We start from the raw sequence: 141,964 nt of genomic DNA on the forward strand, positions 1-141,964 counted from the left end.
CAGGCAATTACAAAGGTATCTGGTAAAACACAAAAAAGTAACTTCAAAGTATGACTGTTAACCAGAATAAAATGGGTACAGAATCCCAAATAATAAACTGTTTTTCCTCATTCAAGGATTTTTTACCATGAACTCCTCTGATGCCTAGTAAACTGAGGTAACCATTCAGCCTCAATAGATTTTAATGTGTAGTTAAGAAATTGAAAACCACTTGAACTTTTTTTTTAAGCCTAATTTCATGACAGAATTTCCATAAAAAATACATTAGCTTACAAACAAAACAACTTCAGTCCAAACAAAGCCTGTTCAAGTACACAAACAATAGATGACTAAGGGATTAAGGAGGCAAAAGGCAAAGGAGAAAAGGAAAGATATACCCACTGGAATGCAGGGTTCCAAAGAATAGCAAGGAGAGATAAGAAAGCCTTCCTCGGTGATCAATGTAAAGAAACAGAGGAAAACAACAGAATGGGAAAGGCAGAGATCTCTTGAAGAAATTGGAGATACCAACAGAACATTTCATGCAAAGATGGGCACAATAAAGGACAGAAAAGGTATGGACCTAACAGAAGCAGAAGATATTAAGAAGAGGTGGCAAGAATATACAGAAGAACTATACAAAAAAGATTTTCATGACCCAGATAACCACAATGGTGTGATCACTCACCTAGAGCCAGACATCTCGGAATGCGAAGTCAAGTGGACCTCAGGAAGCATCACTACAATCAAAGCTAGTGGAGGTGATGGAATTCCAGTTGAGCTAATTCAAATCCTAAAAGATGATGCTGTGAAAGTGCTGCACTCAATATGCCAGCAAATTTGGAAAACTCAGCAGTGGCCACAGGACTGGAAAAGGTCAGTTTTCATTGCAATTCCAAAGAAAGGCAATGCCAAAGAACGTTCAAACTACTGCACAATTACACTTATCTCACGCTAGCAAATGCTCAAAACTCTCCAAGCCAGGCTTCAAAAGTACATGAACCATGAACTTCCAGATGTTCAAGTTGGATTTAGAAAAGGCAGAGGAACCAGAGATCAAATTGCCAACATCCACTGGATCATCAAAAAAGCAAGAGAGTTCCAGAAAAACATCTACTTCTGCTTTACTGACTACGCCAAAGCCTTTGACTGTGTGGATCACAATAAACTGTGGAAAATTCTTAAAGAGGTGAGAATACCAGACCACCTTACCTGACTCCTGAGAAATCTGTATGCAGGTCAAGAAGCAACATTTAGAACTGGACATGGAACAATAGACTGGTTCCAAATTGGGAAAGGAGTACGTCAAAGTTGTATATTGTCACCCTGCTAATTTAACTTATATGCAAAGTAAATCATGAGAAATGCCGGGCTGGATGAAACACAAGCTGGAATCAAGGCTGCCGGGAGAAATATCAATAACCTCAGATATGCAGATGATAATACCCTTATGGCAGAAAGTGAAGATGAACTAAAGAGCCTTTTGATGAAAGTGAAAGAGGAGAGTGAAAAAGTTTGACTAAAACTCAACATTCAGAAAACTAAGATCATGGCATCCAGTCCCATCACTTCATGGCAAATAGATGGGGAAACAATGGAAACAGTGATAGATTTTATTTTCCTGGGCTCTAAAATCACTGCAGATGGTGACTGCAGCCATGAAATAAAGACACTTGCTCCTTGGAAGAAAAGCTATGACCAACCTAGACAGCATATTAAAAAGCAGGGATTCTACTTTGCCAAAAAAGGTCCATCTAGTCAAAGCTATGGTTTTTCCAGCAGTCATGTGTATGGATGTGAGAGTTGGACTATAAAGAAAGCTGAGCAAAAAGAATTGATACTTCTGAACTGTGGTGCTGGAGAAGACTCTTGAGAGTCCCAAGGAGATCCAACCAGTCAATCCTAAAGGAAATCAGTCCTGAATATTCACTGGAAGGGCTGATGCTGGAGCTGAAGCTCCAATACTTGGGCCACCTAATGCCAAGAACTGACTTATTGGAAAAGACCCTGATGATGGGAAAGATTGAAGGCGGGAGGAGAAGGGGACGACAGAGGATGAGATGGTTGGATGGCATCATCAACTCTATGGACACGAGTTTGAGTAAGCTCCGGGATTTGGTGATGGATAGGTAAGCCCGGCGTGGTGCAGTCCATGGGATTGCAATGAGTTGGACATGACTGAATGACTGAACCGAACCAAACCATTTTTCAGTGCACAGCTCAGGGGCATTAAGTACATTCACATTGTGCAACCACTACCACCGTTCATCTCCACAACTTTTTTCACTTTGTGAAACTGAAACTCCGTACTCATTAAATAACACTTCTCTATTCCCCCATTCCCTGCCAACCACTATCTGGCTTATATTTTGCATACATTTTTCTTCCCTTTCATTTTTCTAGCAATCCATCCTTATTTCATAAATGCTTTAGTCTGTAACAGATTAGAAATTTAAAGACAGAAACAAAAATTGGTCCTTCACCACAGGTAGTTTGGAGTACTCTGTGTCAGACAATTCAAACTGTACTTACCAGGGGTACTGACTGTAGAGCGTAAGTGTTGCCTCGGATCACCCTTCTGTCATACATTATGTTTCCGTAATGCACAGGTTCTTCAGGTCTATAAAAACGTATATTCTAAATTATGAGTGTAATAGAGCATTGGTATCCAAAAGTCAATTTTTCATTTTCAAAAATTAAAGTATATTTGATTTACAATATTGAGTTGGTTTCAGGTATACAGCAAAGTATATCAATTATACATATATATATTTTTTAGATTCTTTTCCAGTATAAGTTATTATAAGATACTGAAAGTATCTGTGCTATATACTAGGTCCTTGCTATCTATCTATTTTATACATAGTAGTGTCAATGGCAACCCACTCCAGTACTCTTGCCTGGAAAATCCCATGGACAGAGGAGCCTGGTAGGCTGCAGTCCATGGGGTCGCTAGGAGTCAGACACGACAGAGCAACTTCAACTTTCATGCATTGGAGAAGGAAATGGCAACCCACTCCAGTGTTCTTGCCTGAAGAATCCCAGGGACGGGGGAGCTTAGTGGGCTGCCGTCTCTGGGGTCGCACAGAGTCGGACACGACTGAAGCAACTTAGCAGCAGTAGTGTGTAGTTAACCTCAAATTTTCACTTTATTCCTCATCCCCTTTCTTCTTTGGTAACCGTAAGTTACTATGTCTGTGAATCTATTTCCATTTTGTAAATAAGTTCAATTCTATCACTTTTGCAGATTCCACATGTAAGTGATATCATATGATATTTGTCTTTGAGGTCAACTCATTTTTAATAGGATTTAGAGTAAGGTGAAAATATTTTAAGAAAATAATTTTTTTTATAGCACTGTTGATTAAGGAAGTTCCAGAATTAGGTGAGAGAAGGAGGACGTTGAGAATTATGTATGCTACATTGTTATGAAGTAGACAAAGGCCACATAGATGTGTATCCGTATGTATATATTTGTATTCATACATGTGCACATAAACATGGGTGTCTGGAGAAAAGTATCAAAGTATTCATTCAAAGTCATTAATGTGGTTTGGAGGCAGGAGAGGGACAGCAGGTTTGCAAGAGAAGGGGCTAGAGAATAAGGCTGTACTAAGAATGCCCACAGGCATGAATGAGTACATATATTAAAAAATTAAATCTGTGTGTACATGTATACAGAAAGAAATTTGGGGAAAAAAGGAATTAGAGTTTATAAAAACGTGGAGGAGAAAAAAAGTAGAGGGAGCCAAGCGCAGATTAATATGTGTAGAATGATTCCATTTTGGAAATAAAACCTTCCATATACACGTACATATGCTCCTCTTTGTGTGCACAAGCAAGGTGTGGAAGAGTAAGACTGTTTAAGTTTGCTTACAACAGGGAAGTGGGAGTAGAGATGGGTGAGAGAGAATTAACTTTGCCTTTATTACTCCTTATTTGTAATTTCCATTTGCTTCACAAGAATGTATTACTTTTATAAATTTGTAAACTGAAAAATCAAAAAGACACATCTAAAAGAACTCCTCTCAAAGGCTTGATTCAGATTGCTTCAATATACCAATCAACTAATTCTATAAAAAGAGAAATTGTTTCTAAGGAACCACCAATGATTCTTATTTCATCTCTTGGTGTGATTTAATAGGAAGGATTTGTAAGCAACCACTTCAAGGCACTAGGAAATATTTCTCCAAGGAGTCCCTTTAAAAACTGAATCTTTTTATAATTTAAATGTTCTTACTTTGGTTTTCTTAAAGTGATAGACATTTCTTATTAACAAATGTCTTTATTGTCAGAATAAGATAATTATGATTTTAGACTCTGCTTGAAATAAGCATCAAGAACTCATGTTCAGTCTTTAATTCAACAATCTGTGTTGAGTGCTAACTATCTGTCAGGCAGATCTTTAGTGAATAGAAGTCATAAAGGGTCTTGCTTCCATGGAGCCTGCATTCTTGGAAAGTTCTGCTGATTCCAAAAATTGAAGCATACAGAAAAAAACTTTAAGAGAACCATAATATTTAACGCCTTTCCAAATATGGATACCTGAATATTTGCAATACCGATGAAGTAAAAGTACAATTCGCAGTCCAACATGGAAGGAGAACCTGATTCCTGTGAAAAGAGATTTATGTGACCCCCATTATGGACACGCTATTGTGAGGTACACCTTTGTATCCCAGTTTCTTTATATGCATAATACATAATATAAAACCAACTTCACAGCACTGAAGACTAGGTAAGAAAATGTATGTTGGTGCTCCTAGAAGGTGCCTGCTTGGCACACAGTCGGCCAATAAACATCTGTTGACTCTAAGTCGTTTCCCTGCACATGTTATCAATCATGCCAGCATCATGCTCACTAAAAAGTTAACTAATTCCCTTTATTGCTTCAGTCCTCCACAACACAGGAGAGTTTCTTGCTGCTGCTGCTAAGTCGCTTCAGTTGTGTCCGACTCTGTGCAACCCCCTGGACGGCAGCCCACCAGGCTCCTCTGTCCCTGGGATCTTCCAGGCAAGAATACTGGAGTGGGTTGCCATTTCCTTCTCCAGTAGAATTCCTTAGGGAGGGAATTTATTTCTCAGAGAGCAGGGAAGGGAAAGCAGCATAGGCAGGTTCTGCCAGGGCGAAAGGGCCAAGATCCCGCGGCCCCAGGATGGGGAGACACCCCACAGGGGCCGGTTTGCTCACTCACTGGGGCATCAGGTCGTCCCGGTAACGGCGGCGCTGGCAGGGCAGGGCCCGGGGCCGGCTGGTGTAGGTGTAGGTGGCCATGGCTGGAGAGGCGCGCTCAGCCAACGTGGAGGTCGCGCCCGGGGTCGGCCCGCTTCCCTTTCGATGAAGCTTGGCTTCGAAGCAAGTGGGCACTAGAGTGTCGTGGGAGCCGGAGAGGTGCACGTAGTGCCAAGGGCAGGGATTCCGTGATGCGAGGAGGGGCGGCAAGAAGGGAGGCGGGCGGGCCGGGAGGTTGCCAGGGCAGGAAGTAGGAGCTACACAGGGACAGCTGCGGGCACCACCGAACCCTCCCGCGGCGCCCGCGCCGGTTGCCCAGCAACCCAGCGTTCCGTCGAGGGGCGGGGCCTCAGGGCTGTTCCGGCTCGCGGGCTTCCGGGGAAGGTTGCCGGTGCGCCCGGGCACTTCCGGTTCTTGACTCGGCCCACCCGCGTCTTCCTGGTCAACGAGCCTGCGCATGAAGGAGGCGGGCCCGGTGGCCCCAGCAGAGGCCTGAGGACGGCGGCGACGGTCCGCGGCCCCACTCTTGAGGGGCCTGGGTTGGCGCCGTTCACTCAGAGCCCGATCCTTGGGGACCGCCCTTGGCCGTTTCTCCCGCGCCTGCCGCCGCACCTCTGATCCGGGCCATCCACCTACGACCGCACACGCATGGCGCCCAGCCTCCTATCTCTTGTTACGTGCCAGTGCCGGGCCGGGGGGCTTCCCCGTTGTCTCCGAGCACTGCCACCTCTCCCGCCCCAGAGTCCGCCTGCGTAGCTGGTCTGCCCTTTTCTGCTTGCCTTCCCTGCTTACCGCTCTGTTGCTAGTCCTTCAGGGGGCGGTCCTTGGGCGTGGAGGGCCGCCCCACAGACATCTCATTTTTGGTAAAGGGTGCGCGTCTTCTTGAGTCTTTTAGGCCCTCCTCTTGCCCTAAAAATGAAGCATCAAGGGACTAGTCTGTCCTTAGAAACAGCAAATGCACTGGTTTTAGTGTTGGCGATGTGAAAGGATTGGGTTTGTGTAAGTGAAGGTTATGCTTCCCTGCGTGAACTGTGGTGTTGCAGAAGACTCTTGAGAGTCCCTTGGATTGTAAGGAGATCAGTCCTGAATATTCAATGGAAGGACTGATGCTGAAGCTGAAACTCCAATACTTTGGCCACCTGATGCAAAGAACTGACTTTGAAAAGACCCTGATGCTGGGAAAGATTGAAGGCAGGAAGAGAAGGGGAATGACAGGATGGGATGGTTGGATGGCATCACCGATGCAATGGGCATGAGTTTGAGTAAACTCCGGGAGTTGGTGATGGACAGGGAGGCCTGGCGTGCTGCAGTCCATGGGGTTGCAAAGAGTCGGACACGATTGAGTAACTGAACTGAGTGGTAACAGTTGTTTGCCTTTGCGTTTGCATTCAGTTAAGTGCTGTGTGGATTTAAATGCGGGTTCTGCACTGTACCAGCCCCATAGCTTCCGGCGAAGTAATGTTTTTGTCTTTCATATTGCAGATCTGCAAAATGGGGGGTAACAATCATTTAATGTCATTTACTGAGATGCAGCCGATTGGGTAGAAGTTCTTGTGGGCATTTTTCATTCTGAAATGCTTGGAGTATCAAATGGACGTGTCACACTGCTGGTTTAGACGTGTGTCTGGTGTTGGGTCGAAAGGTTGGAGCTAGAGATAAGAATTTGGTACTGGTGAGAGTTCAGAGAGCTTTAGAGACATTAAAAGTAAAAAAGGAAAGAGTGTGGTCTTGGTGAAACCAAAAGTTTCAGAAGGGGTAGAGTCAGCCTGGTTATTATGTAAGAAGTTAAGTAAGATGAGAACTGAGAAGTAACCATTGGGTTTGCCAGCATGGAAGTTGTCTGTGAACTTCACAGAAACAGCAGTTTCTGTGAAGTGGTGGGAACTGAGCCCAGGTGGAACAAAGGGAGGACAGTTTTAGTTGTGAGATGCAGAGTCTGTAACCACAGATTATTCTTTCCAGATGTTTTGCTATTGTTTTAACTACTTAGTGAAGTGCATGAGGCCTTTGGACGGTAGTAGCTCATGAATTAATAAGTTTTTGCCACAAGGTGTCACTAATTCTTCATTAGCTTCTTCTGGCAAATAGAATAGTTGGAGCACAAGCATACCTGTATTAAGGAAATACTATTTTTTTTAAAATCACATTTTAAAAATAGACCTACTAGAAGGTAATTGTTTACATTGTAGAAAGTTTTCTGTTCAAGTTCTCTCTATAACTGACTCATTGGAAAAGACCCTGATGCTGGGAAAGATTGAAGGCAGGAGGAGAAGGGGACAACAGAGAATGAGATGGCTGGATGGCATCACAGACTGGATGAACATGAGTTTGAGCAGGCGAGCTTCAGGAGTTGGTGATGGACAGGGAAGCCTGGCGTGCTGCAGTCCTGGGGTCGCAAAGAGTTGGACACAACTGAGCAACTAACTGAACCAAGAATATTTGACATCTGTGCCCAGGCCTAAAAGGACATATTGAACGCAAGGCTGGGAATCAGTAGGCTAGGGTTCTGGATTTAGAGCTCTGGATTGGGCGTTAGAAGACTGGGGTTCAACTCCAGTTTTACAGTCACTAGCTGTGTGACCTCAGGCAAAATTTAAGTGATTCTTCATCTTACTGATTTTTTAAAATCTTTCATTATTATTTTAAAGTAACAGTAAATGCCGCTTTACTCATCTCACTCAATTATTTTTACATGACAAAACAGATGTGTATAACAGAGATGTTTAGAAAATGGTGAAGTGTGATGTAAATACAGGATTTAAAACAACTTTATAAAAATCACTTATGCCCAAGTTTGTAGAAGTATAGATATAATATTAAGCAGCTGTATTAGTGAAGATTATCATTTGCAATGGTAAGAATCCTGTTTCTTGCTTGGCTAGAAGGGCATGTTTTGAAGTTTTATAAGGGGAGTTCAGGTGACTTCAGGAATGGCAGTGCTACAGGATAGAAGGGCTATGATTCAAATTTGATTCAAATCCCTCAGGGATTTGAATGACGGCAAAGTGGGTACCCCTCCTTCCCTCTGTTGTTCCATCTGATGTCTTTATCTCTTTGGTTCCAACTTGCTTTCTATACCTAATAGGGAACATTGTGATACTCTGAAGGTTGTAGGACATCCACAATATAGCATCCTGTAGCTTGAGAAGGTGAGAAGGTGGAGCTGAAGAAGAAGATGCTATGAATTACCTTGATTTTGGTGAGGAGAATATGAATTTCAAATTGATGAAAGCCATTGTCAACTAATACTGACTTTCAAATTAAAGAAAAAATAAAAAGCAAATGTTCTGGAGCAGTCTAATATTTGGATCTGCATGTCTTTATTAAAAAAATTAGTCTTGCATTATTTTATCTTCAATAAGTTCACATTTTAAGGAGTTAAGATAGTGGGATCAATGTACCTAATTTAAAGAAATTGAAAAAAAAAATTTTTTTTAATTACCAAAAAAAGAGATGGGTATAATTTTTAAAAAATCTTCATTTTAAACATTTCAGAATGGTATTCTTTAAAAAGGCATTCTGATCTGGAATGAAATTAAAAGACGCTTTACTCCTTGCAAGGAAAGTTATGACCAACCTAGACAGCATATTAAAAAGCAGAGACATTACTTTGCCGACAAAGGTCCGTCTAGTCAAGGCTATGGTTTTTCCAGTGGTCATGTGTGGATGTGAGAGTTGGACTATAAAGAAAGCAGAGTGCCGAAGAATTGATGCTTTTGAATTGTGTTGGAGAAGACTCTTGAGAGTCCCTTGGACTGCAAGGAGATCCAAGGAGATCAGTCCTGGGTGTGCATTGGAGGGTCTGATGTTGAAGCTGAAACCCCAATACTTTGGCCACCTGATGGGAAGAGTTGACTCATTTGAAAAGACCCTGATGCTGGGAAAGATTGAGGGCAGTTGGAGGAGGGGATGACAGAGGATGAGATGGTTGGATGGCATCACTGACTCAATGGACATGAGTTTGGGTGGGCTCTGGGAGTTGATGTTGGACAGGGAGGCCTGGTGTGCTGCAGTTCATGGGGTAGCAAAGAGTCGGACATGACTGAGTGACTGAACTGAACTGATCTGGAATATGTATTAATTAAAACCTAGTTTTACTTAACTCTTCAGGAACATATGTATCAATATTATTAGGTGCATTTGCTAGTCATATAATATTTAATTTCTTTTAACCCCCCCAAAATAACTGAATTGGTTTTAAACCAAAAAATCTTGAATCATTAATGAAGTTTTCCTTGCACATGTATTCATTATCAGAAGTCTCTTTATCTGTGAGATTTGATCTGAAAAAAATTATCCTGACCTGAATTCTCTTAGAACCAGAAGCAAGTTTTATAAACTTTCCTATATAAAATGGATGGAATTTTATATATAATCTTTATATATAGTCTGTTTAGAAGAGCACAGTAGATGTCAGTGAGGGGAGTGGGGCGAAAGTTGTGCAAAACAGTCTCTTTCAGCTTGAGAAGGGGATTTAAAATGCACCCAGGAGTGAGGCTGGGGGCAGTTATGATGTCGTTGGTCAGCAGACACCCAGTCTTAATTCCCTTATTTGAAGAGGAGCAGGAGGAGGAAAAGGAGAAAGCTAAAGCCTCTGGAAGAAGCGCTGTCAAACAAGGGAAAGAAATTATGCCTTCATTTTTCCCTTTTTAAAATGTTTCTCTTTTATTTTTTTAATTATGAAAGTATGATAACAAATTTACAGGAGTCTTGGAAAATACAGAACAAAGTTACATATAGTTCTACTGTATATTGCAATTATTTTTAAAGTAGATAAATTAGGATTTTTAGTTGGAGTTTCAATATCAAACTCAAAAATTAATAGAATGACCATGTGGAGAAGTAGAAGCATATCTCACATAGTTCCAATGTGATGTGGAAAAACCCAAGTCTTTCCACAGTTATTATATGAACTGGATTGCTCCCAAGTTAACAGTTTATGCCCTATAGACAATGAAATTTTTGCACCTTATGACCCTGGATATGTTCCAGCATCTCCCAGTTTACAGTCTGTAGGAACTTGAATAGAATTTGAATCCTACTGTTGTGTGAAAACTGTATAAATCTCAATTATGTTGAATTGGTTCATAGTGCTTCAACGTAATTAAGATTTATACAGTTTTCACACAATAGTAGGATTCAAATTCTATTCAAGTTCCTACAGACTGTAAACTGGGAGATGCTGGAACATATCCAGGGTCATAAGGTACAAAAATTTCATGGTCTATAGGGCATAAACTGTTAACTTGGGAGCAATCCAGTTCATATAATAACTGTGGAAAGACTTGGGTTTTTCCATATCACATTGGAACTATGTGAGAACTCACAGTGGGTGAGAAAATGTGTATCTGAGGTTTGAGGAAGCCATCAGTATACATGTAGCTCTCAACAAACAGGAGAACTTGGAGAGGGAACCCCTAACCTGGTATTTAATGTCAGAATGACTTTAGTACCACCTTGTACCTTCTGGGCACAAGAACAAGTTCATCCTGGAGGATCTCTGTAAATTTCATGACTGGACAAACCTTTTCTGGTCTGATTGTATCCCTCATGAGAGAAATCACACTAAAGAGAAAAATCTATGAAATAAAGACCATGGGGAAGCCAGTAACAGGTTGGCAAGCTATAGCCAGCTGTCTTGGAGAAGGCAATGGCAACCCACTCCAGTACTCTTGCCTGGAAAATCCCATGGACAGAGGAGCCTGGTAGGCTGCAGTCCATGGGGTCTCAAAGAGTTGGACACAACTGAGTGACTTCACTTTCACTTTTCACTTTCATGCATTGGAGAAGGCAATGGCAACCCACTCCTGTGTTCTTACCTGGAGAATCCCAGGGACGGGGGAGCCTGGTGGCCTGCAATCTGTGGGGTTGCACAGAGTTAGACATGACTGAAGTGACTTAGCAGCAGCAGCAGCAAAGGTATTGAAATCACAGAGTCTGTTCTCTTATCACTGTGGAATTATGTTAGAAATCAATATCAAAAGATACTTGAAAATAACACACATATTTTCAAGTGCAATGTGACATTTACTAAGATCTTTGACTTAACCATTTGAAAGCCTCAATAAAGTTAGGAGACTGAAAAAACCCCTAGGGCGATTGCAGAGAAGAAAGCATTTAAGTGGAAAGTAATACCAAAATAAGAAAATGAAAGATACTTTTAAACATCCCATGTATTTGGAAATTAAATGCCCATTTTAAAATGATGGGTGTATCTAAGGAGCCATAACAGGGAAGATTAGAAAATGTAATAGAATAAAAATGGAAAAAGAATTTACCAGAATTTGTTGCATGCAGCTGAAGCTGCTCAGTGGAATTAAATACAATGTGGAGTCTTGAATAAGACATGAAATCAAATAATGGACACGAGCGTAAAATTTTGTGAAATTTGAACAAAATCTGTATTACATTAATTTCCTGTTATTTTTTTTGAAGCATAGTATTTCTTTATATTCTCAGAATTGGATTATATATGCCTTTGAACTATGCCTTTGAATAGTCAGAGGAAGCTGAATCTCTAGAAGTGAGACTGTTTGCCATCCCTAAAAACACTGGCACCACCTATGAATAAGACAGAAAACCACAAGAAAAAGAATACTTGAAAGACAGCTAGATGCGATTGAAAGGGAGTGATGTAATAGGCAAAAATGCCTTCTGAGTGCCAGTGATTGTGCTGGGGTGCTGAGAAAAACGATGAATAGAACTGTCCTCACGGGTCTAGTGAGGTAACCATATTGTGTGAGATGTGTGATAACAGGGTGGGACAGGGTGCTGTAGGAGCACAGGGACCCGTCATCCACGCTGGGGGTCATGGCAAGCTTCCTGAGTGAAAGGACACTGGAGATCAGGTCATATGAATTTGCAGGAGTTTGCTGGATGAAATGAAGGGGGAAAGAATACGATGGGTGAAGCCCAAGAGGTGAGAGAATGCCTAGAACTTTGAGGCTCTGAGAGCTTGCTGTGTCTGAATCAACACGAAGTAGGGAGGTATTAAGAAGTACCCCCTACTTCGTGAGTCCTCATGAGATTCAAAGATTGAAGATGCAATAACAATTCAAATCCACATTATGGAGAAGGTTGTTGAGTATCACATCAGTGATTTAGAGAACCATCCTGAGAAATGTTCCCAGAACTAGAGGAAAAGATTAAAAATATTGACCCTATTGGGGCTTCCCAGATGGCTCAGACAGTAAAGAATCAATCTGCAATGCAGGAGACCTGGGTTTGATCCTGGGTCTTGAGGATCCCCTGGAGAAGGGAGTGGCTAGCCACTCCAGTATTCTTACCTGGGGAAATCCCATGGACAGAGAAACCTGGTGGGCTATGGTCCGTGGAGTTACAACTGAGTGACTACCACACACACGTTGAGACATGATTGGTATATAGCAGAGCAGATAATCCAACCTAAGACTGCTGTTCCTGTGGTGCAATAGAAGGGACAACTAGACTTAATTTAACAACTATTTCCTGAGCTAAGTATTAGTACTTGAATACACAGATCAAGAGGGTTCTCCACAATCCAAGAAAAACAAATGGCAATGTTTTTACATTACAGGGATATAGAGGACAGATCTTATGAAAATTCAGGCAAAAAGAAGCAAATCCCCTTGCGAGAACGAAAATCCCACTGACAGGCTTTTCTGCAACACTCAAGAAGACAATTAACCAACATCTATTAGAGTTTTCAGGGAAAATGTTGGGAACAACCTCACACTCAAAAAGTCCATTATTTTTCAAGGCAATGGCATTTACTTTCAGATCTGCAGCCTTGCACCAGACATTCCTGAAAGAAGTGAAAGTGAAAGTCGCTCAGTCGTGCCTGACTCTTTGCCACCCCATGGACTATACAGTCCATGGAATTCTCCAGGCCAGAATGCTGGAGTGGGTAACCTTTCCCTTCTCCAGGGGATCTTCCCAACCCAGGGATCAAACCCAGGTCTCCTGTACTGCAGGCGGATTCTTTACCAACTGAGCTATCAGGTAAGCCCATTGACCATCCTGTCCCTCATTAAAAAAAAAAACAAACTAACTAAAAACTCGCAAAAACAGTAACAAAAGAGAAGTCAAAATGAGAGCTCAGTAATGAGGGAACCATGATTCAGAAGGACTCATGAGACCAGCCTTGCTTTGGACCACAATGTAGCTACTTGGTTGACCTCCGTGTGGTCTGGTCAGTTCTGGGGGCTGAGAGTGAAACTTGGCCTGCAAAGCTTCCCTGAACTGTTCCTCCTGAGGTAACTGCCATTTCCCAGAAAATGTATTTCTCTTCCCACATGCTTTACCCCTTGTTTCAGAAGGAATATCAAGTTCGATGACTGCTTAAAACTGATTTGGTTTCCAACATCTGGTAATATTGTCTTAGCTACTTACCTGGTTGAGATACAGTGTTGAGAGGAACTGAACACTCCTTTTCTCAGAACAGATCTGAACGCAGCGTACTGATCAGTTTCATGTCCAAGAGCCTCTCATGCTTTCTGCATCTTTCAAACTCGGATGCTTGCCTGGCTTGTGGTACTCTGAATTGGGCAAGACGAGCAAAGCGTGTATTAGCAGCCATCGCAGCCTGAAGCTTTGCTTGATCTCATCTGGGACTTGCGAATGTCTCCTTGTTACCTGTGGTTGGAACCAGCACATTGATTGTATACATATGATGCTGATGTTTAGAAATGTAGCTTATCTCTTTTTCTATTTCTTGAAGAAAATCTCAGAAGCAGATACACAATTTATCATTTCCTTTTCATCAAGGAAGTTAGTGACTCAGTTCAGCAGGAGCGATATTCATAAAGGAACAGGAAAAAGGCTGAGATCAGAACATTTCTAGTTACTACTGCCGTGTAACCAGTTCCCCCAGAAACAAGTGGCTTCAGTAATAATCATTTTCTCAGGCTCCACATCCTTTGGGCTAGGAATCGGAACAGGGTGCCGTGGGGGTGGTTTGTGTTTATCCTGTGAAGCCTGGAGCCTCAGTTGGTAAGACTCATATTGGGGATGATTCGATAGTTAGAGGCTGGAAACTTCTGGAAGTTCTTCTACTCTCCTGTCTGGTGTCTGGGTTGTGATGACTTGAGAATTAGGGCCACTGCTCAAAGCAGTTGCTAACTTGCCCAGACTCAAGGAAAGGGGCCATAGACCCCACTTTCAGTAGGAGAAATGTCAAAAAAATTTGTGGTTGTATTTTAGAAACTGCTAAACTGCTTCCCTTGGAGAAGGCGATGGCACCCTACTCCAGTACTCTCGCCTGGAAAATCCCATGGACAGAGGAGCCTGGTAGGCTGCAGCCCATGGGGTCGTGAAGAGTCAGATATGACTGAGCGATTTCCTTTTCACTTTTCACTTTCATCCATTGGAGAAGGAAATGGCAATCCACTCCAGTGTTCTTGCCTGGAGAATCCCAGGGACAGGGGAGCCTGGTGGGCTGCCGTCTATGGGGTCACACAGAGTCAGACACGACTGAAGCGACTTAGCAGCAGCAGCAGCAGCAGCAAACTGCTTCCCTGGTGGCTCAGACGTCTGCCTGCAGTGCGGGAGACCCAGGTTCATTCCCTGGGTCAGGAAGATCCCCTGGAGAAGGCAATGGCAACCCACTCCAGTACTCCTGCCTGGAGAATCCCATGGATGGAGGAGCCTGGTAGGCTATAGTCCATGGGGTCACAAAAAAGTCGGACATGATTGAGAGACTTCACTTCAAACTGTAAAATTGATTTTCTTTGGGTCATGGAATGGTGTTATGGATTGAATTTTCTCCCCCTGCCCCCAAATTCATGTTAAAATCCTAACCTTCAGAACCTTGGAGATAAGGTCTTTGCAGGTATAGTTAGTTGAATTAGAACTATGTCGTATTGGAATATAGTGGACTCCTAGTCCAGTATGATTGGTGTCATTTTAAGAAGGGGAATTTGGGCACAGACCCCCACAGGTAGGAAGCCCCATGAAGATAAAGACAGTGGTGTGGTGTTTCTGCAAGCCAAGGGAGCTACCAGAAGCTAGGGGAGAAGCCAGGAGAGACTTCCTTACTGCCTCAGAAGGACCCAGCCTGAGTCACACCATGGTCTTGTACTTTTAGATCCCATAGCTAGGAGACCATCAATTCCTGGTGTGTAAGCCACCTGCTTCATTATAGCAGTCCTAGAAAACTAATACAGATGTGTTTTAGTTTGTTTATAATTTTTAATATTTTTCATATTTTTGACAAGGAATGTATGTTTCTTTAAAAATGGGGGAAATACATGTATTTAATAAAAAAATTTCAATTTCTAGGTTCCATAAAACTTGGAAATATACCGAAATCTTAACTACGGTTGTATCTGTGTAATACAAGTATTGTTGTTCAGTCGCTCAGTCGTGTCTGACTCTTTGCAACCACGTGGAATGCAGCCCACCAGCCTTCCCTGTCTGTCACGGTCTCCCAGAGTTGCTCAAACTCATGTCCATTAAGTCAGTGATGCCATCCAACCATCTCATCCTCTGCCGCCCTCTTCTCCTTTTGCCTTCAATTTTTCCCAGCATCAGGGTCTTTTCCAATGAGCTGCGTCTTCGCATCATGTAGCCAAAGTACTGGAGCTTCAGCTTCAGCATCAATCCTTCCAATGAATATTCATGGTTGATTTCCTTTAGGATTGATGGATTCGATCTCTCTGAAGTCCAAGGAACTCTCAAGAGTCTTCTCTAGCAACACAGTTTAAAAGCATCAGTTCTTCAGGACTCAGCCTTCTTTATGGCCCAGCTCTCACATCCATACATGACTACTGGAAAAATCATAGCTTGGACTACCGTGGACCTTTGTCAGCAACATGATGTCTCTGCTTTTTAATACACTGACTAGGTTTGTCATAGCTTTTCTTCCAAGGAGCAAGCGTCTTTTAATTTCATTGCTTCAGTCACTGTAATTGCAGTATAGGTATTTACAATTATAAACCATTACAAGTATAGGTAATTTAAAAAATTCCTTCTATTTCTCTGTGCTGAAAATGTTTTCTGTTATAAGTGTGTGTCACTTTGTTATGGGAGGGAAAAGAGACCTCAGGAAGCAGCCATTATGGTAGAAAGAGTAAGGGCTTCAGGGAGCTGGCCCTGGGTCCTGCTCTGCTACTTAGTAATTCTGAGCCTGCTTCCTTATCTGAACATGGGAGGAATATTTCTGTGTTGCTGTGATGTGTCAATGAATGAACATACCTGAAGCCCCTAACGTGGTGCCTTATGAGCTCAGCCTTCACTCTCTATAACTTAACTGATAACTTCTGTGACTGTGATTATGGGGTGGGTGCAAGACTGAAGTAATTTAAGAGCCATGAATGATTTTCCTCAGTCTTTTCTTAGCGAAAAGCTAGGACACGGAGGGGTGGCCCTTACTGAAAAGCAAAGGACGTTTGAGCTAAGAGCCTCTACTTACCCAGGTTCCCCCTAAGGTTTTAGGAAGGGTCAGGGGCAAAAATGTATCAATGGTCATGTGGCTTTGAAAAAATTTGCAAAAGATATTTTATTTTATTTTAAAATATAAATTTATTTAACTGGAGGTTAATTACTTTACAATATTGTATTGGTTTTGCCATACATCAACATGAATCCACCACAGGTATACACGTGTTCCCCATCCTGAACCCCCCTCCCTCCTCCCTCCCCGTACCATCCCTTTGCACCAGTGCACCAGCCCCAAGCATCCAGTATCATGCACTGAACCTGGGTTGGTGACTCGTTTTATGTATGATATTATACATGTTTCCATGCCATTCTCCCAAATCATCCCACCCTCTCCCTCTCCCACAGAGTCCAAAAGACTGTTCTATACATCTGTGTCTCTCAAAAGATATTTAAAAATGTAATCAGTTAAGACTGCTGTCTCCTTCCACTCTGACCTCCACAACCATCCTGCCCTTGGATGGCTGTGGAGTGGCCATGGGGCTATGGGGGTTGGGATATGGGAAAGTTGACTTATGGATGCATTTACTTCGGGTTCAGTGAGATGTATTTATACAAGGTGCTGTCACCTTCTTGAATAGATAAGCCATTGATAGCTGATCTGGGGTACTAGGGCCTTGCAGAGAAATTCCCACTGACCACTATGCCTGCTCGCCCAGCTTGAGATGAATAAGAATACATATAAGAACAGTTTAAAAAATTGTTTGTTTGAGTTTTGGCTATGCTGGGTCTTCATGCCTTTGCGCAGGCTTTCTCTAGTTGCGGCGCGGAGGGGCTACTCTTGGTTGCTGCGCTCGGCCTTCCGGCTGCGGTGGCTTGTCTTGCTGCGGAGCACAGGCTCCAGGCACTCGGGTTCAGTAGTGAGGGCTCGCAGGCTGTAGAGCGTGGGCTCACTGGTTGTGGTGAACAGGCTTAGTTGCTCTGTGGCTTGTGGAATCTTCCTGGACCAGGCATTGAACCCGTGTCCCCTGCATTGGCAGGCAGAGTCTTATCCACTGAGCAATCAGGGAAGTCCCTGTAAGAACGCTTCTTACAGGGCCTTGTGGTGACAGTATGTGGGTCCCTGAGGAGAAAAAAGGCTTGAAATATACGGAGCCAGAAAGGGTCTGTGGAAAGATTTTCCAGATTTTCCAGCTTCTATATGAAAGAAATAATGGAAATCTCTCTAAATTTGACAAAAATCTTAAAAATGTACTCGACATGACTGATAAAGAGTTGAGAAGCTGAAAAAAAGTATTCTAAACTATTAATGTTGACAAGAACACCATTTTAATTAAGTAAGCTAAAAAAAACCCAGATATAACTTTTATTCTTACTGCAGAAAATGTTTATTTGATATAAATGTTTATTTATTTTACAAAATCTTTATAGGAAGAAGCAATTTAAAAGGGTGTGTAGACAAAATCTTATTAAAAAGTGATTTAAAAGGGTATGCAGAAAAAGGAACATTAATGAAATGTGTCTAGAGGTTATTAATCAAAATATTATGTAATTTTGAGAGGGGGATTTTGTTTGTTGTCAAACAAACCACTGCTTCATTCAATTGATAACTTATCTAATGCGAACATTGAATTTATAATTCATGATTTGTTTCTCTACATAGTTTTGTTTGCTTTTAAGTTTGTGTTTGTGAGCTTGCATCCTTGTTCTCCAAAATGATGGAAGGCCTCTCAATACCTGGGTCTGATTTAAGAGAGCCCAGCTTTCAGATTAATCCTTGTTCTTCTCAGAAGTTGTTGTTGAATCTGATGCTAATACTGAGTATTGTAGCTTCTGCTTTTCCATCTCCTACAGAAGAACTATAAATTGGAGCAGCTATTTACCGATCATTTCCTTTTGATCTGGAAGGTTTCAGTGGGTCTGTCTAGTAAGACCTTGAGGATGCTGTTCACCTAGTCAGAGTAAAACCATGACTCAGAGTGTGAGAAAATGGCTCTCAGTTTCCTAGGAAGTTTTAAATATAAAAACATGCTGTGCTTTTGAATAAAAAGTACAATTTAAAGCCAGTGGATGGAAATTTCCTATAAAAAGATATCAAAACCCCCCTCACTCTTCCTATTCTTAAAAATAAAAGTTGTTTTTGTCAGAGGATCTGAGACCCAAATACATTTTTTGAAATGAATTTGGCAGACTATGATAAGGCCCATGAGTCCAGATTTCTTGCCTTGGGGCAGCCCCTCCACCACGCTCCTGTACCCACTGTGCTTGGGTGTCTTACAGTTTCAAAACACAGGGGAAAAATAGACTTGCATGACAAAATTGCTTTTACATATATGTGATTTTAATTTGAATCCAGGAATTACTCTGTGGTTCTAAAAGTATTTCAAGTCTGTGAAGCTCTACTACAGATTATTTATAGCAGGTTTATTACAGAAAGAACCAATGAGTCAGTATCTAACTTAGAGTATTTACTCCTCACCGCCTCACCACCCCCACCATCCACCCCATTTTGGTATGAAGAAAAAGAGCATGTCTTCAGAATATCTGTGTTCAAATGGCAACTTCATTCTTTGGCAAATTACTTAATTTTCTTCTCTATAAAATATAGATGCTGATATTCACCATGAACTTTCCCAATGGCTCAGCAGGTAATGAACCCACCCCCAGTGCAGGAGATGTACAAGATGTAGGTTCAATCCCTGGGTCAGGAAGATCCCTTGGAGGAGTGCATGGCAACCCACTCCAGTATTCTTGCCTGGAGGATCCCCGTGGACAGAGGAGCCTGGCGGGCTACAGTCCATGGGGTCTTAAAGAGTACTGGACAAGACTTAAAGACTAAGCAATTTGAAAATTTAGCTCTCCAGGGCCAGTATCATGCTTTGCCCCACCCTAAGTGCCTTCTGGGTGCATCTTTGGGGGTGGCTCCTGTGGCTGCTGGCTTAGTGGCTGCAACATCCTTTGTTGAATGATACGGCAAGCAACGTTTTTTCATCCACAGAGGCAAGGGTATTAGATAAGATGACATTTTTAAAGCCTGGGCATTTGATAATATGAGCAGGGGCCAGCAGATGGTAGTTTAAATTTTGCCTATTTTCTGACTCTTTAATCTCTGGGAATGGCCAGAAATTTTGAAAAATTACTATCTCGACTATGGGGTTGCGTAGTCAGACATAAACGTTCATAATTACACCAACATTCACAAATTAGATTCGAAACAGGACTCAAACAATTTGTTTAAATGCCAGTGTAACAAGAGGAATTGTATGCATGCAAATGAACACCTGTGAAAATTCTTAGGCAAGAGCTGTTAAGTTTAGCAACATTGGTTTAGCAATTTGAGAGCGGGAATTTCTTTTGGGGCCAGATGTCCAATTTTGAAAGCTGCACTGTGTCGGGCACTGGGGAAACAAAGAATCCTCCTGACTGCTCCTCGTATGAGCACAAGAACCCAAAGCAGCGAGCAGTGGCCTAAAGCAGGTCAGGGTCCTTTGCCTGTGGCTTGCATGTGTGTGCGTGGTCAGTTGTGTCTGACTCTTTTCCACCCCATGGACTGTAGCCCATCAGGCTCCTTTGTCCTTGGGATTTTCTAGGCAAGATTACTGGAGTGGGTTGCCATTTTCTCCTCCAGGGCATCTTCCCAACGCAGGGATCGAACCTGTATCTCCTACATTGGCAGGTGGATTCTTTACCACTGAGTCACCTGGCAAGACCAGTTTTACAGATTGCTTTATTGCTTGGCTCTGATGGAATGTTTGTTGAACAGACAACCATTCCTATCTTTAAAGGAGTTATTGAACTTTATAATTAAAAATCCCAGAAGGAATACATTAAGGTCGTGTGCATTTCAGTGTGCTTTGAGGACTGTGGATGTTCGCTGTAACTTTCAGGATTTAGACATTTAAATCTTGCCATAGAAAATGTTTCTGAGCAATTAAATGCATGCTATCCAAGTGTCGTATCACCTACGATTCTGCCAGAAACCAAGCTACGCTTTTTCTCATTTCCAATTACAATGAAAACTCTGTCACTTTTTGCGAAAATAAAAGGGAATACCTATATATCTGCTAGTTGAGGACCTCCAGTTGTTTCTGGTTCTTTAAGACATTAATATATTTTTCATAATGTTTGTTTGGGCTGCATTGCCTTTTTACAGGCTGCTCAATTTTTACGTGTGTAAATGCCTCCTTATACTTTAAATATGGAACATGCTGAAAGATCATATCTTATTCCTTCAATAAGCCTACTGGGGAGTGCGGGGGGAGGTTGTCAGGGACATCAGCCTGAGAGTTCTTTATTAGGTGTTGCACACACATTGGAGAAGACACATGCCCAGTGGTACGGTGGAGTGGGCACTGAATGGACCAACCCCCGCCAGCACATTGCAACTATAAACTCCAGACAATCCACAAAGATCAACAAAGGGATATGGAGAGTGAACAAAGGGATATGCAGGCAGAGGGGCGTTGAACGTCAGAGGAAGGTGTATATTTCCTGGCATCAGTTCTGACCGGAGGATGGGACATGGTCAAAAAGGATGTGTGACTGGCTGAAACCCCAACGGAAGATCTATCGTGTTCTGGCCCAAGGAAGCAGAGGGTGGAGCCTGGGGCAATCAGAGCAATGAGAAAGTGAGGGATTGCCCAGAAGAGAGGTGACCTGAATTCTGTGTTTGAACACTGCACAAGGCAGGGTTTGGAGTACAGCTGGTTATCTGCGGGTTATACCCCGAGAACAGGAGGCTCAACTAAGAGTTGTGAGCATCCAGGGGTCTTGATGGAGGAGCTGGGGATTCCAGAATCAATCCCCCAAGGATCCTGAGGGACAGCATAACTGAGATCTGCATTGCCACCCACCCCAGGTGAGACAGAGCTTGCCATTTCAATTGAATCAAGTCAGCTGCCTGTTAAGACAAAGTATCAACAATGCTGGGATGAGTGCAGCAGAACTCCGTCTTGACTACAAAGCATTCGCAATGTCTGGGCCATGATCCCAAACTGGCCAAGACAAGAAGAGCCAGGAGAAAGTGGCCTGCCACCAAGAGAGAAGATGAGGAAGTAGGGGAGAAGGAGGGAAGAGAGGAGGAGGAAGGGGAGATGGAGAAAGAATACAAACATTCCAGAGAGCCCTCAGGGATGTGTGGGACAACATCAAAAGGCTAACATATAGATAGTAAGTTCCAGAAGAAGAGGATAAAGAGAACGAGGTGGAAAATATCTGAAGGAATAACGACAGAAAAGTTAATGGAATCCCAAGTTTAATGGAATATTTAAATTTACGGATTCAGTAGGCTTATGGGAAATCATATGAGAATTTGGAGAGAATTTCCTGGTTGTTCAGTGGTTAGGACTCTGCGCTTCCACTGCCGGGGGGCATGAGTTTGATCCCTGGTTGGAGAAACTTGATACACTGTGGGGCTCCTGAGCACAGAGCCTTTTTGTGTCCCCCGTTTCTTTGATTATAGGAAACAGCCTTCATTCAGACTCCATGACCTTCCCTCAGTTCCAGTGAGCAGATTCAGTGAAAGTGTTAGTCAGTTGGCCATGTCCGACTCTTTGTGATCCCATGGACTGTAGCCTACCAGGCTCCTCTGTCCATGGGGATTCTGCAGGCAAGGATACCTGTCATTTTCTCCTCCAGGGGATCTTCCCAACCCAGGGATGAGGCAGATACATGCAGTTATAAATTAAGGAAGGGAGGGGACGTGAGACCTGGGGGAAACTGTCAAGAGTAGGCTTGGGCAAGGTCCTATTTCTCCATTAGCAGATGCAACAGTATCTTTGAGCTGTTTTGCAAATACTGAAACCCCCTCCAGGTGGGAGAAGTTAATGACGATAGGCTACCCACAAGCATGTAGACCCCAGACCAGTTGGATCTGAAGGTTAATGATGCTGACTCCTATCTACCTCACCACCAACCCATCAGAAGAATGTCCACAAGCTGATCATGCCCTCTTTGAAAAGTTACTATAAAACTTCTCTCTATCTTCCCCAAGTTGGGACACATGATTTGAGGGCATGAACCTGTTTTGCCCACTTTGCCTGGCAAAGCAATAAAGCTATCCTTTTCTGCTTCGCCCAGAACTCTGTCTCTGAGATTCGATTCCGCACCTGTGGACAGGGAAGCTGAGCTTTCCACAACAAACCAAGGTCCTGATGCCAGTGTTGTTGTTGTCCATTGGCTAAGTCTTTGTCTGACTCTTTGCGACCCCATGGACTGCAGCACGGCAGCCTTCCCTGTCCTCCACTATCTCCCAGAATTTGCTCAAACTCATGTCCATTGAGTCAATGATGCCATCCAACCATCTCATCCTCCGTTACTCCCTTCTCCTCTTGCTCCCAATCTTTCTCTGCATCAGAGTCTTTACAGTAAGTTGGCTTTTCCCATCAGGTGGCCAAAGTATTGGAGCTTCAGCTTCAGCATCAGTCCTTCCAATGAATATTCAGGACTGATTTCCTTTAGGATGGACTGGTTTGATCTCCTTGCTGTCCAAGGGACTCTCAAGAGTCTTCTCCAACACCACGGTTTGAAAGCATCAATTGTTTGGTGCTCAAGCTTCTTTATGGTCCAACTCTCACATCCATGCAGTGTGGTTCCCCCTACCCCACCCAACCCACCCCCCCCAACTAGTTTATTATTAGTCATCAAAAGTTTTTTAAAAAGTAGTTTTTTCCATATGGAAAAAAATTACATTGATTTTTTCCTCACATCATACACAGAGAAACTTATAATGGATCATGGAATTAAATGCATTAATAAAATCTATATTTTTACATTTAAATCTATAAGTGTAGACTCTTAAAAAGGTATAAAACTTCTAGCAGATAACAGAATAAAAGATCTTTGTGACTTGGAGAGGAAAAAATTTATTAAACAGAACATTGAAAGCACAAAGAAGTATTAAAATGGACTGTCAATAAAATATATAAAGTATGCTGAAAACTTAGTACTTAAACACTCAATTAAAAAAAATAGGCATAGATTGAGTACTTCACAAATGGCCAATAAACATATGAAGAGATGTTCAACACTGTTAGTCGATGGAAAATACAAATTAAAGCCACAATGAGATACTACTACATACCCAATAGAATTGGTAAAACAAAATGAACAAACATGACAATATTAGTATTACCAATTTATTTCATATTTTGATGATGGTGGTGGTTTCATGAGTATACATATCAGGCAAAATTGATCAAATTGAACATTTTTGAGTAAATGCAGTTTACAATATGTGAATTAAACCTCAATGCAGCTGATTTTTAAAGAGGCCTCTGGAAGAATAAAATTGTTTATTATCCTGATGAAGAACCAAAGATACAAAGATGCTCAGGCACTTGCTCAAGATGATATTCATGTAGTAAGTGTAGCTAGGATCAGACTTTCATCCAGATTATTTTCTCTTCCAGTTAGATCATGCTGCTGTGCATCGAATTTAGGAATGAAGAAGAGGGGAAAACAAGAAGAGAAACAAGTGTCCTGAGAATCGATCTGTTGTAACTCAGACCCTTAGTCTTGTCCCAACTGGTAACGTCAAAACACTTCCCTACTGCAGTTAAGTCACGTCTTGTTTTCACCTGTGAAAAGTTTCAAACTTTCAAAATAGCTTCCTTGTTTTCCTTTCTCTTCCCTAATTGTAACAGGCTCGATTTGAATCATATACATTAAAATAGAAAGTTCAAGTGACCTACACCGTATACCGTTAGGATACGTGAACGAGGAACTTTGGGGGCATGCTTTTGATCAGTTTCTGAGATCACCAGTAAACATCCTTTGGAAACTGCTTAAGTTATGTAGATGCATCAAAAATGTGTAAAGGGGGCTTCCCAGGTGGCTTAGTGGTAAGGAATCCGCCTATAGGAGACGTGGGTTCCACCCCTGATCTGACAAGATCCCACATGCCTTGGAGTGGCTAAGCCCGTGCGCCAGATCCCAGGGAGCCCCAAACACTGAGCCCACGGGCTGCAGCTATGGAAGCCCGCGCTCTAGAGCCTGAGCCCCACAGCAAGAGAAGGCACCACAGCGAGACGCCCCGGCAACTCAACTACAGAAAACCTAGCACAGCCCAAAATAAAAATAGGTAAATAGTTTTAAAAAAAGTGTGTAAAGAATTTAGGAAGAATCAGAAAGTGCAGAGAATGTGTTGAGTTAATGCTGTTTAGAATTAGTATGTCAAGTTTGTTATTATTTTTTGCTTATTATTAAATTAATATATTACAATATATTTAATTTTATTAAATGTAATATCTTACTTTTCTTCTACATTTTTCTTGGGCTTAAGAAGAAGTTCACTGTGTGGTATTGTGATTTATGAGAAATATATTTGGACACTCAGATGACCAACATAATACTTTTCTACCTATTTGGTTTTCATCTACAGTTTCTGGCTCATAGCTCTTAAAACCCTCAGAATTTCCTAAGTGTTGAAGTGATAAGTGTGTCTTTTGTTATGCTAATGAGGTGAATTTTGGATCCCACCTAAGGACAGTGGTTTGTTGGGAGGAGAACATGCCAGGTGATTAGAAGGAGGATGTGAAAAATAGAAAGAGTTAGTTGCTCAGTCGTGTCCAACTGTTTGCGACCCCATACACTGTAGCCCACCAGGCTCTTCTGTCCATGAAATTCTCCAGGCAAGAATACTGGAGTGGATAGCCCTTCCTTTCTCCTGGGGATTTTCTTGACCCAGGGATTGAACCTGGGTCTCCTGCATTGCAGGCAGATTCTATACCATTTGAGCCACCAGATTAGAGAGAGGGCTGGAGGTCAAATCAGTTGTCAATGGCTAATGATTTATTGATAATTAATCATGGCTGTGTAATGAACCCTCATGAAAACATGAAGGGAGAGGCTTCAGAGAGCCTCTAGGTGGGCAACCACATGGAGATGCTGGAAGGGTGGCCTTTGAAGAGGACATGGGATGGTGGGGTCTTGTAGAGCTGAACCCTTAAAATATGGAATCTAGGTTATCTCCAGGTAAATAGTGTCAGAATTGAGTTGAGTCATAGGACACTCAGCTGGTGTTCCAAGACTTGGTAGTTGGTGTGGGGAAGCCTCTACCACACACAGGTTGGAATTGGGCCTAGGAACCCTTTTAACTGAAATTTGATAGTATTCCCCAAAAGGGCAATTTTGTCATCTTGAACTTGCTGATGTCCTAAATGATTGTTGCACTAAGTTTGACATTAATGTTAAAATTTCACGATAAGAAAAATGAAGCTGCTGATTCAAAGGAAGAAGAAAGTATTGGTTGCTCAGTCCTGTCTGACTTTCTGTAACCGTTTGGACTGTAGCCTACCGGGCTCCTCGGTCCATGGGATTTTTCAGGCAAGAATACTGGAGTGGGTTGCCATTCCCTTCTCCAAGGGATCTTCCCGATCCAGGGATTGAACCCAGGTCTTCTGCATTGCAGGCGGATTCTTTACCATCTAAGCCACAAGGGAGGCCCAATTCAAAGGAAGAGCCCTTACTTATGCTTGAGCTCACATGTGTTGATTTTCTAAGCAAAATTAAATGATCACCTTTCATGATTTCTGATACTTAACTATGTACCCGAAAGGCTGAACTGCATGGTTCAAACTACATTTCTAAAAAGTGTTTGTTATCCAAACAGCAAAATAACCACATTGTTTCAGAAGTCTAAAAAATTTCCCTGTGAATCTGAAGTTATATAGGGTTCTTTATCTGAGTTTATGGGAAACAACATAACAAATGAGTTTATGGGAAATATTGGACAGAGGAGCCTGGTGGGCTACAGCCCACGGGGTCACAGAGTTGGACATGACTAAGAGACTGATGCACACACAATCTACGTTTTCTGTTCCCAGAGAAAACTAGCTGAGCACCAGATGGGCTTCCTGGTTGGTGCTGGTGGTAAAGAACCTACCTGCCAACGCGGGAGACCTAAGAGGTTCAGGTTTGATTCCTGGGTTGGGAAGATCCCCTGGAGATGGGAATGGTGACCCACTCCAGTATTCTTGCCTGGAGAATCTCATGAACAGAGGAGCCTGGTGGGCTACAGTCCTTGGGGTCACAAAGAGTCAGACACAACTGAGCGACTTAGCAGCAGCAGCAGCAGCAGCATTATTTTCTATTTAATATTTGAATAAGTAATAGAGTTATATCATTCAAACACCAAAGATTTGGAAATGTATTATCGAAATGTCTTCTGCTTATTTCTGGCTCCATCATCTCAGTTCCCATTTCCCACCCCAATGTGTAAGCTACTATTATTAATTCCTTCTTCTAAAGATAAATTATAGCATAGCGTACACATCAGCTTGCTACATGTTGTTTTTTTCTACTGGATATATCTTGGAGATGGTTTTGTATCAGTAGGTGAAAGAAATTTTTATAGCTGTATGGATGTGCCATAAATTAATTATTCATAACTTATTCTCTAAACAAACATTTATATCATTATAAACAATGCTAAAAATATTCACATATAATTTTGCATGCCTAAGAACTTATTTATGAAGTGTATCCCTAGAAGCAGAACCGATCAGAAAAATGATTTATGCACTTGTAATTTTAATACTTAGTGCCAAACTGTGCTCCATAGGGGTCATATCAGTTTTCACTTCCAACAAGAATGCATGAATCACCAGTTCCCCTATAACCTCACCAACACACTATGTCATTAAACTTTTAGAGTTTTGCCTACCCGATGGGAGAAACAGTGTCTTAGCGTAGCTTTTAAAAAAAGAGTGACATTGAGCATCTTTTCAAATGTCTAAAGGCCATTTGTTATTCTTTTTCTATGATCTTATCACTTTCACATTTAAAAACTGAATTTTAAATGTGTGCCTTTTGCAGATGTGGATGGACTTGGAGACTGTCAAACAGAGTGAAGGAAGTTAGAAAGAGAAAAACAAGTATATATTAACGCATACATGTGGAATCTAGAAAAATGGTATAGACGAACTTATTTGCAAGTTAGAAATAGAGACAGAGCTATAGAGAACAAACACATGGCCACCGAGAGGGGAAGGGAGTGTGGGATGAATTTCGAGATGGGGACTGGCACATATACAGTTCAGTTCAGTTCAGTCGCTCAGTCATGTCCGACTCTTTGCGACCCCATGAATCGCAGCACGCTAGGCCTCCCTGTCCATCACCATCTCCCGGAGTTCACTCAGACTCACGTCCATCGAGTCCGTGATGCCATCCAGCCATCTCATCCTCGGTCGTCCCCTTCTCCTCCTGCCCCCAATCCCTCCCAGCATCAGAGTCTTTTCCAATGAGTCAACTCTTCACATGAGGTGGCCAAAGTACTGGAGTTTCAGCTTCAGCATCATTCCTTCCAAAGAAATCCCAGGGCTGATCTCCTTCAGAATGGACTGGTTGGATCTCCTTGCAGTCCAAGGGACTCTCAAGAGTCTTCTCCAGCACCACAGTTCAAAAGCATCAATTCTTCGGCGCTCAGCCTTCTTCACAGTCCAACTTTCACATCCATACATGACCACAAGAAAAACCATAGCCTTGACTAGACGGACCTTAGTCGGCAAAGTAATGTGTCTGCTTTTGAATATACTATCTAGGTTGGTCATAACTTTTCTTCCAAGGAGTAAGCGTCTTTTAATTTCATGGCTGCAGTCACCATCTGCATGGGAGCCCCCCAAAATAAAGTCTGACACTGTTTCCACTGTTTCCCCATCTATTTGCCATGAAGTGATGGGACTGGATGCCATGATCTTCGTTTTCTGAATGTTGAGCTTTAAGCCAACTTTTTCGCTCTCTTCTTTCACTTTCATCAAGAGGGTTTTTAGCTCCTCTTCACTTTCTGCCATAAGGGTGGTGTCATCTGCATATCTGAGGTGATTGATATTTCTCCTGGCTATCTTGATTCCAGCTTGTATTTCTTCCAGTCCAGCATTTCTCATGATGTACTCTGCATATAAGTTAAATAAGCAGGGTGACAATATACAGCCTTGACGTACTCCTTTTCCTCTTTGGAACCAGTCTGTTGTTCCATGTCCAGTTCTAACTGTTGCTTCCTGACCTGCATACTGATTTCTTAAGAGGCAGGTCAGGTGGTCTGGTATTCCCATCTCTCTCAGAATTTTCCACAGTTGATTGTGATCCACACAGTCAAAGGCTTTGGCATAGTCAATAAAGCAGAAATAGATGTTTTCCTGGAACTCTCTTGCTTTTTCCATGATCCAGCAGATGTTGGCAATTTGATCTCTGGTTCCTCTGTCTTTTCTAAAACCAGCTTGAACATCAGGGAGTTCACAGTTCATGTATTGCTGAAGGCTGGCTTGGAGAATTTTGAGCATTACTTTACTAGCATGTGAGATGCGTGCAATTGTGTGGTAGTTTGAGCATTCTTTTGCATTGTCTTTCTTTGGGATTGGAATGAAAACTGACCTTTTCCAGTCCTGTGGCCACTGCTGAGTTTTCCAAATTTGCTGGCATATTGGGTGCGGCACTTTCACAGCATCATCTTTCAGGATTTGAAATAGCTCGACTGGAATTCCATCACCTCCACTAGCTTTGTTCATAGTGATGCTTTCTAAGCACTTGACTTCCCACTTGACTTCACATTCCAAGATGTCTGGCTCTAGATTAGTGATCACATCATCATGATTATCTGGGTCATGAAGATCTTTTTTGTACAGTTCTTCCATGTATTCTTGCCACCTTTTCTTAATATCTTCTGCTTCTGTTAGGTCCATACCATTTCTGTCCTCTATTGAGCCCATCTTTGCATGAAATGTTCCCTTGGTGTCTCTAATTTTCTTGAAGAGATCTCTAGTCTTTCCCATTCTGTTGTTTTCCTCTATTTCTTTGCATTGATTGCTGAGGAAGGCTTTCTTATCTCTTCTTGCTATTCTCTGGAACTCTGTATTCAGATGCTTATATATTTCCTTTTCTCCTTTGCTTTTCGCCTCTCTTCTTTTCACAGCTATTTGTAAGGCCTCCCCAGACAGCCATTTTGCTTTTTTGCATTTCTTTTCCATGGGGATGGTCTTGATCCCTGTCTCCTGTACAATGTCACGAACCTCATTCCACAGTTATCAGGCACTCTATTTGTCAGATCTAGGCACGTGTACAGTACTGTGTATAAAGTAGAGAACTAATGAAAACCTGCTACACGGCACAGGGAGCTCTACTCAGAGCTCTGTAATGACCTAAATGGGAAGGAAATCCAAGGAAGAGGCGTGTGTATTTACACAGATACACGTGTGGCTGATTCACTTAGCTGCACAGTAGAAACTGACCCAACATTGTATGGCAACTATACTCCAATAAAAGAGAATTCGATTTTGTTTCTTTTTCTTATCAAACTATGGGAACTGTATCTATTATGGAAATTAGTTCTTTTTCCCTTATATAAGATGCAAATATTTTTCCAAGTTTCTCCTTTGTCTTTTGATTTTGTTTATGGTGTTTTATTCACATAGACAGTTTTTATCTTGACAGTGTTGACTTGTCATGTTCTTTTACACCTTCTGGATTCTAAGCTGTGTTATACAGAGCGCTCCTGCGTTGTGATGTGGGTTTGCTGTGAGCTGCACTCTGAAACTGCTGCAGCGCTATGACTATCTTCATTTTACAGGTGGAGAAACCGACGCTCAGATAGTTTGGAAACTGATCCATGGTGGCCCATTTGGGCTGTGGACTCAGGCCCTGTGAATCTGGCTCACATATTCTTGTGCCAACACAATTGTCTTTCTTTTCCTAGAGATATGATCATTTTGTGTTTCCTTTTTCTGGTGAGCTGTTGGATTCTTCAGGTTTGCTAGTCTCATCTGGGCTCTCTTTGAAGCCTGTAATAGGAAGAGGGTAACTCTTCATCCCATTGGTGGTTCCTCATTCACATTTCATTTGTCCGGAGGACATGATGCAGACATTTAAAATACCATGCCAAAAAGTCATTTACTTTTGCCTCTAGCAAAGTGTTTATACTCTGATTCCTCAGTAATTCTCCCTTTGTAAATAAAGCGTTACGATCTTACATAAGTCAATTAAAAAAGAAACTCAAAATATGTGAGATCTCATCCGATGTGGCTTTCCATCACTTCCAGCACTTGACCCTTTGGAGGAAAGCATGTACTGGCGGTCCTTCCTGTGAGATCACAATCAGGAAACTTCAGCTAGAATGTACTCTTTTAATAGTGCATTAGGGTAAACAGTGCTGACCGCCCTTTCGATGTTTTCATGCTCAGTCGTGGGCAGCGCTGTGGTCAATAACTGTTGTCAGCTTTATTAGCATACAAGCCATGGCTGCCACTTCACCGCTCTAAGACCCCAGGTGACAGGTTATTTTTGCTGGATTTGAGCTGGCAGGTGATTGTGTGTTTGCTCAGTTCCAGGGCCAGCCCCCAGCTTGGTTAACAATCACAGGTTCTGGACCAAGTCCTGGGTGGTGCTGGGCACAGGGCATGATGGCAGGTAATTGGTGTACCATGCATTCGGAAATTCATTCAGATGCATTCAGAAGCCCACCCGCCCCTTCTTTCTAGGAGGAGAGAAAACCTCCTACCTTCCCCAAGAGGAAGAAATTCTGTCTGTTCAGCCAGATTCCAAGGCATGAATGCCAGTGTCTACCAATAGGCACATGAAATATACGTGCTTCCCCACTTCTTCCCTTGGTAAGAGGGTCGGGATCCCTCCCAAGCTGACCCACGCAGGATTACCCTGGGTGATGGAGAGGTTCAGTGGCTCGGAAGTGGGTGTCAGACCTGGATTTAGGTTGAAAGCCCCTACGTAGGCCATGGCTTCCAACCTGCTTTTACCATTCACCTTGCATTAGAGTGTCAAACCCATGTGTGACTGTGTGGCCCTTACAGGGTCCATGGAGGACAGCACTGTGCTGTTCTGGGGTCCTTGTCTATTGTCTCATTTTTTAATATCACCCAAATCTCAATGCAAGCACAAGCCCTCTGTTGACACCTTGATTTCAGGTCTAGGCTCTAGAACTGTGAGATTGCACACTTCTGTTGTGTCAGCTACTCATTTGTGATACTTGGTCACGGCAGCCCTAACCTACGCCCATGCCTGGAGACCAGGTTGGGCTCTCCTATTTTAAAAAGTGAGTGGACTTCATGGTTAGAATTGAGACTACCACACGGTGCATTGGGTGGCTTGGTAAAGAATCTGCCTGCAGTGCAGGAGACCCAGGTTTGATCCCTGGGTTGGGAAGATCTCCTGAAGGAGGAGATAACAACCCACTCCAGTATTCTTGCCTGGAGAATTCCAGGGACAGAGGAGCCTGGCGGGATATAGTCCATGGGATCACAAAGAGTCAGACACGACTGAGTGACTAACACACACATCATACCTTCTTCTCCATTATGCAAATACAGTAGCTTTTTGACTACAAGAAGCTCATCAGTGTCTGTCAATAAACTAGACTGCTTGCATGCAATAGGAGACTTTCAGTCTTACTCCTGCTTTGGTAAAATAAGGAAACTGGGGTAGAGTTTTCGTGATCTGAGTTGGGTCATGTGGAGGTCAGGTCAATGGTAACACAGAATAGATAGATAGGAGCTTACCTAGCTTATCATGTTAGTCATCTATTGATGAAAACTCTCTGATTCTCAATGAGAAGTTGCTAAAAACACAATGGAGGATTTTTCTTTCAATCCTGAAATATTTAGCACTGAACTGAAAGGTGCTGAAAACTGCCTTTACTGTCTGAGCCACCAGGCAAGTCCCAACTACCACTGTTGAGTGTCCAATTATGGGAAAGGGATTGCTTTTCTTAAGTCAGCAGTTGAAGGGGGAATGTCTACCGGTTGAAATTTATGCATGATCGGTGGTGCTTAATAAGGTATATAAATGACATTAATAAATCTGAACATGATTAACAGATCTGAGCAGTCTGGATGAGAACACTGTAAACTGTATATCACGTTACTAATAAATCACTTCTCAAAAGACTAGGGCTTCACCACCTGGTAGCTAGCCAACACAAAATCCCTTCTTTAACATATCAAAAACATGCAGTGTTTTATGAAAAACTGATGAAGTAAGGAAAATCAAAGTCCAGTATCAAAGATACCAGATAAATATCTTAATCATTGAGCATGAATGTTCTAATGTATGATGTTTTACCAATGGGTTTGCTAACAATCAAGCAAACTGAGCATCGTAAAAATACGATTTTTGAAGGTACTGAAAACTTGAAGTCAATAAAACCAGGAAATACTGATATTTGTACACTAAATTTTCTAGGCTCCGAGTGACCGTTTGCCCAAAAATGGCTTAAAGAAGGTACATTTTTATGGTTTTGCAAATTTGTAGAGAGAACAGGGCTTGTCTCTTTTTCTTAAACATGAGATCCACATTTTGCTCTGCCTATCAGTCTAGAATAACGGAGTTGTTGTTCAGTTGCCCAGTCATGTCTGACCTTGCAACCCCAGGGACTGTAGCACGCCAGGTCTCTCTGCCCCTCACCATCTCCCAAAGTTTGCCCAGTTTCATGTCCATTGAGTCGGTGATGCCATCCAACCATCTCATCTTCTGTCTCTGCCTTCTCCTCCTGCCTTCAATCTTTCCCAGCATCAGGGTCTTCTCCTATTAGTCAGCTCTTTACATCAAGTGGCCAAAGTATTGGAGCTTCAGCTTCAGCATCAGTCCTTCCCATCAATGTTCAGTGTTGATTTCCTTTAGCATTGACTGGTTTGATCTCCTTGTCTCATTATTCAAGGAGAATAATGTAGTCAATAAATGCTTGTTTCTTTACAGTTTATTTATACTCACAGTTACGCACGTGGGCCTTCTCTGCTTGTGGAGAGTGGGGGCCATCTCCAGCTGCTGTGTGTGGGCTCCTCACTGCGGTGGCTTCTCTTGGTGCAGAGCACGGGCTCCAGAGCGCAGGCTCAGTAGTTGTGGTGCATGGGTTTAGTTGCTCCAAAACATGTGGGATCTTCCCAGACCAGGGATCGAACTTGTGTCCCCTGCATTGGCAGGTGGACTCTTATCCACTGTACCACCAGGGTGAAAGTGAAAGTGAAGTCGCTCAATCGTGTCTGACTCTCTGCGACCCCATGGACTATAGCCTACCAGGCTCCTCCGTCCAAAGGATTTTCCAGGCAAGAGTACTGGAGTGGGTTGCCATTTCCTTCTCCAGGGGATCTTTCCAACCCTGGGATCGAACCCAGGTCTCCTGCATTTTGGGCAGACGTAATAAATGCTGGTTGAGTGAACCAATGTATGAATGATTTTTCTGGTGGGTTTCTATGAACTGAGGGAGAGGAGGCAACATATCAGTAAAGAATGAACATGTTTACTTTGAAATAAGGAAGGCAATTTATTGTAGTGAGATAATATTGAAGTTTTACATACGACCGCCCCAATGCGTATGAAGTAATTTCCTCCATACTATCGGAGAAGATACCATTGAACTACAAAGAAACTCAAAGTGCTTGACATCAGTTAATGATGCATAATATAATGCATTTTCACTAACTTACCCAAATTTCGTATTAGACAGTTAAAGGACACATTGAAGTATTTTTCATGCATTGTTAACAACAACCTTTTTTTTTTCTTTTGCTGGAGTTTATAATGCCCTTTGATAACTCCAAACACTGAACTCTATTCCTTGAAGTCTGTTCCTTCCATCCTACTGAGGTGATTAGTTATCACAAAGCGGCTTATTAGAGGAAACTCCTAACAGAGACTTAGACGTTTTCTCCTAAGTGGAGTTTGTGGAAAATAAGAAACTTGGCGTGCCGTTTGAGGCAATGCCAAAAACAGAAAATATTATTTTTAGACACTAACCACTTAAAAAAAAAAACCCTCCAGGAGGCCAAGAACAGCAATGCAGTTTGGCGCAAGTTCACCAACAAATATATACACACGCATCTGCGTACATGTACCCAATGCCTTGTCTAGAATGCGTTTTATACATGTGCTACACATTGTACAAATCAGGCGCACAGAGTGCTGGTGTGCAGTTGTGTGGCTGTCCTCCCGGAGGAGGTCTCAAACACAACTTGCCAGAGGAGCTTATTCACGACTTTTCGGAAAACAAGTCTAAACGCAGTTCCCGTTGTGTACAGAGGGGCCCCGCTAGATGTAGGATTCCTTAGCGAACCGGAGCTGCTCCGCGTCAAACACGGGCTGGCTACACCGCCGGGCCAGGACGGCCTGCCTGCCCTTCTGCTGCGACTCGGACGCGGTTCTCAGCCGCTGCAGCTCGGATGTCCTGGGGACCGTCACCTGTCCTGCCGCGTCCCTAGGAGCGCAGTCCGGCAGGCTCTGCCTCCAGGTCTCCGTCCCTGGCCCCCGTCGGAGCCTGTCCGGGGGCTCCGGCCCGCGAATGTTTCTCGAGTCCCCGTGGGGGTGGGCAGGGAGGGGAGGCAGCAGCCCCGCGTCCAGGCTCAGCACGCGGGCCCTCAGGCTGCCCACCGTCTGGCCCCCGCGGGAGGCGAGCTCCAGCGCCTGGAGCCGCACGGCCTCCTCGTAAGAGGGGGGGCGGCCGGGGTGCCTCTGATCCACCAGCCGGAACACATCCTCCACCGAGAGGGTGTAGGCTCCCGAGTTAAAGCCCAGCGCGGCTTGGCCGAGGGCGTCCGACAGGCTTTCCTGGACGATCCGGCCGGCGAGCTGGCTTTCTTTCCTGGAACCTCGCTTCTCCTGGTCTTGGGGGCAGCCCTTGGACTTCGCGGCTCCAAAGCTGCGCGTTTTGGTCAGCACTCTTTGGTGAGAGGCGAAGGAGAATGACATGGAGTGTTTTTTAATTTCTCTGTTGGGCTTGCTTTTCTCAGCCTTGGTGAAAGACTGGTGTCTGGTGAAGAAGTTTCTTTGGGGGCTGGAAGGAGAGGCCAGGGGCGAGCTGTCGGAGAAAGCGTCCAGGGAGCCACTGGAGGCGGCTTTGGGGACCCGTGCGCACGGTGACACCGAGCCCTGAGTCGGGCTCTGCTCCCCCAGGTCCCGGGGTCTCTGGGCCGGGCCTTCGGCTGCAGGAAACACCTCCTCGGGAAACGGGTCCTCGGCAAAGCGGGAGGCTGCCTGGGCCACGGCGGTGAAGTCGTCCTGGCTTCTCGTGAGTTTCGGGTTTGCTCTTCTGCCCTCGAGGCACTCCGGGGAGGATGCAGCGCTGGGGTCCGAGTACCTCCGCTCAGGTTGCCCGAGGAAGCCCTTCAGTCTGGCCGTGGTGCTGACCATGGGCTCCCAAGGGCGCAGCGGGGCTCTGGGTTCCACGCCGCCAGCAGCCACTTCCGGGGGCCCTGGGGGCTGTGAGATCGGGGAGCCCGCAGGCTCCACGTCGTGGTCAGGGTCGTTGCTGTCGTAGGCTGAGTCGTTCTGCAGGGTCGACATGTCTGGGGGAAGGTAAGGGACAGTTGAGTTTTTGTTCAGTTCCTTTTAGAAATTCACTTTAGCACCGTCCACCCTACTAACATTAAGTATGGCACTAGGGAATTCGGTGAAGCTAAGCTAATTTGGGGCTTGTTATGAAAGACGACTGGCCACATTCAAGTCTTGTTTCTTTCCATGTCTACTATTTTGAGGTGGAGAAGATAAGTAGGAAAATGAAGAGAGAGGGGTTGGAGAGAGCGAAAAAATGAGAAAAGAGAGAAAACAGCGCTCCTCTGAAAATTTGTTGATCTTAGATTTAAAAGCTGATCCTTTGGATGGCTCTTTTCATTGGATCCATCCCCATTTTGGTGGTTCAGACTGTAAAGAACCTGTCTGCAAGGCAGGAGAACTGGGTTCGATTCCTGGGTTGGGAAGATCCCCTGGAGAAGGGAATGGTTCCCCACTCCAGTATTCTTGCTTGGAGAATTCCATGAACAGAGGAGCCTGGCAGGCTACAGTCCATGGGGTTGCAAAGAGTTGGACAGGACTGAGCAATTAACACTTTCACTTTCATCTCTATTTTAACAGACCCACATTAGACCCATATTCCATTGTGTGGAAACAAAAGTTTCTAACCCCAATCCTCTAGCCAAAGATTACTCTGTAAAAGAAGTTCTTCATGATTTAGAATAAGAAGGGGAAGGCGCCAGGCTGCAGCCTGAGGAAATAGTGCAGGAAAATTCAAGAGAAAAGTTTCCCTGCTTGATGACTTCCCTACAGACCTGTGTCTACTCTGATTTGGTGATGTGTGTTGCTAACTTCTTCAGATACCAGGGGTGCTGTACGTTACTGGGCTGGATTTGTAGCCAGGCATGAACTTGACCCCACAGTCAGAGTCAACTGAGAACACATTCCATACCTGAACTGTCCGTGTGTTCCAGGGAGTCATCAGAAGCAATTCTGGAATGTGCTGGAAAGTCTTCCCCAAATATTTCAAAGCAGTTATCGATGAGGAATTCCACCAGTGTCTTAACCTGTGAGGAGAAGTTAATAGCTTGTCAGCTTAATGAGATCTTTATTTATTTTTAATGGAAGAAGTTTACCAAGGGGGACACAGGGAGGGTCAGCAGTTAGGGAGGTGCCAAAATGGGCTTCCCTGGTGGCTCAGGTGGTAAAGAATCTGCCTGCAATGCAGGAGACCTGGGTTCAATCCCTGGGTTGGGAACATCCCCTGGAGAAGAGAATGGCTACCCACTCCAGTGTTCTTGCCTGGAGAATTCCATGGACAGAGGAGCCTGGTGGGCTACAGTCCATGGGGTCGAAAAGAGGCAGACACGACTGAGCAACCAACATTTTCACTTTCAAAATCAACATAACAGATGTTTACTGTGTCTGAAAGGAGCATTCAGAAAATTGGTAACAATCACCTTTGTGAAAATCATTTTTGAGATTATGCCTTTTAACTTTGTGAATTTAAAAAATGTATTACTTTAAAGTAACCAAAATGTTCATTAAAGGAGTTGCCCGGATTGGTAGCTGAACTGACAGAGCGTGATGCACAAAAAAGAGCAAGGTGAAAGGGCCTTTCCATTCTGGAAACCGCGGTGGAGACGGGCATCACTGTCCCCTGTCTCGTAGGATGATGACCTGGCTTTACCGGGTCTCATCCAGTGGATGCACCTGAGAGGGTGGACCTGGGGCCACAGCAGACCTCACTGCTTGGCTCTGACAAGCAGACGTCGAGTTTCTCAGAAATAGCCGGGCACAAACCTTATCGTTCAGGTCTCTCCGGGCTTCCAGCGATAGACTGTGCTCGTTTTCCGGGCTCAGCACGTTGGGTCCAATGCAGATGGCGAGATTGCTGGCATCCATCCGGTTGACCTCAGAGTTCTTGCTGATCACGTGCAGCACGGAGACCAGGTGCTTGAGCAGCAGGTGGTTGGGCCGCGGGAGCTTATCTGCAACCCTGGGATGGAGGTGGGGAAAGCTGGTTTTAGGGGAGGTTCATGGCCTATCTAGCTTGAGGGGAGCAAGTTGAAAGTTGCTGCCTGACCCAGGTTTCCTTTAAAATGAGGAAGGTCTGTTTTCACAAGAAATATTGTGAAACGCTCATTCAGTTACTTGCAGTGGCAACTGACAAGGAATGAATCAGTGAATCACAAGAGCTTGAAGCCCTATAAAACTGGCCTCTATGATCCTGACACCAGTAACACAGCCATTTACTCTTTACACAGATCTTAGATGACGAATCATTAACTCCTGCAGTAAACTTTAATACATTTTGAAAATCATTTTGTTGAGAAACCATTTAGCCATATAGAACGTCTTCCTGCTTCTAATACCGCAAGACTGGTTTTTCTAAAGAATACAATCATTTGCCTTTTTTTGAACTGTGCTCATCAAATGAAGAAGACACATTTTTTATACCATTCTGAGAAAGCTTTATGAAGAATAAATCAGTTTAGAAGAGCATGTTCATAAAAATAATGAGGTCAGCACTAAAAGGGCAACATTGGTACAATGACTAATAAATTAGAATTGTAAAGCCTCATATTTTCAAAAAAAGAAATGGTGGTTCTAACATAAGGATCATTTGTTTCTCATAAGATACTGTTAAGAAAGACCTTTGTGTCTATAAGCAGAAGTTTATTGTGGTAATCTCAGGATTCTTATTTTGGGACAGACACACTAATGCCTTCAGTTCAATAAATATGTCATTGATAATACTTAGCCATGTGAGACAATTATCATATATAGACACACTTTCATAGGATTTGGCAAAAGTGCTGATATTGTGAAGTTAGGTGTGTAACATTTTCTAGGCACTAACAGGTCACACTTTCATTTCTATATGGTATTGTTTCTGCTGCTGTTGGAATTTATTTTTATGGAGTTTTCATTTTGGTTGATTATAAGAATATGAAATAAATACACTATGGAATTTTGTCAACAAACAAGCCCTTGCAGACTGTTTACTAAGGGATGTTTTATGGGAGAATTGTTGCTTTGCATGAAATCAGTGTGGACAGGTGAAGAAGATCCCAAGTTCCTACATGTTAGCCTGCTCCGAGGCTTTCATCTGTGAGTTTATTTCATAGCTTCTTGAACTACTTATATTTTTAGACTCCCCACCTGTTGGGATTTGTGAGTACTGAAGTTCACTTTCTACCTTTTGACAGAGGTGCCTCCTTTCATTTGGCTAAAAAAAAACTACTTTTTAAACATTTCCAGGATACCTTTAGATTTGTATTCTAGGAGTAGGTGAGTGATTCCACTCGAATTCCTTCAATGTTGCAACATACATGAAACACTCTGACAGTTCGATGAGGAACCCCTGGGCGGAGATTGCATGGGTGACTTACTGTTTCAGGGCCTCTATCCGGTCCTCCTCGCTCTGCTTGGCCAGGGCTCCCATCCACTCCTCAAACAGGTCACAGGACAGGAGCTTCAGCGGAATACTTCTGAGGAAGTCCTGGAGGGAGGAAGGGGACCGTTCATGTTACATAACACACTGCCATCCTAACTTCTGTCTCATTGGTCCCCTCTCAGGAGTCTGTGCCCTTCCTGCCTGCATCCAATGAGCCTGAAGTCTCCCCCCAGCTTGTCTCTCAGCAACTTTCCTAACAACGGGCATGGTTAAGGCCACCAGCCAAGGGGCCACCAGACTCAGGGGAACAGACTTGGCTGTGGGACAGTCCAAGAGCCTGTTCTCAGATAAATTTGGGAAGAAGTACAATACTTCTTGGTTGGAATCTGGGATCACAGAAACAGAGATGCTGATACAAATAAATGAAGGCTTCACTAAAACAGTTCAACTCCACGATCAGTTGCCTTTGCTGTGTGGGGCGAAGAGCCCGTTTCTCATTCCCTGAGAGTCAGTGTGTCAGAGCCCATCAGCTTGTTGTTTGGCATGGGTGCTGGGGACCCACCTTGAGGACCACCGCCAGGAGGTGCACAGGGAGGCTTCTCAGGTCCACCATGTTTCCGGAGCTGAGCTCCTCCTTCAGCTCTTTGCGGGCTTTCTCGTTGGCTGCTTTCCTGAATATTCCTTCAGTGGAAGGGCCTTTCAGGCATAGAATAGTGAGAATATCCTAAAGGGAAGGGGTATAGAAATAGGAAATTGTTACCCGTGGTTTGAAGACGCATGTTGCTGCTACCAATAGAGGAAAAATCTGTATTTCGGTAGGAGAAAGAATTTAAATAGTGGACATGAACAGAGCTAACTTTACCTGCTATACAATATCCTCTCCATAAAAGTTAGTTCTCCGGGATACTAAGACAGTCTTAACAAGAGTTTCCTTTCAGTCCAGTTGCTTTCAACCATCTCTCGACCCTGCCGTTTTTCTAAGAGCAGGTACGTTGGGAGAGCTGGAATTTGCACAGCCTAAAATGATTTTGGGCGTCCCTCCTCTCAAGTCATTCCATGTAAACACTGGATGTCTGATCACAAACTCCATGAATCTGTTGGTTTTTCAGAAGCTACACATTTTCAGCCTTCTTCACTCCATTAAGTCAGAAGGATGGAGGGACCATTGGCCTGAGCTCATTGGCAAATACAACTAATTTCTATAATGTAAGCCATCATGTGTCCTCCTGACTGCATTCTTAGGTGGGAACACCATTTCCAAACGTGGGGAAAAAACTGAAAACCTCACCCCAACAAGTTTAGCATGAGAAAGCCACTCAGGTTTCCCGAGGACTTTTCACAGAAAACTGAAGTAGGTTCTGGGTGAACGTGTGCCTACCTGAATGGGTCCTGGGAGCGTGTTGTCACTGCAGATGGCTGACAAGGGCTGATCGAAAAGGGATGTCTTCAATTCTGGCTCCGAAGCTGCAGAAACATCTGATGAAGAAGAAAGCCTTCTCATGAGAAAGAGCCAGTTAGACACCTTCTTTCTCTTCTTGATTTCTACGGCCAAGCAAACAAGGCAAAGAGAAATTAGATTAACATACTGATAAGCAAGGAAGGATCCACCTAACACAACAGATACTGTCATTTATGGTTTGCCATGTGGGAGAAACCGTTTTGAAAAACTCAGGAAGCAAAGGGTGTGAACCTTAATCTAGAAAAATCAACCCAGAAAACAACCACATTGTTACCAGGGCAACCAGCCCCTCAACAGCAACACCAAGGTTCCTCAAAGTCTCCACCTTTCCTGTTTTTACTCTTTACCAGCTGTTTGCTATAGAAAATGAGCAAAGCCTAACTAGGCAGGTCATAAACAACCATCTTAACATATTGACCTTAATAACCACGGTGGCTAGTTGGTGGCTATTTCTGATGTGAAAGAGATTATTTTAATTCCTCCTCTGACTAGTGAAGAAAACGAAACTTACAGCAAGTGACTTGCTCAAAACCATTTTGAAGGCTCTAGGCTGGGCGGGCTGTTAAACCTCAGCGGTCACGCTAGCACCCACCACTAGAGGGAGCTAGTCCGTCTGCAGTCAGCTGCAGGGTTTTCCCAGTGGATGTGTTAGGAAAGAGCAGGGAGGTTAGAACCTAGACCTGGCAATTGGAAATGCTCAGGAAAAAATTTCCAGGATAATCTGTCCTTGCAAAATCCTGAAGATGTCTGCACAATGGGTATAACCACTCATGAGTTTACTTCTTTCTCTGTTTTCCTCTCTCTCCTTTTTTTTTTCCTAATTAAAAAAAAAAAGCTATACTTTCTAAATGCATTAGCACATGTTTCTATACTTTTCATACAGGCCAGTGAAGGGGATGGATAGAGAATTGGCTTGTCCTTACAGTTCAAGAGAACTGGGTCAGGGTTACATTACTACGCAATGAGTTGTGGAAAAAATTGACTGAACGGCGGGTTCTTTGGGATTTAAGACAGCAACAGTTGCTTTGTGTGCTCTTAGAATTATTCTCCATTAGAGGAGGGTGAGAGTGGAAACGTATGCACACTTTAATTGTCAGAACAGAGTGGCCAGGAGATCTGTAACCCCACGAAGACCCCTCTGGATGGGGAGACGTTGACTTGAGGAAGGATCTTTTCCTCAGAGCACTTGCTGTCTAGTGAGCTGGAGCCTTCCTGCCATGCAAGGGTTAATGTTCTGTGGTCTTTAAGAGAACACTTCGAAAAAAAATCCCTAGTAAAGCACTGTGGTTTGGCAAACCAAGAACACTGGTTGTTAGCATTTACATAAAAGATCAGTGTGTTTTCAAAACTCACCAATTAGCTGGCAAATATTATCTTCACTCTCACATGATGCCAACAGAGGATGTTCCTTGATATTACCCTAAAAATATATTTAATTAAAATTAATGATTGAAGAAATCTGCCTAGTCTTTCCCCACAAAATATATTCACCAATTTATTCATATCAACAGTTAGTAGTCCATTAATTTTTTTCAGAATCAATATTAATATCTTGCTTATCATGACGCAAGATCTCAATTAATATTAGTGTTTACTACAACTTATCATGTTGATTTTCTATTCTGATAACTAAACAACATGCATGATATTCAATCAAAACAAAGTTTTCTATCTCATAGTGCAGATAAAAAGTTTGAAAAGCAGCTTTCTTACCTCTGATTGACATTCAATTAATGTGTCCATATCACAGGCATTTAGTGTTTTTGACTACAAGAGAAAAGAAGTCAAATTAGGTAAACATCTTTGACCCTCGCCGTGAGAAAGTCCGAGGCAGCAGTGTAAGAGGGGCACATACGGCATGACAGCTGCTTGTCAGCTTCATTGGAGTTCGGGCTGACGGTCCGGTGATGAATTTTGCTCCTGGGTGGCCTTGGCTTTGTCTACGAAAAATCATTCGGGAAAGAGTGAGGAGGAAATACGGAACGCAATGGCCAGTTGCAGCCCCACTCTGCCAAAACACAAAGTCTGAAACTACTAGTTAGAGAAGTGTTCCTTTAAAGTCAGTTATGTGATACCAGATGTCTTACGCTATTAAACACAGCATCTGAACACACTACTTTCTAAAAGCTTTACACCTGACATCTTCATCACGCCAAACGTTGCTTCTCATTTATTAAGTTCCCATCAGGAGATAATCTGAGTAACAGCTAGCATGACAACTAACATTTTGGGAGGAGAGTTCACTATGTGCCAGGGCACTGTGTTAAGGGCTCTGCACAGATTTTCTCATGTAACCTGAAAAGGGAAAACAATGGATCCCCAGGACGCTGCTTATGGCAGACATAAAACAAAGATAACATGTACAGAATTCCTAGAGCCCCCGAAGTGCTGGCTTCCCATGAAAGCAAAGCTGTCTGAGTTTACTCTTCATAACACTATGTGTTGCATAGTGCAGGGTGAAACCCATTTTTGTTGGATACGATCTCAAAGCCCAGTGAGCCCGCCAGGCAGCTGCGTGTCAGGCCGATTTATGGTACTTACCCTCGGAGGGCCTCCAGCCAGACTTCTTTTACCTCCCGTGAACTGTGGAAAATTGGAAAAATAACATGACACTCTGCTCCTACTAATCCAGTGTGAGCGAGGAGACTGAATGGCTCTAACTTCACGTGTTCTGCATTATAAGGGAGAAGGGGCGGGCAGGTGGAAATGTTACTGAGACCGGAAAGAGCATCATGGGCTGTGGCCTGGGCCAGACACTGCAGAGCTCTCACTTCCTCATTTCTTTTAGGGCAGCTCTGGTTCTTTTTTTTTCTTCTTCAACTTCAAAGTCCAACATCTGTAAACCACTGAGAGTGGAAAAGATGACATACGGCCATAGGTGAAGGCTCTGATTCATCTCACAGGTGGGATGTGTGAATAAGAAATTGTGTTATTCTGTACGTAAACATCGTCATATTTTCTAAAGTGATCATTTCAGGTGCCCTTTATTTTGGTATCCTGTTTGGGTGTGGTCTCCCCACCCATCCACGGTCTCCTCTGTTCATCGGTACATTGATAAGCACCCTCTAGCTGTGGGATGTGGTCCCTCCAAGAAAGTCAAGACATGCTGCCTCTTTTGAAACACAGTCATCATCCAAAGCCAGGTCAGTTTCCTTTGGGATTATGACGAGTCCACCAGAGCAGGCTGTCTACATGTTAACCTCTTCCTTAACTCAGTACTTAAGTCATAGTCAGATCAGCTCTAATTCTGACGTGGGAGGAAAATGATCTCCTTTGATTGGACATTTGAAAGTAGAAAGGAGATGGTGAATTTCATTTGTGGATCCGACCTTCTGGATGAAAGAGAATCTGTGGTCTTTCCTACGGCTTAGGCTATATATAAAGTGACTCAAATACCCTGGCAACAGAATGGATACATACAGTGTGATGCATTTTCACACAGTGGAGTCCTACAGAGTCCTGAGAATGAGTAGTCTACAACTACGCTCAATGACATGACTGGGTTTCAGAAAATAATGTTGAGTGAAAGAGGCCAGACGTAAAAGAGTGTACCTTGCACGCCGAGCCCCAAAATAGCAAAATTAATCTGTGTTATTAGAAGCCAGCATGGCATTTCTGTAGGGCTGGGTAGTGACTCTGAGGGGGTCAGAGAGGGTCCATCTCTTGACTCCAAGGAGGGTCCCACCTCTTGGTCTGGTTGTTGTGGTTGTTCAGTTGCTAAGTCATGTCTGACTCTTTGCAACTCTATGGACTGTAGCCCGCCAGGCTCCTCTGACCTGGAAACTCTGGCAAGAAGAGTGGAATGGGTTGCCATGCCCTCCTCTAAGAGATCTTCCTGATTGAGGGATTGAACCCACGTCTCTTACATCTCCTGCATTGTCAGGAAGGTTCTTTGCCACTAGCATCACCTGCTGCCGCTGCTAAATCGATTCAGTCGTGTCCGACTCTTAGGGATCCCATGGACTGTAGCCCCCCAGGCTCCTCTGTTCATGGAATTTCCCAGGCAAGAATACTGGAGTGGGTTGCCATTTCCTTCTCCAGGTTCTTCCCAACTTAAGAATCAAACCTGCGTCTCTTATGTCTCCTGCATTGGCAGGGGGGTCCTTTACCACTAGTGCCCCCTGGGGTGCACCCGGGAAGCCCCGATCTCCAGGAGTTTGCTCAAATTCTATTAAGTCAGTGATGCTATCTAACCATCTCATCCTCTGTTGCCCCCTTCTCCTCCTGCCCTCAATCTTCCCCAGCATCAGGGTCTTATTTCCAATGAGCTGGCTCTTGGCATCAGGTGGCCAAGGTATTAGAGTGTCAGCTTCAGCATCAATCCTTCCAATTCAAGACTGATTTCTTTTAGGATTGACTGGTTTGGTCTCTCTGCAGTCCAAGGGACTCTCAAGAGTCTTCTCCAGCACCACAGTTCAAAAGCATCAATTCTTTGCTGCTCATTCTTCTTTACGGGCCAACTCTCACATGTACATGTCTACTGGGAAAATTGTACCTTTGACTATACAGACAAAGTGATGTCTCTGCTTTTAAAGATGCTGTCTAGGTTGGTCATAGCTTTCCTTCCAAGGAGCAAGCATCTTTTAATTTCATGGCTGCAGTCAGGATCCACAGTGATTTTGGAGCCAAGAAAATAAAATCGGTCACTGCATCCACTTTTCCCCCTTCTATTTGCCATGAACTGGATGCCATGATCTTAGTTTTTTGAATACTGAGTTTTTAGCCAGCTTTTCACTCTCTTTCACCCTCATCAAGAGACTCCTTAGTTCCTCTTCATTTTCTGCCATTAGACTGGTATCATCTGCATTATCTGAGGTTCTTGATATTTTTCGTGGCAATCTTGAGTCCAGCCAGTGATTCATCCAGCCTGGCATTTTGCATTATGTACTTTGAGTGTAAGTTAAGAAGGGTGAAAATATAAAGCCTTGATGTAATCCTTTCCCAGTTTTGAACCAGGTAGTCAGTTGTTTCAAGTCTGGATCTAACTGTTGCTTCTTGACCTGCATACAGGTTTCTCAGCAGACAGGTAGGGTGGTCTGGTATTCCCAGCTCTTTAAGAATTTTCCACAATTTGTTGTGATCTATATAGTCAAGGCTTTAGGGTAGCCAATGAAGCAGAAACAGATGTTTTTCTAGAATTCCTCATTTCTCCATGATCCAATGAAAGTTGGGAATTTGATCTCTGGTTCCTCTGCCTTTTTGAAACCCAGCTTGTGCATCTCGAAGTTCTTGGTTCACATACTACTGAAGCCTAACTTGAAGGATTTTGAGCATAACCTTGCTAACATGTGAAATAAGCGCAATTGTATGGTATTTGTAACATTCTTTGGCATTGCCCTTCTTTGGGATTAGAATGAAAACTGACGTTTTCCAGTTCTGTGGCCACTGCTGAGTTTTCCAAATTTGCTGGCATGTTGAGTGCCGCACTTTAACAGCATCATCTTTTAGGACTGAAGCTGGTGCTGCTAGTCTTAAGTGTACATTTCTGTATGTTTGTTACCCTTCAACAAAAAGTTGACAAATACCTAAACTTAATTCATTATTAACACCTGAAATTCTCAGCCTTTTTCATATGGATAGTACTATTGTCTTTATACTGAAAGGAGGTCATGACGAGGCACACTTTGAGAAACTGAAGCACAGAGCTGTTAAAATTTGCCCCCTAACTCGATGTCTCGGGGGGTGACCTCAGGATGGAGTTGGTGTCTAGGTTTCCAGCTGGAGGCACCCTCTCTTAAAACTGCCAGGGTTCACACAGCACTCCTACCACAACTGCAGATGCTACTGCTCTCTCAGCCTCCCGTTCCCCTTAGAAAACTCTGGAATGAACTCACTGATTTCAATTTACTCCTACAAAAAAGGGCATTATGGTGGCTCAGTGGTAAAGAATCCGCCTGCCAATGCAGGAGATACAACAGTCGTGGGTCTGAACCCTGGGTTGGGAAGATCTCCTGGAGGAGGAGGAAATGACAGTCCACTCCAGTATTCTTGCCTGGAAAATTCCATGGACAGAGGAGCCTGGTGGGGGGGCTACGGTCCATGGGGTCACAAGGAGTCCGACACAATGAAGCACAGCACAGGATGCTATCCTATCCTCGAGTCAGGAAGTGGTAGGTACTCAATAATAAATACATTTACTTTTGAAGCAGTCACATAGAGTATTACTACTATTTATATGTGTGTGTTTTATGAATTTTTCATTGGATACTTTTTAAAGTTATTCTAAGAAACTTCATGTTGGCACTGCTCTTACAACCAAACCATCCAGCCTCAACGGACATATTTCCTTTTTTTAAAAAAAACGAAGACCATATTTTTTTCCTCCTCTTTACAGCTGTTATGTTATGCCCTATGCCCCACATTCTACCAGTGATTTAAAACCTTTTTTTTTTCCTCTTGCCATGGGATTATATGTTGTTTGTTTTTGGCTGCACTGCACAGCATGTGGGATTTTAGTTCCTTGACCAGGGATCAAACGCAGGCCCTCAGCAGTGGAAGCGCAGATTCTTAACCATTAGACCACCAGGGAAGTCCTCATATTCAAAAGCAGATGAATCTAGAATCCGGATATATAAAATTTTTTAAAAAAAGCATTTTGAAAGTTGGTTGCTCTAGTGAGAGACGGGTGAGGGAATCGTGGACCCACATTTTGCCTTTTCTGACAAGCCCAAGCTGGGGCTCAAAGACTCATGTTATTAGAGGTTCTCAAAGTGCATTCAGGGACCCCTGGAGCCCTTTCAGCAGAGTCCACAAAGTCAAACTATTTTGTAACAATGATATGGGATGTTTTGATAGCTATGGGAATGCAGGCTTGCATTTTCCTGTGTTTTAAATTTTTCTCAGTTTTCATTTCTCCTAAGATACGTATGGGTAGATATAACTTAGATAAATCAGAGAGCTTTAGAGTTGTCAATAATTTTGTAAAGTTTTCCTGAGACTAACAGAGTTTGAGAACAGCCAATATCCATCATATCTTTCCATGTGAGAAAATTCCACATACGTGTCTTGTTTACCTGTTATCTTCACTCCGCTGCTGCTAAATTGCTTCAGTCGTGTCCGACTCTGTGCGACCCCATAGATGGCAGCCCACCAGGCTCCCCCGTCCCTGGGATTCTCCAGGCAAGAACACTGGAGTGGGTTGCCATTGCCTTCTCCAATGCATGCAAGTGAAAAGTGAAAGTGAAGTCGCTCAGTCGTGTTCGACTCAGTCCACCAGGCAAGAGTGCTGGAGTGGGGTGCCATTGCCTTCTCCATAGCCATTTTCAAACGCAAATCCTTGCCAAGGTGCGCCGTCCGATGGTCCATCGCTCCTCATTGCACGTTTTCTGTTAGCGGCTCGACAAGTCTTAGAGGGAGGACAGGATTCTCTCCTGCTCACTTTCATCTGCAGCTCTGTGATTCTCCACGTTTCCCACGATGCCTCTGTGTTGGCAGCTGCCCCAGGGTGGTCCTCACCCCCTTGCCTCCTCTTCCGAGTCTTGTGTCCCTTATGGTGGTCACTTCACTACACTTACTCGCAGTTCTCCTAATGACACAAATGTCCTATATATAAACTCTAAACTCAGCCATCGACATATGAAAAATGAGGAAGCTGGATATAAGAGAAGTGCTATTTCTCTTTGGATGTGTCATTTAAAACTTTGTGAATTTTTAAATGAAATTTGATTGTTGCTGGGGGGGTTATATATATATTTTCATGTAGAGGATCATGTCTTTAAATTTATTATGAATTAGCGAATCTATTATTATAAGAAACACATATGAGCATGTCCATTACGTGTTTCAGTAACAACTCTTTTGAAAACACAGAATGTGTTTGTTAATTATGTTGTGATAACTTTGGGCCTTTTTAAAAGGAAGAAAATGCTTAAAATGCAAATGCTATAAATTATATTCAATTCTGTTTTCTCCTTCTTCTCCACTTTTTTCCTCTTCTTCTTTTGGAGACTGAATTATGGGACTAGACACGGATATTTACTGACCCTGAATCAGAGTTTTAAGTGAGCAATGAATTTAACGTTCTGCTCATATCCCGATGTTTTTATGTTTGCAGCACCCCCTCCAAATTGTCTCTTTGACACTGTTCTTGAGGTCTTCTCTTTCTGAGGGCATTCCTACTCCTGAGGAAGCCATTCCCTGATTCAGCAGAAGGCTCCTGGCTATGTCAGAGTGAAACCTGTCCCCTCTCCTGTAAACCTTCCCTGTTTTAAATCCCATTCTCTCCTGGGATATAGGGGCTTCCAGCTCCTTCTATTCAACCCCTGCTGCCCCCACGCCTCCCACCCCCAAAACAGACCAAGACCCTTCTCAGTAGGCAACGTTCTTGCATGACATCCATCATCAGCTCTGCATTCTAACAGTTCAAGGCTAAAGGGAGGGCTGGTGAGACGCTTACTGAACACCTACTACGTGCACTGTATTGTCCCAGGCATTTTCAGACACCTCATCTGACATCATCTTTAGAACAACACCGAGCAGTCACCCCTCCTGTCTTACAGCTGAGTCACTTGGGGCTCCTTGTGTCAGTTCATTTACCCAAGTTCACTCTGTTGAACCTGGGTCTCTGGATACTAAGGCCAGTAGTCTTTCCATGATTTCCCTTAAGGACAATCCTTCAAGGGCTTCATTTATCAGTGGAAACGAGATGTCTAGACCCAGTATACTGATATAGACCAGACGAATCCAGGTGCATCCCTATGGGGAGCTCTTACCTAGCAGACAGAGTCAGATTTAGGACATTGTCCTGAAACTTCAAAATCTCCTTCCGTCAGTTTCATTAGTAATAATCAATTGAATACAATTTGAGGGGCTTCCCTCATAGCTCAGTTGGTAAATAACCTGCCTTCAATGCAGGAGACCTAGGTTTGATTCCTGGATTGGGAAGACCCCTTGGAGAAGGAAACGACAACCCACTCCAGTATTCTTGCCTGGAAAATCCCATGGACAGAGAAGCCTGGCAGGCTACAGTCCATGGGATCGAAAGAGTCGGACACGACTTAGCGGCTAAACCACCAGAATACAATTTACATCATCTTAAAAAAAATGCATAGCACCAAAGGCTCAGTGACCTACAGAAACAGTTCCATAGACAGATTAGCATTTTTCATTTGTCTATAATTCTTCCATCAGCCAACAACATCCTATTTTAGTGAAGTTAGTAGTCAGTATGTCAAAAGAAGGGGCTTCCCAAGTGGCGCAGTGGTAAGGAATCCATCTGCCAATTCAGGAGACACAAGAGACGCAGGTTTGATTCCTGAATCAGGAAAATTCCCTGGAGTAGGAAATGGCAATCTGCTCCCGTATTCTTGTCTGGAGAATCCCATGGACAGAGGAGCCTGGCTGGCTACAGTCCATGGGGTTGCAAAGAGTCGGACACCACTGAGCACACACACTCCCACATCTCAAAGGAAGAGTGAATTAGAGCCCTGGCAATTGCAAGTAGTAATGTGTTTTGGCTCTTCTTATAGACTGGACCGTTGATGGGGAGCCAAGTGGGAAGGGCCATTTTCCATGCCCCTGGAAGAGTCTGACAGTCATCATCCAAACAACAGGTAAGTTTTGTAACTGATGGAAAGCTGCATCAGCAGGTGGTCCTGGTGGTGACGGAGGAGATGACCACCTCACCCACCGTGCGTGCTGCCCCTCTCGACACGTGGCTCCCACTGTGCAAACCAAGTAGGAAGGGCCAGGTCCTACACCACTGATTCTGAAAATCTCAGAGTATGTTTGACTGCGGCTTCTCTGGACAAGAGTTGAAACATCTGTGAATAACTTGTGAAATCTGGAAGGGCTTCCCTTGTGGCTCAGCTGGTAAAGAATCCACCTGCAATGCGGGAGACCTGAGTTTGATCCCTGGGTTGGGAAGATCCCCTGTAGGAGGAAAAGGCTACCCACGCTCGTATTCTGGCCTGGAGAATACCATGGACTGTATAGTCCATGGAGCAGCAAAGAGTTGGACACCACTGAGCGACTTTCACTTCACTGTCAGAAAACAACCAAAAAAGAAAAGATCATTTTCACTCTCTCCATAGTCTTATAATTTCTTTCAGAAAGCATGTTCTTACCCTGCATGGCAAGAGTTGGAAAGGAACTTAACACGGAACATGTTAAGTCAGAACATGGGAAGGAACTTAAACGGCTTTTGCTAGCAAGCAGAAATAGACAGGGAGACCTGGCGTGCTGCAGTCCATGGGGTCGCAAAGAGTCAGATATGACTGAGTGACTGAACAACAACAAGAAATAGGCAAGACAGGCAGGCCGGTTGAAGAAACACATAAAGATGATCCTTGTGTTAGGATGTTTATTGCTTAGCTCATGGTCACGAACGATTTTTTTCTCCCAAGAACTTGTTCTGTTTTTACTGGGCCAAGTGTCTAAAGGCAATAAACTTCGTGATGGAGTCAAGCTGAGTGCGTATTTTTGGGTGTTATGAGAGCACTCAGGTTTCTTCCTGCTGCTCCAGGCTGACTCTTGATACCCCTTCATGAAGGCTGTTACTACTCCCGTCCTGACAGCTGTGACCAAGACTTACGAGTCATTCACCCCATATTTTCCAGAGGGGCTGTGCAGTGTTACCCATCTTGCCATGGAAACGACCACTTGAGAACCAGTCTTTCCATTCTAAGCTCCACAACCTGTCATGTTTTAGCCACAGAATCTTGTTATTCCCTAGAAAGTACACTACACTTTTCGTCCCTTGGACAGCAAGGAGATCAACTCTGAATGTTCATTGGAAGGACTGATGTGGAAGCTCAAGCTCCAATACTTTGGCCACTTACGACTTATTGGAAAAGATCCTGATGCTGGAAAAGACTGAAGGCAAAAGGAGAAGGGGGCGGCAGAGGATGAGATGGTTGGATGGCATCACCAACTCAACGGACATGAGTTTGAGCAAACTCCAGGAGATAGTGAAGCACAGGGAAGCCTGGCGTGCTGCAGTCCATGGGGTCGCAGAGTCGGACACGACTAAACGGCTGAACAGCAGCAATGGTGCGGTCCTCCCGCCGCCCTGAGGTGAAGCTCTCCCCTCCCTGGAAGGCTGCTCACCACAGCCTAGTGGAAGCCTCTCGTTCCCTCCGAGTCCAGCTCAAGCCCCGTCTCCCTAAGATGCATCCCACAGACCCTTGCAGAAGGGATCAAGCTTCCTTCCCTGGTTCTGCAGGTGATCACCCTGCATCTCCAGAAACCAGGGGCCAACCTCCGCCTTCTGTCAAGTGCCCTGAACAGTGCATGGTACAGAGCAGGCGTTTATACACTTCTATTACCTCCCACAACAAAATTCTGTTACTACATGAAAACAATTAAATCTTGCTCTATGTTTATTGGGGTTGAAAGGTGTTACTCGGCCTCTTTCTCCTCTCTGTCGTGAAGCGACAGTGACGGGGCAGTGCTTAATGCTTAAGACCTTAAGGATGTCTGCTCCTGGCAGGTCTGGCCATCATGACTGGCTGGTTGACGTTGACACCTGCTCTTTAGAATAGGCCGGCAGACTTTCTGGTTTTGGCTGAGGTAAGGAGGCCTCACCTGAGACAGGTTTGAGACAGCAGGGCTCAGCGTCTGGGTGCTGACTGTGTCGGTGAACTTGGAGGGCACAGTCACGACTGTCTCATCACCTCCCACCCTCCACCGACCGAAGCCTCACTCCTCTGGGGGCAGGAAATCCTGCGATGTTTCCTCTCAGATCCTCTGACTTCCCCTGCCCCGGAGCCATCTAGTCAAGGCTATGGTTTTTCCTGTGGTCATGTATCGATGTGAGAGTTGAACTACAAAGAAAGCTGAGCGCCGAAGAATTGATGCTTTTGAACTGTGGTGTTGGAGAAGATTCTTGAGAGTCCCTTGGACTGCAAGGAGATCCAACCAGTCCATCCTAAAGGAGATCAGTCTTGAATATTCATTGGAAGGACTCATGCTGAAGCTGAAACTCCAATACTTTGACCATCTGATGTGCAGAACTGACCCATTGGAAAAGACCCTGATGCTGGGAAGGATTAAAGGCAGGAGGAGAAGGGGACGACAGAGGATGAGATGGCTGGATGGCATCACTGACTCAATGAACGTGAGTTTGAGTGAACTCCGGGAGTTGGTGATGGACAGGGAGGCCTGGCATACTGCAGTCCATGGGGTCACAAAGAGTCAGACACGACTGAGAAACTGAACTGAACTGGCCCTGGGGATCAGGTTCCATTCTGTGCAGCTGAGGAGGACCAGGGCGCGGTGGAGTCAGCCATGGTCCAAGGCTTTTCCTGTCTCTGCTGTGAACTCTCCACTGTCCTGAGTCCTCCAGCCAGACTGGGCTCAGGTCTCACCTTTAAGTGAGGGCATGGGATTCTCTGACCTGCAGAGCACTCGGCTATGCTAAATTCCTTTTTCGTTAGATGACTGTGGTTGTAGTGAACTAACGGTAAAACTCCTTGCCTGCCTCTCCTCTAAGAAACATCCATGAATGTCTGTCGGTGCATGGATGGGGAGGGGAGAGACATCCCAACTTCTCCCAGCCCAGGGCTCATGGAGGGTGCTCGGGACCGAGGCTAGGTGGGGGTTTAGGCTGGGGCAGAGGAAATCCAGCCCACATCCTTTAGGGTCATTCTTCTTCCTGGTAGGAAAAGGGCTGTCCTCCAGCCAAACTTTAACTTTCCTACAGCTTGACAGTTACCTGAACATCCCCGAGGTTTGCTGGGCCACAGCGTCCCTAACATTGCAGGTGTCATTGTTTCTTGCAGAATGATTTGCTGTGTCCACAAAACGCCTGCATTTTTGCGGTGGATACATATATATTTTAAATCTGCCTCCCAGATCTTTGTGATAATATATCTTTGTATTGGAATACAAAATTGTCTCAGCATAAAATAACATTTGAGGAACTCAGTGTTTTCAGAAAGCTGGCTTGAAAAATAAGAAAGGCTAGGACAAAATGTTCTTTTTAAACTGCCTTCCCCACTTATTGAGGTCACGATAAAGAATTAGAAATAAACTATCTTGAGATTAGCAGATTAGAATCTGTGAATTGCTGATGATATAACCAGCTCCATACCATAGGCAAGGCAACGCTCCAACTTACTTGCATAGATCAGTTTAAGAACTAAAGAAGCCTTCGTGATTGTATTTTGGCCCCCAAAACTGCACAAAGAAAATACGATGTCAAAAAAGGATAAGTCGGGAACTCTGAGCATCTTTTAACTACAGCGTAATTCAGCAGATTTTTTGAAGAAAAACAGAGAAAATTATGACAATTGAGGTTCTTTGTTAGCAGTCTACAAAATTCATGTGCAGCATTTGTTAAAAAAAAAAAAATCCGAACTAAAAAAGTAGTAACTGTGGAAAAATGTTTAGTTAGCCTGTTTCCAAAATACCTTTTAAAGAGATAGTTCTTCTAATTTTCTTTGATTTTTTTTTTTAAACTCAATGCTTTTTTTCATTTGTCATGTGAAAAAAATTATCCAGGGTTTTTACCTCCCTGCTTAAATTTTTAAAAAGACAAGTATTTGTCACTTTGAATCTGTGTGGTCCTTTTCTCAGACACTATGCCTTATTTGGTGTCTCCTGAGAAAGTCTCCTGGGAAAGGCCTCTGAAGGTGGTGTCAGCTCCCAGGGCTGGGGGTTCAGGATGCTGTGGCCGTAGGTAGGGCAGTGTGGTCGAAGCTCCCACAAGAGGCAGGGGTTTCTATGTGAGCCCCAACCTAGCCTGAGCGGGGCTGTCAGTGACGAGGGCTCTGTGATCGAAGGATGGCTTGGTCTCCCCGTTTCCAGGTTCAGCCACCGACCACCTGTTAGTGGCCAGGACCGTGAGTGTCTTTTTTCCCTGGGTGATGGGAGCCTCTCAGATGCTCCTGTCCAGACTGGTTCTGATTTAGCTCTCGGGATGTTGCTCAGATGGAGTAGGAAATGGGAATGCACTCCAGTATTCTTGCCTGGGAAATCCCAAGGACAGAGGCGCCTGGTGGGCTACAGTCTGTGGGGTCACAAAGAGTCGGACACGACTGAGTGACTAAAGAGTGAGAGCCTTTGGGCAGAGGGGTCAAGATGAATCCATGATGATTCTGGTAAGCCTGATAACCTCCCTTAGAGGAAGGGGGATGAGACAATGGATCGAAAGAATAAGAACAAATTTACACTAAGCCATGGGAGAGTGTGTGGTCACCAGTACACACCACTGATATTCTTAATTGCTTAGCTCTCCCCTTCTGGGAGTGGATGAACTGAACCAGGGCCCTGCTGTGTTCTTTGTAGCCCGTGACTCCTGGGTTTTTCCTACAGATAAAAGAATCACAAGGTTTTGCCTCCTGCCTTTGGGCCATAAAACATACAGAATGTTAATAACCACATATTTTTAAAAAACTGTTCTTGTGTCTGTCCTAAATTTTATATATGTTTATGGCAAAACTGAGCCCAAATGCCATTTCTCTGAGATGTATCTTTTGTGAGAAGTTCAGTAAATCTCAAAAAGCAACATTTCCCCGCCCCCAAAATTTGCCAAATAGTGTTGCTCAAATTTGAGCACTTATCAGCATCACCTGGTGTGTGTTAGTCAGTCATGTCTGACTCTTTGTGATCCCATGGACTGTAGCCTGCCAGGAATTCTCCAGGCAAGAATACTGTAGTGGATTGCCGTTTCCTTCTCCGTGGGTTGCCATGGTCTGGTCCGGAGGTTCTTCCCAGCCCAGGGATTGAACCAGGTCTCCCGCATTGCAGGCTGATTCTTTACTGTCTGAGCCACCAGGGAAGCCCAAGAATACTGAGAGTGGGTAGCCTATTCCTTCTCCAGGGGATCCTCCTGACCCAGGAATCAAACCAGGGTCTCCTGCATTGCAGGCAGATTCTTTATCAGCTGAGGTACCAGGGAAGCCCAGCATCACCTGGAGGACACATTAAAACCCTGACTGTGGGCCTTGAACCTAGCTCCTCTGACTCAGCAGCTCTGGGGAAAGGTGCAGGAACTATACATCCCCCAGCAGTCCCAGACTGGGCTGCAGACCATTCTTGGGAAGCCTCCGAGAGAAGCGTCAGAAAAAGTAAGAGAAGTCAGAAAAGTATTTACTCCTGCATCCTGGGCACTGGGGTGGTTTACGTAGCGACATCTTTATAATCACTGGGCTATTCCACAATCCCAGCACTTTGCTGGCTTGGAAGCATTTGTCTTGCCCCTGAAATGAGCCTGCAGGTCCTTACAGGAGAGAAATTCATTCTGATACCCTGAGACAGTCCCCGGGGGGCCCAGTAGGAAGTTCACAAATGTTCATCTGTAAGAATGAGAAAAATGACAGCTTCCCCAGTCAGAAGTGACACTTCTGCTTTATCAGATAGTGAATGCATCTCAGATCCTGGTTGCTATGCTTGATGCTGTTTTTCCAGAATAGACTTTGGGACAGGGGCTACTCCAAAGGAACTGTGCAACCTCTCGTGTCCAGAATAATCCCAAGAACCTTTAACAGACCGCCAGAGAGATAACAACCACTCTTGATTCACTTAGAGGCCTAAAATCAAATGAAACAGAAGCTTTGCTGATTTTACTTTTTTTTTTCACAAAAATGTGGTAATCCACCTGTTGGTGACTCACTTCCAGTGGCCCTGGGTTAAGGAAACCAAATGGACCACAAGTTACTGGCTCGTTCTGAACCTTGAAATTGGCTGTTTGCCCACAGGGTGTCTGTTCCTCATTAGGAGGGCTGGGCTATCTACAGACGCCCTTCTGCAAATCCCTAAACACTTGAAGGAGAGCTTCCTTTACTGCTATCTACCAGAACATGCTGTGTGTGCGTGCGTGTGTGTGTGTAAAACATTGTCCTTTCTCTTACACATCACAAATGACCAGGTAGATAGAATACATAAATGTTAGTTGAATCTTTCTTGCCATACAAGAAAAGCTAGTTTCAAGTTTAAGCTGCAGTCCTTTGCACACTTAGCTGCACACTAGAATCCCTTGGGGGAGCTTTTAAAAATCCCCAATACCAAAGCCATTTCTTATACCAACCAGTGAAACTGTCATTTCTGAAGATGGGATCCAGACATCGGTATTAAAAAAAAAAAAATTCTACGGAGAATTGCAATAGGCAGCCAAACTTGAGGTCCAGAGATCTTAGCAACAGCTTTCGGGGTAAACTGATCTGTTAATTCTACACCTGGATCCTTTTCTGCAATTCCAGCCCTGGACGAGCTTCGAAGCAGCAGGTGTGCTCCTGGGCAGGGTGGGAGGCTGGGTCCATTTCCTGTCTCAGAAGAACACCAGTCCCGGAGAACCACTGTCCTGACCCACTCTCTTCTGCTCACAGAGGGAGGGAGCTGGGGTGACTTAGGATCTGCTGCAATCTTGCGGTTGATCAAAAGTGGCCACGAATTCTGTACAGCTGCTCCCAGCAAGCGATGGCATCTACTTCCCCACCCACTGAAGCTGAGCTGCTCTCACGACTTGCTCTGCCCTGTAGGGTGTGACAAAAGGGATGTCATGTGTGTTCTGAAGCCTGGGTCTGCAGTTGCCCAGAAGCTCCAGCTTTTGGTCTCCTGCATGCAGCTCTGAGATGGCCGTGTGGGCAGCCACGCTCACTTTCTGGAGGATGAAAGGCTGCGTGGAGGAGCGGCCAGGCGCCCTGCCCAGCCAGCACCCACTCGCAGACCGCAGGGACTCTCCGGCTGAAGGGTGTCATCTGAGTGAGGACACGTGAAACCAGCAGAGGAGCTCCAGCCAATAGTCAGGAAAATCAGAAACTGCTGTTGTGTAAGAGACTGTGTTTTGGGGTGGTTGTTACTCAGGAATAGAAGACTGAGACCAAAAGGGACTCCAGGAACTGTACTCGTGACTTCTGCACAAGGGCCACGAGGCCAGTTCTGTGTTGCACTGCCAGTGCTGATTTTAAAAAGCACTGATTTAACCTCTTTCTCAGTGGGAGTCTTTATTTGAAAGCAGCTTCATGACCTATTGGGACTTCTCTGGCAGCTCCTGCAATGCAGGCGATGCAAGGAGACACGGGTTCGATCCCTGGGTCGGGAAGATCCCCTGGAGAAGGAAATGGCAACCCACTCCAATATTCTTGCCTGGAGAATCCCATGGACAGAGGAACCTGGCGGGCTACAGTCTATGGGGTTGCCAAAGGGTCGACATGACTTAGTGACTACATAACAACGACGAACACGAACTATTGATGTGGTATTTCTCACACTGAGTGTGATGCATTTTTCATGATAACAACATTTAAAGCAGACTGTAGAGATATAAAATAAAAATCAACCAGTGAAGGATGCTAAAAAAAAAAAACCCAGTACCCACGGATGCAAATTATATATCAGGAAGCTTTCAGATGCAAAACTGAAGGCTAAAGTAGCCAGAACTTTGAATAATACACTGAAACAAATTCCAGAAAAGAACGATTGTCTCTGAGGGCTCCAGGAATTGAACTACTTCTGTAAATTTACTTCTGATATTATTTACAGTCAGTCAGTGGGCAAAGTGCTTAACTGGGTGTTGAAAAATTTGGGAAAAGGACATGGTTCCCAGGCTCAAGGAGCATGTATTGTGTTCCATTCCCAACACTTTGGTTTTCCAAGTCAGTAACTGCTGACGGCATTCATAATCTCGGTTCTGATGGTAGGAACTCAAACCTAGCTCTTGTGGAGACAGTCTGTGGTTCTTCAGTGGAAGGAGGGGAGCCCCAGCTCCACTAGGGTTTTGTGGACAGGCGGGTGGAGCCGGGGCGGGGGTGGGGAATGGGGCTTCTCACACCACAGTCTCGAAAGGGCCTCTACTGGTCAACATGCTTGTGTGATTCAGCATCTAGGAGTAATTAAACCAGAAGGCTGTGCCTCGCAACTAACCACTCAGATTTTACCTCCTCATATTACACTCATGTGCCTGTGTGTGCATGAACACACACACACACACACACACACACACACACACACACACACACACACTGGTTTGCTAGGGCTGCCACGACAAAATACCACAGACTGGGTGGCTTAAACAATTGAAATGTATTTTTTACAGTTCTAGAGGCTGGAACTTGCCTGGTGGCTCAGACGGTAAAGAATCCGCCTGCAATTTGGGAAACCTGGGTTCGATCCCTGGGTCAGGAAGATCCCCTGGAGGAGGAAATGGCAACCCACTCCAGTATTCTTGCCTGCAGAATCCCAAGGACAGAGGAGTGTGGCGGGCTACACGGGGTCACAAAGAGACACAACTGAGCGGCTAAGCACAGAGCGTAGCAGGCCAAGATGGAGGTGTCTGCGGGTTTGGGTTCTCCCGAGGCCTCGCTCCTTGGCTTGCAGAACGGCCGCCTTCCCGCGGTGCCCCTACAGGGCCTTTCCTCTGCGGCGCACGTCCCTGGGGTCTCTCTGGGTGTCCTAACCTCCTCTTCTCATAACGACACTGGCTCTGACCGCGTCACAGAGCATCCCAACGGCCTCATTTTAGCTGCATCACTTCACACCAGGCCTCTCGAGACACCGTCACGTCCTAGGGTACTTCATTCGCGTTAAGGATTTGGCATATGGATTTGTATGTGTGTGTGTAAATCCATAGACATATGTTTCACTGACAGGAAGTATATCTGCATTTGTTTCCCTGTCAAGGAGTTCGTGTCAGCTCTCTGCCTGATGTTAAAGTCTACGGATAACGACGAAGGAAGAGGAAAGCAAGCGGCTCTGAAGCAGCAGACGCTCAAGCCTGAGTCACTGGAGGTGAGGGGCTGGGAGAAGGCGGGAAGCCCGGGCGGCCCGCGGCGGGGGCGTAAGCTGCTCTGACTCTCCAGAGGGGTGGCAGTGAACTGGGGTGAAAACCCCCCCTTCTTGAGTGAGGTTGCTCAAGTTCTTATTCAGAAATAATCGCCCAAGAGGAAATTTTGGCGGTTCTTCTCTTCCTTCTCCTTCTCAAACTCTCCTAAATGTGACCAGGCAGATGGGACTTCCTTAAACAAAAGTCACTCAGTTCCCATTTTCTCTAATTGAAAGCATTTCACAGAAAAAGCCAGGCTACCAGATAAATATGTGAGACATTTCTTAACTGAGGGGGGGGGAGGGGGAATTCTGTAGATAACCAGGGACTCTGAGAGCAGGATAGAGGATGTTTGCCTAAATCCAACAACGGGAATTAATTTACAAATTCAACAGACTGTGCTATGGAATCTATTCAACACTCGAGTCTGCGGGAACGTCTCCCAAATTTGTCTAGCCGATCTTTGCTCATCCTCCACAGCAGAGTGCTTCTGGAGCCAGCCAGAGGGGCTCATGGCCTTCTCCCCGCTCCTGAGAGGGGCTGGCGCCATCGCTGCAGGAGGTGCTACCTTCCTGCTGGCTGTGGAGGGAGGGGCAGACAGGGTTTCAAAAAGAAAACATGCAGAGTCCACCCAGGAACAGACAGTGGGACAACGTGACATGGAAATCCTGAAACTGGAACTGTCAGCGAGAATGGCCAAAGATGGAAGACATCGACCCCTGCAGACAAGAGCCCTCCAGGCAGACGTCGGCACGAGCAGCCTAGGTGCAGGCCGCCTGTGTCCTTCCAGTCCTGAGCGGGATACCTCCCTTCCTGTGGGTTTTGATTTTGTGGTTCGTTTGCCTTCCTGCATTACTTTTGCTTGTTTGGTTGGTTTTAGTCACGATGGGTTGAAAGACGTTAAGGAAGGAAGGGAGCTTCTACGGTATCTCAGCAATCATCTCTGGACATGGAGATTACAAATTTTGCTCAAAATTCATTATATGAATTAAACATATAAATATTTCCTGTACTGCTTTTTTTTCTCAAGAAAGGAATTTACTTCTTCCCCTGAAAAAGAAGCCAAATCTGGGACCCAGAGTCACACAGGAGCCCGAGTCTCCGCTGAGGAACGTGGGGACCCGTGTGGCATGGCTGTGACCGTCAAACAGCCGAGGGTCCCCCACTGTCTTCCTGGGGAGCCTGCCTGGTGTCTCTCAACGGGTCTCCAGGGGTCTGTGGCTCAGCAGATGAATGGTGGTCATTTCCTGTTACACAGACTTTAAGTGAGTGATAACTTAAGTTCTTCCTCCATATTTATGGGGTTTCCCAGGTGGCCCAGTGGTAAAGAGACTGCCTGCCAATGCAGGAGCCACAGGAGGCATGGGTTCGATGCCTGGGTCAGGAAGCTCCCCTGGAGGAGGAAATGGCAACCCACTCCAGTGTTCTTGCCTGGGAAATCCCGTGGACAGAGGAGCCTGGTGGGCTGTAGTCTGTGGGGTTGTTGCAAGGAGTTGGACACAACTGAGTGACTGAACACATGGGAGGCATGGGTTCAATCCGTGGGTCAGGAAGATCCCCTGGAGGAGGAAATGACAACCCACTCCAGTGTTCTTGCCTGGGAAATCCCGTGGACAGAGGAGCCTGGTGGGCTGCAGTCTGTGGGGTTGTTGCAAGGAGTTGGACACAGCTGAGTGACTGAACACATGTGCAGCCATATTTATTGGGAATCTGTCACCAACACTTGTCTATATTGTTAATCTACTCTTTGACTTGGTACAAAATTATAGTTATCCTAAAGTCAGCATGTTAACACTTCCCGGTGATCAAAACCCCTCCTTAGGACTTTTAGGTGACTGCTGCTCAAGCAAGGCTGATAGGGAGGCCCTGGGGGACAGCGTAGGCAGAGCTTTGCTTCTATCTCTGTCAGGGCAGGGGCTGTGTCTCATTACAAAAGCAATACTCTCTCCACACTGCCTGGCATGTAGGGGCATCCAGTTAAGGCTGGTGGAAGAAATGAATTCCTCTAGGGGACATCTGTGAGTATAGAGCACGCGGGACCTTGACTCTGCAGCTGAAGCTGATGGAGGTCCTCAAGTGGTGGCAGAATCACTAGCTGGGTTCATCCAAGTGTTGGCCTGGAGTCAGGAGGGAGGAGGAGGAAGCAGGGTCATGTTGCCGCCTGGGGGCCTTTATGGGAAGGGAGAAGGTACTTCCTACACAATACTGAGTCTGGTTTTCTCTGCTGTCTGCCTTGAAAGTCCCACTAATAGTGTGACCAGTGGAGAGAAGTCTATTTTGGCTGCCCCAGTAGACAGACTCTATAGAAAATATTTACAAGAGCTTAGGCAAAGGCCCTGAACACAGGGAGGAGGTGGCCACAGGGCCAGGAAGCCTTTCGGCTGGTCCTCTGGAGCCCCTCTCTCATCCACTGGTGCCCATAAGCCCGGAGAGAAATACCTTGTCTGAAGCTGCTCGGGGGATTCCTCACTGCTAGTTTTAGTGAATGAGCCCGTCTTCCCCCAACCAACAGGAAGTGGGGTGCCATGCCCGTGGTCATTAGTGATGCTATGGGGGAAAAGAAAGGCTTTCATTCCTTCACGTCTTCCTCAGAGCTGCATGTTTCACACAGTGTAACTAGTTTTTTCTTAACAGGAAGAAAACTACTCTGAGTGAGAACTGGTTCTCCCTTCTAGAATCTGCAGACCGCTACATCCTTTTTCGAGGTTGCCTGTCAGGGTGGCTGTGTCTTAGAACAGCACTGCTCAAGGCTGCCTGGACGTCAGAGCCACCTAGGGGCCTTGGAATGATCCCAGGGCACCGGCTGGACCCAGGTCCACTTCTCCGGAATCTTTGGACTCAGGTATCCATATCTTTAAAAGCCCCTCAAGGAGTTCCAAGCTGAAGCCAGCGTTGCGAACCACTGCTTAGAGTCTAATAGCAGTCCTCACCGGTAAAAGCTTTGATTGAAGAAAAAGTCCAAATGTTTCTTTTAATTGGAAAAAGTAAAATTTTCATAATCTTAGAACTCAAAAGCTACTGAAGGGATTTCCCCTCACCCCTCGAACTTTCCATTAATGAAAAACAAAACAAATTTATACTGAAAACAATAATAAGAAGATTCAGCCCAAAGTAGAATTTTCCAGAAAGTTATGGGCAAGTGAAAAAAACTAAAGACTATCACTGAAAAAAAAAAAAAAAAGAAGCTTTTACAGGAATTTCCTTTTAAATTTGCTTGCAATGAGTGTCTCCTTTCAAAGGTGAATAAACAGCATTTGCCAAAAAGCCCCACCCCTGGCTGTTGCTAAGAAGCTCAGTGTCAAGGGATGGAAATGCCCAGGGCAGAGTTAACTCAATCTGACTCAATGTGGGGTTTTTTTCTTTGTACAAGTCTTTTTTTTTTTTTTTTTAATTAAGAAATTAACAAATTTTTAACAGTAAGAGCGCAAGTGGGTTACAAAATGACTAGCAGCTAAATGACTGGTTGAAAAGGTTTCTCTTGACAGCCAGGACGGATGGCTCATCTCGCAAACACAACTTTCTAAAGACTATATCAACCCAGTCTTATGCTGGCAAAAGAAATGTGTCTCCAGTTAGTTAGATAATAACATTCTGGATAGTCCTGAATTACCCTGAAGGGAGCAGAAAAAGAGGCAAGCGACCTAACACTCACTGAGCCTGCCCCAGAACATCAGACAATTGTTAACCCTTTGCTTTGTTTTCAGTTCAGTTCAGTTCAGTTCAGTCGCTCAGTTGTGTCCCACTCTGTGACCCCATGAATCACAGCACACCAGGCCTCCCTGTCCATCACCAACTCCCGGAGTTCACCCAAACCCATGTCCATCGAGTTGGTGATGCCATCCAGCCATCTCATCCTCTGTCGTCCCCTTCTCCTCCTGCCCCCAATCCCTCCCAGCATCAGGGTCTTTTCCAATGAGTCAACTCTTCCTATGAGGTGGCCAAAGAATTGGAGTTTTAGCTTCAGTATCAGTCCTTTCAATGAACACCCAGGACTGATCTCCTTTAGGATGGACTGGTTGGATCTCCTTGCAGTCCAAGGGACTCTCAAGAATCTTCTCCAACACCACAGTTCGAAAGCATCAGTTCTTCGGCGCTCAGCTTTCTTCACAGTCCAACTCTCACATCCATACATGACCACAGGAAAAACCATAGCCTTGACTAGATGGACCTTTGTTGGCAAAGTAATGTCTCTGCTTTTGAATATGCTATCTAGGTTGGTCATAACCTTCCTTCCAAGGAATAAGCATCTTTTAATTTCATGGATGCAATCACCATCTGCAGTGATTTTGGAGCCCCCAAAATAAAGTCTCTCACTGTTTCCACTGTTTCCCCATCTATCTGCCATGAAGTGATGGGACCAGATGCCATGATCTTAGTTTTCTGAATGTTGAGCTTTAAGCCAACTTTTTCACTCTCCTCTTTCACTTTCATCAAGAGGCTTTTTAGTTCCTCTTCACTTTCTGCCATAAGGGTGGTGTCATCTGCATATCTGAGGTGATTGATATTTCTCCTGGCAATCTTGATTTCAGCTTGTATTTCTTCCAGTCCAGCATTTCTCATGATGTACTCTGCATACAAGTTAAATAAACAGGCTGACAATATACAGCCTTGATGGACTCCTTTTCCTATTTGGAACCAGTCTGTTGTTCCATGTCCAGTTCTAACTGTTGCTTCCTGACCTGCATATAGGTTTCTCAAGAGGCAGGTCAGGTGGTCTGGTCTTCCCATCTCTTTCAGAATTTTCCGCAGTTTATTGTGATCCACATAGTCAAAGGCTTTGGCATAGTCAATAAAGCAGAAATAGATCTTTTTCTGGAACTCTCTTGCTTTTTCGATGACCCAGCAGATGTTGGCAATTTGATCTCTGGTTCCTCTGTCTTTTCTAAAACCAACTTGAACATCTGGAAGTTCATGGTTCACATACTGCTGAAGCCTGGCTTGGAGAATTTTGAGCATTACTTTACTAGTGTGTGAGATGAGTGCAATTATGTGGTAGTTTCAGCATTCTTTGGCATTGCCTTTCTTTGGGATTGGAATGAAAACTGACCTTTTCCAGTCCTGTGGCCACTGCTGAGTTTTCCAAATTTGCTGGCATATTGAGTGCAGCACTTTCACAGCATCATCTTTCAGGATTTGAAATAGCTCAACTCGAATTCCATCACCTCCACTAGCTTTGTTTGTAGTGATGCTTTCTAAGGCCCACTTGACTTCACATTCCAGGATGTCTGGCTCTAGGTGAATGATCACACCATCGTGATTATCCAGGTCGTGAAGCTCTTTTTTGTACAGTTCTTCTATGTATTCTTGCCACCTCTTCTTAATATCTTCTGCTTCTGTTAGGTCCATGCCATTTCTGTCCTTTATTGAGCCCATCTTTGCATGAAACATTCCCTTAATATCTCTAATTTTCTTGAAAAAATCTCTAGTCTTTCCCATTCTGTTGTTTTAATCTAGCACAAAACATTGACCTTGCTGATGGTTAAGGACTAGCTTTCCCTTGGGCTTCCCCTAAGGCTCACTGGGTGAAGACTCTGCCTAGCAATGCAGGAAACACAGGAGACACATTATTCAATCCCTGGGTCGGGAAGATCCCTTGGAGGAGGAAATGGCAACCTGCTCCAGTATTCTTGCCTAGAAAAACCCCATGGACAGAGGAGCCTGGAGGGCTACAGTCCGAAAGGTTGCCAAGAGTCGGACATGACTAAGCATGTAGGCAGCTTTCCCTTGCTGCTGCTGCTAAATTGCTTCAGTCGTGTCTGACTCTGTGCGACCCCATAGATGGCAGCCCACCAGGCTCCTCTGTCCACAGGATTCTCTAGACAAGAATACTGGAGTGGGCAGCTGTTTCCTTCTCCAGAGCTCCCCCTTAGCTGGAGGATAAAGCAACGATCCCTCAGGCTGACAGCTGAGCCCTTTCATAGTGAGGTCACATGGTGCCTTTCCATCCAATGTGCTCCACTCTGCCTCCTACGGGGCCAGTGTCCCTAAAGCCTTTCTAGTGAACAGACTCAACAGCAAGTGAGAGCCCAAGACAGTCTTCCAGACTCTGCTGGTGGTTGCTTTCCTGTCACTGCCAGGGTCTTCCTACGGGCTAGATGTTTCGCAGACTAGCCAATAAAAGCCTTGCCACAGTCACCAGGTGGGAATCGTTACCCTCTTTTCCTTAAAATCTCTTGGAGCTTTTGTCGTCTCCTTCAGATACTAAGGTTTATTTTTCTCAATACAAATAACACCTTTTCACTATTGAAGTACCTCGTCAAGTTGGGGTGCCGGGAGATGCTTATTCCGCGGGTCACCCAGGTTTCTCTGGACACTCGTGACTGAGCACAAACGTTTGTGGGGGACCTGGAGCAGAGTGGTCCAGGGCCAGGCCAAGCGGGCACTGCCCCATGGGGATGGGGGAGGGGGCATTCCTCGTCGATACCTCCGCCACGTGGCTGAGCTCAGTGTTGGGTCACGGCAGTGGCGGTGGCTGTGATGGAGGGAACTTACAAAACAGCACGAAAGACAGTGCAGGACCCAGTTCTCCCCCTCCTCTGTCATGGCTGCTGCTCTGTACGGGACGGTGCTCTGTCCCTGAGTCCTCACTTCTCTTCCCCCTAGTTGAAACTGCCTTCCCTCCTCTCGAAGGTCCAACCTGCCTCTCCCTGCAGGGCTCAGGTCAGATGCTACTGGCCCCCCAACCCAAATCCTCCCCATTTCCACGGAGCTCTGCTCAATGTATGTGACAGCCTGGGTGGGAGGCGAGTTTGCGGGAGAATGGATACCTGTACAGGTATGGCTGAGTCCCTTTGCTGTTCACCTGAAACTATCACAATGCTGTGTGTTAATCGTCTATATCCCAATACAAAATAAAAGGTTAAAAAAAAGCAACAGGAAAGCAAATCCTATCCCCCTTCTCTGGACTTGAGGTTAATTGCCTGCAGTGGGTTGAATTGTGGCCCCTCTCCCAGCAGTCTAAGTCCTAACCCCCTGTACCTGTGCAGGTGACCTCGTACGGAAAACAGTCTCTGCAAATGTAACTCAGGTAAGGGTTTTGGAGGTGAGATCACCCCAGAGTAGGGTGGGCCCTAAATCCAGTGAAGGGTATCCTCATAAGAGAGGCCGTGTGAGGACGGAGGCAGAGGCTGAACTCATGCCTGGAACACCAAGGACTGCCCACGTCCCCAGAGCCAGGAGGGCAGCTGGAGTGGCTCTTCCTAAGTTTGCAGATGCTATCCACCCCGCCGACGCTGTAGCTTTGGACTCTGGCCTCCAGAATAGCGAGAAGATAAATATCTGTTGTTTCAAGCCACCGGGTCTGTGCTGATCTGTAACTGCAGCCTCTGGGAACCAAGACGTGCCCACCATCCCACCTGACGCTTTCTTTGTCGTTGTTTAGTCACTAAGTCATGTCCGACTCTTTGCGACTCCATGGACTGCAGCACGCCAGGCTTCCTTGTCCTTCACTATCTCCTGGAATTTGCTCAAACTCATGTCCATTGAATTGGTGATGCCGTCCAACCATCTCATCCTCTGTCGTCCCCTTCTCCTCTTGCCCTCAATCTTTCCCAGCATCAGGGTCTTTTCCAGTGAGTCAGCTCTTCGCATCAGGTGGCTAAAGTATTGGAGCTTCAGCATGAGTCCTTCCAATGAATATTTAGGACTGATCTCCTTTAGGATGGACTGGTTGGATCTCCTTGCAGTCCAAGGGACCCTCAAGTGTCTTCTCCAACACCACAGTTCAAAACCATCAATTCTTCAGCACTCAGCTTTCTTTATGGCCCAACTCTCACATCCATACATGACTATTGGAAAAACCATAGCTTTGACTAGACGGACCTTTGTTGACCAAGTGATGTTTCTGCTTTTTAATTCGCTGTCTAGGTTTTCTAGGATTCCTTCTTGAGACCCATCAGTTTGCCTCCATGTTTCACATCTCACATCCATGGCGGCGTTCTCCTACCAGATCCAGCTTGATCATCCCTGGGTGTCCGGGTGTGCCTCCTGCAGAGCTGGGACAGTGCATGTGAGGATGTGAGCACAGAGCAGCACACCCTCCTGAAGGGGCCAGCACGGCTTGCAGGAAAGCCTGGCCTCCGTGGCTGCTCGTCCCCCCCATGGCAAGGGGACAGCCCGATTCTGGAGCAGGCTGAGGACTCTGTTGCTTCAGGACTTTGGGGTGTCCTCACTCCGTCTCTCTGGTCTATGCCAGGCAGGCACTGGGTGAGAAGCTCCTTCCTGGTGTTCCCTGTCATCCTTACTGTCAACTCGACCCACCACTCGGGTGATCTCATCAGGGCCTGACTTCACCAGGCTTACAACTTCTTGGGGTCAGAGGTCATCCCTTATCTGCCTGTGAACTTCCTAGCCCGGTGCTGATGACATATCGATAGTCGCTGAGTATCTTCTAACGCCCTTAAGGACTTGGCCTCTGTCATTTTGTCTTATCTGTTTGTTTGGCCTGCCCTGCCCCCCATCAACTCTCCCACTGCAGACCCTCAGCCCTCAGAAGGAGCCACCCTGCTAACACCTTGATCTTGACCTTCAAGCCTCCAGAACTGTGCAACAGTAACTCTCTGTTGTTTGAGCCCTGCAGTCTGGGGCACTTTGTTATGCAGCCGGAGCTGACCAGTACCTCCTCGTAGTTCTCCTATCACTCAGCCTCTCCCTTCGCATACGCTGTTTCCTTTGGCTGGAATGTCCCCCTATATTACTGCTGTGAAATCCTTGACTTTCATTGAGCACAGCTATGTGGCAGGCTCTGGGCTAGGAGGCTTCCATGTATTTCCTCATTTAATTTTCATAACAACATGATATCTGGAAACTTCCTTTTCATAAAAAGAAGCATTGCATATGCAGGTTGACCCACAGGGGTATTACATCAATAAATAAAGTTCTTCTGGGCAAACGAAAGAGAGCAGTATAAGATTCCATAATATCCCAGCGACCACACTGCAGGTGCTGGTCAAAGGGCACGTTCATCCTCAGGCACCTAGTCCAGCGTGACACAGATGACCTCGTGGTCACCTGATAGAGGATGGCATGGGACTTCCAACGTTAGTAAGAGAAACGGTTTTGTGTATGACTTAGAGGAAGCTATTCTGGAAAAAGAAAATCCGTTTGTGAAGCCCGGTTTGAAAGACTCTTACCTCATCTGAGACTCGGGCTTGAGTGTCACAAGGGAAGTGGGTGATTTATTGTATGTCAAGTGATTACAACAGAGCTGGGTGAGTAGTGAGTGCTCAGTAACTGCTGGCTGTAAGTATTCTTCGAAGACTCCTCCCAAGGGTGTGTGCCAGAAACATTAACTTTGGCTCCTACCTTATACGTGTGAGCTGCTCCTGTAAAGTTTATAGGACCACAGTTACCTCCTGCAAGGATAAAACCTAGACCACTTTTCTAGAGGACTGTAGCAAGTAAAGGAGGGTGATGTAACACCAGCCATTTCCTGCCCAAGCCCCAAGCCTCTGGCTACAAAGTTGGCAGGATCCAGTTCCCTTACAGAGATGCCCAGTGGACGTCTCTGTCCTTACATGCCCGTACTTCTTGGATGTAAACAGGCCCTTCCAAGACTGCAAAGGGAACCCTCTTCTTGACCCTTTTGCAGGTGTGTGCCTGCTCTATATCACACAACCGGACTCCATACTGGGCCACTAAGTGGTTTGCCAGAACAAGCTGAAACAAGTAGAGAGGTTTGTTAGAAAGTTTCTGAAGTCACCCCTGAGTGGCTGAGATCAGATGCTTTGAGGGATGATTCCAATCTTATCAACCATCCTGGCAACGAAGCCCATATTCCCTGACTCAGATTTTCCCCACCGAGAAAAAACAATGAGAGGCTGGTGTAGGTATCCACGCGCCTGCCGAGTGTGCAGGATGTCATCTGAGTGGCCTCATTTCTCAATCCTCCAAACTCCGTGTGTAGCAACCCCTTCCCCTTCCTCACAATTCCGTCCAGCAGCTAAGCTCACCTCCTGTCCAGGTGAGGGAACCGAGGCTGGGGAATGTGGGAGGATCTGCCACAGGAAATAGGCAGGAAAAGACAAGCCCAGGATTCTAACCTAGGTCTCCTTGGCTTTGGATTCCAGCCATTTCCAAGTCCCCACAGAGCTTGGGCTTCCCAGGCGACGTGAGTGGTAAAGTACCTGCCTGCCCATGCAGGAGACGTTAACAGACGCAGGTTCGATCCCTGGGTCCGGAAGATCCCCTGGAGGAGGAAATGGCAACCCGCTCCAGTACTCTTGCCCAGAGAATCCCCATGGACACAGCATTCTGGTGGGCTACCGTCCATGGGGTCGCAGAGTCGGACACGACTGAGCACATGCGCAGGCTTCTCAGGCAGGCGAACCTGAGTCGGAACCTGAGCCGGAACCTGAGTCAGGCACCATCCAGACAAGAAAGGACAAGACTGTTGATGAGCACCGAGGGCCCCACACACAAGCTCCCTCCAGGTGTCCGGAGTTCCTTATTCGTAATCTGGTTTTGGTGAAGGTGTGTATAAAGCCTGAGACTTTACTTACCCCACAGGCCCTGAGCGCCGTTCACCTGAGTCTCTAAGTCAGATGGCTTCTGCCAGCCAACCGAGGGCGCAGCTGAGTTGGGATGGTGAGCTCAGATGAAGATGGCGTAGAGGAATCCCCGGGGAAGAGCAGGACGATCCAGTTCACCTCAACACTAGTTTTTTGAGTGCTATCATGTGCCAGGCTCAGGGGCCAAGAGCAAACCGTGGGCTGGGCTTCCCGATTCCGTGCTGGGTGGCGATTCAAGGACCCCAGCACTGCGTGTGGATTGCGAGGGTCGACGGGGCGAAGCACGTGGGGGACAGAGTGGACCTTTTCCAGGTTACCTTCTAGGCCCACGGGAAGGAACGAATCTTGCGCTTCCTGAGGCTTCAGTCTCTTGGACACAGCTGACGTGGACACTCATTCCCAATGCCAAGAAGGAACAGTGATAATAATGCTTATGCTTGTATCATCACCCTTGCAGCGCTTTGGTATATGTGAGAATCCCGTGACGCATAAAGGCATTTGGAGAGGATGGTGTGTAATAAGGAAATTAACACCCCCATCAACCCTGCTGTGAGCAGAAAACTAAGGCTGCTCTGAGTCTTCTCATGAAAGACTGGGACAGCAAGCCGCTTTTGTTCCCTCACTGAACCTCCTATGTGATACACTCACTCATGGGGTTCCTGGCTCACAAACGTGCTTTAAGGAAAAGAAGTACTATTATTTGTGTAATAAGTCTTTTTGAGGGAAATAAACCTAACTGGTAGCCTGAGCCCTCGAATCGGTAGTGAATGACCAGCACTCAGCTGTCTCTCTTCCTTTCTCATCTTTGCTCACAACCTGCTGATTTCTTTAAAAGCAACTGATTTGGATGAAATGCAGGAAAGAGCCAAAACAGACTCTGAGGCAGCCCTCCGCTAATAATAATACAGATCCCCCCCGGTTGCTCCTGGAGGGGACAAATGTTCGCGTTCTGATTTGCTGTAACAGCTGTGAGTTTATTAAAGGACCAGGGCCTTCCTGTGGATCTTAGGGTTGAAAACCTGCCGCTGAATTTGGTGGCACTTACGGAAACTCGGTGAGACAAGGCTTCGAGGCCATCGTAAAGAAGATGGTGTTTCCTCCCCTGGGGGTGAGGCGGCCAGCCTCATCTTTGTCCAGCTCTTCCTCGCTGTCACAGGAGACCACCCCCAACTCAGAGAGCGGCAGCTTCTGTTCGAATCTGTAGCTCGTGGAAGACCTGGAAAAAAGCAAGTGAGAATCTGGTTTGTCTTCTCTGTTTGAGTCGGGAGTGCTACTGGGGATGTACTCCAGGTTACGCCAGCGGCCTTGTAAGACCTGAGCAGCCCCAGTTCAGAGGCGGGGTCCTCTTGCCTTCTTTGCTATCCATCTCTGTCATTTGGTTAGCCGTCCACACAGTGTCCAGACAGTACTCAGAAAGAAAGATTAAGCACTAGCAAAACTTTCTGTGGGTCATTTCTGAGGAAGCAGCTGTCAGTGGGTCTGATTCGACAAGGCACCCACTGGCACAAATGCCTTGAGATTCCCCCAGGTCCCCAGTTCCAAGTGGAGACTAGGTCTGCATTGGAGGTTTGGCACAGAACCAGAGATACAGCGTCTTTAGTAGAGTTGAGTGGGTGCCATCCCTATGTCAGCCCCCAACTCATACAAGGACATTCTCAGTGGCCAAGGGTTTTGATAATAAAAGCCATGATAACAGATGGGGATTTTTGTCTTCATAGCTTTCTGTGGCAAGCGCCAGAAGTCAGCAGGATGTGTCAAAGGACATTTCTTCCTGCCTCATTTTAAGAGATTCCCAGCTTTGTTGTTAGTAAAAATAAAAAGCACCATACGGTAGATCAAAAGAAAAGCTTAAGGCCAGGCAGATAGTAGGCACTTAATAATGAAAAGAAAAAAATTGCAAAAAGAATCGGAATTTAGCAGGCACTTTGAAGGATGAGTAAAGTGCGGCATAGTGTTGAGACATTCCCTCTTGACAAGAACGAGCTTGAAAGTCTCCCTTTCAATCTCAGTGGGCACTCCGTGTACCACAATATAATTATTGTAAGGCGTGGGGGAAAACACATTCTGGACATGCAGGAAACATTCACCCTAAAAGCAAGATATGTCTGGCCTTCTGGACCCTTATCAAGCTCTGCTTTTCTATGAAGCTCCTAGCTGCAATTCACCAGGAGAACTGGGGGCAGAAAAGAACCATGGCTTTGGCAGGGAGGGATGAAGTTGAGAGCTAAGGGTGGGCAGTGGTCCTCACCATCCCTGATTTAGGAGAGGAGGACCACTTTATCTGGATGTAGCGCTCAACTGAATAATAAGAATAATAGCCAGTGCAAAACACAGGCCCATAAATATCACTTAACCTCAGCATATTTTCAAAACATTTCAAGCATCTCAGAGGCACATGGCATTGCTAACACAGAACAGCAAACTTTGATGATAGCAGGCGCAGGGAGGGCTTCTGGCTGGCGGGGAGTGAGAGGTGGAGGGCAGGGGAGAGAGCAGGGACAAGGTCACGGTAGCAGTTCTCTCATTTGCCCAGAGATTAGCATAAGGCCTTGTGCTGGCCACCCAGACAAAGTCCAGTTACTCTGTAGGGCAGGCTGACCTGTCAGTCCTAAATATATATATTTGCAACAACAATTTTCTGCTTGAAATAATAAACAAGAACTATGGTTGCATTCAGTTCCCATCTCTCACATTGCCACCAGGGTACCTCTGGTTATCTGCATGCAGAGATTCAGGGCAGGAGGCTGGCAGCACCCTCAGGTCCCAAGGAAGATGATGCCCTGCATTTTTCTGTGTGTGTGGTTTTTTTTAATCATCGTTTAAATTCATCCTCCTTAAAGATGTCACCCTCACTGGGAGATCACAGACTGATCTTGGAGAGAAAACAGACATTGGCATCTTCCTCCTAAACCTATTTTTGTGAGAGCCGAAGCACACGAAGGACCAGACTTTGATATAACGGCTGTCTTCAGCATCTTCTCCCCCAGCACATTTTTGTTGCCAAGGAAGACTGTCTTGGCATGCTCTTTGCAAGAAGCACAGGACTTCCCAGGTGGCACTAGTGGTAAAGAACCTGCCTGCCAGTGCAGGAGGTGTAAAAAGATGCGGGTTCGGTCTCCGGGTCTGGAAGATCCCCTGGAGGAGGGCATGGCAACCCACTGCAGTACTCTTGCCTGGAGAATCTCATGGACAGAGGAGCCTGGTGGGCTACAGTCCACGGGGTCGCAGAGAGTCAGACACAACTGAAGTGACTTAGCACGCACTGCAAGAAGCGCATCTCTGGCCTGTCAACAAGACATACCGAGACAGCACTCATACTCCAGAGACAGCCTGATTCCTCTACGACTTGAAACTTTAAAAGATACGCTCCTGACACCTGCTCTCCCAGCTCCTGCTTTACCCCCTGCCAACACCAGCCCGCGTTTCCCCATTTCCTCACGATGGAGGCAGCCTGGCTTACTTTGTGTTTGTCTGCCTCGTCTTGGCTTCCTTGTAGGTGACTATGCAAACTACCAGCCAAATATACGACTTCTCCCTTTTCTACGAACTCAGTTGACGGCGGGGCACAAGGACACTTCAACCCAGTGAGATGTTACATTTTCTGCTCACACGAAGGAAAATGTGAATCAAGAAATGGTCAATGTTTTTTTCTCCTGGGAGACAGAGTAGGGTGTTTAATGCCCACCAAATCAGCCCTTGGATTTTTTGGGGGCTTTGTTTCTATTTTTGCCAAGACAGGAGTTGAAAACATAAACTGTGAAATATGATTACAAAGTAGTGACATGGGTGTCAGAAGTGACCTAGGAGACTACCATCTTGTTTGCGACTAAACTTGCTATGTGGTTGTTAAAGCAACGGAGTCCAATCGGAGGAGCACAAGGGCAGGGCCTTTCCGGGAGGGGCCTGTGCGTGCCGGGTGGTGCGGCCAAGCTCTCTGAAGTGCCCGAGGTCTTGTCTCACTCCGAGGGTGATGAGACTGGGTAGAATGGACTCAATATGTTGTGCTGTGTCTTCAACTGATGGGCAGCTCGGAGCCCTGGAAGAGCTGCTTCCCCCAACTCCTGGAAGGACAGCCCTGGTACTCTTAGGACAAGCTTCTGTATCCTCAGAGTAGGGGACTGTGCCATGAGAGGTCCTCTCTCTGCCAAGACGAGCTGGTAGCCTGGATGGCTACACTGTCTGGTGAGAGGCTGAGAAATTCAGAGAGGTCAAAGCTCCCAGTCCCCCAGGCTAGGGAGATATAATTAAAAATGTGGATCATTAGGTGAGGCTGGTGAAACAACATGGGGAATGCCTCTGTAGCTGGGGAGAAAAGCAGACCCAAGGGAACTGGATTCACTTTCTCAGTTAATGGACGTGACTGTGCCAGTCCACTGGTTTCTTCAAGCCACGCCGTTTCTGCCTTAGCCAGTACCCATGGGCCAGGAATCTCAAGACTACATCAGATTACACGTCTAGACTCTCTTGCTTCTTCCTCTTGCCCCCAAACTTAAGGTCTTCTAGGAGACTGTGTTATAAGGGAGGAATGTGTCCCGAGGGGACCGGCTGAATTGGCACTTGAGATGGCCGTCTGACCAGAGAGGGTGCCAGGTGCCACAGAACCGAAAGGAAAAGACTCATTGAAAATCCGTCTCTAGGTCTCTGCTCCCAGTTCCTGGCACAGCTCCTGACATCTTTGTAAGTTCTTAAGTGCTAAGAGCATTTAGGAGACTATTTTAACTTTCGGTCTTTGATCCTGGCTCCTGACAGAGTTCCTTGGAATTTCCTGGGTGATAAGAGTGTCTTTTGTTCTCAAGAAGTCACTCTGGGTGGACTCCAGGATAGCTTCTGGGGATACTGGGCACCAGAAAGACTAAGCCATAATCAGAAACATGGAGATTTCGGGCTCACGCTTTCATCCTCTGAGAAGGGGAGGAAGATGGAGCTTGAGTTAGTGACTGATCATGCCTATGTGATGAAGCCTCCACAGAACCCTCAAAAATATGGTGTCTGGAAAGTTTACAGGTTGGTGAGCACACCTACAAGCTGGGAGGATGGTGCATCCCAACCCCACAGAGATACAAGCTTCTGTGCTCAGGACTCATCTGGATCTCCTCCCGTGCACTTCCTCATCTGTGCATGTGAGTGCGTAGTCGTGCCTGACTCTTTGCAACCCAGGCTCCTCTGTCCATGGGATTCTCCAGGCAAGAATACTGGAGTGGGTCATTTCCTTCTCCAGGGGATCTTCCTGACCCAGGGATCAAACCTGGGTCTTCTGCATTGCAAGCAGAGATTCTTTACTGACTGAGCTTCAGTCTGCACTAATTCCAGTTATTGTCAGGATTGATGTGAACTGTAGGTGCCCAGCTGGTGGAAAAACTCCACACAGCTGATGTCACAAGTATCATGTGGTAGCCCCATTACCCCTGCCAGGCTGGGCTGGGTCAGTCACTGAGAGGCAATTCGTTTGCTCAACACCACAGGGGTGGAGGGGAGCTCTATTTGGAACCCAGAGCATTTGGAGTTGTTCTTTAGTACTTCCATGTCCAGTGGAAAACTATAGCAACTTAAAAAAAAAGAGAGAGAGAGAGAGGGCAGTGAGAATCCAGACCCCTCTGGAATGAGGGGCTGAGTCACTGCACCAGACAGAGAACTTGAACCAGCTGAAGCCTGAAGGAAGCCTGGCTGAGGCTGAAGGAAGCACAGAATGAGCTGTGGGGGAAGGAAGTTATATGTCTCAACCAGTTAGAGGGAGAGGGGGCTGTTGGAACCATGTCTATTTTTAATGTGCTCCTTCTGTGTGCATGTGTGTGCATATGCTAACATATTTCTTCTTCTCTGTCCTTCTCTTTGAGACTTTGAATGGTGTTACTGGAAACCAACTTTACAATTCAGTCTTTCAGTTCAGTTCAGTTCAGTCGCTCAGTCGCGTCCGACTCTTTGCGACCCCATGAATCGCAGCACGCCAGGCTTCCCTGTCCATCACCATCTCCCGGAGTTCACTCAGACTCACGTCCGTTAGGTTACATGATATTTGGGCAGGACTGAGACCGAATTTGAGGAATAACTACAGCTCCTGTCTGTATCTTATCGCTCTGCTTCTTTTGCTCCCCACTTCTTGTTTGATACTGAATGGATCAGATTTTCTTTACTTCCTTATTTCCCTGTATAATTGTTTGGAAAGCATACATTAAAAAATTATTTTAGCCATCATCCACTACCTCTTAAAATTTAAACTTGACCTTATGTTTTTCTAACGAAATCTAGAGATGATTGGTATGTCTATTCTTTTCTTGAACAAGTAAAAAGTGACTTAACATCTGAGCTTCTCTTCCATCTTTTATGATATTATCATCTATTATACGGAGTCCATCTTGACTTTAGTTTCACACCCTCAGTTAGCTATTATAATTATCTGTACAGCCAGTAACTATTTAGACTCGACAGTGCATTTGATGGATTTCTTTGGCCACTATTGTGTTTTGGGAGCTCCATCTTTCCTCTTGGATTCAATATCCCTCTTGCTGAAGTATACCTTTCAGTAATTTGTCAGCAAGACTCTGTGGGGGCTCAACTGTTAGACTTTATATGTCTGAAATTATCTGTATTTAACTTCTAACTTTGAATGGTAGTTTAGCTAGAAATAAGATTCCTGTGACTATAACTGTTTTTCCCTGAGTATTTACTATAAAAGGTATCATTTATGGTCCTGGCATCTATTATTGCTTCTTAGAAATCCACTGTCAGTTTAATTATTCCTTTGTAACTTGTCTGTTTTCTTTTAAAATAACTTTCTGATTTTTCTCTTTACCTTTGATATTCTGCAGTTTTCCTACCATATACTATCCTGGATTCAGCTGACTCATACAACTTGAAGACTCATATTTTTTCTCTCTTCTGGAAAAATTTCAGACACTTATTGGCTGACTACAGTCTCTAATTTTTTCTTTTATCTTCTTGTTCTAGAACTCTAATTAGGCACGTTAGCCCCTCTCATTCTACCCTTGTACCTTTTATACTTCACATTTTCTTTCTGAACCACATTCTAAGTGATTTCCTTAGTTTTATATTCTAATTCATTAATCTTTCTTTCAACTGTATGTAACTTTCTATGAAGCCTACCTTTTGGGGCTTCATATCCATTATTTTTGTTTTCACTTGTATAAACTTAGACACTTGTATAAACTGAATTTTTAATGTATATTTTCCCTTTGCACCCTTTCCTTGTATTTTAAATATGTTTAGATTGTTTAATGCCCTCCAGTTTTTGATGTGAAAATATTGTTTATATTTATTAACTGCCCCTTTTGGTAACTTGTTTTCTATTGTGGTTTGGATTCTGAATATAGTTTTAGAAAAGGTTGTTTGCCATGGATGATACTGCTTATGGGAATATCCCTATGGAGCCATTCGGTGTTTTCTAGAAGCTCCTGGTAAAGCATCTAGAGGTGTCTTTAACCAGATGCCTCATCTCATAAAGCAAAATGGAGTCACATGCCTGTAATGTCTATCCTAGGGCCAGTCACTCACAAAAAAGAGAGAAAGGCTTTAGACTGGTCAAGTCCACCCCAGTCAAACTGAGGGTGGTTCAGCTTCCTCTTAGACATGTGGGCTTGGAACTCCCCTGGCAGTCCAGTGGTTAAGACTGTGCTTCCAATACAAGGGGCATGAGTTTGATCCCTGGTCGGCGAACCAAGATCCTGCATGTGGTGCGGTGCAGCCGACAATAAACAAACAGCTAAGGGTTTTTTTTTTTTTTTTTTTTTTTTAAAGAAACATGGGCTTAGTGGGTGGAGCAGATTCCTGAATGAAATCAAAGTTCTAGTAGGAAGCAGGAAATGAGATATGTACACCTAAAACTGTAACACTACCGAAGCTTTCAAATTTGCAAAGACTCAGGAGTTAAGAATCCAGTACAGAAATTCCTCAAGGGTTGTGGAAGGGAAGAGAGAGAAAGGATAATTAAAAACAAAACCAAACATGGTAAAGGGTGAATTTTGGTGAGACATATTGTGATGGAGCATCATTTATTATCTTCTCCAGAACTGTCTCACATTTTCACAAAAGGCAAATTCTGTTTTTGTTGCCAGGTATGAGGCAGCTCTAACATTCCACAAAGTGCTTTTCTGTTGCTTTTTCCTTCTTTTCACAAGAGAAAAAAAAGAAGAGGAATAAAAGCAATTCAACTAAGAAAATATAAATAAAATGATATCTAAATTTAGATGATAAAAATTTAGTGCTAACAGTAATTTTAATTAATCTGTGAGTACATCGTGATCCTTTGCAGGGATCAAAGTCATCTGAAGAAAGGAAAAGCTACATCCACATTATTGATGCAGGGCTGTGCTTGGCCCCTGGTCACACACGCGGTAGTTAAGTGGCATGAGAGGACCAGGGTGGCTGTCACCAGCCGCCCAGCTTTGGCATCGACTCTGCTGCGATTTCCTCATGAAGCTAGGAAAGGAATAGCAGAAGCACCCGACGGGGGCCAAAGTGCCACAGTGCTTTGCTAAAACAAGGAGATCCAACCAGTCCATCCTAAAGGAGATCAGGTCTGAGCGTTCATTAGAAGGACTGATGTTGAAGCTGAAACTCCAATACTTTGGCCACCTGATGCGAAGAGCTGACTCACTGGAAAAGCCCCTGATTCTGGGAAAGATTGAAGGCAGGAGGAGAAGGGGACAACAGAGGATGAGATGGTTGGATGGCATTACCGACTCGATGGACATGAGTTTGGGTAAATTCCGGGAGCTGGTGATGGGCAGGGAGGCCTGGTGTGCTGTGGTCCGTGGGGTTGCAAAGAGTCGGACACGACTGAGTGACTGAACTGAGCTGAACTGGACTTCCTCTGTTCAGTCAATTTTTTATAAGTGCCAGCCACACGTCAGGAACGATACCAAGTGTTGATGTGTCAGGGAATAAACAAAACCTCTACCTTCACTGGAGCTCACTGGAGATGAAAACACTGCATCGGACTTTTTTTTTCTTCAATCTATGGGTATTTGAATTCTTCATTATTTACGAAGATATTTGACACTTTGTTAAAAAGTAACAGCAATGCTGATCACAGTCGTAGGTGCTAAACTACCTGAAATCCAGCATCCTAGACCCCAGGATCTCCATCTGCTTATGCAACTTTTTCCTGCCATTTACTCATTCATTTAGTCAAGTGACGCCGGGTAAAGTGGTAGAGGAAACATCTGTGCAAAAGAGACAATTCAGAGAACTGAAGACTTTAGCGGGGGAATGAGGGTATTGTTACGTGAGGGGAGTGACTGGCTGAGGTTAGAAGAATGTCCCAGAGAAAGGGGGAAGCAAATGCAAAGAAACTGAGATGGCAAAGATCTTATTGGGTTGAGGAACCACGGTTCCCTTCCTGCATGAAGCCATCGGGTACCCCAGCCTCCACATCCCTCACTTCTTCTAGCTCCCCATCCTCTGCTCGGAGAGGCTGGATTTCTCCCTGGCCTCTCTCCCACCTACTGCCCTTCCCTCGCGTCTTTTCGTAGGCTTCCCAGGTGGTGCTGGTGGCAAAGGACCCGCTTGCCAATGCAGGAGACATAAGGGATGATCCCTGGGTTGGGGAGATTCCCTGGAGGAGGGCATGGGAACCCACTCCAGTATTCTTGCCTGGAGAATCCCATGGACAGAGGACCCCAGTGGGCTACAGTCCATGGGGTCACAAAGAGTCAGATGCAACCACGTATGCATCCTTTCTCTTGTCCCTCTGTCTCACATCCTTCCTTTTTTTTTTTTTTAATCATTTCCACATTTTTCCTATCTTCTTATAATTTCCTCCTTGAATTTTGACTGCCCAGAATTTGGTTGTTTGGGTTGGAATGTTATTGTTCAACCTTGAAATCTACCGAGTCTGTGAACATGCTTGGAAGCATTGCCAGCTTTCCTATAAAACAACTTTTAAACATGGCTCTGTAAAGTTTTAATGACCTCATGTGTAAACCCTATGAAGGGATCAGCCTGTGTTGAAGCTGGGTTTGCAAGGCACACTTTGCACACATTGTCTCATTTAACTCCAGCTCTGATTCACCGAGGAGGTGCTCTCATGAGGAAACCAAGGGTGCAAGGACTTTGCTAAAACCTGACGGCTAATACACAGGAGAGCTGAGACGGAAACCCAGGTCTTCTGATGCCAAATCGATCTTTTGCCTTCTGCACAGACAATACCATCTCCCTGAATAAACACCACAGTTTCAATTTCAACAACTACAGGACACCTTTCAAAGCTTACACTGAATAGGATTCTGAGTCCAGCTGATTTTTGAGACCTGAACTCTTGTTATTTATTTAGATCAATTGCCCTTCCAGATGGAATGGACAGAGAGCACCCAGGCACCAGCATAGCATCTGGCACAGGGTTAAGTTTAACAAAAGCTTGTTGATAATAAAAAACATTAATCCATTCCCAGCGCCTCCAAGCCCATCCATGAGAATGAGTCATTAATTTATTTGCGATAGCAACTTCTTGCTTCGGGAATCAAATTAACCACTTTATGCCTCCAGCTCAAGTCAAATAAGGTCCTGTCTGGTCCGTGGAACTACCACTGATCTCCATGGGAGCTTCCTTTTGGGCCAGCACTCGAGAGGCAGAGAGGGGTGTGAAGAGCTGATTCCAGGAGAGCCGAGGAAGGGAAACGGACAGGATTCTAACACTGAAACCTTCAGGGATCACTGCGCACAGAGATGCAGTTTATGGTCTGTGCTCAAAGGAGACATTTCCCAGATCTACGGCTCTTAGGGCACCTTTGGCGTTTTTCAAAGTAGGACCATAGTTCCTTTGAAGATGTGGTTATTACAGGGAAATGAGGCTGCCGTGGGGGCTTTTTTTTTTTTTTTTTTCTCAAAAGCAATTGCAGGCGAGATTCCTGGACTCAGAAGAGAAGGGAGCGGTGTTGGCGGACACAGAAAATGTCTTGGCCTCTGCTGGGGCCTCACGGCCCCCGTCAGAGGTGCTGGCCTTGCGGGTTCTGCTGCCTGCGAGAGCCGAGGGAAGTGGTCCCTGAGCAACAGCAGCTCGGCCCACTCTGCAGCGAGTGGGAGGACAGGAAAAGCCAAACCACAGAGTGGGCTTCTCGCCGCGGGCGCTCGGGGCCTCTATCCTTTCACTCGAGGGGGCCCCGGGGGAGGAAGGGAGGGCGGGTGTTAATCTAAAGCCCTGTCATGGTTTCCGTGGTGAACCATGGGTTTTCCAGGCCTTCAGAATCCAGAGCCCACCGCCCCGTGGCCGCCCACCCCCCGACCCTCCAGACCGGACGCCAGTCTCTCTGTCATTAAGCCTGTTCCCCTAGCGAAGTGGACATCTGGCTCCTTCCCAGGGAAAAGGGGAGGCACTTCTCAAGCTGGATTTTGATTTGAGAGAGATTAAGGGGAAATAAAGAAATAAAATGAGAGCCACGTGGATCCAGGCATTTCCCCCACTGTTCTGGCACTGCCGTCTCTTCCAACCTTCCTGCCACTCTGTGCTGTGGTTCTGTTACTCCCCACACTTTGCCAAGGAGCTCCCTGGGCAGAGTTGGGGCCGAACTTGGGTCCTACTTCTGCCCTCGACCATGATGCTGCCCTTGATCATGGCACTGCCCTGTACTGCTATTCTAAAATGTTCTGGCTGAAAAGAGACTTTGTGGGATAGGGACTTCCCTGTAGCTCAGAAGGTAAAGAATCTGTCTGCCATGCAGAAGACCTGGGTTTGATTCCTGGGTGGGAAAGATCCTCTGGAGAAGGGAATCGCAACCCACTCCAGTATTCTTGCCTGGGAAATCCCATGGACAGAGGAGCCTGGCGGGCTACAGTCCATGGGGTCGCAAAGAGTTGGACACGACTGAGAGACTGACACTTCCAAATCCTCCTCCTGGGTGGGCACTTCTCCATTTATCTGGGGGGGAGCTTCTGCCGAGCTCCTGCTCTGTGGGGCTCCAGGATGACTAAGGCTCACCCCACCCAGCAGGTGCCTGTGGTCCAGCAACAATTATAGGAAGACGAGGAGACTTGTGGTGGAGCAGTCAGCAAGGATAAAGGCCCAAGAATGGGAGTTGCGGGGTGTTTTGGAAACTGTAAGTATCCCGGCACAGTGGGCGGACAGGCAAAGGCCGTCAGACCGGAGAGCAGAGTGCCCTCAAGGCCACACGGAGGTGCTGGGCTTTCGGCAGGAGTGGTGTGATGTGATTGGTGGTTTAATTAGCTCAGATGTCTGACACTGAGGTTTGGAAATGATGGGAGAGAGGTGAGTGGGGAGCTGTGTTGGGATCAGTCTTCATGGTCCGGAGGATGAGATGGGGTTGGGCAGGCAAGGGAGACCAGGCAGGGGTTGGTTTCACGGTTTGGAGCATTGAATGGATTTGGGGGGAAGGAAGTGAAGAAGGGGGCATTCCAGGAGGCTCAGGGGTAAAGAATCTGCCTGCGATGCAGGAGACGTGGGTTCAATCCCTGGGTGGGGAAAATCCCTTGAAGGAGGAAATGGCAACCCACTCTAGTATTCTTGCCTGGAGAATCCCATGGACAGAGGAGCCTGGTGGGCTACAGTTCGTGGGGCTGCAAGAGTCAGACACAACTGAGTGACTGAGCACACACACGCACACACACACACTCACAGAGGAAAGCAGGACATTTTGCTCTTGTCTGAGCCCACTGTTCAGCCCCTCCCTAAAGAGGAGCCTCTGTCTTGACTTTGTGTGTATTGCTGCTTAGTCAGTAGGTCGTGGGGGACTCTTCTGCGACCCTGTGGGCTGTAGCCCACCAGGCTCATCTAGTCATGGGATTCTCTAGGCACGAATACTGGAGTGGGTGGCCATTTCCTTCTCCAGGGGATCTTTCCAACTCAGGGATCGGATTCGAGTCTCCGGCATCGGCAGGAGGATTCTTTACCGCTGAGTCAGTGCACATGCCCTAAATGAGTGTCCTGGAGAGGCATGATCTAAGTGGAGGATGAAGAGTTCCAAGTTCCTCTATTATTTCATTTGCTCACTTCTATTATTTGTCAGCCTGGTATAAATTTGCAAGTCAAACTCGCTCCAGTGAGTACTGGTGGAGGAAGCTGAAGTTCTTGCAGAGACAACGGGATTTAACCGGCAAAGATGGCATGACCCTCGCTTTGCCTTTCCCCTCTTCCTGGCCTTGCTCTGGGTCTTCCCCGGGGTTACAGAGTACAGCATTCTGAGGCTCATACTCTGGCAGAAAATAAAAATACTTGGCACTTAGTAAAAATAAACAGAGACCTGCAATGAGTAAATTTTAACCTGGGAGAATTAAAAGATGGATTCTCTTCCAGGACCTTTGAATTGCCAAGAATTCAATGATGCTACTAGAGAACACGTGGGCTCTAGAATGAGGAGGAGGGGAAGGCAAGTTTAGATGACCTCTGTAGCCAGATTCCCTTGGTAAAACTGGGTTATAGCCTCCTGTGACCAAGTGTTCACAGTTTTCCCGTAAATTTTGTTTTGCAATTTTTTTCGCTAGTACATCAAGAAAGCCTAAACTAACTAGTGACAACACACCTGGGCCCAGACCTACGCAGCCCCCACGGAGCCGTTCAAAGCACAGGCTTGGTTGTGGGCAAACCCCGCTGCAAATCTGCACTTCACTGCTTCCCCGAGCTGTCGTTCCAGGCAAGGAAGTCAGCCACCCGAGCATCAGCTACCCCACCTTCAAAGTGAGAATAAACGTACCAGCGGTGGGCTGCTACGTGGATCAAATTACGTAAATAATATAAAAAACATTAGTCCAGTGCCCGGCAGAGAATCAAAACAGTAGAATGTTAGCTCTTATTGCATCCTTCGATCCACAGTGAGCGAACTCAGGGACAGTGGCATCTGGGCACTGGAAGGCACGTGGAAGGTTTTGTGGCCCAGCAGAGATTTCTGTGGAAGGAGTTTGTGCGTTTTAGTTTTTTTCTGGAGGTGGAGGTGGGCAGCGAGTGTCCCTTGGGTCAAGAGAACAGGTGCTGGACCAGGGTCAATGCAGCACAGGGCTGGACACCTGGCAGAGGCTGTTCAGGTCACGCTTTACCGGTACGTATGGGACACACCAAGCCCGCAAGACACTTTGAATAGCCTGTCTCCCTGCCCACCCTGCCCCCACTCCATCTCAACCCGGGGCCCGTCCCACCCTGTGCATCACAGGAGGTGGTCCCTCTGTGACGCTGGGCTCCGTAACTGCCCACATCCGCCAGTGGCAAGGTGGCCTGCCCAGGGGACTGGTCACGGGGGAGTCCCCTCTCACCAAGTGCTGCGGTGCACACACAAAGGAAGAGACCTTCTGACCTTCTCATCTGGCTCAAATAGTTAGCTTAATGATCTACATCGAAAAGGAAGAAACACTCTCAAGGGTCTTGTTTTTTTTCCTTTCCTTTTAAAAAAACATAACACTCAGGCCTCATTCCTGTTGCCAATAGTATCACAGAGACTCGAGAAAGAGGGAAGGGGAGTGGGGGGCCCTCAGCACTGACCCTCCGGGGCTGCTCTCCCGGTCCCCACTCTGTGATGGGGGTGTCCACCCTTCAGCTTTCCTTTATCCTTACATTCAGAAGTGAAGGGAAGTGAAAGTCGCTCAGTCTTGTTTGACTCTTTGCAACCCCATGGACTATACAGTCCATGGAATTCTCCAGGCCAGAATACTGGAGTGGGTAGCCTTTCCCTTCCTCAAGGGATCTTCCCAACCCAGGGATCAAACCCAGGTCTCCTGCACTGGCAGACTCTTTATCCAGCTGAGCCGCCAGGGAAGCCCAAGAATACCGGAGTGGGTAGCCTATCCCTTCTCCAGGGGATCTTCCTGGCCCAGGGATCAAACTGGGGTCTCCTGCGTTGCAGGTGGATTCTTTACCAACTGAACTATGAGGGAAGCCCATATTACATTCGCAAATTCCTGTGAAAAATAGACCTGGGACAAGGGACTCCATGACTTAAGAAAAAACAAACAAACCAAACTTACAAGCTTTCAGAAGTACTCATACTTAAATCCTCTGCACACTATTCTACAGATTCATTCCGTTTTTTTATAATTTTATTTATCTAAGTTTGGCTGTACTGGGCTTTTTGTACGTGGGTTTCTCATGCTGGTGGCCTCTCCTGTTTGGAGCCTGGGCTCTAGGGCACGAGGGCTCATAGCTGTGGCTCCTGGGCCTCAGAGCACAGCCTCAATCATTGTGGCTCAACGGCTTAGCTGCTCCGCAATACGTGGGATCTTCCCTGACCAGGGATCGAACCCATGTCCCCTGCAGTGGCAGTCAGATTCTTTACCACTGAGCCACCAGGGAAGTCCCATTTTTCCAGCAATAGTTAAGGAAGAAAACTAGTATCTGTTGAGCACCAAGGAGGTGACATAGTGGCATCACATCTTTAGTAAGAGTCTACCAGGGAGCTTGATTATGTCATCTTGCAGGTGAGGGAACCCAGGATGACAGAGCCCAGAAATAACCCGAGAGGGACTGAAACTGTCTCCAGAGCCAACACTCGCTTCAGAACTCCATGCCGCCCACCACCAAACCCAGCAGCCTCACCCAAAGGAGGCAAGCCTGCCCTGCTGGCTCAGCACTCATCTCCCAAGAAAAGAGGACAAAGCGAATTATGTTGGATAATGACCTCCAAGCACCGGACTAGAACATGACGAGGCTCCTGCAAAGAATGTCACTGCACAGTGGCAGGAAAAGAAATAGCCTGTTTTATTTTATGGTTTTTTTTTTTTTTTTTTTTTTTTTTTTTTTTTACCGTACTAGCTATACACTTTATAAAAAGGGGTTTGACATTCCATGTAACATTAGAAAACAAAAATTTTTAAGGACGGATTTTTAGTAAAGTGGATTTCAACTGGACTCATTGTTAACTAGCACAGTTGAGGAAAATTTTATTTCTGTGAAAATGAGAAAGCTGGAAACTACTGATAGTAAATTTATACACACATATCAGCATCGGGCACGATGGTCTGTGACAATGCAAAGCATTGCTAGGTAACTTGCAGAGATGGAAGCTTAGTGCCCAGATGGAGAAGGCACACTCAGCTTGCTGAATCATATCACCACGTGGTCCCCATCAGAGTTGCCCAGGGCCCACATTTCTAAGCATGGGTCCCATCACCCAAAGTGTCCCCAGCTCTGCTCCCACCTCCGCTTTGCTCCTGCAGTAACGGGTGTACTGCAGTAACTTTCTCTTGAGCATTTTTCTTAGATTTACTTCTATATTGAAATGCTTTTGTTTTCTATTGCAAACCAGATATTTTCTTACCTTTATTTTGACATTTAAAAATTTCTATTTATTTCCAACTCAACTTTCTAATTCTTCTACTTATTTAGATGTTTTTAAAATTTGCTTTTCTACATTTTGATTGATGTATTGTGAGCATTATTTTCTAATAATCACATTTAAGACGTAAAGGGGCTTCCCTGGTGGCTCAGACAGTAAAGAATCTGCCTGCAATGCAGGAGACTGGGGTTCGATCCCTGGGTTGGGAAGATCCCCTGGAGAAGGGAATGGCAACCCACTCCAGTATTCTTGCCTGGAGAATTCCATGGGCAGAGGAGCCTGGTGGGCTATAGTCCATGGGGTCACAAACAGTCGGACAAGACTGAAGCGACTAAAACACACACACAAGATATAAAATATTATATAACATGAACTAGTTAAAAATTTTTATATCTAATAATGAAACAAGACACCCCATTTTTAAATAGCAAATTTATCTTAATAATATGGTTGGAAATTTTACTACAGTTATATTTAAAGATTTTGAAAACAAAGACAAAATGAGTACATGCAATGATCTGCAGCTGGATAGAAATTAAGGTAGATGTTTCACAATGAATGAGAGGCATGTGCACCAACTGTGCAACGGCATCAGTCAGGAGAATCCCTGTTTCCATGAAAGCAGTAGTGTTGCATCACCTCTATATGAAGGAATTACAACTTGATCTATTTTGGGGTTAAAACAGGATTGTCATTTCTCCTTTGATGGTACTTTCTTTGAATCACTGTTTCATAATCTATTAGCCTCTTATGATTTGGTCAGAAATAAGAAGGCAATTGATAAAAGAACACAACTGACTGTATTTCACTGAAACTCTAAGAAATATTGCCCCAAATTGAAACCACTTTGCTATAACAGAAAACCAAAATGTTAAAAAGTTTAGATGGAAAAAAACTCCTCTCACCAATCTTTATACTTACCTTGTTCTTGTTATAAGCAGGTATTAAACATTAAAAAATAAGCTATCTTGAATTTATTACTTTCTAACCCAACTTGTTGTTGTTGAATCACTAAGTCATGTCTCTGACTCTTTGCAACCCCCTTGGACTGTAGCCCCCCAGGCTCCTCTGTCCATGAGATTTCCCAGGCAAGAATACTGGAGTGGGCTGCCATTTCCTACTCCAGGGGAGCTTCCCGACCCAGAGATTGAAGCCACATCTTCTGTATGAATCTCCTGCATTGCAGGTGGATTCTTCACTACTGAGTCACCAGGGATAAACACAGTTATTAAACATTAAAAAATAAGCTATATTGAATTTATCATTTTCTGACCCAATACATACAATAATTGGTTACAACAGTAGAAAATAGCTTTTAAAATAACTGAAATTTATGCCTATCTTAGACATGGGTATAAGATAGATTTTTAGCTTCTGATCAAAATTCTTTAAGTTTAAATTCGCTTTTTGGAAAAGGAAAAAATTTTGGAATTTGATGAACATATATATGTATATATGTGTATATACACATATATACATATGTATATATACATAGAAATAAATTCAAACATATCCAAAGTGCAACAGAAAAACTTCCCATGAACCAGTTCTTAAGCACTGGAAGATACTACAGTTATATTTTTAAACTTTTATTTATCTATCAACCTGTTTGTTTATAAAGCAGTGTTTTGTTTTACTCATTACATACCATTTTAAATGAGAGAAAAATTTAAGGAGATACAGCTACTGGAATTATGAAATGATCTGGGGAGTATCTTCCTTATTTGGGGATAAAGTGTGCCAATTTGTGATTCCACGCCCTGGCCTAGAGACACCTCTACAAACAAGCCTGTGGGAAGCGATCTGTACAGGTGGATACAAGACGGGCACAGGCAGGAGTCCTCTTAGGCTGATCCTAGCCTGCTCCTTCCCCTGGACTTTCCCACTCTGTGTCTGACCTTTAATGTGTCCTTCCTGGCCCACAGGAGTGTCTGCTTGGTCCCCTTTGAGCTGTCCTGAATAACTGTGAGCTCTGGGGTTTGCTTGGATTTAAATGTCAGCGTCTCCACTTAACATTAGCAGGCCACTGGGCAAGCCTTCCGCCCTCTCCTGGTATATCCTCATCCCTAAGATGACTGTAACAATAGCACTCATGCTGGATTTGGTTACTGGTCCCAGTCTTCATGCTCCCACAGTAGTGCTACACATCCACATTCCTGACGTGGCCTCCTGGGGGGCAGAGCGTCTTGTCCCTGACCCTTGACTTTGGCCTTGGCCGTTGGACTTGTTGGGACAGGTGGTTAGGGTACAAGAGGCAAGCAAAGGCCTTGAAGCATGCCTGTGAGGTTGGGTGTGCCCTCTTGCATCTCCGCACTACCATTAGAAGCACAAGCCCTGAGTGTCCCGGAAGCAGAAACACTGCGGAACGCGTGAACTTAACCTGTGGTGGGCACCCACTCCCAGCTGAGCCTGGCTGCACCTGTCAGATGCAAGGTGACTTACAGCTGTATGAGCAAGAAGCAAACACTTGTTTCTGTAAGCTACCGCAGATGATCTGTTCTGTGTCATTTCTGTGACATTAGCTGACTAATATAGCTCCAGATGCACAGGGTGACTGTAAAGATAAAATTAGGTGCTCCATGTAAAGGCGGTGGAATTCATCTCACAGTAACTTCTCAGCCAGGTTTGGGTTTTTGGTCTATTTCCAACCCTCTGGGTCATGCCCTGCCTCCCTAACTGCCTCTTCCCAGTGGGCTGAGTTTTTTTCAGCTTGGGACTGACCCTCTTGTGAAAAGAAACCCAGACACCCTGTACTGGTCGTGAACCCTGGTCAGTTCCTCAGACAGAGCCCCCCAGTCAGAGATGGAGACTGTCTGGTAGGACCCTTTATGGAAACAATCATGTCAGAGCTTCTGATAGTTAAAATGAGAACGCTACTCATATCAGAAACACTTAGAAAGTTTTTATAAACAATTTTCCTTTCTAACATTTTTTTTTTCCCCTCACGAGGGGTCACTTAAGCCATGAGGATCATTTCCTCTTCTTACGGATGGAAATCTCTTTTTCAGTGAAGCCGAAGACCCCAAGAAAAAAATGATCTGAGACCAAATAAGTAAAATGAAACTTGATGGCAGCTTTCCTTTTCGGAAATGTGCCAGAAATAAGCCAGTGTTTATTTTTCAACAAGGTTAATAAGAGTCATCTTTCACTTGACAAACAGTCCCTGTGAGGTAGTATTTGAGTCCTGTGACCCGAGCAGGTCTGAACATGCAGGCATGGACCATACACACACACACACACACAGCTGTGGTAGGTGACTAATCACACCAAGAAGTGCAAAGTGATGGGCAGGTAAATGCCAGAGGTTGATTAAATTTGACACAGGCTGAGTGGAGATGGGTGCAATAGAGGGACAAGGGTCATCTCTTCCGAAGTAGCCAGCAGGGAAGCTGAGAGCTGGGGCAACCAGGAGAGTCAGGGAACAAGCCTTGCTTAGTCGCTTCAGTCGTGTCTCACTCTTGTGACCTCGAGGAGTGTAGCCTGCCAGGCTCCTTTGTCCTGGAGTGGGTTGCCACTTCCCTCCTCCAGGGGATCTTCTTGACCCAGGGATTGAACGTGAGTTTCTTTTCTCTCCTGTATTGGCAAGTGGATTCTTTACTGCTGAGCCGTAACTATAGCCTTTATGCACTCATGCATGCTCAGTCACTCAGTTGTGTCCAACTCTTTGCAACCCCACAGACGACAATCCTCTGTCCATGGGATTCTCGGCAAGAATATTGGAGTGGTTTGCCATTCCCTTCTCCAGGGGATCTTCCCAACCCAGGGATCAAACCTGAATCTCCTGCTTGGCAGGCAAGTTCTTTACCACTGTGCCACCTGGGAAGCCCCATAGCCTTTATGTGTGTGCTCAGTCACTCTTTGCAATCCCATGGACTATGGCCCTCCAGGCTCCTCTGTGCATGGGAGTCTCCAGGCAAGAATACTAGAGTGGGTTGCCATGCCCTCCTCCAGGGATCTTCCCAATCCAGGGGTCAAACCCAGGTCTCCCACATTGCAGGCAGATTCTTTACCATCTGAGCCACCAGGGAAGTCCAAGAATACTAGGGTGGGTAGCCTATCCCTTCTCCAGGGGATCTTCCCAACCCAGGAATTAAACCGGGGTCTCCTGAATTGCAGGGAGATTCTATACAAGCTGAGCTACCAGGGGAGCCCCCATAGCCTTTATGCATTTTATCAAATGAAAAGCATTTCATGAATAAACACAAATCCTGGGGTGTCTGTTTCTACTTTATCTACTTATATTGCATTGAAGAGGCTCTTTTTTGCCAGTTGGTCAAGTTCTTTCATTTCAACAACAAGAAGAACCTATTAATTCTGTAGCATTGTTAATAGTCACAATTTTTCAAAAGCTGACTCAAACTTCAATGTAACTGTTGATTACAACAAATAATGGCTGAAAAGAGTTAAAATTTAGTGAACTAACTGCATTTGTGGTTTTTCAAATCTTATAACATGAAATAGTGTACCAAATTTATGTTAATCCTGTTAATAGTTAATATTTTGCTTAGCTCTTTAATAACCCAAATAGTACTTATTTTTGTTTATTTATTTGGCTGTGCTGAGTCTTACTTGTGGCACGTCAGATCTCTGATCTTCACTGTGGCATGTGGGATCTGTTAATAGTCCCCTGACCAAGGATTGAGGGCTCCCTGAATTGGGAGCGTGGAGTCTTAGCCACTGGACCCCGAGGAAAGTCCCATTAATAACTTCTAATAGAAAAGTACTTTGAATGAAAAGGATGCTGATATACGTGTCACAGTAAACCACTAATCAGATCGTCTCCCCTAGTTACCAGTGATCTCTGCACTTCCGGATCTAATTCACAAATCTCACAGTTCATGTTACTTGACTTCTGTTTGGGATGTGCACATAATTCATCGCTAAACTGGGCTGCTTTTAGGAGTGAATGGTGGTCGGGGGAGGGGGGAGGTTATTATTAGTAATGAGGTCAGGATAAAAGCAGGCGTGAGCTGGGCCTGTCCTGGGCTGGGAGGGTTACCCTGCCGATGGCCACATTTGACAGAGCTGACCAGTCTCCTTGATGCACTTTCTTCATTTAGCTCCAAAGCACCACACTCTCTTGGTTTTCTTCCCATTTCACAAATTTATCATTCTGGACCTCCTTAGGTAGTCTTCATCTTCCCCTCAACCTTTTAATGTTGATACATCCTGGGGTTCAGCCCTTGGTCCCCCTTTCTTTTTCTGGTGATCTTATCCAATCTCATGCTGTTAAATATAACATCGCGTGTCGATGTGATGGTTTTAAAAACATGACCCCGCAGCTTTCTGTCCACCTTTCTTCAGGAAGTGAAGCTTAATTTCACTCCCTCTGAGTGTGATCTGAACTTCCTGACTGGCTTCTACTGAACAGATTATGGCAGAAGAACTCGAATGCCGTTTCTGAGATTAGGTTACAAACAGGCTGCGGCTTCCATACAGGGCAATCCCTCACTCCCCTGGATCACGCATCCCCAGGTGAGTGATGTTAGGTTGTGAGCCAACCCTTCTCTCTGCCCTGGCTTCTGCCCTGACGCTGGGCCATTTCCCACAAAGCAGCCAGTGCAATCCTGCTCCATCCCTTCTGGGGCTCCCGTCTCACCCCACAAAGAAGAAAAGCCAGAGTCCTGCCTCCTGCGAGCCCACTGGGGTGTCTGATCGGGCACTCGTTGCCTGCTGCCATGTCTCCCATCCTCCTGCCCTTGTTCCTTCTGCTCCGCCCGCCCTGGCCACCGTGTTGCCCTTCATCATGCCAGGCATACGCCAGCCTTTGGCCCTTTGCTCTTGATGTTTTCTGGGCCAGGAATACTGATATCCACTCTGCTAACTTTGATTTCTTTCATGTTTGCTCAAAATTCCCCTTTGCAATGAGGACCCTTCCTTTGCTATGAATTGCTGATTCTTTTACCCAATTCTAATTTTTTCCCCCATAACACATACCACTTTCCAACATACTGAAAGTGAAGGTGCTCAGTTATGTCTGACTCTTTGTGACCCCATGGACTGTAGCCCACCAGGCTTCTCCAGCCATGGGCTTTTCCAGGCAAGAATACTGGAGTGGGTTGCCATTTCCTTCTCTAGGGGATCTTCTCAACCCAGGGATTGAACCTGGGTCTCTCGCATTGCACGCAGACTCTTTAGTGTTTGAGCCACCAGGGAATCTCTAGATCGTTTATTATGTTTCCTGTCTATTCTCTGTCTCCTCTTGCTAGAATATAAGCCCCACAAGAGCAGGGCTTTTTGTCTATTTTACCCTAAGTGCCTGGAACGGTGTCTGATATAGAGAGATGCTCAGCAAAGAAACGTGTCAACCAATGAGTGGTTCCATGACGGGCACCATCATCTGGTGCCACGCACATCAAGGCCAAGAACCCAAGAAGAAATGATAATTTTCATGGATATCATGACACCAGGCCAAATGGCAAATATCAGTTTACAGATCTCCATTTGTCTGTTCATTTACTGAACTTGGGCCTTTGCGGTTTTCCTCCAGGGCAGCCGAGCAGTGGAGAGTGCAGGCTCTGAAACCCGAGTGCCTGGGGCCTGGGTCCAGCTCCACTACCCATGCACTTGGTGACCTTGGGAAATGCCTGGCTTCCTAGCTAGAGAGCAGAAAAGGAACCTTTGCATGTTGTTGCATTGCAGGGCTCAGTCCTGAGTCCCCTTCTCTTTTTTTCTGGACACTCACTATTATGGTGATTTTAACCAATCTCATGGTTTTAAACACAATCTATCAATCTATCTATATATATTTGTTTTAAATATTTATTTATTTACTTGGCTGTGTCGAGTCTTAGTTGTGGCATGTGGGATCTTTGATGTGGCACGTGGGCTCAGTTGCCCAGAAGCCTATGGGATCTTAGTTACCTAGATCGGGATCGAATTCGCATCCCCTGTTTTGCAAGGTGGTCCTAAACCACTGGCCAGCAAGGAAGTCCTCGAAGCCTGCATGTTGATATGACGCCATGAACACGTTTGTGAGTCCTTTAGCATATCCTCCTCCAAAAGGTGAAGTTTAATTTTTCTCCTTTCATGTGCAGGCTGGACTTGTCAATTCCCTTCTAGGAACAGACAATGATGAGTGACAAGATGTCATTTCCTATCTGATAGGAATTTTTTGAGAATGAAGTGAGTCACTAGAAGTGAAGGATTTAGTACAATGACTGGCAGGAAGTGAAAGTTGCTCAGTCGTGTCTGACTCTTTGCAACCCCATGGACTATACAGTCCATGGAATTCTCCAGGCCAGAATACTGGAGTGGGTAGCCTTTCATTTCTCCAGGGGATCTTCCCAACCCAGGAATCAAACCCACCGCAGGCAGATTCTTTACCAGCTGAGCCACAGGGGAAGCCCAAAAGCAAGCACATGCTATGGGTCCTTGTGTGCTAAGTCGCTTCAGTCGTGTCTGACTCTTTGCGACCCCATGGACTGTAGCCCACCAGGCTGCTCTATCCATGGGGTTCTCCAGGCAAGAAGACTGGAGTGGGCTGCCATAACCTTCTCCAGAGGATCTTCCCAACCCAGGGATCGAACCCTGGTCTCCTGCATTGCAGGCAGATTCTTTACTGTTTGAGCTACAGGGAAATCCTGTTAAGTATTGGTAAACGCTTGTAAATATGTCAAGTCAAGGCCTTGAGCTTGGAAGCTCCTTAAGTGTGTTAATACATTAATGTCAATATTAAAATACATCAACTCCATAAGGGGGACAGCCAGAGCCAGCCCCACGACAAACATGTGGCCTGTGCGGTGACCCCGTGCTCAGAAGACCCCTGTGCTGGGTTGCATTTTCTGCTCTTTGAACCGAGCACCCCACATTTTCCTTTCACCCCAGGCTCTGCAGCCAGTCCTGGGGGTGGTTATTACCAACCGTGAACTGCTATTGCTCTGGGTTAAGGACATTTCAAAACAACTGGGCATGTTATGAAATACACTTAACTTCTTTGTGTCTCACACTATTTATAGTAAAATGCAACTGAAAACATTTCCCTTTGGCTGTGGAGGCAAAGGTCGTGTTCTTGCCAATATGCTGCTGAGACTGTCATAGATTTTCACTCACTGATGCTAATCACACCGATCGGAAAGTAACCATGTGGCTCACGGTTCTAAAAATCAGATATTAAACCCTGTAAAAATATAGCAAAATTTCTTTAAAATAGCTCATTATGCATAGCTGAACAGTAGAACATTCTACTCTAAACTAAATTCGATAAATTGACTACACTTTCCAAACATAGAGGAGTTGCACTCTTTGAATTAAAACCAACAACCCAAACTAAAGCAGACTCAGGAATCAGTCATCATTCCTTCCCTTCTGTCCACCCTACCTCTCCTATCAGATTATAAAGAGCCTGAGAGCTTGGACTCTATCACCACCAGACACAGCAGAATGACTCAGGCAGAGCACACCCTCTACAATGCCAGTAGTGACTAGTTAGTTAATTATTAATTATTAACAATTAACTTCCAGGCTAGTGAGGGCTATGAGCTTTCTTCTCTGCTCTCTCTGGGCCAAGGGTGGGGCCTCAGAGTCCTTCCTGGGAAGCACCTGAGAAAGTGACTGTTCTTCACAGCAAATGCTTTACACAGGGGTCCCCATCCCCTGGGTCATGGACCACTACCGGTCCGTGGCCACAGGGCAGGAGGTGAGTGGCGGGCGACTAAAGCTGTATCTGTATTTACAGCTGCTCCCCATTGCTTGCATGAGCGCCTGAGCCCCGCCTCCTGTCAAATCAGCGGGGGCATTAGATTCTCAAAGGAGTGCAAACCCTACTGTGAACTGGGCTTACGAGCGGTCAGGTTGTGTCCGCTCCTTATGAGAATCATCCTGAAACCATTCCCCATTCTCTAGCCCGTGGGAAAACTGTCTTCCACAAAATCAGCCCCTGATGCCAAAAAGATTGGGGACTCCTGGCTTAACATGAGTGCCAGGCCCATTCTAAGCTCTGTACAGGTAGCCACCCTTTTCATCCCCACCCCAAGCCACTCTATGAGGGAGGTGCTATTTTTATACCCACTTTACAGGTGAGAAAACTGAGGCATATAGAACAGTGCAATTCCAGAGCGTGTGCTTTGATTGTGCACTGAGCTGTGTCCCTAAGCCTGGGTTAGAGCTGGCCACGGGAAGAGGGGTGCAGCCTCCCAGGTGGCAGGAACAGCCAGGACAGGAGCACAAGGTCCATTAGAAGAGACGCAGTGCGTTCGAGGGCTGGGCCATGGGAGTGTGGACATCTGACCCACCTACTCAGCAAGTGCTGTCAGCATGACTCCTTTGGGAGGAGGAAGAGGGTTCCTGTGTTATCCTTTCTAAGTGGTGTGTGAAGGCTCAGGTCCGGGCATGGCTGCAACCCTGCAGCCGGGGAGGCCACGTGGTCAGGTTTGGCAAGGTCGCTGGGATGCTGTGACCAGGTGCCTGCAGCCGATCCACAGCGCCCCTCTTGGTGCAGAGCCCGTGTGGCGGACTGTCCTTGTGAACAGATGCCCACACCCTGGGCGCATCTTCGGGGTTTCTCCCCTGGCTGCGGGCAGGAGCGAGCCTTTTGAGGAAGGACTCGGGGTGTTTGTTTGAATGAAAGCGAGGAATGATTCAGCAGCCTGCACAGCGCTCTGTGCGGACCAGGCAGGAAGGGGCCGCTTCACTTTCTCGGGATGTGCTGGGCAGGACTTCCCCAGCTGCTGTTTGTGCCTCAGGGGATTTCTCGGGGCTCTGAAAACAACACTTCCCTGGCTGGGAGGAATATGAGGGGAGGATGCCAGATACGTTTTGAATTCTTTGAAATCTCTAAGCATCTAAGAAAATTAATCATGGTGGGTAGGTGTGAGAAGCTCTTTAAGATGGGCACGTTTTCCCCCAAAGCTTAAAATAGAACTTTTCAAGGGAAATTAAATGAAAGTATAAAAAACTTGCAAATGCTTTCCTTCCTATAAGACAGAAGTAGAATGCCCCTACCCCCCACCCCCAGTCATCATCCACGCAAAGCAGGGTCTTTCCCCCCACTGCTGCATAGACGACCCTGGGTCTCTCAAATCTTTTCCATGGCTCTGGCCTGCACTTTGCATGAAGACCCTGAGCTGACTGTGGACATCAGAACTTCCCCCAGAGGCCCACGCTTTCCCTGAAGGATTGATCCTACAAGTCCCTAAGGTCTATGTTCAGCACCTCCACCCCAGCTTTCCTTTGCCAGTGTGGAATTTGTGGAAGGCTGTCACACATCCCCCGCACCCTTTTCTTTCTGAAAAATCCGTGGAATCCTATTTGATGTGCATGTGGCCCTGGGAAGTGCAGCTCAAGTCAGAGAGCTTCCCTCTAGGATCTGGGTGCTGCCCTTTGAGAAACGGGGTGCAAGTGTTAGGCTTGCTTCCGCTACTTTCGACAAGCACTCAGCCTCTCTGAGCTTTACCTTCCTCATCTGTGAAATGGGTTGGGAGGATTAAGCCAGCTGATACGCGTGATGTGCCTGGCAGGTGCTCAGTTCCGAAAGTGAGGTGGGTATTCCCCGGGCGCTCAGGCCCAGTGACACACTTGAGTCTCGCGCTCTCTGAATCCTGCTGTGGCAATAAAGGACGCAGAAGCCGGCAGGCACAGCTCATTTCCAGAAGGCAGACCCGACCAGGCTCCGAGGTGACTTTCCTCCAGGTAGTCACTGCCCTGGGATTGAACTGGAGCTCAGGTGCGTTCATGGTCAAGGAGTCACACCCCGGGTGTCCTGGGTCCCGTCCTCAGGGCCGCTGTGTCCCTCATTCAGAATCAGACATCCTCTTGCAGCCAAAGCCAACTGGTGGCCTGGCCAGGCGGCTCCTGCCACCACTCCTTGTTTGGGCTGCCACCTTGGAAACTGCTCAAGGCCAGGGCCCCCCTTCTCCCTACCCAGGAAAGGTTGTTTTTTATTCCCTTTAAGCTTTGTGGGCCATCTGGAAGGAGGAGAGGAACCCCCTCAAAACAAAGGACAGGAGGGTAGGGCAAGGGAGGTGGCAAGGTGGGGCAGGGTGCTGCCCACTGGGTGGTTTATCCCCGCTGGTCCAGGTCATCTTCCTGGCACTGCCAGGGGTATTCTTCACCCACTGCCAGCCTCTTGGGCACCCTCCTCCCCCTTCCCAGAGGAGATGAAGAGAGTTACTTAGTTGCTGGGTGACCATTGGTCCCATTTCTCACTTGGGTGCAGCTGATCTATCAGACACTGGTGGGGGGAGGAGAGAAGGGACAGGCTCCATGTGAGGAGTTGGGTAGAGAGACTTGGTCTTTCTCCTTCCCTCTCTGCCCAGAGCAGATTGAGGCAAAGGAGCATACAGGTACATGTTCCTTCTGGGGAATGGGAAAGAAATCAAGAGACACTGCTGATACACAGTCAGCCTACAAGTCAGAAAATTAATACTGCACTTCTTTTGATGTAGCCTCTCCTGATCTAACACAAATGTTGAAGACATATAATTGCATATTTTCCCCCAAAGAGAAAAATGATTATCATGGTAATTAACATTAACTTAATTACTGAGTTTCTAAATTTCTGATTTCAAATTTGTTGCTGTGAACACTTTAAGCGCTTCTTGGCAACCCAACAGATCAAGTTCACTAAGAGTTCTTCTTAAATGATGGCTCTCCTATACCCTAACCGCCCTACTAGCTTTCTACCTGCTACACCTGTGATGTTGTCTGAGGCAAGCAGCCCCTCCAGCCTCATGGTCTTATTTGTCCAATGAAGGGGGAGCTCTCTTTGCGATGCTTCAGGCAGTGGGGACTCGGAAAGAAAGTGCCTTTTCACAGACAGGAAGACAGTGCCAGTCGTGTGACTTACCTCTGCTTGGCGACGACCAGCCAGTCCCTGAAGAGGAAGAGGTGCCTCTCCTTGGTCTTGGGGCCCTGAGTCAGCACCACGGGGCACTGGAGGATAGACTCTCTCTGCTGGGTGGGCAGGTCCAACTGCTGGAGGGACACTGCGGACGCCAGACCTTTCCTGGGTGGAAGAGAATAGGAATGAGTCTCTAAGGGATAGTGGTCGGTAGGATGTGAGGAGACACAGCTCAGAACAGCAAGTCACCAGGAGTCTGGCTTAACTGGGGTGGAAATTAGGAGGGAAAACAGTGAAGAGGCTAACTGCAAGTTGTTGTTGTTTGTTTTTCTCTTCAAAACTGGTTTTACAATAAAGCATCATCAGTCGAGAAATGTTGGTCCTGCGTCAGTGAATAGCGAATATATGCTTATAATCTAAGTGTTGAGAATTTCTGTGAGAATTTTAACCCAAGGTAATGCTTCCCAAACCTTTTCATGTCACCACGAGGTGAACTGAGGCTGCAAACAGGCTGGCTGGGCCCCAGGTGCGGGGGAGCCGAGTGGAGCAGTGAGGAGGCATCGCTCTCACCCATTTGCAGCACACGGGTGGGAAGCTCGGACTGCCTTACTTAGGAAAAGTTTTCCCTAAGGGTTGTAGTGGTCAGATTTAGCCTGCAGTGCAATCTAAACTTATGATTCCAAATCAGTGGTTTTCCTGCACAGCATGATTCTGCAGCGTGGGGAGTAAACACCAGCTGCAAGGCACAGGCCATGGAAACTCATGACTTGATTCCAGCATCTTCTCCTTGTGATTCTTAGGAAGTTGGGACCACTCAGTTCCTGTTGGTTGGTCACTTCCGGGTCATTCAGTCAGTTTCCGACAGGCATGGATGACCTCAGTGTATGTGCGTGCGTGCGTGTGTGCATACGTGCCTACGTGCGTGCTTGGAAGGAGAGAAGGCGAGGTGCGCAACTCTTCTGTGTGACTATGAAATTAGCCTACCAAGATGGCTGCCTGCTTGGCCTGTTCTCCAGTCGCTTTAACTTTTTGCTCACATTCCTTCCATCCTAAAGGCAGCACTACTGACTCTTGGAGGCAGAACTTTTATACAGAGAACCTTCTGTTTAATTCAGATGTGTTGTCTGAATCAAGCTGTGCTGGGGCTTAAGGACACATTTCTGTTATTTAAAGCAAATGTGAACATTTTCAATACTCTGTATTCTCCAGAAATCAATGATATGTGGCACACCAATCTTTGACAGAGCGCCCTGATGAAGAGTTCCCGCTGGTTAGCACCACTCTGCCTCCTGACCTTTCCACCCACCCCACACCTCCCACTGCCTTCACTTAGTTACTCTCAGCACAAGCTCCGGTCCAGAAATGATGGGGGCCCGGGTGAAGCCTGGGGGTGTGTGCGGTAGAGCCTTTCCAGCTCTTGGTTGATGGTTACTTAACTATTCAGGGAGGGAACCAGGGTAGAGAAGTGTGAGTCACTTAGTCTGTCTGTGTCGGACTCTTTGCCACCTATAGATTATAGCCCGGCAGGCTTCTCTGTCCATGGAATTCTCCAGGCAAGAACACTGGAGTGGGTAGCCATTCCCTTCTTCAGGGGATCTTTCCCAGCCAGGGACATCGAACTGATGTCTCTTGCATTGTAGGTGGATTCTCTACCATCTGAGCCACTGGCGAAGCCCCTATATAGAGAGCCCCTGGAAGCTCAAGGGTAGAGAAATTGGGACTCAAACCACAGGACCCGGGAACTAGAACTCCCTTCTGTGTTTATTAACTGACACATACCACTTTATATACGGAGAAGGAAATGGCAACCCACTCCAGTACTCTTGCCTGGAAAATCCCATGAAAGGAGGAGCCTAGTAAGCTACAGTCCATGGGGCTGCAAAGAGTTGGACACGATTGAGCGACTTCACTTTCTTTCACTTTCACCCCTTTATATAAAACAAATAACAAGGATTTACTGTATAACATAGGGTACTATATTCAGTATCTTGTAATAACCTATAATGGAAAAGAATCTGAAACTGTATATCTGAAACTAGCACAACACTGTAAATCAACTATGGTTAAATAAATTTTAAAAAACCCACATCGTTTAAAAATAGATAAATAAACGTCTTTTGGTTGCCTCTGAGTTTGTTTGGAAATGCCTCATTATTTTCATATGTTGGAGGGACAAAAGCTCACTAGTACAGAGGACAACTTTGGCTACACCCAGCAGAGCCTGCCTCACTGCCTGACCCAGAGGCTGCACCCTCAAATGCCTGAGGGGCCAGGTGGGAAAAGTGAATAGTTGTGGTGTGTAATAGGGAGTAGTGGGGTCTGTGGAAAAATGGCAAAAGTCTTGCTGTGTCCAAAGGGGAGGTCCACCAGCACCATACAGGAATGTGGGCCCAGTGTCCCTGCCAGCTATTTAAAAAGCCAGAAAGCCAACATCTTATTAAATGTCAAGTGATTCTAAGCATTTATTTAAACACAGGAGGGCAATGCTCTGACTGCTGGCCTCATTTCAGCCTTAATCACCTGCAGCTTTAGAGCACATAAAAGCATTAATACAGAGCCTCTGATGATTTGAGAAAAATATTTGAATATTTAAAATCTGATGTTACAAGCTATATTGAGAGTAACAGATCTAAACCTGTCAGATAATTATTCATTTCAGCTTTAAAAACTACGGACACATAGATAAGCCATGACCAGCAAGAGGAAGTAGGTAAGGTTTCTTTTTTTAGAATGCTGCCCCCGCCAAGCGCTTTTCCACATTTTGATCTTGGTCTAAACACTGTTTTTTTCTTTCCCCTCACATTTCACTGCTCTTCCCCTTAACCATCCCTTCCCTCTTCTCTGCATTTCTTTGACATCCCAGAGGACTGTACAGTCACAGAGGCGTTAGTTTTCCTATATACAGAGACCTACTCTGAGTGACGTCATGAAAAAAAAAAGCACCTTGTGTTAACCATATTTCACAACAAAGGCGCCTCAGCACTCTCCCCTGAGGGGAAATTTTTTTAACGTGCTGAAATAGGAAACCAGTGATGTAGCAAATACATGGTGAATGGAAATAACGAGGCCCTTTGCCTTTCCACATAATGATGAGTTTCCAGCCAAGTGGGGCCGGATGGCGGCTTCTCACAGTGAAAGTGCTGGCTGCCTGCGCTTTTTGAGACCCGAGCCGCTGCCCTAGACCCTGACCTGGGGACTTATATAGTATATTGAGGGCCCCTGCTGGACTCAGAGTCAGCTCTCGGCCTGAGCAAGCTTGCGAGCATGCTTCAAGTCAGTCAGTTCAGTTGTGTCCGACTCTTTGCGACCCCATGGACTGTAGCATGCCAGGCCTCCCTGTCCATCACCAATTCCCAGAGCTTGCCCAAACTCATGTCCATCAAGTCAGTGATGCCATCCAACCATCTCATCCTCGGTCGTCGCCTTCTCCTCCCGCCTTTAATCCTTCCCAGCATCAGGGTCTTTTCCAACGAGTCAGTTCTTTGCATCAGGTGGCCAAAGTATTGGAGTTTCAGCGTCAGCATCAGTCCTTCCAATGAATATTCAGGACTGATTTCCTTTAGAATTGACTGCTTTGATCTCGTTGCAGTCTAAGGAACACTCAGAAGTCTGCTCCAGCATCACTTTGCTTCAAGTAAGGGACGAAAGAAGTTTCTCATGGACACAGAGTGAGTATGCTCAAAGGGACACTCACTGGAAGGGCCAGGTACCAGTACCAGTACTCTAGTCCAACTCTCTGCCCTGAACTCCATCTCTCTCCAGATCTGACATAAAGAACGGAGAACGATGAAGCATTTAGGGGTTCTCCGAGTGACTGGTGGTTTTTCAAAAGGAACAAAGTGCTCTTAAACCGATTTCAGCAGTAGAAAGCCTGAGCTTGAGGTCATGTGTCGCAGGGGGCTGGGGTTTAGAGGCAGCCGAGATGTGGGCCTTCTATTCCCCAGGGCCCTGGGGTGGCCTGCTTTGGGAGCCGCCCTGAGTAAAGACACAGACACACCTCTCTCTCTAGGCACTCTGTTTCAGGGTGTTTTCCCCTGAAGTCTGGGCGTAAGGCTTGTCCTGCATAACTCAATAGTTTCTCCGGGTTTCCTTGTCTCAGACCTGAATTCCCCTGACTCTCTGAACCCCTCCATCCTCCACATAACTCTCTGGGGATTTTTTTAAGTGTATGAGCTTGATCTAGTCCCAGACTTAAAATCCCACAGAGCTGCCACTGCCTTTGAGAGTCTCAGGGCTTTGTGGTCTGAGCCTCTTTTCCTCCTGTGATGTTATCATTGTGTGAAAGTGTGAAAGTCGCTCAGTCATGTCCCACTCTTGGCAACCCGTTTGGAACTCTCCAGGCCATAATAATGGAGAGGGTAGCCTTTCCCTTCTCCAGGGGATCTTCCCAACCCAGGGATCAAACCCAGGTCTCCCACATTGCAGGCAGATTCTTTACCAGCTGAGCGGCCAGGGAAGTCCTTGTGTTATCATTAAATATCACTGTGTTATCATTAGTTCTCTAATATTTTCTCTAAAATTCATACATGGCTTTCAGAAGGTTTAGAATTTAGACTACTCTTTACCTACATGGCCTTGCTTTAATTCTCATCTACCTTGTGAGTCAAGCAAGAATCCGTGAGCCCTATTTACAGATGGGCAACCCAAGGCTCAGAGCTGTGAGGAACAGAAGATAAATGTTGACAGAGGAGGAGATAAAGCCAGGTCTCCAGACTCTAAATGTCCTACAGGAGGATTTTCTAAACAGGAGTCCAAGGGTGGCTTCGTGGGGGCTGGGGACATCAATTAAAAAAATCAGACTCTCAAAGGAGTTTATGTCTCCTAACTAGGATTCACCATTCCACAGGAATTTCTTGAGTGTATAAATGACACGCTACTACTAGCCCTTTAGGACGTGTCACTGCGTACCTGCAGTGGCCCCTTCCGGCCTGGCCAATTCCCTCTTGTCTATCAGAATCCATTCCCCATCCAACTGAAACCAGCTCTGACTCTTCGGCACAAGGGGGTGCCTCCTTGGAGTTTGCCAGCACCTTGCTCTGTCTCTAACACCTGTCTTGCTCTCCTGTGGTTACTTGTTCACCTGTCACTATGTCGGGAACATTTCGAGAGCAGGGCCTTTGTTTTATCCATCGCGGCCTCCCTAGTGTCCAGCTCTGTGTCAGGTACACAGACGGTGCTCAGTAAATCTGTCGTTTGATTGACAGCCTGGAAGCTAGGCTATTAAGATTAGACACCAAAACCAGTTCCGAGCTAAATCAGGTCAGAAGATGTGGTTAGCCTGATTCACACAGGACTTGGTAAATGTCATATGAACATTGTCACTTGCATTTGAATGGTGCGGTCACCCTGATAAGTAGGGCGGATATTTCAGCCACTTACGGATCTCCTACTGTATGCAAAGCGCCCTACCGCATTCCCTGCTGAGAGGATGGGTACATTCTGTTTGATTTGGCCACGCTCTTACCAAGTTTGGAGAAGGCAATGGCAACCCACTCCAGTACTCTTGCCTGGAAAATCCCATGGATGGAGGAGCCTGGTAGGCTGCAGTCTATGGGGTCTCTAGGAGTCGTACCTGACTGAGCGACTTCACTTTCACTTTCATGCACTGGAGAAGGAAATGGCAACCCACTCCAGTACTCTTGCCTGGAGAATCCCAGGGACGGGGGAGCCCGGCGGGCTGCCGTCTATGGGTCGCACAGAGTCGGACATGACTGAAGCAACTTAGCAGCATATCAAGTCTGAGGTCTGAAGGCGGTTCCACAGCCAGACCATCCAGCGTGCTCGTGCTTAGATACTCTTAGAGGTACCTGCACCTCCTAAACCTAAACATCTGGTCCCAGGGGTCAACTGGCAAGATAGCCTGGAAGCCATAATAGTTACAATTAATTGCTATTGTTATCTGTGTTGAGGTTTGAGCAAACAGTATAGCTACAGGAGCGGCCTTCCCTGGTGGCTCAGATGGTAAAGAATCTGCCTGCAGTGCAGGAAACCAGGTTTGATCCCTGAGTCAGGAAGATCCCCTGGAGAAGGGAATGGCTGCCCACTCCAGTATTCTTGCCTGGAGAATCCCGGGGACAAGGGAACCTGGCAGGCTACAGTTCACGGGGTCGCAAAGAATCAGACGTGACTGGGCAACTAACACTTTCAGGTGCTGCCCTCTGTGATCAATAAACAACCCGACTCATTAGTCAAATCACACTGCTTCCAGTGACTTACCAAAGAAACGTGGTTATCTTGCCCTGTGACCAGATGTTTAGCTTTAAGAGACACAGGTACCTCTAAGTGTATCTAAGCAGGAGCACGCTGGATGGTCTGGCTATGGGACCACCTCCATACCTCAAGCTTGATATGAGCTTGGCTGAGTCAAACAGAATTTATCCATCCTCTCAGCAGGAAACGCAGTAGAGTGCCTTGAGTGTCATAGATGATCCGTAAGTGGAGGAAAGAAACTGCTCTCTTTCCTGAAAGCAGCATGTGAAAGCGCTGGGTGAAACAGGTGCTGATGTGGCAGGAAAGGTATGTAACCTGTCTGCATTAGTGAAGTCAGACACGCTTTACTTTCACTTATCTTCTGGAATACGCTTAACCATGCGAGAATTTTACTCAGCACCCACCATCATTGTCTCTTCTCTTAACCAGATTTTCAGTCCTGATTTTTCTCATCCTTCCCTGTGTGGATATTACCTTATGAGAGACCATTACAGTCCCTATATTCTTTGAAATCTTCATGCCAAGTTTTAACCACTAAAGATGATGATTAAAATCATAGTATATGGATTCAAATATTTTGTACCCAGCTAGCAGATTTTAACCATCTCCAGCCACAGTCTCAAAGGGCCTCTGCTGACCTCCCTCCACCCTGTGAGGTTCGGGCATCTTCTCCCAAGTGGAGGGCTGAGGAGTGGCCTTCCCAGGCAACACATGCTGTGTGGGATGCTGTGGTCTGCCTCCCCCGGCCCCCAGGCACTCTTGCCCTCCTGTAGGCCAAGTGCATCACCTAGATTTCAGTCCCCTCTCCCCCATGTTTGGAGAGCCTGGGAAAGCCGTCTTCATGTGCCTGATGGAGACAATGAGTTCCCATAACTTTACCAGAGAATCTGCCATCACCTGTGGTGTCTTTGTGGAAAAGACTCTGATGACGGGAAACACTGAAGGCAGAAGGAGAAGAGGGTGACAGAGGATGAGGTGGTTGGACGGCATCACCGATTCAATGGACATGAACTTGGGCAAACTCTGGGAGACGGTGAGGGACAAAGAAGCCTGATATGCTGCAGTCCGTGGGGTCGGGAAGAGCTGGACACGACTTGGCGACTGAACAATGACTATGTGGTATCTCATCAGTGAACCCACATGTTTGTGACTCAGGGTTGCTGACCCAGCTCGGCGACCCTCAGGCAAGCCCCCTAAGTGTTCTGCTCTGCTCCCAGCCCCTTCTGGGCAGCCTCCCCTCCCCTCCTGGGATCCTGATCACGCCGCACGCACCCGGCTCTGTTGCCAGGGCAACCTTCTGAGATCAGCACTTCCTCCAGGTGATGCTGAGTGGATAGAGGCGGGGCTGTGTCTGTGTCCCCTCAGGCCTCTCCTGCCCTCTGATCCCTGCCCCCCAGCCATCCTTTCACAAAAGTCATGATATCAAACCTAATGACTCAAAGGCTCCCATTAGGATGGCAGCTGTATGACCTTCATTCTTAAAGGTGATAGTGAAGGATTTTAGAAACAGATGGAAAATTTTATCTTCCATCAAGTGCTATGGGTTCTGCCCAAAAGCTTCCAGGAGATGTGTGAAAGCAGTAATTACCTGTCTGCAAGAACTAAGCTTTCACATTCAGGGAGGCTTTGAGGAAGGGAGGGAGCACTCTACAGGGGTCCCGGGGGCTCTCAAGTGCAGCCTGTTCCCCAGCACGAGTTGGGAACCTTCTCCATGTGTTTCTGTAGGTGTGGGTTGTGTCCATGGCATCCTGGAATGGGGGCTCTGTGCCCAAGCATGGGGTCTGAGGATAAAGGAGGGGCCTCTGTGGAATCACAGGGTGGCCTCCTTTCTCCGAGAGTGCTCTGGTCTTGCCACGTGCCGTCCACTGCCTGGGGCGGGCTCTGTTTGGTCATCTTCCCAGGGTCCTGCCATGCTGCTTCAGGTCCCTGTAAAGTCACTCTGTGCAGAGAGTTTTAGGGAAGCCCTGAGACTCTGGCGTCACTCAGATCTGAACCGGGCTCCCAGCCCTTGTCATCCTGTGACGAGTTACTCAACCTCCTCCACTTTTGTTGGGATAAAAATTGGATCCATTCCCAAGGCGAACTGGAGGGTAAATGGTGCAACGTGGTGACGGGGAGCAGCATTGTATGGGAAACGCCTAAGAACAGGAGTTCTTCCTTGCTGCTGTTCTGCCCCGGTTACCTCCTGGGGTGAGTGAGATCCCAGGAGGGACATGGACACTCATCCAACTTGGACCAGTTCAGCAAAGCAAAGATTGAATTTAAACATCAGTCTCAGCTCCACATTTCACTTGGTGAACTGTTTCTTTCCTGCACTTTGGTCTTTCTTGGAGGGTACCCACATAATGCCAAGACCCCAGGGGTGAGCCAGTGAGCAGCCCAACAACACTCTGTCCCTGTGGTGCCTGGTGCCTGGGGGTAAACTGAGGCCTTTGCTTGGTCCACCTTCACGTGGACCAGCATGACCTGTTCTGTTGTGGGAGGGATGGTGCCCTGGAGACACAGACCCCCTAGTGACGGGCCACGACATGAGAAGAGAACCAGGCGGCACCTCTGCTCAGAGAGGCTCCCCACCTGACTGCTCCGCTTCCCTGCGGGGTGTGGGGAGGTCTTCACTTACCTGGCGGGTAGCCATGTCTTGCTGAACATCTTGCCCAGTCCAGTTGTTGACACTGAGGGGCAGCGCTGGGTCAGGCTTCCAAGCTGCAGAAACAAAGCAGAGTGGGGTTGTCTTTTAATTTTTTTCAATTATATTTTTCACTTGTATTCATTTTAATTTCCACATGCTGTTGCATGGTGGAGATTATACCAACATAATGCCTAACCCTAACCCTTGGAAGGAAAGCTATAACAAACCTAGACAGTGTATTAAAACGCAGAGACTTCACTTTGCTGACAAAGGTCCATATAGTCAAATGGTTTTTTCAGCAGTCATGGGATGTGAGAGTTGGACCATAAAGAAGGCTGAGTGCTGAAGAATTGATACTTTCAAATTGCAGTGATGGAGAAGATCCTTGAGAGTCCCTTGGACAGCAAGGAGATCAAACCAGTCAATCCTAAAGGAAATCAACCCTGAATATTCCTTAGAAGGACTGATGCTGAAGTTCCAATACTTTGGCCACCTGATGCAAAGAGCTGACTCACTTGAAAAGACCCTGATGCTGGGAAAGACTGAGGGCAGGAGGAGAAGGGGATGACAGAGGATGAGATAATTGGATGGCATCACCGACTCAGTGGACATGAATTTGAGCAAACTCTGGGAGGACAGAGGACCCTGGTGTGCTACAGTCTATGGGGTTGCAGAGTTGGATGCAACTTAGCAACAACAACAACAACTCTTTCTTCACTCTTAACAGCTCTACATTAGTAGCCACATGTTCCTCTCATTTTTCAGCCACCGTGTTGCTAGACAAGTCCTTGAGATCAGTTTTGCCAAACAGCATGTGAGTGGAAGTCCTGCATTGCTCATCTGAATGACCAAATCTACATGTCACAAATCACAATATCATAATCAGAACTTCTACCTGTACAAATATACTCGAGAGAAGGGAAAACAGGCATCCACAAAGTCTTCTTGCAAAAGATGTCCATAGAAATATCTTTCATTAAAGCCAAAATGTGCAAAGAACCCAAAGAGAGGGGGCTGCCCTGGTCTGCCCCTTCGTAAGGAAAGCACCACCCTCAGGAAACACCAAGTCCTCTGGGAGCAGGGAGGTGGGGGGCCACATCTCCACACCCGGACCATCGGGTGGAGCTGGCCTGAGCACCCTCTCCTGAGGCACAGCAGGTGCAGGGGGCTTCTCACAAGTCCCCCCAGCCCCGCCCCACCACCCACTCTGTGCAGTCAGGCGCGGTCTCCGAGTCCCTGCCTAGGCTCTGCCAACAACACCCCCTCCAGAGGTCTTCTGCCCATTTGGTACAGTCAAGAGATTTGATTCCTGGGCCTAATTTAGCAACTCTGATGCTGAAGTTGTATACGCAGCCCCTTTGAGATGTGGCAATTCAACAACCTGTAAGCAGCACTTTGGTTTTATTTCTGCAAAATATTGATCCCCAGTGTTTTCTCAATGATACCCAGCTACGTGTGTGTGAAGGAGTCTTGTTTTGCACTTTATTGAGAAAGGCCACAGATTTCTGCCACACTGTCATCATTGTTGAGTCCCTAAGTTGTGTCCGACTCTTTTCGACCCATGATCTGCGGCACACCAGGCTTCTCTGTTCTTCACCATCTCCATCTTAAGCTCAACCCACTCCATTCTCCTTGTGTTGAAAACCCCATGGACAGAGGAGCCTGGCAGGGGACAGTCCAGAAGGGTTGCAAAGAGTTGGACACGCACGCATGTCCACTGAGTTGGTGATGCCATTCAACCATCTCCTGTTGACTCCTTCTGTGAATTTTCCAGTTTGTTGTGATTCACACAGTTAAAGACTTTAGCCACATTTCAGCTTTAATGAGGGGGGGCTTCTATTCCGATCTATTGTGCTTTATAGACATCTCACACCCTCTGTTGGGGGCTTCCCAGACAGCGCTAGTGGGAAAGAACCCACCTGCCAATGCAGGAGATAGGGGTTCGATCTCTGGGTTGGGAAGGTCCCCTGGAGGAGGAAATGGCAACCCACTCGAGTGTTCTTCCCTGGAGAATCCCATGGACAGAGGAGCCTGGCAGGCTATAGCCCATGGGGTCGCAAAGAGCCGGACATGACTGAAGTGACAATAGGCACACACACACACACTTTGTCTCCTCCCACTCTGTAGGCGCTGAGGGATCTCTGGCAGGGAAGGGGGACCTGCCCATTCCCAGACTGCAGGCGGCTAGTGCAGGAGCAGAGGGGACTGCGTGTCTTCCTGGTGCCCAGTGACCAGGCCTTCCCGGTCTAGGCTCAGCATTTAGTGATGTGGTTCTTTCTAGGCACGTCATGAGATCTCACTGCAGGTAGAAATCCTAATATTGGACCCACTCTGATAATCACGTGCAAAAACTCATTCCAAGGTCAGACAGAAAGTTCATGGTCATCCACCACGCTAACCCTGCAGGGTAGAGTGATGGGGGTAGGGGATGGCTTTCTAGCTCTGGGTGAACTTACAGGGACGATGAGGAGTTTGGATGTGTATGAACGAAGGGAGGCAGATGGCAAAATCGAGGCGAATGGTCCCCAGGAAGATATGCTGGTGGGCTGGGCCATCTCTCCCTAGAGTACCACGTGGCAGGTATGTGAAGAACTTTCTGACTGAACTGGAACAAGGACAAAGGAAGTAGCTTCTAACCCGCCTGGTGTTGGGAGTGAAGAGGGGGCTCTCTTCTCTGAAGTACCTGTTCTGTGTCCCAAATATGCCTAAAAGCCACCCCTGTAGAGTCATTCCCGTCCAAAAGGTTTTCTGCCCCCCTGATAAAAGATAACATTACAAGACACTTGTACTCATTTAAACCTCCAGGCTGTGATTTATTCTTTTCCTAAAAGCAGGTTTTCCTAAGAGGGGAAGTAGGGTGAATCTGAAGATGCTGGAAACCTGCTCTGCAAACCAAGAAGGTCCGACCTCACATCTCTATCTGCTCTATCCAGCTCTGGGGGTCAGGCAAGGGCTTTTCGGAAGATTCCTCAAAATCTTGTCATTGTTTTCATGGTGCCCTTTCCAGAAAGGCGAAGTAATTGCAGAGGGAAACCCAGCTTCATTAGGGAAGCTGTGAGCATGAGAAACACACTCACGCTGGGCCTGGTGGGACCTACAGAGGCCGGTGGGAAGCTCTTGGACCATCCCGGGCACTCCCTGGGCCGGGTACTGTCTGGGCCAGGCACACTCCACACCAGCCTCTCTCCATGCCACTGCGGGGCCAGCCACTGCCCTCGGTGGGCGGGTCGCCGTCTGAGTCCTCAGCCAGAGGGAGGTCACGTTCTTTGTTTCCCTTGCACCGCTGTCCTGAAGCGTGGGCTGAGCTCCCTGGCTCCAGACATGGCGGTTCTGTGGCTTCCACCAGGTTCTGCAAGAGTAGGGGTTGGTGCTGCACACCGGCCCGGGGGCTGGCTGGGCCCTGGGAGCCTGCGTGGAGGTGGCCTCACACCAGTTTTCTATCTCAGCCTCTCTCCACCTGGCTTCATGACAGTTGATCCTGCTGGGATCCCCTGAGGCAGCAGAGGGCCCCAAATACCCTGTAACTCGGGCCCTGAGTTGGCACGCAGAAGGAAGTGAAGACCAGGAGAGAGGGATGTCTGAACTCAGGAGGTCTGGGCTGGAGTGCTGCCACTCGCCCTGTGAGCCGAGCCAAGCTGCTGAGCCTTCTGTATGGAGCCTCAGTCTCCTGATCTGTAAAATGGGCACGCCCTGGGTTCTCTCCTGCTTTTCCTTACCCCTCCATCAGCAACAGGATATTCCTTTGTCAGTTTTCTAAGCCTGATTTCTTGTGAAATGAAATACTTTATTTTCTTATGAAAGGAAAAGAAAATATGAGCGAGCAGGTAGGAGATTTGGGAGGTGGAGGTAGGCGTAAAGGGTTACTAATTCCCTCAACACATTCCGACAACTTTGCTGTTTATTTTTTAAAATTTTATTTACTGACTTATTTTTTGCTGTGCAACCACACAGCTTGTGGGACCTTGGTTCCCTAAACAGGGACTGAATCTGGGCCATGATAGTGAAAGCCTGGAATCCTAAGCACTAGGCCACCAGGGAACGGTGCCTACTCCACGCTTCGGAGTATTCTTGTGTCAGAACAGTATCAAATAAAGTCTGTTGTCTGAGCCCTTCATCAGATCCTCTGAGAAGCCGATGACCTGAGTGCCTGGAACCTGGTTTAACTGTGTCCCCATCAGACAGCATGTCCCCAAGACGGAGACGGTGTCCTCTTATTCCGATTCCTTTCCCCAGAGTCTCGCAGCCCAGGGCCAGGTGTGTATAATTGCAAGACGACGTTGCTGTGTGAGCTGTCGGTGGATGGTAAGTCCCCGGTGGGCAGGGCACATCTGCTCCCCTCCCCATCTTCCTAGCACAAGGCTGACAGCAGTGTGGAGGCCAGCAATCTAACATCTAGTGAGCTTACTCACCAAACGCTAAATGCATAAAGCCAACCACAAGTGAACAAAGCATCAATACATACTGACAGTGCGGGAGAGGGAGAAGGTGATGGCACCCCACTCCAGTACCCTTGCCCGGAAAACGCCATGGACGGAGGGGCCTGTAGCTGCAGTCCATGGGGTCGCAAAGAGTCGGACACGACTGAGCGACTTCACTTCCACTTTCATGCATTGGAGAAGGAAATGGCTACCCACTCCAACCCACTCCAGTGTTCTTGCCTGGAGAATCCCAGGGACGGGGGATCCTGGTGGGCTGCCGTCTATGGGGTCGCACAGAGTTGGACACGACTGAAGTGACTTAGCAGCAGCAGCAGCAGCAGTGTGGAATTGAGCAGGTAATGTACCATACCTACATAAGACATAACTGCAGTGGCTTTCGTGTGTCATATTTTGACTACGGAGTTGGAGGAAATGGGGTTTTTTCCTCTGTTTATGGTGCAGATTAAGGAGCCATCCTTTTGTTCTCACACCTACAAGACACCTGGCCCTTCTCCAGTCGTTCCAGTGGTCGCGCTCCATGCAAGATCCTGCATTGACTACTGGCAGGGCACATACAAGGCGTGTCCTGTCTTCAGGTAGCTCTGTGGACAGAGACGCTTCTGACAGGCAGCACTGGGGATAGTTTCTGACTGCGTGGAAATGCCAATGGCAGATGCTCAGCAGAGGAGGAGTTTGTAGAATTACAGCTGTCAGAGCAGGCCTCCTGGAGGAGGTGGCTTATGAGCTGGACCTAGACATACCAGCAGGATTGGGGCAGGTCAGGCAGAAGAACTGATGCTTTCCAACTGTGGTGCTGGAGAAGACTCTTGAGAGTCCCCTGGATTGCAAGGAGATCAAACCAGTCCATCCTAATGGAAATCAACCCTGAATATTCATTGGAAAGACTGATGCTGCAGCTCCAATACTCTGGCCATGTGGTGCAGAGAGCCAACTCATTGGAAAAGACCCTGATGTTGGGAAAGACTGAAGGTCAAAGGAGAAGGGGGTTAGCAGAGGATGAGATGGTTGGATGGTACCACCGACTCAAAGGACATGAACCTGGGCAAACTCCGGCAGGAGAAACTGAAGGACAGGGAAGCTTGGCGTGCTGCAGTCCATGGGGTCGCAAAGAGTCGGACGCGACTTAGCTGCTGAACGATAAAAATGGGCACGTGGGACTTGGGAGTGGGCAGGGATGCTCAGGCCCAGGGAACAGACGAACAGTCTGTCTGGAGGAGGAAACGGGGGAACTAGAGGACAGGAAAGAGATTTCACATGGCCCGTTGTATCCCACGTTCAGGAGGTGACCACACGAACGAGGCTGGATGGATCCACTTTAGCTAATGCTGGAAGAAATCATGATCTGAAAACCAGTATATGTGTCCCCAGCTTCAGACCAAGCTTCTTCCTCGCGCGTCCCTGTGCTCACACCTCAGCACCACTGCCCTTTCTAAACAGGTGGTGGGTGGAGATGGAGGCGCAGTGGGACTTGCCAAACGCCCTTGTGGTGACCTTTAAAATCCGAGGTTTTCTTGATGTTTCTAAACACACCTCTACCCGCCACCCCCAGACGGAATTCTCTATTGCGGGGCTCCAGCTGGACGCTAAATGATTACAGCTCTGGAGGCTGGGCGCCTCCTTCTGGTCAGAGTTGGTAACTGCGGCACCTAAAGGGCCATTTTCCAGACTTCTCTAGGCAGAGTCCGGTGGAAATTACCCTTGGGGTGAGTAACAGTTAATAGTTACTGAAGACTTCTTGCAAGTCAGGCACCTTCCCAGGGGATTGTGTAGACAGTCCCATTTGCTTTCCTCCTAGCAACTCTCAGAGTTTGGTAGTTATCATTCCCATCTTTACCAAAAGGACATCGAAACACTGAGAATTCAGAATGTGCCCAAGTTTACATAACCAGCAATCAACCAAGGTATGCCTGCTGACATGAGCTGACTTTTAACAACAGAATGCAGGACTTACAGTTCTTATTTTTACAGATTTGTAGCATGGTGATACTTGTTATTTAAGGACATACTATGAAAACCCCATTGTTTTGAAGGGTACAAATTGTTCAACTTAAAAAACTTTAAATATCTACTATCTGCAAGGCCCCAGCAATGCTACATCATGAAGGACAGTGTTACAATAACAAACTCACAGTGTGGTAACAAAGACGTGTATTCAAAATAATCACAACACAGAGAGAATGTTCTAGAAGAATGCTGTGACTGCTATGGGAACACAAGGAGGAAACATGATTTCTGGCATGGAGCTGGGGCTGGTGGGAGCAGATCTGATAGAACCCGCTGGAAGGGTGACCTTTGATCTGGCCTGGTGGTGGGGTCGATGATGCAGATGGTGGCAGGCGTGGGTGGGGAGAGGCACGCGTTGGTAGGGGGAGAAGTTCCAGCAAAGGCAGTGGGGCAGGAAATCGGAGGGTGTCCAGGAGTCAGTGGGTGAGTGAGAACGTAGGTAAGAATGGAAAGTAAGGATGGCCAGATCGCTAAGGGGTCAACGATTCAAATTATATTATACACATGGAAAGTTCTGGATCAGGAGAGTGATGGAAGCAAGAAATATGTTAGTGCAACAAAGTCGTGAGCAAGACCAGTTTTAGGGAGAGGCAGAAGGTACCTCAACTGCACTAATACTCGCAAAGACCCTCAAAGGGCGCTATAAACAAACCATCCCCTGCTGTGCTGGCCCTCACACCCTTAGCCCTCTTCAGTTCTTGCGGCTGGACTAACGGTAAAATTGATACAGGACAGTTTAACAGGAGAAAATAAAAACCCATTTAAATTCACAGGCATGGAGGTCCCACAGAAATGAGAGCAGGTTTAGTTTTTATACTTTTTAGACCAAGAAGCAATGCATTTGTGAGGAGTTGGCAGGACAAAGAAACACAGGGTTGGCTCTCTGTTTTGCATTGTCCATTTCTTAAGTAACTTTAATTCAAAATAACCGATATGTCATTGAGGCACATTCTGGGGCTGCCTGCCCTGATTCCCAGCACCAGCATGCAGGTTGGTTCATGTGAATGGCCACCCTGCCTGACAGGAACCTCGCAATGCACTGTTTATAAACACTTTTATGTATAGATCCTGGTTTGTCTACACAACTGAGAGGCAAATGTGTTTTCAAAGACATTTAACTTACAAAACAACAGTAACGGTAAAGACAGAACAAAACAACTGCCTGAAATTCGGAGGGTCACGTGCTCCGCCTGAGGTCCTGCGGCTGCAAGCGGTGGGATGGCTGTGGGCAGTCACCGACATACTATGAGTTAATAGGTTCTTCTAAATTTCCCATTTTAAATATTACATTCTGTCATCCTATGATCCAGCAATTCTGCTCCTAGGTATCTACCCAAGGGAAACGAAAATCTATGTCCCCACAAAAACTTGTACGTGAATGTACATAGCAGCATTATTTCCAATCACCAAAAAAAAAAAAAAAAAGGGAACAACCTAATGTCCATCAGCTGATGAGTGGATAAATAAAATGTGGTCTATTCCTACAATGAAATAATCTTCAGCCATAAAAGGGAACAAAGTACTGATGGTAGCTACAACATGCATTGGAAACACTATGCTAAGAGAAAGAAGCCAGTCACAAAAGACCACGTATTATATGATCCCATTTATAGAAAGTGTCTGTGAAGTGAAGTCGCTCAGTCGTGACTCTTTGCGATCCTGTGGACTGTAGCCTACCAGGCTCCTCCATCCATGAGATTCTCCAGGCAAGAGTACTGGAGTGGGTTGCCATTGCCTTCTCCGATAGGAAGTGTCTAGAATAGACAAATCTTTAGAGGCAGGAAGTAGATTAATGCTTGCCAGGAGGTGGGAAGAATGGGATGGGGGGTTTCCTGCTAATGTCTGGGGATTCTGATTTGGGTGATGGAAATGTTCTGGAATTAGTGGCGATGGCTGAACAACTGAGTATGTGAATGATAACTCATTAAAATACTTGTTTTAAAACGATGTCCCAAATTGAATTCTTTATTCTCTTTGCCACATAGCCTGTATTTCTACTCATCAGAGAAGCTCCTCTTTAAAAAGGCAAATGCATTACCAAAGCCTTTGGTCAGTTGTGCCTTAGAGAGATTCTTCTAACCTCCCACAGGGGTCAACACTGAGAGCACGGCTGTTTGGAAAAGGAGTCAGGGCCCAGAAAAGGAACTCTGCTGTGGGAGGTGTGGATTTGGCTGATGGGGGAACCTCGAGGCGGGCTGGGGCCTGGGAGGCTGCGGTCGGGTCTGTGAGGTGGGACGGAGGACCCTTACTGCAGGACCCGTGGGGGTCACTCCAGAGGACACTGGTTGAGACGTTTTGAGCTGCCTCCGTTTTTCCTCTGCTAAGTCACAAAGTAATTAATAATAGAGGACTTCTTCTGTTATTTACCATTAAAAGAGGACGAGGATTGTAGAGCAGAGCCTGTGCTTTAATGGGTTCATATCCAGCTCTCCACAGACTAGCCATGACCTTGTTACTTCACCTCCATGCCTCTTTCTCTCATTTGTAAAATGGCAATAGTGACAATTATTATTGAATTATGAAGTGATTCACATGTAAAGATAAAATGAAATAATAACTATCCCCCCAGCATTATTATGGGTATTGCATTAGTTTTTTTTTTTTCCCCCTCTACACCTGAGTCATATCTTGGGCTTCCCAGGTGGCAGTAGTGATAAAGAACCTGCCAATGCAGGAGACAGGAGACGCAGGTTCCATCCCTGGCTCAGGAAGATCCCCTGGAGGAGGGCACAGAAACCCACTCCAGTATTCTTGCCTGGAGAATGCCACAGACAGAGGAGCCCAGCAGGCTATAGTCCATGGGGTCAAAAAGAGTTGGACATGACTGGAGGGACTTAGCACGCATGCATGAGGCATCTCTTCGTTCCCTGACCAGGGAGTGAACGCATGCCCCCCACACTGGGAGCTCAGAGTCTTAACCACGGGACCACCAGGGAAAGCCCTGGATGAACTTTTTTTAACCAGAGTACTTAGAACAGTGCCAGGCACTTACTGAGGGCTCTGCTCTATATGTGCTTGAGATTTCATAAAGGCTCTGGACAGCAGGTGCACCTTTTTGAAAAGCTTACTGAGGCAAAGAAGGACATTCTGTTTTCTTTCAGGTTGCTTATTCCACATGTCCCCCATGTTTGTCTGTTAGGAAGAGCCTGGAGCATGTTTGTTACAAGTTAACAAAAGGACCGTTACACTTTGAATATTATCTTAATTCTGTGCCCCACTGGAAATAAAGTTTCCAAATGGGCAAAAATTTTGTAATTTTAAATACATCTGAAGGAAATGGGTTGCCTGGGTGGAGGGTACAGAGATGTGATTTTGCTGAGCAAGGCTGCCTTTCTCACATAGCCTGTTTCTATGAAGTGACAGTTTGGGCGTGAGAACCAGGCCGACCCTTAGATTTGAGCAGATAATTCAGAATCCATGAATATGGGCCAGCTCCCTACAGAGGAGGCGGAAGTGTGGGTGGTTTGGGCGGCTCAGCAGGACTTCAGGCCCGGATGCATCACTACCTTTGCAGGCCTGTAACTGTGTAAGGACATGTCTTGCGCTTTCCAGGGCGCTCAGTGGTAAAGAATCCGCCTGCCAATGCAGGAGACCCGGGTTTGATCCCTGGGTTGGGAAGATCCCCTGGGGAAGGAAATGGCAATCCACTCCAGTATTCTTGCCTGGGAATTCCCATGGACAGAGGAGCCTGGTGGGCTACAGTCTGTGGGCTTGCAAAGAACCAGGTGCGTCTGAGGGACTGAACAACAAAGGGCATGTCCCACACCCACAAGGGCCTGCCGATTGAAGTCCACCCTACCAGGAATCCCAGGGCTCTCTGGGTTTGGAGGATTGGCAAGGAGAAGGGATCAGAGACGTTCCTGCAGGTCACTCAGCAACACCTCTTTGAAGGCATGTGGCTTTGCTATGAAATCAGTTTTAGGATCACAAGTTAAAAAGTCTTTGACAAAATACGGCTTCTTTTCTAAGACATGCCTGAGGGCTCTTCCCTTTCCGGATTTGCAGAGTGATCCAACTGAAGCACCATAGCCTGACTCTGAGTTCCCACCAGCCACACCTGGATGTCAGACAAACTGCCCAGCAACAGTGCTCATTGGGATCTCAGGCCTTCACTCATACGGAAGTGATGTTTCAGAGGCTGTGATGTGTGCTAACAGGAAGTCAGGTCCTGGCAGGACCACCACCATGCCTCTGTAGGTGATCGTCACCGACAATATGGAATCTGGGGTCACGGGGTGAACAGCGAGCCACCAAATGTCGGAGGAGGTGAGGGAGGTGCTGGATCTGGGTGTTCCCAAGGGACTACAAACTCCGGCTCACAGGAGCCAGTTCCCAGAGTCAAGTCAACGGGGCGGCTGCGAGAAGCAGAGACAGATGGCTGATATCAGGCCCTCCGTGGTGGAATGTTGGCTGATGAAGCTGGAAATGGGATCAAGGACCAGGTGCAACCCCAGACCCAGCGTTGGGATGGTGGCCTTCACTTGTGGTGAAGCCTAACGGGTGTATCACAGCCTGATCCAAAGTGGTTGGCTACAACCAGTGGGGGCACCAGGTGGCACTGGGAGGGCAGCTCACTCTCCCTGGGAGGGCCCCAGCCCGGGGTGATGACAGAGAATCAGACCTTTTACTTGGTGGCTTCTACTTGGCTTTCCCTGTGGCCATCGTGGCCTTTGTTTTTAATAAAGGCTACACACAATGGAAAGAAACTAGGCAATAAAGAGAAAAGCCAGAGTTTATCATTACAGAGAAACAGCAGAGGGGCAAGGCTCTCCCCTCCACCCCACGCCAGCCCCCAGGCAGAGGTGAACGGAGGGTGGAGGGTGAGGGCTGGGCTGGGTACACGAGCCGCTGCTGCAGGTTGGTGACCTGAATGAGCTCTTTCAAATCAAATAGGCTTCCACGTGTCCCCGGTGTCCCTCTATCTTTTCTTCCAGAATCTGATACTGTTGCAATTTTGAGGTCATTGTCCTCAGCAAGGAACACCACCGTTTAGAGACAAAGAAGGAAAAAAAAAATTTAGCTCGCTTTTGCTTCCACTCAAATGCTGGGACCACAGCGTCCAGAAGGTTCTTAAAAGAAGCCTGTCTGAACTAATGCTCCTGAAATTATAGGCCCTAGACTACTTTTGCTTTATGATTTAAAAAGTTGAACTCTAACTAGTCTTTCTTTTCTTGCAAATGAGAAGTTTTGTTATTAACTAATAGTCAATTTTTCAACCTTTCCCCCTCAAAAGCTTTGTGCATGTACGCTGGCCCATTTCCCACATCCACTCCTCCTCACCTGACAGTGAGCCCTGTTGACTTCTTCCTCCAGAATGTCCCACAAAGCGCCTCATCCTCTGGGCTCCCACCCAGGCCCTCGTCTTTCTTGCTCCTCTTTTTGCAGGAACATCAAGACCAGGAGGTGTTCCTGCCATTGCTCTCCATCCCCTCCAACTCACACTCTCTATTGTTGCCAGATTGTCACTTAAAAAAAATTTTTTTTAAATGTGGACCATTTTTAAGGTCTGTATTGAATTTTTTTTATAATATCTTTTCTTTTTCCTGTTTTAGTTTTTTGGCTGAGACAGGCAGGTAGGATCCTAGATCCCGGACCAAGGATTGAACTCACACCCCTTGCATTGGAAGGTGAAGTCCTGACCACTGGACTGCAGGGAAATCCCCCAGGTTGTCACTTAAACCGCAGATCTGAACACGTCACTTTCCTGCAGGAGAGCTGTGAGTCCCACCTGGAGCACAGGCCCTGCATCCCAACAGCACATCCTGGACACACCTTCCATCCAGGTCTGTGGCCAGATGTTCCCCTGCCTGCAAGTCCCTTCTCTGCCTGGCAAACTCCTATGCTTCCTGCAAGACCTGGCCCAGGGCATCTCTTCTAGAAGCCCCCTGTTTCCCCAGGGGAAGGCCTCCACTCTGTACTCCCCGGACACCTGTGACCTCACTGCACCGTCCAGAGTCTGTGCTGGGCTTCTCCCAGCCATGGGCTCCTCTGTTTGGTCGGCCCAAGGTCCTCCACGTGCCTGCATTTGATCCATGCTTGCCACCTGCACAAGTGTCTACGTGGAGGGCAGTTGCTAAGTGCAGTTACAAAGAAGAAACAATCCCTAAAGCTTCGTTTCCAAGAACACCGGCCAGCTGAGATGGAAGATTCCCGGTGGGTCTACTTCAGACAGAGTCACGCTCTTGCTGTCCCAAGAGGTGACACAAATCCTTAGCCTTGTCTCTTCTGGGGTGGTTGAGTTTTTTCCTAACGACTTCTGGCCTGAATCTGGGCCAAGATCAAGTGCTCCTGCGGCCCCTTTAAATTTGGCTGAGGTGGTCTAAATTTAAACCTCTTATCCCTTCTCCTTCTCTTTGCTCCAAGATATATCATTTCACGTGAACACGACAGAATCATCTTTAAGAAAGAAATCCACTCCTTAAATAAACAGAAGTTTCATTTCACTTAACAAGTGTTAAATTGATCTAGCATCAACAAGCAACTGTTGATTTCAATTTAACATCATTTGTAAATGAATTAACAAATCACAATCATTTAACATCATGCCTACTGCTGGGCTGGTGCTCTGTACGCAGAATTATGACTGTTCTTGACTGTAAGCTCAATTCAGAGATTTATGTTCCTGAAAATGTGAAGACTTGCTTTTTCTCTTCTATGCTAAATGTTTCTTTTAAAGTGAATTTAAAAAATCACTTTGAGAGCCCTTTATCACAGTATCTAGTGCGACCTACCCCCAGTACTTAGAGGAAGAGCTGAAAACAATAAACAGGAAAGGGCAGAAGACACCAGCAATGTAAGGAGGAAAGGTGTAGATTTGGGGGTTAGGATATACAATGCTCACAGTAGAAAAACAGAAAATATGGGTAATACATAAACAGTGAAAATGCACAATCGACAAAAATTCTTACATGTAAACTAACCATGGTTAACATTCCAGTAGAGATTATTTCAGATCTTCATATTAATATATTCTTCTAGATAGCTACATAAATCAATTTTGGGTCAACCAATATATACTGTTCTGAATAATGACCTTTAAGTTGGAGTCTATTTTTAGTCCCCTTTGGCGGGGGGAAGACTTGCTATATTCGACTCCCCTTAGTATCTGAGTGCCCAGTGGACCTTCAGGCTTAAGCCTCCCTACTCACCATGCTTTTTGCAGCGGGGACCCCATCACGGCTTTTCCCTGGGGGTGCTTTCGGAGCCTGGGGACCAGGCATGCTGGGGCAGCTCCAGAAGAGCCAGGAGCTGAGCTCAGAGTCTCACGACCACACTGGACCTGAGCAGCCCGGACCCACGCTGGTCTTTCCGGGCGGCGGTGCGGTCAGAAGCGCTGTTCCCAGCCGAGGGCTCAGGCGCTTCAACGCATGCGCCTGCCCTCTGTCTCAGGGACTCGCTCTATCTGCCAACTGGCTAGAAAGTTGCGAGTTCTCGCTCCTTCATTCTCTCTCTCTGTCTCTTTCACCCTGCTCTTGGTCTGACCTGCCGAATTCTAAAGAACTTCATGCCACAACGGTCTGTTTTCAGCAAATGTGACTTGCCCAAAACGGGTCGCCCAGCACCTCTCATTGCAGAAGATTCCATCAACTGTTGGCCACTCTTACCCAAAAGAACAGTGCAGACCAGTGAATGGAAAGCAGTCCCCTGAGTGTCCAGTAGAAAGTGGCTCCAGAGCGATTGCTTTTTATAGCGCGCACAGGTGGCCGGTACAAGGCCCTCGCGTGAAGGCGGAGGGCTGGGCTCCCCGCCTCTGCAGAGAGAAACATTTTCAAAGAGAACAGAAGCGCGAACGAATGACTTGCTTACTTCTGGGAAGTCGAGAGAGTTAATTAAAATTTTTTTTTTCTTGGTGAAGATCCCCTTTTGGGCTGAATCCATTCATATTGGTGATCAACAGAGCGCACGGATTTCTTAAGAAATACTTTTCTATCAGTAACTGTGACAGTCATTCAGAAGATCCTTCAGAATTTAAGGTTTAGTGGCATCCTGAAAGATACCTGGTCCCAACTCCCAATTTTCTAAATAAAGAAACTAAGGTTCAAAATCAATAATTTCTTCAAGTTCTCCGAGCAGCCTGATTTGGTTTTGGATGCTACCATTTACCCGGATGTTGTATCATACTCTCTGCTGTTGCGAGCATCAGTGGGATTTGGTACAAACGGGGCATCTCATGCCAGTGTAGTTTGTGTGCCGCACACAAGGATGGGCATGAAGCAAGGGCAGACACCACTATGCTTATCTTTGCAGAGATTTACACCCATTATCGGAGAAAGCAATGGCACCCCACTCCAGTCCTCTTGCCTGGAAAATCCCATGGATGGAGGAGCCTGGTGGGCTGCAGTCCATGGGATCGCGAAGAGTCAGACACGACTGAGTGACTTCACTTTCACTTTTCACTTTCATGCATTGGAGAAGGAAATGGCAACCCACTCCAGTGTTCTTGCCTGGAGAATCCCAGGGCTGGGGGAGCCTGGTGGGCTGCTGTCTATGAGGTCGCACAGAGTCGGACACGACTGAAGCGACTTAGCAGCAGCAGCAGCACACTCATTACGGTAGTTTCAAAATACAGAGGATCTATTAAATATTTAAAATAAAGCCCCTGTCTTACGGTTGCATATTGAAAGCATCATGCCTCATCCATCTGAAAGTGAAAGTCGCTCAATCGTGTCTGACTCTTTGCGACCCCATGAACTATACAGTCCCTGGAATTCTCCAGGCCAGAATACTGGAGTGGGTAGCCTTTCTCTTCTCCAGGGGCTCTCCCCAACCCAAGGATGGAACCCAGGTCTCTCGCATTGCAGGCCGATTCTTTACCAGCTGAGTCACAAGGGAAGCCCAAGAATAATGGAGTGGGTAGCCTATCCTTTCTAACTTTATTGAAATAATATGGGAGGAACAGAGCAATGTCAGTGCGGGAAAAGAGAAACTGAAGTGAACTAGGATAGGTTCTCAGTTCTGAGAGTTAAACAGCTTCTCTTCCAGCCTTTTTCGCACAGCAGTATTAATGAGATTATCAATTGAAAGGTGAGATCATCTGAAATAAATGTAGCCTCTGGCCAATTAGTCTGTGTCGGCATCTATTCTGGGATAGCATTTCCACCCCGTTCTTTGGGGCTCGTCCCCCAGGTTGGGGGGGAGCAGCTGTTCTCTGACCTGGCTGCTGCTGTGGCTGGTCGGGTCTGGCTGGGCCAAGAGTTTTTCCACACGGCTCCTGGCCACAGTCAATTCTCGCTCCAGGAATAACCACCAGACCCAAAATAGGACCGAGTTGTTTCCCAGGAAATTTGCAAATGGTCTGAGGAGAAGAAACCACCTCGTGGGCATAGGGACTGTGAGAGGGAAAATTGGGGGTGTTTCAAGGGACCACTGACCCCCATGTATTCTGGGGAAGGGGAGGGAGCCAGTCTGTAGAGGGGAAAGCAGAGTGAGGCGGACAGGGAGGGCGGGCAGGAGGTGGGGGACCCTCACGGCAGCGGCTGGTCCCAGGGCCACGTGTTTTCTGATTTGGGGTTTTGAGAGTCTCTCCAGAATCCTCCCAGCAAACTGACATCTCTAACTCCCATAAATCATCATAGAAGTAGAGGGGTTAGGGCTGATTTATACAAAATTATCTAGTTTGTAAAAAGAATTCTGCTAAAGGAGATGTGGAAGACAAATCAAAAATTTTTCTTTGTGAGTTTAAACAACAACCAAAAAAAAAAAAAAAAAAAGCATAACCTACAGATGGCATTTACTCAGACAGCGGTCAATTACTTTTTACAGCCTTTTTCTAAGGGAGAAAGTGGCCACCTACACCCTAAGGAGAGAGGTCGTTGTGAGAAAGCAAGAAGACTCCCTGATCTTGGACTTCGAGCCTCTGGAGTCAAGAGAAAACAAACGTCTGTTGTCTGGGGTAGTCTGTTGTGGTAACCAAGTGGATTAACCCACCATCCAATCTGCTTTGCTTCCTGGGCCATCTTTTTGCAGGCGAGCCAGGCTGTCAGCTTTGCGGGTTCTTGAACACGCTTTGCTTATCCCTAGGTCCGATTTATGAGCCGGGTCTTTGTTATTTATACCACCCGTTCCTTGGCATGTTTTGTCATTTGGTTAGGCATGACTTTCCCCACTTCCCCTGACTGCTAAACAGAGATGCAGGAGGTTTGACAAGCAGCCCCTGGTCCCTTCCTCTTGGTCCCTGCTGGGTTTCCTCGGGCACCACAGCTGTTAGTCACAACTCACGTGCGTGGGGTCCTTCGGTCTGTTGTCTGTCCTTAAATGTTTCTTATCCTCAGGGTGCTGTCTCCACTTTTTAGTGGCCCCTGCATGCATACTTAGTGGCCCAGTCTTGTCTGACTCCTTTGCGACCCCAAGGATAGGAGCCTGGCGGGCTACAGCCCATGGGGTTGCAAAGAGTCGGACATGACTGAGCGACTAACACACCTCACTGCCTCCACGACCCGCTGCATTTTCCAGGACAGGGACCACGCTGTATTTCTCTCTGTAGGTCCAGGCTCAGCAAGGTGCTTGGCATTTTGTAAATACACAATTTTTTGTTTCTTTTCGAAAGAATGGGTGGATGTATAGTCATAAGAGAATTGAAATTTCAAGTTTATAGAAGTAAAACCATCATTTCTGACAATTTAAACATTACCAAATTTTCCTACCCAAAGGGTAGGATTTCTCTCCTGATGCAAAACTTTGTGCGTAAACTAGATCTGCCATCATTCTTGGAGCAGGCGAGCTCTACACACTGATTCTTCACCCTGGTCTCTCTGCCCGGCTCCTTTCACAGGGCACACACTCCTGTCAAGGTCAAAGTCATTTACAGAATCTGGGATCAGCCATCTTCCCAAGGGTCACACAGAAGAACAAGCTAGTGCGTGACTCCTCGTGTGCTAAAAAGAAGATGAGGTTTTCTTCTGTGGCTGGAGAGAGGCGAGAGGGTCTGGGTGGAGAGAGGAAACAGGCAGCAGGATTTCTGTGGGGATTCTTCTAGAGACAGAGGCTGCAGGGTGATGCTGGCGGGTCAGTGGTGCCGCTTCCTGTGACCTGCAGCCTGGGTGATGTGCCTTTTGGGGGCACAGAAGCTCAATCCCCCAAAGAATTAGGGGACCATCCCCCTCCCCACCTACCCCATGCTCAGCTCAGCAGCAGGAAGCCCAAGGCATAGGATGTGGGAGGTGGAGATGCCATCACATACTTGTGGGCAGAACAGACTGGGGTGAGAGGCAGGGAGGTGGTCCTGAAGCCTGTGTCCCAGTGCCTTTGAGCCTCACTCTTCAGCCAAGTGAGGCCCTGGGACACTTCCTTTCCACAGAGGATATAATTTTTTTGTTTTTCAGGAAGGTCAAATAGTCTTAGAGATACATCTGATAAGGCCATATCACTTCACACCATCTTGAGCTGCCTGCATTTCAGGTGTGACTGCCCGTTTCTCCTTTCCTCCTGCACCTCCTCCAAGGGTCCCGTCTCTCATAATTAACAATAGTGTCTTTCCCTTCCTTCCAACTCTTTTTTCATTGATTTCCCCACCCCTCAATTTCGTCCTTGTTTCTCTCTCGTCTTGCATATTAGTTTCGTTTACTCCTCTAGGTTATGAGGGGGTCTTGAGGATGGGGACCCAGTTTCACTTTCTTTTTCAATACCAAAAACATCTAGCACATTCTGAGTGCATGCGGGCTCAGCTGCTCAGTCATGTCCGATTCTTGGCGACCCCATGGACTGTGGGCTGGCAGCACACAGCTTGATGTTCCAAATTGTCTGCTCCCTGAGTGAATGGCTGGAAACAGTGATTTTCTACAGAGATGGGCCCTGTGGGCAGGAAGCAGGGCGTTTCCTTCTGAGTACAGCCACCCGTGGTACTCTTTGCTGTTCACTTGCTAAGTCCTGTCTGATTCTTTGCAACCCATGGACTGCAGCGTGCCTGGCTTCCCTGTTCTTCACCATCTGCTGGAGTTTGCTCAAACTCAGGTCATTGAGTCGATGATGCCAGTGGTGGTACTTTGTTATTTTCGAACAAGGCATCGTTTTCTCCTACTGTTCACTCTGGTCTTCAAGTGAAGACCATAACTAATGAATTTTGCAGAGAGAATCTCTGAGAGCTATCAACTTAGCTTATGCTGGAAGTGTATTTAGAGTTCTGTGAATAACTTTTTCTTCTCACATATCTTTTTCTTGCACTTAGTAGGCATCTGATGGAAGTTTGTCCAATAGATGCCAATAAATAGAAACTAATAAAAAGAGAAAACTCTTATTTGAGTAAAAGAACGAACTCGTATTATTTGAACCCCTATCATGCTCAGTTGGGTTGAACTACCCTATCTTTGGGACCCACGGGAAGAGAAGGAGGAGCAGTTGCCAACCAGCTCTTTGCTCCCACAAGCGGAGGAGGAGGCGGCTTGCCGGCTGCCTCGTCTTTACCGGGATGGCTCTGTACTTCCCTCTGGTGGCAAGTCTGTGCACTGCAACGGATGTTTCTGAGGCCCAGGGAGGTTAGATTTGAATGGAAGGGACTTTAAAATCTTGAAGGATTTTTAGAGGTTTTTGATTCCAGTATTTCTCCAGCTAGCGTTTACGACAGATTTTGGAAAGTCTCTGAATTCTCTATCAGATTAAGACTTCGTTTTGACTTCAGTGGCAATCTAAAAAGGAGCATGGTCTGTATCACGTGGCTGGCCCCCTTCTAAGCACTCCCTGGCTGTAGGGTTTTCTCATTTGTGTTTGTGCTTCTGGTCAGGCTGGTGCCAGGTATTACTGCGAGGCCAAAGGAGACCCAGTGAGACTCAGGCTCCCTGCACCCATACAGGTTTTGCACTCAGCTACTGGTGGCTTAGCGGTAAAGAATCCACCCGCCAATGCAAGAGACCCGGGTTCGATCCCTGGTTGGGGGAACATTCCCTGGAGAAGGCATGGAAACCTACTCCAATATTCTTGCCTGGGAAATCCCATGCACAGTCTGAGCCTGGCAGGCTACAGTTCACTAGGTTGCAAAAAAGTAGGACACGACCCAGCGACTAACGACAGCAACTACAGTAGCAGCAAGCCAGATATAAAAGGCTTGCACTGTTAACACTGCCCTTGGAGGTAAGGCGGGTGGTGAGAGGCAGTGTTGTTCAGAAATACAACCTTTTCTCTCACGTCAGTTTTCCCATTTGAGTTCTACTGACTTGTGGTGTTGCTACAGTTTATTTTTTAAATGTTTTAAATGTGTATTTGCAAGCCTGGTGTGCTGCAGCCCATGGGGTCCCAAGGACACAGACACAACTTAGCGACTGAACAACAACATGTGCTTTGTGTGTGTTCGTCACTCGGTCGTGTCTGACTCTTTGCGACCCCAGGGAGTGTAACCACCAGGCCCCTGTCCACGGGATTTCCCAGACAAGGATACTGGAGTGGGTTGGCATTCCCTTCTCCAGGGGATCTTGCTGACCTAGGGATTGAACCCAGGTCTCCTGCATTGCAGATAGATTCTTTACCATCTGAGCCATCAGGAAAGTCTTAAATGATTTACACTGTGTCTTACCATTGTGTATATTTATGTGTTATTCCAGAAAACGAAGCAATCCACTGTGGGTGGTGGTGGGGAGCAAATTCTCCCTTTAAAAGTGGCCCCAATATTGTGCACATTGAGATGACCCAGCTGGGGCCTGGGTGACGGAGTCATTCTCCCAGCATCCAGCAGTTAGTCGGGGGCAAAGCCAGAAACACCCAGAAGGTATTTGACTTTCAGACTCAGCTCTGTGTGCTCCCCACAGCAGACTTGAATCCTCTGGATTTTAAAAACCTACTTTGCTATAGAGAAACTTTGCTTTCTGTTTCACCTTATCAGTGGAGACCTGATCTCTAATCATTTTAAAATAATAGATATTGGGGTATGTTCCTCCTTATCATGTTAATTCAAGTCAAAATGTATTTTACATTGCTCATAGCACTTTCCTTAGTGCTTTAAAAAGTGTAACATGTGATTCTTGCCCAAGAACAGTTTAAAACTAAACTGTAGGGAAAGACATATGTGGGATTTTAAAATAATTAATGCAGTGCAGCAAAGCAAGACAGTCAAGGAGCAGACACTGTCCCCTTGGTCCCACCTGCGAGGTGGCCCTCAACACTGCTTTCCTTCCCTGCATCCCAACAGTGACCTTTCTGCTAAGACTCCTGGGAACCTGAGAATGAAACCTCCGCCTGCCTTGGTACCTCAGGTGCATCAGTTCAGGGCTCTGGAGCCTCACTCTTGTCATATGGAAGTGGCCCGGTAGTGGTCCTCAGGTCCACTGGCCTCCAGGGGGAGCTCAGTGTCTGGTAAATCCACTGCTCACCAGGTCTGATGGCATGCCAGGCTCCTCCGGAAGAACCCAGGCCCCTGGATTTGATAGGATGAGTCTCCTATCAGCAGCGCTTCTGCCATCACATGGCCCAGTCCACCCGGCTAAGAAATCTGCGGCTCCCCCAGACTGGCCCATGGCCCTCGTCATCAGTGTGTACAGGTGCCGAAAGGTACCCACAGGCAGGCTTGTGGGAGGTGGTAACCAGCTGACGGAAGGCGTGGCCGGCTTGTGAGGGTGTGGCCAGTGCTTGGGAGGCGTGGCCGGCTCTTGAGAGGCCTGGCCTGCTTGTGAGGGTGTGGCCGGCTTGTGGGAGGAGGCGTGGCCTGCGCCTGGCCACCCTGGGGCATAGAGCCGACCTGGTTAGAGGTTGGGTTTTTCAGGCCCTGAGAAAGACTCCATCAGGGACCCTGAGTTCCGAATGGGGTATTCCTAACTCCAGAAGTGTTGTGATTCCAACCTGAATACCCAAACACAGGTGTGTGGTGTTTCCTAATTCCAAATTAATTAGCTGTAAAGTCAGTAACTGACTTTTAAAAGTGTGGTGCCATCTCATCAGGGCCTACAGACATAGATCCTGTACCTATAACATATGGAAGGGTATAAGTAGAGATTTAAAATTGGGAAAGGAGTGTGACAAGGCTGTATATTGTCACCCTGTTTATTTGACTTATGTGCAGTGTACATCATGTGAAATGCCAGGCTGGATGAATCACAAGCTGGAATCAAGATTGCCAGGGGAAATATCAACAACGTCAGATATGCAGGTGATACCACTCTATTGGCAGAAAGTGAAGAACTAAAGAGCCTCTGAATGAGGGTGCGAGAGAAAAGTGAAAAAGCTGGTTTAAAACTCAACATTCAAAAATCTAAGATCATGGTATCTGATCCCATCACTTTATGGCAAATAAAGAGAGAGAAAATAAAGAGAGAAAAATAAAGAGAGAAAAAGTGGAAGTGTGACGGATTTTTCTTTTCCTGGGCTCTAAAATCACTGCGGATGGTGACTGAAGCCATGAAATTAAAAGATGCTTCCTTCTTGGAAGGAAAGCTATGACAAACCTAGACAGTATTAAAAAGTAGAGACATCACTTTGCCAACAAAGGTCCATCTAGTCAAAGCTATGGTTTTTCCAGTGGTCATGTACAGATGTGAGAGTTGGACCATAAAGAAGGCTGAACACCAAAGAATTGATTTTTTTGAACTCTAGTGCTGGAGAAAACTCTTGAGAGTCCTTTGGACTGCAAGGAGATCAAACCAGTCCATCCTAAAGAAAACCAAACCTGAGCATTCATTGGAAGGACTGATGTTGAAGCTGAAGCTCCAGTACTTTGTCCACCTGATGTGAAGAGCTGAATTATTGGAAAAGACTCTGATCCTGGGAAAGATGGAAGGCAGGAGGAGAAGGGGGCAACAGGATGAGGTGGTTTTGGATGGCATCACTGACTCAACGGACATGAGTTTGAGCAAATTCTGGGAGATTGTGAAGGACAGAGAAGTCTGGCGAGCTGCAGTCCTTGGGATCACAAAGAGACACAACTGAGTGACTGGACAACAGCAAGCAGAGGTTACAAAGTGTGTGACAACTAGGACAGTCCCTGTTCCTTTCACGTGTAAATTAGCCACTGGTGTCCACACATGGACATTTTATGATCACTCACCTCCTCCCGCTGGTCCAGGGTAGATTCCCTCCTGAGCCACCCATTAGATGCTATCATATGTTGTCCTCTGCCAGACCAGCCTGGGCTCCTTCTGCTGATGTCCGATTGGCCCAGACGCATCACGTGGCCAAGCCTAGAGTCAAGAGCGTGGCGAGCAGACTCCACCTGATCGGGCAGGAAGCAACTGCAGACTCACAGCGCGAAGGGGTGTGAGTCCAGGGCTTGAGGACTCTGGGGGAAAATCTCCCCACATCCGAAAAGAAAGAACAGAGACACTGGCCCCATCTTCACAGGACTCGGGATCTGAGTGGGGGGACAGGTAGGAGTCAGCATCATTCAGTGTCAGAGTTGAATAAACCCAACAGTGACCCACCTTGGCCCCCTGCGGTGGGCAGAGGCGCCAGCAGGCAGCCCCAGAAAGGTGATCTGCGAGGCGGAGACAGTGGCAGCTGAGCGGGGCGGGGGTCTCCAGGACCAGCAGCTGCACAGTGAGGGGTCTGGGGTTGGGGGAGGCGGCCCAGGGGGAGCCTGGTGGGTATCAAGAAGGAGAGGTGGCAGGTGAAGCCACCAGCTACAGCCGATTGACGTCACTGCAGACAGGGTGGGAGCATAGTAATATTATTTTTAGTCACTTTCACATTCTTGCTCAGGTAACTCTTGACATTTTACTTATAATAGCCCCAGCAAGTTTACTGGGAAGCTGTGCAGTTGGCAGTTTAGTGGTACAAGTGACACAATAGAATGGAAAATATGTGGATGAATTTGTATCACTGGCCTATGGATAATTCATTTAAATTTTTTTTTTTCAATTTCAGAGGCATGTTTATATTCCCATGGGTGTTACTTTTCTTATCCCAATTATGTGGTCAAAGGGAAAACACATTTACGGCTGAGGAGATTGCAACTTCAGCTTTTCAGATTAAGTTCAGCTCAAGGACACTGCCAATATCAGGAGCTGAAATTACTGGAGATGTATTTATGATGGCCTGCAGCCACGGTAGCAGAAATGCAATTTTGTTTGAGGTTGTAAAGAAAAAATGCTGGAGGATTTATGGAAGCACACATTGCCCGGGTATCTGTGTAAAATGTGTATAATGGATGCTCCAGGGATGAGGGCGCCAGGTGGCAACTTTACTTTGCTCTGCACCTAAGGACCCAAGCCTGTGAAAGGTTCCCACTTCTTTTTCCACCCCCTTTTACGCTCTGCTCCTCTCCTCTCTTCAGTTTCCCTCTGTTCCTTTTCCTCTCCCTGGCTTTACCCTAAAAGGGGACGTAGCTCTTTCTGCCCCCTTGTGACTCCTGTCCGTAAACTCTGAACAGAAATGGACAGGATCAGTTGCGGTTCCGTTCAGGAAAAATTATGGGCTGCTTTTCCAGAGAGGCAGGCAAGATTTTTCCACAGGAGGTAAAAAAGAAAATACAAGGGGATGGATCAAAAGCTAGAGTTCTTAATATAATCTTTGGAACAAGTGTTTTAATACAGTCTTTTTTTATTTTTGTGTTCCCCTCCTGCCCATGTTCCTGGCATGTATTCTGGGGTTTGGCATAGAGTGAGTAAGACAGGGAGAAAGCCGAGGAGGCAAGACAGTTTCCTCATTTTTAAAGCTTCTGTTTGAGAGAGGCAGAAAGAGAGGGAGAAAGGAGATTGCGAAATATCTACTCAACTAATTGCAGAAAAAATCTAGCATAAGGATGCTTCCTGACACACTGTTCGAAACTGGGGAATGGGGACTTCCCTCGTGGGCCAGTGGCTGAGACTCCAAACTTCTAATGCTGGGGGCCTGGGTTCTGATCCCTGGTCAGGGAACTAGATCCCACATGCTGCAACTCAGAGCCTGCAGACTGCAACTAAAGACCCCTCAGGCCACAATGAAGATGCAGCCAAATAAATATTTTTTTAAAATAGTGAAATGTTGGAAGCAGCTTATGTATCCAATACTAAGTATGTGTGTGCATGCTTTGTCATGTCTGACTCTTTGTGACCCCATGGATTGTAACCTGCCGGGCTCCTCTGTCCACGGAATTTTCCAGGCAAGAATCCTGGGGTGGGTTGCCATTTCCTCCTTGAGAGGATCTTCCCAACCCAGGGATCGAACCTGCGTTTCTTGGGTCTCCTGCATTGGCAGGCAGATTCTTTACCACTGTGCCAACTGGGAAGCCCAATAATAAGGCAGTGGGGTAAACTTATGGTGGGGGTGACAGCTCCCCCTACAGGCCTTCCCAGCCCTTAGCATTTATGACTGTAGGTCTGGGCTTCCCTGGTGGCTCAGCTGGTAAAGAATCTGCCTGCAGTGCAGGAGACCTGGGTTCGATCCCTGAGTTGGGAAGATCCCCTGGAGAAGGGAAAGGCTACTCACGCCTGCATTCTGGCCTGGAGAATCCCAAGGACTGACTGACAGACTTTCACTTTTCAGGTCTGGGGTGGGGCCTGAGAACCTTCATTTCTAACAGGCTTTTGGGTGACCTGTTGCTGCTGACCTGGAAGCACCCTGATATCACTTTGAGAACCATTGTTCTAAATTAGGGAAAAGGTGTTTGAAAGTTAGGAGTAATAGTCTTCTCTCCAACTTTTCCAAGTTATCTAGAATAAGCGCTCCTTTAAAATATTGGAGATAAAATATTGTAAAAGAATTTTGGAATTTTTTATGAGACCAGTTTTTTTTTCTTAAACTTTGTAGCATATCTGCTTGAATAAATATTATTTACATATTATCAATATTTCCAAATACCTGTAAATTGAATTTCAGATAAACTTCATTCTCTATTTTGTGTCCTAGCACTTGCCAGCTGACATTTGTGTGTGTTGACAACCATGATTTGCATTATGTGACATTTTGCAGTTTTAGTTGATAAACTCTTGACTCGAATCCATGGCTCAAAAAGTCATAATACTGCTGATGTGATACGTGAAAAGATCTCAGTGAACCGGAGGGGTGCACACCCTTGTCTGAAGTGTTTTAAGCAGTTTCTTCTCTTCCCTCTGTTTGTCTTACATTAACAGTCACTGAATCGTGGAGCGTTCAGTGTCGGGACTTGCCTTCAGAAGTTTTCGCTCCCCGTGTCAGGCCAGTGGGGGTGGCGCTACGCTGGTCAGTGCCCAGGCTCTGCTCACATCCTCTTGGGTCCTTTCCCTCCATGCCTGTGGGCTTCCCAACACTTTTTAAAGGATTGCCCTTGGCTATGGGAGCAGGTTAGCCCTGATACTCACAGACCCAGCTCCCTGGCTCCTGTGGGACCACCCTGAGGTGTAATTTATCCTCTGAGGCTCCTCTGAGGGATCAGGCTGCAGCGACCCTCTGTGTGTGACATCTTGAGACTGAGCCTTTGCTGGCCCACCCCTCCCCCACCCCATCTTGCCTTCCACACTTCCCAGTTGGCCCTGTGAGCACTACTTTCACAATCAGCACATTTCTTGCACACGAGTCTTCACCATGGGGCCCACATCTGGAGTATTCTGCTGGTCACAGGTCCCTGCATGGTGAAAGCATCAGTCATACCTAAGTATATGTAATCTACACAGGATTATGGTCAAAGTTAAAAATGTATTGGTTGGTACTCTGCTGACCAGTAAGGACATGTAGAGTTATAAGGCACAGCTGATGGCCTGGAGGGAATCAAAATCTTGTTTGGGACTTGTAAAGCACGGGCTTCCCAAGTGGCACAGTGGGTAAAGGATCCGTCTGCAAATGCAGGAGATGCAAGAGATATGGGTTCTCTCCATGGGTCAGTAAGATCCCCTGGAGCAGGAAATGGCAACCCACTGCAGTATTCCTGCCTGGAAAATTCTATGGGCCACAGAGAGTCAGATACAACTGCATACCCACACACACACACACACACACACACACACACACACACAGAGCATACAGAATAAAATTCCATAAGACTTGGGGGCAGGATATAATTTAGGATGCATCTGCCCATCTTTTGCTTTCATCTCCAGTCATTGTTTGCCATCTGCCCCTACTGAAAGCATGCAATCCAGATTGGGAGTTGAACTACCGGCTTTTAATTGAGCTCTCTCACACCTGGTGTCTGGACTTGAGCTCAGGTTCTTGATGTCACAGAAGGAATTCAATGAGAGGCAAAGTGATAGGTAAGAAGCAGATTTATTTAGCAAGAAACACACTTCACCGACAGAGCGTGGGCCACCTCAGGTGAGAGAGCCCAAAGCATGGCATGGTTAATTTTTGTGGGCTGGGTAATTTTATAGGCTACTGAGAGGGAAAATGATTCCAACTCTCTTGGGAAAGGAGCAGGGATTTCCAGAAAGGGACCACGGCCCACTTTTTGGTTACTATGTGTGTGTCAGCTGCTCAGTCGTGTCCGACTCTGCGACCCCATGGACTGTAGCCCATCAGGCTCCTCTGTCCGAGGGGTTCTCCAGGCAAGAGTACTGAAGTGGGGTGCCATTTCCTTCTCCATTGGCCTAGCACAGTCAGCCTCAGAACTGTCGTGGCACTGGGGGTGGGGGGAGAGTGTCATTTAGCTAATGTATTACAATGAGGCTCAAGGTCTACTAGAAGTCAAATCTTCTGCCATCTTGGACCTAGTTTGTTCTAACCAGTTTTTGTCATGTCCTACGGCTATGTCATTTTTTTTAAGGCTGTGGCCTGCCCACTTCCCTCCTGTTTCACTCCCACCTGTGGAGTGCTGGAGGAGCCAAGTGGTCCCTGTGTCCAAAGTGTGGCGCAGAACTCACAGGAAGACCCACTAGTATGACGGACGGTGTGTCAGGGACATGAGACGTCTCAGTGGGCCCTCGTGTGGTTAGATGAAACAGCCAGGTGCCTTCTTCCCATAGATGGTGCAGCCTCTGAGCTTCCTAAGCTTCGGGAAATGAGAGGAGTTAACTGAGATTATGACCCTTCATCTTGATAGGAGGAGGCATCAAAACAGAAATCCAGGTGACCTACAGAAAAGAACTGAGATGCATATGCAGCACCAACATGGGGGCAACCGCCCAATCGATGATGCTGAGGGCAGCTGCTACGCTGAGCATATGACACTTGTTTGGTTGCAAGGAGGCTCTGCAATGCGTGTGTATTCTAGAAAGTCTATCTTTCTATCTATAGATACCTCTATAAAGATATCTGACGTCTATCTTTAACGTCAGGGACATTGAAGAGTCGGTTAAACCAACAAGTAGAAAAAATCCTGTGCAAAAATCACGCCCTCGAGGTACGCTTTGCTTGGACTTGCTCCACTTTTCAGCTTGTCCAAGGCCAGGTAATCCCCAATTCAAGCCTGGTTAGAACTAATCACAAGAGTTTTGTCTAACAAAGCAGAGGGAGGTCAGCCCTTTCACAGCAAAATAGTCAAAGGATTTAGTTCTTATGCGCATAAAGGCAACCTACTTACTGAGTTCCTGATCTGGCCCAGAGCTGTGATGGCCCTGTGACCTCTTCAAGGTAGCAAAGGGTGAGGGACCCGTTTGCCCAGATAGTTATTCCTCCTTGTCTTTCCTTCATGAATGAAAGGTGGGTGTGTCAGACACTGGTTCCTTAAGGGATTTCTGTTATGAAGTTCTTTTCCTACTGGTAGTATAAGGTGGATGTTATTTGCCTTGCTAATTATTAAGAATAGGAAATAGATGAATCTTTTTAAGGACTTTGGCTAATATAGAGCACAACCTGAGAAAACCAAGGCTTTTATGATGGATAATGTCAACAGTGATATTGACAATGACCTGTTGACAAGCCCTTTGTGTCAGTTAGGGTTTGAGCAGAGAAGCAGAACCGCTAGGGGGGATAACTATATCTCCCTGTCTGTCTGTCTAGCGTCTGTCTGTATACTTATGGGCGCCTATCTATAGATATAGAAGTACACATACGTACAGATAGGTAGAGTAATAGATACATAGATACATACATTGTAAGGGCTCAGTTATAGAGATTGGACCTTTGACCACAGGCAGTCCTGGGAGCTACTGCAATGATCTTTCTGGGACCTGTTGCCTATGTGTGATGCTAGAGCTTGAAGTCTGAAAGGCAGGCAGCAGGGAACTTAAGATGGGTGTAAAACCTTGGAAACCAAGAGCAAGTTGGAAGCCAAGGACGCAACACTGGAAGCTGTATCCATTTTCAGGGCTTCAGACCTTGAGGGTATGGGGCCCTGCAGGGTCTGGGCCTTTTGTCCCTCAGCTAGCCACTCTGGCCCGGGGGTCAGAGAAGCTGGAAGGGGGTCTGAGGATCAGGGTTTTGGCAGAGGTTCACTCTGGAAGCTCAGTGGAATGGTCTTTCTCAGTTTCTAGAGGCTGTGCTCATTCCCTACCTTGCGGTTGCATCACTCTGATCTCTGCTTCCCCTGCCAGGCATCATTCTCGGACTCTCTGCCTCCTTTTCCCATTTTTAAGGACCTCTTAGTCATATTGGGCCCAAGTAACTAATCCAGAATAATTCCCACATCGCAAGATTCTTAATGACACCGGCAGGATCTGTTTTCTCTCGGCAAGGTGTCACTTTCACAGGTTCAGGAGATGAGGACATCTTTGGGGATCATTGTTCTGCTACAGCAGGGGGTGGGTTTCAGCTGCCTCTGCCACACTCCCGTGTAGAGCTCTGAATGACCTATGCTTAGCTCTACATGTCACTGAGATTTACTTAGCTCTAAATGCTGGTGAGCACTTACTGAGTAACGTAGGGCAGCCATCCCTAACCTTTTCAGCACCAGGGACCAGCTTCATGGAAGACAGTTTTTTCATGGACTGGGCGAGGGAGGGATGGGATCAGGATGATTCAAGTACATTCCATTTATTGTGCGCTTGACTTCTATTATTATTATGTCAGCTCTACCTCAGGCACTAGACCCTGGAGGTGGGGACCACTGCTTTACTCTCCAGCCTTTGATTGGAGGCACCAGGAGGAGCCTGGAGGGTGGGAGGTGCTGATGGCATGGTTTTTACTCCTCCCCGTTTCCTCCCTGTTGGGTCACTGTAGGTTGGTTGGATCTCCACCATATGCCAAAATTTGACTTCCCCAAAAGCCACCTTCTCCAGGTTCCTGGGGCTCCATGATTGCCTGCTCTTGTTGGTCCTGCGTTAAACCCCATTCTTTCCCCAAATTCTTCCCTCCCTTTTATAAGTAGTCTGTTCAGACAAATTCTCTTCTAATGCCAGGCCCCTGGTAGATACAGACTGTGTCCTTCCACATTGTTTTAAACAACTTTATATATAGACATAGGCTTTTCAGGTGGCTCAGTGGTAAAGAATCTGCTGGCCAGTGCAGAAGCTACGGGAGAGGTGGATTTGATCCCTGGGTCAGGAAGATCCCTGGAGGGGTATTCTGGTTGGGAAATCCCATGGACAGAGGAGCGTGGCAGGCTACAGTTCATGAGGTCACAAAGAGTCGGACACGACTGAGAGACTGTGCGTGCAGGTATACGTGTGCACGCAGGTATACATGTGCACGCAGGTATACATATACATACATAAGCTTTGATTAGGGTGTGTGTATATGTGTGTGGTCTTCCCTGGTGGCTCAGACAGTAACGCGTCTGCCTATAATGCGGGAGACCTGGGTTTGAGCCCTGGGTCGGAAGATCCCCTGGAGAAGGAAATGTCAACCCACTCTAGTACTCTTGCCTAGAAAATCTCATGGACGGAGGAGCCTGGTGGGCTACAGTCCATGGGGTCACGAAGAGTTGGACACGACTGAGACACTTCACTCACTTGTGTGTGTGTGTGTGTGTGTGTGTGTGTGAGAGAGAGAGAGAGAGAGAGAGAGAGAGAGAGAGAGAGAAAGAAATATGCACAGAGAGACGGACAGACAGGCACACACTCAGAGGCAGGGACTGAGAGTTCACGGAAGTCATAACCCTGCCTGAGCTTTCCCTCTGAGACGGAAGAAGACCTGATCTCACTGCAGACATTTTAAAGAAACAGTGGAAGACAAAAATAAAGTCATTTTCTTATCAGATCTTGTGAGACTTCCCTGTTCCATATACATCTTAGCATTTTTTTTACATCACCATTATTATACTTTCCATACTCTTCTGAAATATCCTCTATCACTTACCAGCATGTATGAGACATCACTCTGTGTCAGTCTCGTTTCAATCCATTGATTTTCTTTGCTGCCTAGAATTCTGCGGTCTGGATTTACAATCTTAAAACAGTCTTTATTCCTATTATTTGTATTAATTACTATTAAGAATAGTATTACAAAAGTATTGTTTACCAAGTCTGTGACACCTACGAATAGATTCTCTGGACAGATGACTGACATGGAGCTGCTGTCACAGAACACGGGTTTATCTCGTGTGTTTTGATCTTCTGACCCTACATTCACTGAAGGTGGGAGAAGGGGACGACAGAGGATGAGATGGCTGGATGGCATCACCGATGCGATGGACATGAGTTTGAGTAAGCTCCGGGAGTTGGTGATGGACAGGGAGGCCTGGCATGCTGCAGTCCATGGGGTTGCAAAGAGTCGGACATTACTGAGCAACTGAACTGAACTGAAGCCTTCATTCTCTTTCTTTCTGATAATAGCACCCCTGTTTTCCTTTGGGGAAATGGAGACGTATTAAGAAAACACCTCAAATGTTTGTCTTCTGCTGTTATTTAAAAGCAAATACAGTGGGGGCCGTGCCTGCCCTGCCTGGGGAAGAAGCTTGGCAACCTGTCCTCTTGTGGGGAGGTGGAGTCATGTGACCCAACCAAGCCAATCAGGTGCTGCCTCCTGGGAAATACGAAAAATGGAAAATGGTTGGGGATGATCTGTGCCCAAGGGGTACCTTAAAGAATCTGGCTAAATGTTTCTGCCTTAAGACTCTACTGTCCCATTTTTGTTGTTTTCCAGTCCCTCAGTCATGTCCGACTCTTTGTGACCCCATAGACTGGGGCACACCAGGCTTCTCTGTCCATCACCAACTCCCAGAGCTTGCTCAAACTCATACCCACTGAGTCGGTGATACCATCCAACCATCTCATCCTCTGCCATCCCCTTCTCCTCCTGCCCTCAGTCTTGCCCAGCATCAGGGTCTTTTCCAATGACTCAGCTCTTCACCTCAGGTGACCAAAGTATTGGAGTTTCAGCTTCAGCATCAGTCTTTCTAATGACTATTCAGGGTTGATTTCCTTTAGGATTGATTGGTTGGATCTCCTTGCAGTCCAAGGGACTCTCAAGAGTCTTCTCCAGCACCACAGTTCAAAAGCGAGAACTTATTAATCCTATTCTCCTAACGCTATATTTTATTGTTTTTCCTTCAAATCTAGCCTGAGCGTGTCTTTCTTGTTCGTCAATAATAGAAAGAATATGTGTATTTAATATTTTGACAAATGCCTCTAGTTGCTCTCTAAGCTGAAGGAACAGTTTAAACTTCCACCAACAGTTGGAGGCTTTGGGGCTTTATTTTGATTTTCTTTGAACAGTTGTGTGGTGTTACTCAGTTTTTCTGACACAATGCCACTTTGATTTCCTGATAGAGTGATTTTATTTCCAAATGAGTAAGTGACATGTCACTTTCTCCAGTGGGTTGGCCAATAAATAACTTATTTATTATTTCTAGAACGCGACAGGCTTGTATTATCTTGCCAGAAGTATAGCTGATGAAATGGCCCAGGGTCAAATTAATTTTATTTATAAGCGGAGTGATTCACAAAGGATATGAACCACAAACTTGGACTTGAAGTATTCCAAAACTGAATATTCTCACATGGTCACCTTAGCAACTATAAACAATGACATAATTGTCAAGTGTCAGCAAAAAGAACAGGCAAGTATTATACAAAAAGTTCCTCTAATTCACATCATGTTTGCCAATTACTTTATTCTTATTTTAAATGTATATTGAGAAAACTGTCTGTAGAAGCAGAAGGCATATGAATTTGAAGGCATTTGAAAAAAATCAGATCCTCCATGTGGGCAAATACCATCACTAAAAGCAATACACATGGGGTTCATTGCCCCAGGTGATTTATGGATAATGGGAACCATAAATAAAATGGAACAATATTGAGAACTTAACTACCAGGAATTGGATGTACCAGGGAGAGTATGGAGAAATTGAAGTTATGCCCACCATCAACTTCTTGAAACATTCTGCAGCGTGAGTAGGGGAAAAGCACATTTGACTTTATCTCCTCTCCTCTCTCCACCTACTTTTGTTGAAATTTAGAGAATAATGGAAAATGTCCAGAGGAGAGAGAATTATAATGCTGGCACAGGGGCTTTGCAAGGTCTTGCATAGGAGCTGGAGTACTATTCAAAATATTTGACAGCCAATATGGTAACCGTATGTGAATGTACAAAGCAAAATTAAATTGATGACCACTGTGTGTTATATAGGATCTTAGAAAGGAGGATCACTTGGGCGATGAATTTGTGTTGTCTTGTTACTAAGATACGGGGAGAAGACTGCCTTTCACACGACAAGCAGTGCAACTGACAGTGGAGGAATTGCCAAGTGCCTGAAATAGATAAAGGTTAGTTGCCAAGTCTGCCCGTATAGAGAGCTTATGAGATGGAAACCCCATGCTTCTCATATTTCATAATCAGGGAAGGTGTTTGCTGTGTGGAGTTTTTCAGTTTTTTTTTTAAACGAGAGGAAATCAGGCAAAATTTTAATTGCATGAATTTGTGGGAGAGACCCAGGAAAACTGAGTAAATCCGAGAGGATCTTTATAGATACTGTTCATCAGTTTATGGACTCTGCCTTGTGTTTTGAGTTTCTTAAGACATTTTAATGCATGAAGGGGTATTAAGTTTTATCTAATACTTTTTTCTGAGTCAGATAAGAAGACCATATGTTCTTTCTCCTCTAATTTAGTAATGTGATAGATTGTATTTATCTGGAAGATAGTGAAGGATGGAGGAGCCTGGTGGGCTGCATGGGGATGGAAAGAGTCGGACACGACATAGCAACTGAACAACAATAACATTTATCCTAATGTTAAACCTCCCCCTGAATCCCTGGGATGGAGCATATTTGGACAAGATATATTTTTGTTTTTATGCTTGACCGGATTTGGTATTTAATATTTCTTAGGATTTTTGTATCAATGTTTATCAATTATAATGTCTTTAATTTTCTCTTATCATGTCATTTTTGTCTAGTTTTGGCATGAAGGTTATATTAACCTCATGGAATTCTCCTGGAGGAGCAGCTCCTCATTTTATATCTAGAAGATAGGAACAATTTTTCCTTGAAAGTTATGTAGAATTTGCTCATAAAATTGGCTGACCTTGCTGTTTTCTTTACAGGAAGATTTTAAACAACTGGTTGAAATTCCTCTAATAATTGTTTCAGTAGGACCATTTGGACCTTCTTGAGTCAAGTTTAGTAAGATGGTTTTCCAGGAATCTCTTTCATGTACGTTTTCAAATGTATTACCATTATATTTATGAGCAGAGCAAGTAATTATGATGAACAGATATAATCATAATATTTTCTTTTGCTTTTAATATTTGCTGTTTATGTCAGGGTGTCTTCTTTCTCTAACTCCTATTTACTCTTTATTTGTGCCTTCTTTCCTTTTTATTTGTCTGAAAATGTCTTTATTTGATTTGATTCTTGCAAGATAATTTTGCTAGGCACACAGTTCTAGACTGGAGGTCATTTTCTCTCAAAGTCTAGAGATATTGTTCCCCCATCTTCGGGCTCCTGTTGTTAAGCTTGCTCCTCAGCTCAGTCCTTCGTAGCATGCTCTTGCTTAGTAAGCCCCCTCTCTTTGCATCGATGTGCTGCACTGTTGGTAACTTCTCCTGACCAATCTTCTAGTTCTCTAATTGTCTCTTCTCCTATTTCTAATCTGCTCTTTCATGATCCACTCAGCTTTTATTATCCATGGTAGTATCTTTCATTTATGAGTTGTTTTGGCTATTGATCGCATCATTATTTATTTTTTATTTTATTCTTACCTCTTTAAATATATCATGTATAATCATTTAGCATTTTGGATCTAATAATCTAATATCTAAAGTACTAGGGAGCCTAAATCTTGTTTCTGCTGACTCTTCACAGGGTGTTTGGGGTGCACTTTTGTGTGGAGACGTTTTGTGTTTGTTCTGTAGAGATGGAAGATATCTCTAACTATAGGCTGCTGTAGTGGTTGGGGGCACTTGGATTTAATCTCTGCCTTTCGGTAAGCCCAAAGATTAATCTTGAGGCCCCATAAAAGCTTCTTATCCATCACCCCTATACCACACACTGTTAATTCTCACAGTATCCTCTTATGCATTTACCTCTTTCCTGAAACCCTCATCCAGGCCCTTATGCTTTCTCTCCTGGATTATGTCAGTAGCCTCCTTGCTGCCACTCTGCCTTGAGTCCCTCCCCATCCAATCCGTTTGCCAGATTCATCTTTCTAGTGTGCAATTCTGATTTAATAGTGTGAACCCCTCAGGACTGTATTGCTTGCCACGGTTTTGACTGTGCCGCCCCTGGGTTATCTCTCTTGTGCCGCACAGTGACTGTGTAAGGATCAGCTGGTGCACTTTCTGTCTAGCGCCTTCCTCTGTCCTTCAGAGCAAATCCGAACGCGCCAGTGCTGCCTTTACATCCTTCTGTTACCACCCGTGTCCTGCCTTTGAAACTGTATCACTTAATCCCTTACACACATCACAGTCTAAACAACTTGACATTTTCAGTGTTGAATGGATAATTCAGGCTTGAATGGATGAATGAGCCCTGGTCTGGTAGCAGCATCCACATCTAGCGGGTATCAGAGCCAAGACAGGGGGTAGATCATGAGGGCTGTGGCTCCTCAGTCCACCTGCCAGAGGACGTGTTCGCCCCACCAAGCTGCTTCCAGATTCCTGACCCATGATATAGGTCTGTTGGCTTGTCTATCATGGCAATAGAAACATTCTCAATTAGAATATTTAACAGTTTCTATGCTAGGCTAGATATCTGATGTCT

General features: G+C 46.2%; 2 protein-coding genes across 3 annotated transcripts in view; both read right to left on the minus strand.

Annotated features, from left to right (window-relative positions):
- The window catches only part of RSPH3 (radial spoke head 3), a 13,337-nt gene extending 7,651 nt beyond the window's left edge, over positions 1–5,686 (minus strand). Inside the window, exons 1-2 of the mRNA XM_052645973.1 lie at positions 5,175–5,686; positions 2,512–2,599 (exon numbers count right to left, since the gene is read on the minus strand). Of these exons, the coding sequence (XP_052501933.1) occupies positions 2,512–2,599; positions 5,175–5,671 (585 nt within the window). The 5' untranslated portion in view covers positions 5,672–5,686. The remainder of the gene's footprint in view (positions 1–2,511; positions 2,600–5,174) is intronic.
- Positions 5,687–33,893: 28,207 nt separating this feature from the next.
- LOC128053310 (T-cell activation Rho GTPase-activating protein-like) lies at positions 33,894–120,472 on the minus strand. Of its 2 annotated transcripts, XM_052645810.1 has the most exons (14): positions 120,291–120,472; positions 106,691–106,773; positions 97,867–98,025; positions 70,901–71,071; positions 43,189–43,230; positions 42,503–42,587; positions 42,361–42,414; positions 42,001–42,067; positions 40,567–40,730; positions 39,751–39,912; positions 39,184–39,293; positions 37,592–37,787; positions 36,741–36,855; positions 33,894–35,844 (listed from the first exon to the last, which is right to left on the minus strand). In XM_052645810.1, exons 1-14 carry the CDS (start codon positions 120,360–120,362, stop codon positions 34,592–34,594), a joined length of 2,733 nt encoding a protein of 910 aa, XP_052501770.1. In that variant the 5' UTR covers positions 120,363–120,472; the 3' UTR covers positions 33,894–34,591. The 2 variants fall into 2 exon arrangements, with proteins under 2 accessions (XP_052501770.1, XP_052501771.1); XM_052645811.1 differs by lacking the exons at positions 106,691–106,773; positions 120,291–120,472 and adding an exon at positions 104,968–105,023.
- Between the last annotated feature and the right edge of the window lie 21,492 nt (positions 120,473–141,964).

This window comes from Budorcas taxicolor, chromosome 9 (genome assembly GCF_023091745.1).
Source record: "Budorcas taxicolor isolate Tak-1 chromosome 9, Takin1.1, whole genome shotgun sequence".
In the NCBI taxonomy this organism is placed as follows: domain Eukaryota; kingdom Metazoa; phylum Chordata; class Mammalia; order Artiodactyla; family Bovidae; genus Budorcas; species Budorcas taxicolor.

Coding starts and splice junctions, on each gene's coding strand:
- LOC128053310 (XM_052645810.1), bottom strand. CDS start 120,362: ATGCCTGGTCCCCAGGCTCCGAAAGCACCCCCAGGGAAAAGCCGTGAT. Junction 42,415..42,502: donor TGACAAGCAGCTGTCATGCC/GTATGTGCCCCT, acceptor TTTCTCTTGTAG/TCAAAAACACTAAATGCCTG. Junction 42,068..42,360: donor TAATTGAATGTCAATCAGAG/GTAAGAAAGCTG, acceptor ATATATTTTTAG/GGTAATATCAAGGAACATCC.